Consider the following 118,461-nt stretch of genomic DNA (forward strand, 5'->3'; position numbering starts at 1 on the left):
TTCTCAGATTACCACAGGGTGGCTGTGGCAACCTACTATGAGTATATTTGTTTTAGCAATTTCTGAAAATCAAATATTCAGAAATTATATTTCTAAAACAACCAGTGTTGGGCATGCTGTGATGGCGTAGGTGATAGCGCGACCCTCATTTGGAGGCCTTCAGTCCTCGATGTGACTCCCTGACCCGACGATTTTTGCCACATGTCTTCCCCCCTTCCTGTCAGCCTACTGTTATATCAGAGACACTAGAGCCTGCAAAAAGCCCCCTGGAGGGGAAAAACTGTGTTTTTAATGCATAAAATATTGCTATGTTTTATGCATATTGATGTTGAGTGGGAACAAATAAAACATGACATACCAGTTACTTGTTTGTTATCGTTCTTTTCTTTGTCCAATTATCTGCATCCAATATCAGCAACTTCTGGAAGATGAAAACTGTGCAGCTTTTTGCTCTGTCAAAAGAGAAAATGCTCAAAGATAAGTTGAATACATTTAAACTGATCCAACTGTAGACTGCATAAATCTTGTCTTTGTGCCTATGTGAGAATGTTCTAGAGAAGACTCTTTTTACACAGTCTTACACAAATACAGGAGCATTTATTTCAAACAAGGCAAGGAGATCTGTGCACCTGTCCCAAAAGCCGAATTATAAAATACATTTCTAACTCTCTACAATAAGTACTCAGCATCTCCCTGTTGAAGTACAAACAATGCACACTCAGATCCCCTATTTTGGCTTGTTTACCTCCAAATATACAACTGCAGCTATCTATAGCACTGTTTTATCTGCAGGCAAACACTTTTCATGCAGCAGCTTGTGGCTTCAACTATCTTTATGCATTCATACTTGTCTTTTCTGGTCACTCAGCTCAAAGCTCTGTCTTAGAAATAATCCTGAGGTTTTAAGATATAATATGTTATCAGACACTATATTAGTAATTCAATACACTGTATATAACAGAAATGCAATTCATTCCATCATATTTAGAAATAATGATGGTGTTCCTCTTACACTATGAGTCAAATCATATTATCCCCCTGATGAAATCAAACAAAAAAGGGTATATACAATGGCTACAATGGTTTTCCCTCATGAAAAACAGACCTGGACTGTTGTCTTGATTCTGTCGTGCATGTTTTCAGAAATTTAATACTTCTGATCTGCTCCACTGCAGCATCATTGATGAGGAGGGGGGTACAGGGTGACTTGGCTGACTTTTTCTGAAATCAACAACAACTTCTTTTGTTTTTTTGACATTCAGGATGTTTCACCTCCTCTCTGTGGTATCGTCTGCATACTACATTATGTGATTCGAACTGAACCTGGCAGTCATGGGTCATCAAGGTCAAAAGCAGTGGGCTCAGTACACAGCCCCAAAGGGTTGGAGGGGGGATATTCTGAGGGAAATGACTCTTGAAGCATTCTTACCAACCCTCATAATCTGGGGTCTCTGGAAGGGAAGTTTTGAGATGATCTGATCCTTCACCAGCAGCTACCTACCTGTTTCAGAGCCACTGTCTCCTCCAGGCTTCTGGGGGCTTTCACTGATTCAATGGCCTCTGGGTCTTACTGGCATAATAGTCTGAGGCTGTTCAGAGTTTTCAGAATTTCAGTGTCCACTCTCGGTAATATGCAGGGTACACATACGTCTAAGATAAAATTAGCATTGTATCCTGCCTCTATTATGCTGGAGGTGTTCTTTTGTATGAGCCAGAATAAAGGCCTTTTTATGCCTTAAAAGTCCAATGTTTTCAGGAATCATTGTGCCGCCATGTTTGTGTTAATAGCTATGTATAACTAAACCAAAGCTATTGTGGCTTAACAGCTGTCTCACTATTTTATCCAACCATGTTTCTGTTACAAATATATAAAGAATATGCTCAATAATGAAGTCATTAATTAAAGGGTATTTTACTGGCAAAAATCTCAAGTTCAATAAAGCTAATTTAAGCTCAAATTTTATCTATAGGAAGATTCTCTTGAACAGGATTCAATATCAGTTTAATTTTAGACTATTAATATTCAGTACAATTAATTAATACGAAAGCAGTTCATATCCAAAAAGCCAAAACTACCCAAAGGCAGACAAGACACAACACTGAGAAACATTGCTCCTGCTCTGCATTCAGTCAGAACCAGTAAAAGGAATAACTGTGGATAAAATGTCTCAACTGATTGTCTGTTCATGTCATTCCAGATCCCAATACAACATGATGAGACCAGTTCATCCACCAATATCTGTAGCGAGTGGAGGTCCAGCAGCTACTATGCCATGTGTGTAAAGGACCAGTGGTGGTGTTGTGGCCCCAGGCGGCATGCTGCTGAAAGCCGGTCAGTATGACTCTGCTGGACTTGTGGCTGTCGCGCTCCATCCCCATGTGCCTGCTCCTCCAGAGCCTTGTCCTCATGGCCCTGTGCTTCCCCTCGGCCAGCATGTGTCCAAAGGGCTGCAGCTGTCTACGCGACGCCCACCTCCACGGTCTCAACGTCACCTGCAGTCAGTCCCGCCTCAAAGAGATTCCCCCCAACCTCCCAGTCGACACAGTTCTCCTGAGGCTGGACCACAATCAAATAGGTGCTGTGCCCGACCAAGCCTTCCGTGGACTCCGGCTTTTGAGGGAGCTGAACCTCTCTTATAATGCAGTGGAAACTTTAGGGGAAGGTTCCTTTAGTGGCATCGAGGGAACATTACAGGTGCTGGACCTTTCTCACAACCGCATCACAAGCGTACATAGGGATGCTTTTGCCCGACTGAAGGCCCGCATCATTGTAGATGACAATCCCTGGCACTGCGACTGCGCCCTCCAGCAGGCCATTGGAGGAATGGCTCACAACCACGAGGCTGCAGCCAGGGTCCTCTGCAGGAGCTCCGAGCTTCTCGATCAGGAGGGTCGACCTTTCCTGGCAGTTGACACTGACCTGTGTAACCTGGCAAAAAGGACCACAGACTATGCCATGCTGGTCACTATGTTTGGTTGGTTTGCAATGGTTATATCATATGTGGTGTATTATGTTCGTCAGAACCAGGAGGACGCCCGGCGCCACCTGGAGTACCTCAAGTCTCTCCCCAGTAAGCCCAAGAAACCTGATGATGCTGACGACATCAGCACTGTTGTCTGACTATGGCTCTTCATTGCAGACTCAATGAAATGCTTTACGCATCAGGACCCACATTTATAGTGTTTACTACTTCAAACTTCAGTCTCTGTGAGCATCATAAGGGTTTGTACTTGTCTTTACCAGGCTGAGTTTTTATGTTCAAAGTGAAATCAGGCAAGTAATGAAACAACATCCATTACATTTTGAAAAATGTAATCTCAGGTTGAAATATTACCACGGTAATATATATATATATATATATATATATATAGATATAGATATAGATATATATAGATATATATCTATATATATATATATATATAGATATAGATCTATATATATCTATATCTATATCTATATATATATATAGATATAGATATAGATATATATATATCTATATATATATATATATATATATAGATATATATATATATATTTTTTTTAAGACAAGATATGACATATACCTTTAATCAAAGCCCCTATTTTTCTGTGTCAAACAGCTGAAAAGTCTCAGTGTCTCTGAAACCATGGCATGGAAGCAGAGCACATTCAATTTATACTGTGCCTAATTTACAACAAATGGGACAGAATATTTCTTATCTCTCTCCTCACCTTTGACTAAGCAGGCCTGTCTCTTAAATAGACACGTTTTCTTTCCATGCTTCTTTTGAAAATAACAACTTAGCGTAATAATATAGATTACTAAATTCCAACAAAGCTAATTCCTGCCAGAAATAAAAGGTGTTTTATATTTAAAAATATGTAGTTGGAATTTATGCAGTTTTGATTGTTGCAGTTCTGTTTGTCATTACTAGGTTTGTGTTGATTGGAGGGAGGATGAAGCTTTTATGCTAAGCAATCACAGTGCTTTGAATTGTTGCCTCTTTACAGATTTCTAAGGTCATTCCACAGCATCTCTGTTGGACTGAAATCTAGACATATTCTACGTATGTCCTCGAAACTGGTTTAAGATTGGAAAGTCATTTTTGCCCCTTCTTTTATTTTTGTTGTTAAATCATGAGCCTTACTTGAAACTGTGAGCTGGCAGAGTTCAAATGATTTTCAGTTTTTTTTGTGACCTCCTGGATGAGTCGTTCCTGATCTCTTGGGGTAATTTTTGGTTGACCAGCTACTTCTGAGAAGTTCCTTCACTGATCTATGTCTTCTTCATTTGTAGATAATGGTTCTCACTGTAGTTTTCTGATGTCCTGGAGCCTTAAAATGGCTTTGTAATCTTTTACAGATTGATTGATGTCAATGACTGTGTTTGTCACTTGTTCTTAATTTTTTTTTTTAAATCAGTGCAATCAGGGCAATGTCTTTCTTTTTGAAATATTTTAGCCTACTTCATTTTGTCAGACAGGTTTGTATTGAAGTGAATTCTTTAACTGTTATCAAAAGTCTTTTGATTGAATAGTTAAGTGTGCCTAGAAAGCCAAACCATAAGAAATCTGTCCAGAGGCAAATCCAGTTTACAGCACTGTTCAACTGATGTAGCATCCCAGTGGTATTAGAGTTTACTCTGTGTTTAATACATCTAGCCACAGTTGAACCAGTAAACCCATTGTCATTTAAATCAGATGATATTCCTAATTATTTTTACAAAAATAGAACCATTCAGACTTCTTGGTGGGTTATTGGATTTTCTCATTGGAATGCAACCACATGCTAACTTTATCGCAGACACGATCTGTCCAAATTGTCACCTGTGAATTTAGTCCATATCTAAGACTGCAACAGTCTTCTTTTAGAAATATATGTAGTGATACAAAAAAAAATAACAGAAAATTTGTCTTTGTGATAGTTTTAGTGGTGTGCTGCCAAACACAAGTCTTTGGTGAGATAGTGAAATGTTACTGCACTATGAATGATTTTTTGTAATATACTAAGTTTTATATTACGGAGAGAAATCTCATTAACTAAAGTCAGCCAATAAATTAGGATTAAAACACATCAATGTTCTGTTTATTTAGTGAATATTTTTAATACAATCCAAATAAAAACATTAAATGACAAAACAGTTAAGCACAATGCCTGAAGGATTAGACTGATTGGACATGCAGACCAGTGATTGGTACATAAAGGGTTCTTTTAGCAATGCACCAGAGGGTCTAAGTAAAGGACATGTAAATCTAGGTAGGGGATCATCTGACTGTCAAAACAGTAAGTAAATAAAAATAGAGTACTTTCATGTGAGATTTGATTGGAAAGGAAAACATAAAAAGAAGGGCAGAAAATTCAGTTGAAAATCTTTTAAATGTAAAAACACAACAGAAAGATGTGAAAGAAAATAGACAATTATCAATCTTGTGGATTGAAGATGGAAATAAAGTCAGTCAATGATCATCCACCGGGTGACTGAGGCAGGCTTAGAGATACCTGTGAATAACAGTAGAAGATGCCTATGAGAAGCCAAGGTATAAACCAGTTCCACTCTGCAAAGTCTGTTTAAAGAAAAGACATTGTGAAAAAGCCAAAGAACACACTGATTGACCTGAAGAGAATTGATGAAGCATGAGGTGGACTGATGAAGGTGAGAGTCTGAGGGTTGCACTCAGTTCATCATATAACTACGAATCCCACAATACACTGTGAAGCATAGTGGATTAGGTATCATGCTTAAGTATAATTTTATTTATACAGCATTTTTCACAGATAAAATCACAACGTGATGTCATCTTAGTGAGAAGAGGACATGTCCATGTGTGGTTTTAACAACATGTTGACGACATTATGCTCTAGCAACAATGCTGACTCTAAGGCAAAACCAAAAAAACTACAAAGCAGTGTGTAGGCTCCATGTAACAGTAATTTGTTTAGTCGCTTTCAAACTGCTGCTGTAAAAATGCTCCAGGATCTGACAGGTGACACAATCTTTGTGGAACAAACCAGAGCTATGTCCAAAATAATAAATATGTGAACCAATCTGGAGGAATTTCAAACAAAATGATGAAGAGTCCCAGTTTATTTTAAAACACAGCCACTTTTATAGATTTTCAGACAACACATATACTGCATTATATTTGGGATTCCCCAACACATGATTCTAAGTTTAAACGCAATATTTTTCATTTGTAGATTCTTTCCATATTTGGTATTTCATAGGGTGTGGCTTCACCTGTCTTTAACCCTCCTGTTGTCTTCGGGTCAAAATGACCCGAAGACAACAGGAGGGTTAAGAAGGTTCAGGCACTCATGCCTTGCCTTTTTGGGTAATTCCTAGCCAATAACTCGGGCTTAGAAATGTTGTCTAAGCCCATTCTGAGGCATCAAGCTCTGATGTATTATCAGACACAATGTTGTTTCCAGAGAACAATGTTTATACAGATAAATATTCATCCAGGGATTCACAGGAAAAACTAAATCTTCAAGCATTTTTACACAGCAAATGATTGAGTTTGAAATGAAAATTGTCTGGCAGTGCTGTTTCTTCTGCAGCCTAATGTTCTTTGTTCCTCATACTCCCTCAAAGGAAGAACAAATATAATAAATATTTCTTCATGTTTTCCTTTGGAGTAAAATGTGCAGTGTTCACATCTTCTCTCAGTTTGCTGTAAAAAGTTCACCTAATCTGCTGTGACGTAGCACAACATGTTGCAAAGCTAAAATGCAGCTGCAGACTGGATTCTTCTAACCCCCATCAAGATCTGTCAGGCAGCCCTGGTTAAACCTCTGGTGCTGGTGTCAGTTTAAATCTGTGAACTGGAATGCATGTTTACCAAATCATGTCAGAATCAGGCCATTAGTTCTGGGTGTGTAGCCTCCTGCTTAGAAGTTTCTTCAGTCAGTGAGAGTACCAACACAGCTAATAATCCATCATACATGGAACATGGAAACCACAATGTTTCCATGTTCAGAATTGTAACAGTTGTAACATCTGAGATGTATTTTCTGTGTGGGATTACATATGTAGCAATTTATGATGAGTTTGTTGTCAATAGATCTTGTTGAGAATTATTTGGTATATTTTTATGGTCACACCAAAAACTATATAGTCTTCAGTAAATCTGATACCCTTCCAAATCCCAGCTAAACTGTGTAATTAGCCCACACACTGAAACACACGCATGTGCACGCACACACACTCAAGAGAGAGGTGTCTCTGTGTAACCGCGGACTTACATCCCAAAGGACAGAGTAAGGTTTGTGCCAGCTCCATTTTACCCTCTGGGCTTCTAACCTGTTGATAAAAACACATAGACGTTCATATATCATTAAAATCAATTTGTATCTGTTTTTATGTGTTTTAACACTTAAAGTAGTTGTTTTTTGAATAACTATGTGAAAACATAATCTGATAAGATATTTCTGTTCAAAACTGAATAATAGATCAACTGTCACCAAATTCTAAATTAAATTGGCTTTCTGTAGAATGGCACCCCTCAACAGAAGGGGTGAAATGCTGCATGTGAGTGAAATGCTCTTTCACACGCAACAAGTAGCCAAGTGAAAACTATTTTGAAGCTTTAAATTGTTCCTGTTGGGTTTATTTAAAAAAAAAAAACAACAACAAACAAACAAAAAACTAATACTGACCTTCACACCCATTTCCTGCTGTGATTGGTGTGAATGTGACGATGGATGTCTTCCTGCACACTTTCCAGAAATGTGAACTTTCATCCACCAATGAAAGCAGTAGTCCTTTTAATCCCGTCTTACACTGGCTGGTTGTTTTACCTTCTCAGCCATTAGTTGGTTTGATTATCAAACAATAACTTGCACAAATAATTTCCTCCTGTAAACTGCCCTTGCGTAGGACCACTTAATCCACACATGTTGCCATATGTGTTGGTCAGTTCAGAATGTTCACCATAAAACTAACATAAAGGAATCATTTTGTGTGATCAGTGACCAAACATGGGCACATGGAGTAACCCATGTTGGTCCCTTTAAATGGGTTCCAGTACTGAAACAAATTTTACTCCGCTATTTCAGCACACACAGTGCAGTGAATATGGGGTTAGGGTTAGTGACAAAGATAAATGTGAAGACCTGAAATCCTTTCTTCTAGATGCTGTGATTGCATTAAATGGTCTAAATGTGTTCATGCCATTAGGTTATTTAGAGTTATAGAAAACAGTTCTCTCCAAAAATGATTTGGAGAGATCAGTAAATTTCCAAAAAACAGTGAGACTTTAACCCTCTCAGGCTCAAATTACTTGAAAAGACTGTTTAAGTTGTTGCAAATCTGCAACCCCTGCCTGGAGATGGTTAACCAGTAATTATAAATGGAACAGAAGCCTCCATTTATAATTACTGCACATTTTAAAGCTGTCCATAGAGAGGACATTGAATCACAGACACCAGCAGCTACAAACCGACAGCTTAGCAGTTGACCAAATGTATAGTTTTCTGATTGTGGTCTCAATTGAATGACTAAATAACACAAATAACTTCTTTAAGCTATCTCGGTTTTTCACAAGTCACCAGTGCATCTCACTATGATTTGTGCTTTTGTAAATTAAGCTGGAACTGTTACTAGCAAAGGAGGTGTGGTTGGGAATAAACACAAATCTTTTCAGGAATTCAGTGTCAACAGTTTGAAAGAACCTCAGTAGGCGCTCTGATGAATAAATGAATGTTGCACAAACTTTGAGGCCAAAAGGCTGTAGAGTGGAAGTAGACACAAGTTTACTTCTGCTCAGGGCAGCCAGAGGGCCCTACATAGAGCCAACTGAGATTACAAGATATCTTAATGGCTTGAATGTGTCCTGTTTTGTCCTGGAAGTCAGTGGGTTGGTGCCACTGCCGAATTGCATTGTCATACCAATACTGGACATCTTTAGGAATCTTTCTGTGGATCCTTGTGTCAAATCAAAACAGCCCTTTATTTTAAAGAAGTGTGCTACAGAATTAACAACAAAAACATGAACCAGGAAATAGTGTCTCATATTTGCATTTTATTTACATGGAGAGTGAAAGCAAAATGTAAAGATTTTGCTCAGGAGGTTGGTGGAAGAAGGGCAAGTGCAATTTTACCACCGCGACATGCTGCCGACTGTACAAACATGTTGTAGTGCATTTGGTATAGTATCTACAGTCAACTGCCAAACAAAGATTTTATTAGAAATATGTTTTTCAATGTCAGCTTAACAGTTTACCTTTTGACTGAGCACTTTAAAAGCATTTAAAAATCATTAGATGGTTTCTGTTTTCTTCAAATTATAAGGTTTATGTTTCTTCATGTGGTCTTCAGCCAGCTGTTGTCTCCACGAGTGAATTTTTAAACATCGGTCCTGAGCTGAAGTAAACACAAGACTGAATGTCAGTTTCAGTGAACTCTTCCTGTTGGTGTTCTGTGGTTCTTCGGGTTCTTGGGTGTCTCTGCTGTTTTGATAACTTTAAATGTTTGCCTTTTTCTTTTTGCTTTTTCTCACTCGCTCCAAATGTAAATGATGGACTTTGCAGACCTGAACATGGCCACCCCAATCATTACTGATCATTGCAAGTAAGCCTATTCAAAGTCATGGTGCCGCTGTATGCATCATTTCACTGTAATAACACAGAGTGCAGCAATGTTCCTCACTGTGTCTGAAGAGAAAATCCATCGTGTCTAATGGCTTCCTGCTCCTCACAGACACATAGACGACCAAATGAAAGAAGAAGAAAACAGGAATCTGTAAATGCCCAGGAAATTACACTTTTATGTGATAAAGATCATTTTCCAAATTCCAATCACTTTGAATAAGAACTCAAAGAAATTCAACTGATAACTGGTCACTTTTCAGGTTCTGGATTCAAAACAGAAAATACAAGAACTTAATGAATGGATGGTGTGAACCCAGTGGTAAATAGTCTGTTCAGCTATGGTGGTGAATTGAGTTCAGTGAAACACAATGAGATGTCCAGATATAGATATTAAAAATGATCAAATGTAAATACAAATGTTGATGTTTTGTGGAATACTTGAATCCCTTTAATTAGTTGTTCTTGAATCTGCCATACCCATAGCCTTGTCATGTCAGGACAACCTTTTCATGATTGGATCAGAGCGATGTGTAAAATGTAAAATGCATGTGCAGTATAAAAAAACACGGTAGCCAAGGAGCAGAGTATTTTCTAAGTGCCTGAAAACCTCCCACATCTGCTTTTTGTTTTCAAACTCATATCTTCTTTCTTCCACCTCTGGTTTTTGTTCTGAAACCTCCTTATTTAGGATTCTCCCAGTACAGTGAATTGTTTTGGAGGTTCTACAACAACAGAATGAACTATGTTGATGTAAAGATCTGTGTAGAATCATATTGTAAATTATCGGAGCTGTTTGTGCCCTGACAGAGCAGATGTTAGCACCGGCTATCATGGCTGTGTTGTAAAGGCATGTCATACCTAGAGTGAAATAAAGGAGAAATGCATTGATCTTTGATGTTCTGTTTTTCTCAGCTGATTTCAAATTCATCCATATATTTGAGGAGCAAATGGGACACAAAATGTCAATGTCCCAACTACGTTTTAGTCAGTTACCGGTTTCAAAGATGTCGCGATATAAAAAAGTTACAGTTTCAAAAATCACAAAAATTTCCTGTTGTACCCTTTCTGGTGTATGTGTTTTTTATTCTTATCAGAAAGAATGTCGATATGAGAGTTATATTGACTCACATCAATATAACTCTTAGCAGTGTAGAAAGTGCATTTCTCTGCATCTCAGTCACAGTGTGCCTTCAGAAGTTCAGTTCTGCTGGACACATCCTCTCACCACACCACTCTACACAGGCAAAGTGAACAGGCATACACTCCTCTTTCACAACTTGCACTAAGAGAAAAATGTAGAAGTGAGTGAGACTCCATAAGTTCAATTTCCTGAGGGAGTCTTCCCAAGGGATCAATAAAGTACAAGTCTAAGTCTATAAGTGTTAATATTGAGATTTAAGTTCTTGTTTAAAATACATTAGGAACACATAGCCTTTCATGTGTCTTCAACCTGCAGCTAATGGAAGGCTGGGTCACTAATTAGCTGCTGAGCTGCAGCTTCAAGTTACTTAGTACAGCTAGAAAATGATGAGGACTTATCAAAGTCTACCTCACGTTTCTCATTGCACACAGTTGTAGGTGTGTGTATATTTTATTCATATTCGTTATGTGGCATCCTGCAGGCTGCTGTCAGTTACTGTGAGATATTGTGAGACAAATATCAAATAAAATTGACAGATTACATTCTGCATTGATCTTGCTGCCTCCTGTTGTCTACACTTGGGTGCAGCTGATTAATATTTGACCCCATTAGTTGACATTAAGTTTTAATTAAGCTGAAGTTCTACCCTGCCTCAACAGCATTCATAGTGTTGTTACCTTATAAAATAAAATACCTGGCAAAGTAATCACACCATTTGATTTTTTTTTCTCCAGATTTTGTCACTTTACAACTTTAAACTTTAATGTTTATAATTGGATTTTGTGAAATAAACCTGCACCAAGGTCGTGAGAGGAAAAACATGGCTTTTTGATATGCTGCTAATATAAATCTGAAAATATGTGGTAAGCCTGTTGTACAGTGAACACACCCCTCCACTTTGACGTTTCCATCCCTAAAGAAACTCTGCATTGCTGCTTACTTAAGCCATCTGTTTATCAGAGACCTCCAACCATGCCATGTTGCTCTGTTTCAGCAGGATGCTCCGCTGTGTAGAACTGGGCTGATGTTGAAATTGAAAACGTCTAGGAGAGGAGCCAGTTACACCATCACCCACAGCCATTCTGTTTTCATCTACACTCTGTTGCTGCAGTTGTGTGTAATGCTGTACCCATGCTTTCTCCTCAGTATGAGGTCACAGCTTTTGTTCTTGTATTCTGAACAGTACAGTACGTGGGCCTGGAAAGACAAATCTGTTTTTAGTTGCTTTCACACCTGATGGCTGTCAGAGCTCGCTTGTTCCTCTCACTCCTGCAAGATTCATTTCCACAACTCCACTGAGGCTGCAGATAAAGCGAAAGGTGCAAAACCTCAGTAAGTGGAAAAAAGCAAACAGAGAAACACTGGGCTGCTGTTCTGTTATATCATGACATTTTGACAAAAAAAAAACATCATGTAGCTTTACAGAAAAAGTAGCACACAATGGTTAGGAACTGTAGCTTTCTGTTTTTGTGTTTAAATGAGCGGACATTCAATGGCTGTCCAGTCACAGGAGGGAAGGATTCCCCCTAAGACCTTTGAATTTGAGCTGTGTGTTGAGTCAAAAGATGATTTAGAGAATAATATAATCCTTTTTCATACAGGGAGGCCAGCTATGAGGGAATCTTCCAAGCTAACACTTGAATGACAAAGAAATAAATCAATAATCTGCTGAATATCTTGAAAGCATTCAATTCAAATAAATTCCATCCAAAAATACTTTATTATAACGAGAACTTAAATGTTTTTGTAAGTCAAGTTATCCAAGTATCTGTGGAACAAAATTAATTATCTACAATATTTAAGATTACACCTAGACATGTATAAAGTATTCTGAGTTGTATAAGTTGTTTTTTTACTCCTCTCTCCTAGCTAGCTGCACGTGGTAACTCATAGTCTCATAAGAACAGTTCTTCTTTGTGTAAGTAAAAGGGAAGACCAAGGCCAGCCACCTGCAAGGGAAGTGATAAATAGTTAGAGCACCCCCACTATGGAAACGGGATGAGATGCTCAACTTATCTGTATATGTGTAGCTTTGGAGGAAGCTAGGTAAAAGACACCTCCCCTGCAGGGCTATCTATTTGGTTCAGAGTATCCCTTTTTATGTTATGTGTTCTAATTTGGTAATGGGCATTTGAAACGACTCCCACTTCCTGTGCGCCAAGGGAAAAAAGATCTAATCTTTGTGGAACAGATCAGGCTTGAGACTCTGGCAAATAGGAAAGAGCAAAATTCTTTTATTTCTCTGTCATTTGCAAATGGAGAACACACAGCAACCACAGCACAACGGCTGCAAGCTCTTACAATATATAGGATTCTTTACACAATGTGGTCACTCCCTTGGCTCAGAGTCACTTCCAGTTGAACAAGTTTAATGCACAGTCAGTAGCCACAGGGTGGACAGGATGCAACCTCTTCCTTACTGAAAGGTCAGTTAATTATTTAGTTGACAAACATATTCTTGTTCAAAATATGGGAGTTTCCAAAAATTAGGAGGCTAATGGAACAATTTTCCACACGAAAAACATTGTAAGACCTTGTACGTTCTCTGAGCTTCTAACATTCAATGGAGAAATTTGTTAGACCTTAGGGCTTATTCCATCTTACTGTATTTAGCTAAACTATCTGTTGTTATCTGTTAACAAACTTTGGCACCTTATTTTAGTCACTGACAACCTACTGGAACTTTTCCAAGGAGAGGTCAGAGGGAAACCTATCTAACTGATTCTTCAGAGACTCTTTGACCAACATGTTTTAACAGACTGAACAATACTAATGTTAAATAACTAAAGAATTAAAATGAAATTCTTTAAAGAAACAATAAAATTTTTTACTTCACAACGACTCCCAAGGAACTGTATATAATTCTATAATTGTTTCAGCCTCCCCAGAACACACCTAGAGTTTGCTATGATTTTATCTGTGTTGTTCTCCACTTGCAAGTGATATTAAAAGTTTTTGTTCTTTGCACTTTTGCTATCTCAGTCTCATCTCTGGAAAATCTGTGCATTTCAACATATTTTCAAATTGTTGTTGTGGACAGTGATGCAAGAACAATCTCAGGTAGCAGTCAACCTCCTCTAGAATCTGAAGACGCCTCTGACTGGAGACTGTTGCTGTCCAACAGTTTCATTACTGTCATGACGTGCTAACAGCCAGGAAGTAGAGACAATATTCCACAGTAACATGTCCTGGATGAAACCATCAACTGTTAGCAGCTCTGCTAATCCTCCTCACTTGCTTTTGCTATGCCTCTTTAAATTTCTGTCTCGCCGTATGCTCAGGAGTCGAGAATGTGATCCTGGTCCGCTATAATAGATGGAATCTTGCTGCACTTTGGTCCTGTTGTGGATTTTTGAAGCCTCTTTTTCAATGTCACTGGTTTTTGGGGTCATAGTTCACATATTATTTGACATTTTGAGATGATACTTATTTCCTCTTGGCTGTAAAAACAACACTTTGTTGTCATAGTTATGCATTGAAACAACTGTTCTAAAGTAAAAAAAAAAATAATAATAATCTGATCAAAAATCCTTCTAGCTGCTCAGCGTTCAACACCAGAGAAAATTAATTGTCCAAATGTACAGCCAGTAAACATTATGAACAAAATCTAGAAAATGAAAGTTATCAGATTAAACATCACAGAGTTACTCCAGTATACTACCACCATCATTGCACTTCCAGATTCTCTAATAAAATGCATGAAGAGTATTATGGTCAGAATAACTAAAGCTGAAGTTTTCTTCTTTTCCTAAATCATTTTTTGAAAAAATGTCAGAATAATATTGTATTTTTGTTGTTTTGAAAGCGATGCAGCCTCTGTGCTTGTGGGGCTGTTAGTGGCTTTAAAGAAATCAGTGTTTCCTAGCAATGCTCACTGATCTCACCTGGACCTTTTTAAGCTTTGACAGGAAAATAAATGCGATGGAAAACATGCCATGTCTGACAATTATTCTTATTTGTACATTTCTCAGAACTCACATCTTTCTTTTGCTGACAGGCAAGAGGTATTGTTGGACTGAAGCTTACAGTGAGCTCTTATCAGTTTCCCTTTATTTCAGAGATAAAGATAATGTAATTCCAGCTGTAACCTCTTAATGTGACACACATGAATAAATTCCTCTAATAAACACTTTGTGTCAAATGAGATGTGATTTTGGATCATATCACCCAGTCCTGGTCTAATACTGCATAACTACTGGTCTATAAAAATGTACCATTATACCTGGTTTCTTCAGCTGACACATGTTTGGACCATGAATCCAGTTTGTTTCTCTTCAACAATGATCACATTAAACTTTATAGGGATGTGTATTATTCTGAATCTCCTGCAGCTGAGCAGCGGTGAGGTTACAGAAAGAAAAAAAAAAAGATAGATACAGATGTTCCTTTCTCCACACAGGAAGGATTTTAAATCTTTGTAGTGGCTGTGGAAAAGCTGCTTTGTAACTCTTACCTACTTGTCTTGAAGCTAGTGGAAGACAGAAACCTTCCAGGCCTGAAATGTTCAATTTTCAATAATTGGACTTTCCACACAGAAGAACATCAGCATGAATATAAAAGAAAAGAGAGAAAACTTTACATCTTCTGCAGTTTGAATGTGTTCAATTATTTTTCTTAAAGTTATCTGGAAAAACCACCTTTTAGTGTTTGGCATTTCCTCTCTCTCTTTCTCTCGTTCTCTCTTTTGTCTATCTTTCTCCCTGTGTGTGTTTTAACATTTTTCAACTTGTAAGATCAATTTTTTCAACAAATATTATGAAGACCAGGGTTCTGTGTTGGCGAAGGTGTAGAGCACAACCCACATATTGAGGCCTTAGTCCTCCTGGCGGTGATCACAGGTTCGATTCCTGGCCTGGTAACATTAGCTGCATATTCTTCCCCCTTTCTCATTATCCTCTTTCCTGTCAAAATGCTTTCCGATAAAGACCAGTAGAGCCAACAAAATTAAAAAATATATATATTATAAGGACCCAAACCTCCTTATGGGACCCAAAAACATGGTCACATCACAAGGACCGCTGTCTTTAGGTGAGAAGTTAGGTTTAGAACTTAGGTGAATTGAGTAATGGTAATGGTTAAGTGTGGGGTAAGGGCCGGACCTAGACTATATGAAAACTGAATGGAAGTCAATGTCAAAATAGAGAGACCATTGTATAAGTGCATCTGTGTCCGTCTGGCTGTGTGCATAGGCACTTAATCCTTCAGTGGAAAGTGGATTATTTTGTTAGCTCCAAGTCACAGAGAACAGGTGGTGTTCTCTGTGCTTTGCTGTTTAAGATCGCAGATGCTAAGAATGCTTTCTGAAAATGGAAATGTATCGCAGCTCAGATTTTCTGAAGTGGGTTATGTTGACAGGTTATGAGCAATAATTACCTTGGCAGCAGTTGAAAACTTTGTAGACATAAAAGAAACTATAATTAAGCAGTCAGAACAGAGCCAAGACAGAAGCAAAAATCTGCTATAATAATAAAACAACGTAAACCTCCAAAACATCAGAACGGTACATGGAGCTAGGAATGGGCTGCTTAAAGGTAATAATTAGTCGTATTACAAAATATTTATGAGCTAATTTTCAAAACTTATGAAGAAGATCTTATAACTATTAAATCTTCACAGAGGAATAAGAAATTAGTTCAACAGAAGCAACATAAATATTTATTTTCTACACTGAAAACATGAAAAATAAATAAAATCTCTGAGAACTCAACAGTAGTCTTCCAAAACTTTTGATCTTCACTGTAAATGGCTGTACACGTGACTTAGAAACAAGAATTTGGTCAAATATTTAGTTCTTTCAATTATTATAGCAAATTACTTGCAATGGGAGAAACAGACACTATTATATTGCTTGTATTTTTTGAAGTTATATGAGAGAACATTTGTTTTTGTTCTTGTCTCCTAATTTTAGCATGTAATGCATAGCTTGTTTTGCTTCTCAGCTAATAATGTCTGAAACATTAATGGTAAACTTCATCTCCTTCATAATTTTGCCTCATTAAACAGAGATTGTGCCAAAACCTTTGAAGATCATTTCTTCTGTATTCTGTTCCACACTGATCTTATTTTTTTCTTAATGTTGTCTTTAATGTTTCTGACAAGCTGTGAGACGGAGTCCTATTGTCAACAGTTTGTGATGCCTCTGTTGTGTCTCTTCTTTAAATCTTTCTTTCAGGCATGTTTAATTAGAAATGTATAATGCAGCCTGCCACTCATAGTGTTCTTTCAGGGGACTGCCTAAAGACTGCTTCTCAAAGGGTACTTATTGGGTGCTTGCAGCATAAATACAAGATACTGATATACCTTCAAGGCACTTCTACAGCACGTTTCAGGCTTCTGGAAGGTTACAACTGGGCCACAGAGTTGTAACCTCGTGTTTTGTGTCATTTTTGCAAGAGTAAGTCATGTAAAAGTATGTAGTGTCAAATATTCTTGCCCTCTTGTGTTCTCTTACAAAAATGAGGAAGAAGGGCTAGGTAGGAATCCAGTGAAGTTTGGCTGTGTTGTTGGAGGTAACAGGTTGTGGAGGAGGTTGTTGAGTTAGGGGAACTTCATGTTACTTATTCTACTCAGTTCAAAAATACATTGTTATACCCAAAGGCAACTTTTATATTTTTGTAATGCAGACAAATTTCTTCAAGGGATTATTGCAAGCCAAGGATTGGCAGTCATTAATACAACAGACAATCCAAAATGCTTTGCAGGATGTGTGGCGCACATGCACATCAAACCAACAGGCTACCTGATATATTCTGAATGAATACATGTATTACTTCTAGGTAATACTCTACAGTCTGAGTCAATTGTATGCTAATTAAAAGTGACCAAGGAATGGACCCTTGTGGAATGCCACAATGTATTTTTGTGGGCCCAGATTTGTAATTATATAATGTAATGACATTTGTAATGACATAATGTTCTTCCTCTCCCAAATAAGATCTGAACTGGTTTAGCAGAGCATCAAATGATCCCAGCTGTTTCACCAGCCTGTCAATCAGTATGTTACCATCAATTGTGTCAAATACAGAAGTTCGAGAGCCATCGCTAATAAGATCTATTTCATCCAAATCTGTTATAAAAGCAGTTTCTGGACAGAAGAAAGGCAAATATGTTTTTTCAATGACCTTCGCAAGTTATAATTAAAACTATATAGTTATATTGCAGAGGTGTTCTCATTAATGTAGCTTTTTGTGGTGACTTCCACTCTAAATAACAAACAGAAACGGCCAGAATCGATGGAGTTGATCATTTGAGCTACTCGTCTTTTCTCTGCATCCATAACATCAACGTCTGAGCTCATTTGTAAATTAGGGCTGTAGTTGAGCTATTATTTGAATGTTTGAGATATTAATCAGCTGCTTCTGGTAATGAAACAGCTCTCTTGTTACTGTGGTTCATTACAGCTGTCTGGTTCTGGATGCATAGCATCCAGAACCAGAGGGAATAATTATTTTTTTTTTAAAAAGAAAAAAGCTAGATATCAGCTGACAAAGGAACAATAAATGTTTTTATTACAGAATATATTCTGCTACCTTGAGATTCTTTCTAGGTAGCCACAGGGCGCTTTCAGAACACTCAAAAGAAAATTTCGGGAAACCAACAAGGCACTCACAGGGTATTTACAGAACCTTCACATTCTTAACTAGAACTGACCCTTCCTACCTGATTGCTTTTCTTTAAAATTTTCACAAGGAGAATGTTAATTAGAAGGTGCCTACATGGTCCAAGTAACAAGATGAGATATCTTGGAGGTATTGATATGATAGAATGATATTTACAGGATATCTATTTTGTTTGTACAAGGATAGCACAGGATTTAAGGGGATTTCTGTGGTTATTAAATGGAAAAATGCATGGAGTACTTTCAGGGATATTTGCACATTTGCTTAAAGGTTACAACAAATGTTTGATCACCTTTACGCTTCTCCACACATTGAGTACAGGGCTTCACGTAGATCCAAGGCTGGATTCTGAGGCAACTCGTATTTATAATCTATGTGGGCATTCATCAGGGACCTACAGATTACCTTTTCGGTAACATGGAATCCCTAAAGTGACTGACCTGCATTGTCAGATGAAGAGTTACCCTATGTACATACTGATCTTTTTTATATCTTGCTGACGTTTTCTCTTAGTAAGGCAAAAATCTTGACTTAATCGTGAGCCACATTTCTGTCTTCTTTCTTGAGAAAGAGAAACTGCTTCTTTTCCTTCCTAATGAGCTCCTACTGGAGATGATAGTCATCTCATTCACCACCTCTGAAAATAATTCTCTTGTTCATACCAATCACACAGATTATCCATATAGCTTGTGCATGAGCGAGTGTCGACATTCGCTTCCCAAACATCCCGCAACAAAGAAACAATAAACAGATACAGCACACAAAATGAGCAGTGAGGAATTTGCACTAAAATTGGCAAACAGACAATTGTCTGTTGCTGAACTGTGACAAACACTGTTGATGAAAAACAGAGGGAAGCTTCCATTTGTTTCAACACATAACCCTGCTTAATGAAAGACTTGAAGTAAAACAGACTATTTGCACATATTGAGTAATTTGCTCAATATGTGCACAGACAGACATATGACTTCTAGTTTCAGTCAATAACATGCTAAATATTTTAGAAAAGAAATTTCCATGCTGATTAAATTAGAATTTTGTGAAGATGTGAATGATAATTCACTTTTCTCAATCTGAAATTAGATTTCAGTATGGTGATTTGGATGACAGATGGTTTGTTTTTCACAGCTGTTTCATCTCAGTGCTGGTATAAAATCTGGTGGTGCGTCACAGTGGTGGTAATCTACAATACACTAAGCATTTCATTCATACTTATCATTTGTCACTCCGATTTTAGCTTTTCCAGTCAAATAATCATTTATGAGTTGTGTGTTTTTCTTTACAGCCATGCATTTATTAAATACACCACATCAGCTTGCTGGTTTCTCTATAACAGAGGCCACACTGACATCTTGTGTACATAAAATGCCACTGAATGATGGATAGTGAGGTATCAGCGAGTTGGTTGTTGTCATTAATGTGATGGGATTAAGAGAATAAATGAATGCATCAGACTAAGTAAAAGCAAAAATGTGGTACTTTTAGCATATAGCTTCATAAAACCACATGTAGAACAGAAACATTCTTAATTTTTAAGCAATATTTTATATCCTGATCCAGATGTCCACAGCAAACATTTTGTCCCTATTTACATCATTTCTGTTACAAATGTCAGAATGATAATAGAGAGTATTGTTTTATTATTATCTTCAAATTCAAATGCATTGAGCTAAATTTTCTTAATATTTCATAGAAATGCCTTTTAAACTGTCTGACTTGGTTCAAATATTTAGTTTTTCTTTCCACAAGTTCCTCATATTTTGAAAGAATTTTGTTGAAATTGGATGAGGTTTGAAGGCCTCCTTAGTCACACACAGCTTTTCATCTCTGTCCCATTCATTTTCTCTAGAACTAAGAACAAACATTGACTTTGCTGTCTGAACTACATTCAGGGAACAGAGACTTTTGGTTCTTAGATTTCACAGCCTACAGAAACCACCTCACTGTCCAGAAAGAGACGAAGCCTCCAGACTTGCTGCCCTGCAGCTGTTGCTTGTCCTACCTTCCAGAACTGCCACCACTGTCCTGCTCCAGGATGAGAACACTTGTCCTTATTTGAGCCAATGCTCACCTAAAGCCAAATGGATGCTTCCTTAGCCATTAGCCAAGCCGCTAATTGTAAATGGTTTTCCCCACTGTGCTGCAAAGGCTCCCTTCCAGTATTGGAGAATTGTGAGGCGCAAAACTTTCAAATATATAGATAAACATAACAAACCACAGAGACGAGTTCTTACTGCCAGCCACAACGGGTAGGGAGATTTATTTACACTCTACCACGGATAAAACATTGTTTCTCAAGTTCTCAAAATCTCAAACAAAATCTTCAGAAAATCTCCAAAAAATCTCAACCGTTGTTTGTCTACAGACATTCTTATAGCTTCCAATGACGTCGGTTTTGCGTCAAGATTCTGGCTGCCCATTGACTGAGTGTGTGTTGGGGTTTTCATAAATTTCTTACTGACCTCTCATCTGAACATGTGCTCCATCACAGAACTGCAAAACAAGTCAATTAATAATAATTCTTGTTCTTATCTATCTAAACAGCTTACTTTCCAACCCGAGTTTTGTTCCAACATTTTGTACTTTCCAGACAAAAATTAGGTCAGATTGACCTTTCTGGCGCCAGAAATCTTTTCCCTCAAAAACAACTCTTTTTTGTTTTTGACACCAGTCATGGCTACCTTAGTATAGTCATGACTAGCTAGCCACAGCTAATCTGTAGTTTAGCGAAATAAGATTTAGTTAGTCATAGCTAAACCATAGTTTAGCCAACAAAGGTTTAGCTAGTCATGGCTTTGTCATGACTCCCTCTTTGTTAAGGAAGGAGGACAATGGCTGCTGAAGTCCTTTTGACTCAAGTCCTTTGTTAAGAAGGACTAATGTAAGAGTTGTTTCTGAGCAGAGTAAATTAGTTAGGACAAAACAATTTTCTGATAGTGTATTGTATTGTTTTGTATTTATGGAGTTTAGCAAGATGTAATGCTCTAACTGCTTGAGTGTAAACAGGCCACTAAGACTGTGAGATAAACATTTCCTTTCTAAAGTCAAGTAAAGTCATTTGCTTGATTTAAAGTGAGCTTACTATCATGTCCTCCCTTCTCACTAAATATTATATAGTCCCTATAGGTATCTGAATGGGCACAAAGGGAAGGAACTGCCCCATGCAGAAGTGAGAGGCCTTTACTTTCCTGTGAAAGCAAAGGCTACTGTTTGTACCCAACACAAACAGCTGAGTTTGTGTTGGGCACACTCACCTGTTTGATTTTGCCACAATGTTTATATTTCTTTTACATAAAAATTTTTGTTATTATTATTATGTTGGGTGTTTTTTTATAAAATAGTTTATTTTGAATTACAAAACAGTTTATTTGTTGTCTGCAGTTGAACATACAGTAGTCAACAAGCAAGAGAACAGCTGTATGAATAATTTGACCACAGTGACAAACAACACAAATAAATGGTGTCTTATTTATTATATTTTCCATATTAACTTTAAGAGTACTTTTCTACACCCACTGAATGTTTGTATTGACAAACATGCATGTTAGTTATTTTCTATTGGCAAAACACTCACTTTTAATTGTAACACAAGCATTGCAGAGATTTCATAGAAATATTTTTATAACCACAACACCAGAGAAAATGAAGTAAGGAAAAATGAACTTTGTAAATGTAATTATATTGCTTGCAGTGTCTAAGCTGCTAGTGCTCAACAGCTACAGTGAGGCTTAGAGCAGCAACATCAGCTTCCATCTTTATATAACATCATGCGACAAGCTCATTTTCCTCTTTGGTGCAGTCCATTTCATTTGATTTCACAGCCAGAGGCTTTCGTGCTCCATCTAATGGTGAGAGGTGGCTGCTGAGATTTGGACGATTGATTTTACTGCTCCCTCACTGCGTGGGATAGCTCATGTCTGCAAAGCTCTTTGACTGTTTTTATATGATTTCAAACAAAGAATCCATCCTAATAATCTGCAGCTCATTAATGCAACAATTTTTATTTTCTTTACTAAAAAAAGTTAAACATGATGACTTCTTTATATACTGTATATGTAATATATTCGTAGTATACTGTATGTGTATTCCTTTTTAATGGGTGTACATGTCTGGTTACTTTCAAATAAATCTACTGAGAGATTTGTTGTTGTTGTTTTAACTATTTCTTTTATATGCTGTTTCTTTTTATATCTTGTCAAGCTGAGAGCTCTGAAAGAGTGATGTCACTGTCTGCAGTAAGTGTGCTGTTCCCAGGAGGGTAATCTTCTTGATTATTGGCATCTTCAGTGCCAATGTTCCTGTTGGTAAATTTTTTAAGCCTTTTTCTCATAAGTCCGAGAGCTTGTGAATCACTAGTATTGTTTCAGCCCTTATCTTCTACATTTTAACCACTTACGTTTCCAGATCTTTATACCTAAACAGCTTTTCTATCATTTTAAAAGATTTTTTTCCTGACAATTAAAAAATAATAATAATAAATAAATAAATACATACATACATAAAAATATAATAATAATAATAATAATAATAATAATAATAATAATAATAATAATAATAATAATAATAATAATAATAATAATAATAATAATAATAATAATAATAATAATAATAATTCTGTGAGATGGGAAAACTTTGTCGAGAAAAGAAGATATTGTTCCCAAGAGCAGGTAAAATTGGTACCTGTTTCCTTCATGAAACATGAAAAAATTGTGTTTCTTGTATGTAATGGAAAGTGCCACTAGATGACGCTGACGAATAGATTTTTCTTTCTCCAGTTGAGCCTGAATCTTATGAAAACATTTGCGTAAATTTTACTAGTTTTTACAGTGCCTTAGTTTAGCTATGTTTATCATCAAATTGAACTAAAATTAGCTGTGGAGTTTTTTACAGTGATATTTGGGTCCATAAAAATCTCGCGATAATTTGCACTGTTACTTTCTTTCTTGAGAGCGTACGCATTTTTGCTTTGACGGTCTCGTGTGAATCACGTCCTTTACGTACAGCAATTGGCGTAGTGTACTGGTTCAGTGAGTTGTGGGGAGTGTATTTTTTCTTCCAGAGGGAATGTCAAGCTCAGAAGTCCTGGTTGGTGAAGTGGAGGGTAACTGCAGCATAATGGGTGAGTTTTCTCAGCTTTGGAAAGCTGTGTTTTTGCCCTGGAGCTTTGTTTAGGACCGACTTTTCGCTAGTGCCTGCCTCTTCAGCGAACTGTTTCCTATCTTCGTTGAACAAAATACTGAAGAATATATGTTAGTTGTCTTTACTTCTGCTTAATGCCGTTGAACAGACATGTTAGTGAGATATGTAGAAATGATTGTCATGTATAGCTCTTTGGCAACATGTCAGAACCAACTATAGTTTCCTGCTGTTCTCTCTTATGAGACTCTTATGAGACAGCTCCGTCACTTCTTTTTAGACCTCAAGTAATCGGAGTTCACACGAACCGTCAATTCAGAAGTATTGTTTTCCTTCTGATTAATACTTCAGAACAAGGCCCATTCGTTGGAAATAAAGTCAGACCTAATAACTGAGAAGAGCTGTCAGAATCCAGAGACTGGAGTAAGTTTAGCAATTTGCGGAAGCAGCATTGTTCTCATCGGTATCTGTGTCTAATGCTTTGATCCAGAGGCTGTGCTAGGATCCTTAAACACTAGGGGCTAAGCCCACCCATTAAAGACTTAAATACCATTCTGTTGCCCATTTACAGTGTTGCTTTTTGTGTTTCTTGAGATCATTAAACATTTTTTGTTACCAGGTGAAGGTAACTTAAGTATTTAGAAATTTAAGATTTCAAGTGGTTTGTTTGTTCTTGCTTGCTCTGTTGTGAAAGTACAAGTTGAACTTTCAATCAAGTGTTTTTGAATTCTTTTTTGCAGAATAGTTTTAATTCAGCAGCATTGATGATATGCCTGGTGAGGTCAGCATCTCAATTAGGTTAAAGCTAGGACTTTAACTAGGCCTGGTCATGACCTGCTTTCCTTTCTTACATATTCAGTTTTACCTCAATAAAACCTATATGGTAATAAACATTTACTTGTTTATTACAGCCATTTGTAGCGTCATCTAATGTAGTTGCGTTGGATGATTCACTGCAAGCCAGGAAACATAAATAATTTATATATTATTTTCTTTTTTCATTTTTGTGAAATTTTATAACTTGGCTCAAAATTCGCATGACAGTTGGATGGAAATTGTTTCTGTTCCTAACCAGATGAACACAATTCTGGCTTTTAGGTGTAGAGAAAACTTCATACCTGGTAGAACAGGTGTAGTTGACCTGCCTAATGGACATTGTCTATTGGATGGATTGCACTGGTTTCCATTTAGTTCAAATTCAGTGTAGGAACACTTGCACGGTAGTGTTCTGGAGTACCTCAAGAATGTTGGTTTTGCTTTGAGCAAAAAAAAAAAAAGCATTTGATTTGTCTTTTGTCTCCTACATTCTTACTGCTGTGGTATTAACATGGTTGCATGTAGGCGACCGTGTTGACTAATTATCGTCCATCAGATGGCTCCCTTCCTGTTCTGCATAATATCCCATGTACCTATTACCATCCATGTCTTCTTTGTGAAACACCTACACGTTGCTAAACATGCTAACTCCTGATAGCGTCCTCCACTGTGAAGCAAGACAATTCAAATAAACCATGACATCTTTTGTATGCAGATGTGTGTTACTAGAAAAGCACCAGACATTCATTTAACAAGTGCAGCCGCCCTGCTGGTTATAGATTGTGAAACGTAGAATTTGTCAGGTAGAACTGAGTGTGTGGTGTGAAACAATGTAGAGAAACAGGTCAGTCTGCTGCACTGGGGCAAGTCTCTCTGATGTCAGGTGTATTACAGGAACTAAGATTTCTGTTTTTATTTAAAGATAATTACATTGATTCAGTAAAAATGCTTTTCAAAGAAGTTTTCGAAGAAAAGAGAAGGAGCAGTTCTGAGCCACAGCATGGAGGAGAATAAATACCCAGTTTTATTATGAAAAACAAAGCTGGATCCAAGCATCATGCTGTGTGTCTGTGTGAGTACTATATAGAAGTACAGAGGGATAAGTCAGGCCTCCTGCCTGCTACACACGGAGTATCAGGTGACACGGAGGCTAATTGTTGGAGTATAGTCATGTCTCTGTGCATCAGCGATAATTTCTTCTGTCTCTACATGCAGTAACAGGATGGTTCACATCTACATTAGATTTCCTCTACCCAGCAGATCAGAGAGTTGTTTATAGTTGTTATATTTTTAATCTTGTTAAATTGGAATTCAGTCTAGTGTTGAGCTCCATTTTTTTTCTGTTAAAACAAGGAATCCATGTAAATGTTTTATACAGGTAACCCCTAAGTTTCTTGGCCATAGCAATGTTAGCTCCTGTAGAAAAGAGTCCTGATGGTCACATGATCAGACTCATCCAGTTCAGCACGATGAGCTGTGGCTGACAGCAGCAAAGCAAAGCGATGCTCACTCTGGTTTATTCTGCAACATCACGCAGTTGACACACAACAACACTGGGAGTGTTGGAGCTTTTTGATGAATCATGCCAGAATAATGAAAGAAATGGTTTTGGTATGCAAACACGAGTGACATGTTTTACAGGTCTGTGGATCTCTGCAAGGTACAGCACTTAATCTAATTATAGCTCCAAACACCTGCTGGGGTGTAGATCATGTTCTCTTCATTTCTGGTCATGTTTAGATTTTTTTTTTATAGCTGTGACTTAAAATTATTTTAGTAATCAGTGATTCTATTGGATAGTTTGATGGTTAATTGATTAACTTGTATAAAAAAATTGGCTTTTCTATTTAATTGGCTTATTTTATATCAATCAATCAATCAATCAATCAAATTTTATTTGTATAGCACATTTCAGCTACAAGGCATTTCAAAGTGCTTTATATCATAAACACAAAACAAAAAGGCATGCAACATAGAATAAAATACCAAGGTTTTTTTTTGTTGTTGTTTTTTTTTTGTCACGGAATTTAATCGCCTGTTACCGCCGGACTCCGCCGTCCGTTTAACCAGGGGTATTCGCCGGGCCCCGTTGCCCACAACAGAAAAAGATCTCAACCTTTTGACACGGAATTTAAGCACGGAATTTAAGCGCCTGTTACAGCCGGACTCCGCCGCCGGCTATACAGCATTAGAAATACGTAAAAATGCAAATAAATAATTTTAATTCCTCATCTAGTGAGAAAATAAATATTTTATTAGCCATAGAATGCTGTTACGTTGATTAATGCAATATTGAGCTAATGGTCAATGTTGATCATGCAAAGGAAAGGATGCATCTAGTCGAAAACAATCATTCTAACATGTGAAAAGGTCAACACGACTGGTTAGTGGCATCAACTAACTCACGCACGCTTTGATTACCTAGCAACAACCTGTTGAGTAACTGGCAAAGCAGCAGTTTCAAGTTTTACCTCAGAACTGCTTCAAAATACATTTAAAAACATGGTGTGGAGGGAAAACTGTGGATAAAACAGGAAAGGTCAGGCCACCAGTTTGCCTGGATTTCAGATAGATAAAATAAAAAACTAACCTTTCTTAGCTGGCAGTGAGAGGTTGATCAGTTAAAGTCTGATTTTGCCTATATCCCCCAGAATGCTGTGCATTCTGGATCAGAGATCAGTCAATGTTCTATATATTAAATGTTCTATGTATTTTTATATATCTTTTTATTGATTTATTGTCCAGCCCTATCTTTGGAGATCAGGATACCTGAATTCTGCTGTAGGAGATTCATCAAATACATTTCCTGGAGAATCTCCTGTTTTTATCCCCATGTTAGGATGAAAATCCGGTTGAGGAATTCTGGGTGGTTCTTTAGAGCAGAGTGCGTTGGATGGGCTGAGAGGTTTGGATGAACCTCCAGAGCAGGAGGATGTGTGGAATGTCGGAGCTGTGTCAGGGTCGTGGGAAGCTGGTTGGTGTGTGTGAGAGAATCTCTCTGCTCTCTGTTCAGGCAGACTCAGACTCAGGCTTCCGGGACTGCCCTCCCACATAGTTTCCGCTTCTTCAGCAGAGTGCACCTTGCTTTCGGATATGGCCTCAATGCCTTCCTGCGCTGATTTAATTTTTGTGGTAAAATCTTAGCTCAGGAGCATGTCCCTCCATGTTTCTCTTTGGTTAACATGGTAGTGGGAGCTGCTGATGCTGTGCAGCACTGCTGAAACAAACACTCACACTTCTCTGTCTGGGATGACATTCACCAAGCCCACTCATTTACAGATGGTTACAGACAGCACCTTCCTGTGTTGCAGATGTGGAGGCTTCTCATCAAACACTTTGTGAATGTAAACTGACCTTATCAGTCATGTTAGGTGTAAGAATATACTGTGTCTTCATTCTTATTTTTTGTAGAAATATGCTTCTCTCTGTGGTATTTGCATGCAGTTTCAGTTTAAACTATTAGCAACGAACAGGAAGCAGTGTGGAGAGGGCCACAGTTTGCACTGTGAAGCTGTCAAGTAGAATGCCTGTTCTAAAAGTGGTTGAGTTTCAAATTAGAAATGAGTCATGAGTCATTAGTCTTTCAGTCATGCAAAAATACCAGAAAGCAGAAACCGAAGTACTTCATTTAATTCAGTGTGAATATGTGTCATCCTTTTTATAGCTGCGATACCAGAACAAGACATTTTATGTTTTATCTGAGAGCTACATTTATAGAGTAGTCCTAAATGCAGTGCCATATTTGTGTATACAATACAAAGTTTTGCTGCATTTAGAAACTTCTGTACAATATTCCACAGCATCTTGCTCATCAGTCTCTACTCAAACAAGTCAAAGAAATACTCAGTAGCACCACAGGGAGGAAGTGGAGGAGCTTTATCTGTCTCATACTGTCATAACATTGTGTCAGTTTAACTGGTGTGTAAAAAAAAAGAAAACAAAAAAACCAAAGAGATAAAAACATATTTTTCTATATACTTCAAATTCTGTAGAAATATTCATGAGTGCTCGCAGAGATTAAGGATAAAAGAGAATTTGTTGTCCTAATTCTTTCCATTGTTCTTGTTTTTATGTGTCCTGGATCTACCACCTTCACTGCTGCCTTGCTCGCCATCCGTCTGCTCTCCAACCAGCTGTAAGTACATCACTCTCTTTTCAGTGAGATGAAAGATCACCTGCCCCAAAACTACTTTGTAAACATTTTCAAATGTTATGGTGGTATGGTAGTGTTTTGGTGTTGTTGTCTTTTGTTAAAGAAACATTAAAAAGTGTGGCATATATTTGTATTTCTCTAACTTTAGTCATTGTAATCAACTCCCAATAAGAAAATAGATTTAATTACAATACAAACACAGCTGTTCTGTTTCTGACCTCAGATGTTAGAGAACATCAGAGAACAAATGGAACCATAGAGACCAAGAACCCAGCACACATATAGAGAAGTTTAAAGCAGTGTTAGGTTTAAACAACATTCCAGGCTCAGAACATGTATGATCAGTCAACCATCCATGGAGGGAAGATGGACCACCTGCATATTTGCAAAGATAATGATGTCCACCGAGACTGACAAGCTGGACAAGGAGAGCATTAATGAGGGAAGTGGATAATGTGATGTGTTGCTGGTCACCTGTCCATCACATGACCGCAAACATGTGGAAAAACATCCTGGTCAAATGAAACTAAAATTGAACTTTTTTGAATAGAATAGAATTCAACTTTATTGTCATTGCACTGTCACATGTACAAAGCAACAAAATGTAGTTTCCATCTATTTAGGTATGATAAACAGGTGTACAAAGATATGGTGAATAAACAAAGAATAATAGTGATGTGCTATAAAATAAAATGTTTTGTATAAATATAAATATAAATATGAGAGCTATGAATATAAATATGAGAGCTATACATATACAAACTACACAGATTGTACGGAATCTGTGGAGATTCCGTATAATCTGTGTAGATTATACTTCAGAAATATGAAGAATGGATTGTATATATATTAGTTGTTTTATAATACAGGATAAATAATGGCAAATTAGATTTACAGATTACATAAAGATTGTATACAGGCCAACATGCAGCTCCCTGAGGAAGAAACCCTGAACACATGATAGCAATAACAAAACATGATGCTTTGTTATCAGCTTTCTTGTTTGGGGAAGGAACAAGAAAGCTGGGCAGCTAAGGAAGGAGCTAAATACACCTTCCAGCAGGACCACTAGCCACGGCTAGACTGGCATGGTTCAGGTCAAAGGGCCAAAGTTCAGGCCTAAACATAACCTAAGATTGAGCTATCTTGCTGAGAATAATGAGCAATGGTTTTGGTCTCCTGATGTGCTGAGCTTGCAGAAAAAAAAAACCTTTGCAGATGTCATTTTCACAAAAGTTGTTTATGTAATATATGTGCAGAGGGCCGAAATACAAACTCACACTATAGTTTTCACATTTCTGTTAATGACAAATTTATTAAACACCATTATTTTTTTTTCCAGTTTCCCATTATCTTCAGCTTTGTATTGGTATAGGAGCATGTCTTTACTCATTATTTAACAACTGTACAAAATTAAGTGTCATCTGTATGAAACGCTTCTTGAGATTTTTGAATGTCTGGTCATTTTGTCAACTGTAGTTCTTGGCTTTGGAGAGAAATTTAAATATATGTGCTTAAATTCAATCTACAGCAACAGAAGAACCTGGAGGGCTATGTGGGTTTTGCTAATCTCCCCAACCAAGTTTACAGGAAATCAGTGAAGAGAGGCTTTGAGTTCACTCTGATGGTTGTGGGTGAGTACATCTGTATTCATCTGTGTTTGCTTGTCTACATGTTTCTGCATATGACCCAAAATAATGTCACAGAAGGCTTTGGGTTTATTGTGTCATACAATTCTATTATATGATTATGCAACACTTACAGCTGCAACAGAAAGTCAGCTGTGGCTCAAGTAATAATCTTTGCAGATGTTGTTCCCCACAGAGTAGGGTTGGGCCATGTACATATGACCTCTGACAATATTATGATATATGAAGCAGTTTGCCTTGATAATGATAAATGGACATTAACACATAGTGCTCCTCTGGTGAACTTAAGACATGTCCTTTTGGCCTTTCACAATAATTAATAAATCAATTAATTGTATGCATACTCAATAATTTCCATTGGCATAATTTGTCGTTTCGCTTTTTTTTTTTCTCTCTCTACCAAAAACTGGATAATAAAAGTCTTCAGTTTGGTGCTTTGGCCTCAACAATCCCTTTTTTGAAGACAATTGTGGTTATGGTGACTTCAAAATTCATTTTATTTCTTTTTTTGTTTTGCTTATTTTGGATATTTAAAATGTCTTCCAGTTCCATTGTTAAATGTTCATTAGAATTTAAAGTTTACTGATCTTTTAGAATGTGTTCTTGCATCATTATTTTGCCATTACCATTATTTTGCTTAAGGATGGTCTCAAACCAATAAGATTATCATTTATTGCAATAACTTCTGGAACAATTTCTTACCCAGCAAAATTTCTTATCATGAAAGGCCTTACTTACTTTTCAAAATAAAAACTTACATCATCAATTTTGCTGCAGCTTGGTCATAGAAAGTCATTCCAAAAAGGTCTCTTTTAATTATTCATGAGCTAATATGGAGACTGCATGGAGGTTGGGGGACAGTAGCAGCTGACCTGTGTGCTCCATGTGTCTCATCATCATCCACTGACCCACTCTCTGGTTTTACATCACCAACCAGTTGATGGCTGAGTGGCTGTTGCTTCCACTCACCTCTACTTTGTTATAGTGTGGCTAACAGCTGACTGTGGAATATTTGGTAGTGAGGAAGCCTTAATACTGGACTTATTGTATGTATCTCCTCCTGTGATATGTGGTGAGATTCAGAGCTGGTGAAGCACTGATTTAATCAGAGTCAGGTTTACAAATATAGACCCCCTGCATGTTGTTGTTCTTTCTCGTTCTCTGTGTTGGCCAATCCACAAGCAGACTTGTTGCCATAGCACCACCACTTTATGTTTCAGAATTCAACACCAAAATATACTCAAATATTTCCCACACAAAGAACAGAACATTCCGTCCGTTTCAATAGTGTGGTTTTAGGCTTACTGTTTTTTTATTTATTTTGTGATTATTAAAAAATGATCACTGTGGTAAATTATAGCTACCACAGCTCTTAGCTAATCTAACACACTAGTTTGTGGGTTAGACTTAGACTTAGACTTAGACTCGTACTTTATTGATCCCTTGGGAAGACTCCCTCAGGAAATTGAAGCTTACAAGCAGAAAAGTGGCACACAGTGCGCAAAATACAAAAGAATACAAGAAATACAAATTAAATACAAAGGTACACACTAAATGTGAGTAGCCAAAACCCTAAATTAAGCAAAAATAAGCAAGAAAAAAGAATATAAATCAAATATAAATACAACACCAAAGAAAATATAGGAATTTGGCAGATAGATTGACCAGTGATATGATATTGCACTATATGGTTTGGCCTGATAAGTATGGATATTTGCAGAAAAGTACAAGGGGTCACTACTCCTTCTTCCCTCTGTCCTGTGTCACCTCCCACCCCCCAGTGAGGAGTTGTACAGTCTGAAGGCGTGGGGGGCAAAGGAGTTCTTGAATCTATTGGTCCGGCACTTGGGGAGCAGCAGTCTCTCACTGAACAGGCTCCTCTGGCTGCTGATGACGGCGTGTAGAGGGTGGCTGCTATCGTCCATGATGTCCAGCAGTTTGTTCAGTGTCCTCGCCTCTGCCACCGTCACCAGAGAGTCCAGCTTCATGCCGACCACAGAGCCGGCACGCCTGATCAGTTTGTCCAGTCTGGACGTGTCCTTCTTGGATGTGCTGCCTCCCCAGCACACCACGGTTGTTGCTTTTCTGCATTCTTTACACAAAATGTTCTCTTTTTTTAAATAAAATGTCTATTTTATAAAAAAAATAAACAAAAAATGTTTTATTGTCAGCGTACCTTTTAAATAAATGAAGTCCATGCACTGCTCATTCTGCACAAAAATATCAGTTCCTCCAAAGACACAAGTTGAGAAAAGGAGGCAAGAGAAGCAAAAAAAGCTGTTTCTAGCTGTACATCTCCAAAGCCTGTCTTTTCTTTCCATTTTAGAAAAGAGGGAATCCTTCTGTCTTGTAATTTAAAGTAAACCTTTCATCTCCAGTGTTGGTCTTCCTGTAGTATTATTTCCTGCTTCAATTGAAAATGAACTTTAGAAAACTATTTAAGTGTAGAAATATAGTCATCCATATTGACGTCAGAAAAGAGGAGAAAATAATAAATCTATCACTGCACTTGACCTTTTTACTGTATGGCTAGCTCACGGTCTCTAACTGTGCAGATGTGGAGTCATAAGACCAATGTCTGGGATCATGAGCGCCCCTTTCCATGAGGCAAGAAAACTGCCTGCTTCGCCTCGATTCTGTTCTTTGCTGTTTATGATCGCTCTTCAGCACACAAAACATGTTACACACACACTTGGTGACAAAAAACACTACATTGTATACATGTCTAAATTATGGGAAATCAGGTCACATATTAAATGTTTTTTAACCATTTCATTGGTGACATACAGACAAGAGGAACATGCCCTCATCAAATGGAAGCCAGCACAGTTAGCGAGCAGTTACACAATCCAAGGCTCAGCTTAACTCGCTGCTGCCTCACCAGCTGCACCTCCAAGCATTTGAATGGGAAAATGTGAAAATTCAGCAAATTTGAAGAAAAAATTATCAAAATTCGTTGTGCTAAATGAAAAATAAATACTTTATAGTACAAACCACTGGGTGAATATTACAAAATAAATAATCTTATATTCTAAGATATATTCTACCTTAGATCTAAGTCTGCCTCACCTGCCTCCCCTAACTGCACGTCATTGATCTCATGGTACTCTTTCACAGATGATAGTGGAAGCAGGCTCCAGGTCTTAATGCTGGATTTTCTTCACCTGGAATGGACTAGAACACCTGAAACCAGTCATTTGGAGGACAGATCCAACATAATATTTTATTATTAAAAGTAGTATATGTGCCATTGATCCAAGTCTGAATACAGCTCAGCATGTGTCAGGTGGAAATGCTACTGTAATTTACTTTGCAAAAGACACCATCTGTCAAAAATTATGTTTGTTGAACCCACCCTTCTCTGTCTCTGAGTGTGTGTGTGTTGGGGTGCGTGTGTGTGTGTGTGGTGTTTTTGAGACATTGTGTTGACCATTTTCCTAACCAATACCATGTTGTGGGACTGGATGCTCCTTAGGGGGCAAAAGCCTGGGCCCCATAACAAAAGGGGCTTTTTTGGTTAAGTTTAGGACGAGGGTCTGAGTTTAGGTCAGGTTTAGGGTTAGGTGTGTACTGGTAATGGTTGGAGTTTAGGGTAAGAGTCAGGTTTAGGTTGTAGAATTGATACAAAGTCAATTCAAAGTCCTTGTGAATATAGAAAGATGTGCGTGAACCCACCCTTCTCTGTGCACGTGTACATGTGTGTTTTGTGTGTGTGTATATGATTACGCGTTTCATTTAAATTATGTGGAGGGGGGAAACTTCCTGTCATTCCACTTATGTCCTGAAAGTCAATGCCTGGTCAGCTTATTCAACAGGAAGTCCTCCTGTCTGGCTTTTCCTTTCTCTCTTGTTGTATGCTGGCACCTGAACAAGACACAGCTCCAAATGGCCACACGATGTCACATCCTGTGCTAAAGGCCTAGGTTTTCCTGTAGCTTGTTGCATCAGGGTTAAGAATATAAGCTCAGAGGAACTCATCCCTCTGTTTGTGCATGTAGCTCTGGAGTTTCCCCTGCTATTCTCTCAGGAAACATGTTATTATTTTAAGAGTAGTATGTAATATGAATAGCAGAGTTATTAGAAAAGCCACATACCTGCCAGAATATAAGAAGGATGTGTGTGTTCACAATTGAAGGAACTGTTCCTGAATATCAGCTTTGCTGGGACCTGATGGTGTGGGCTTCATGAGATGTGAAATTCTGAAGAAAATATTCCAGAAATCATAAATTGTGGCAAAAACCCACTTCTTGTATCAAGTACTTTTTTTTATACATTCAAAAATTGAGTTTAGTTTTTTCAGTTTTGGGAAAATACTACTGTGGAAGGGACAAAATTCAGTTTTCTATCTGAGAAGTGTTCTCCTGGCATCTGCAAAACTAGGAACCTTAGCATTTAATAATATTAGCAGCTGTTTAACACAGGACCATGAAGCTGCTAGGACACGATCATGGAGTCTTCATCTTGTACATGCACTCATTCAGAGTTTTCTTCTTTGTTCCATGTTTTTGGTCTATTCCCTTTTACATATTCTGGATTTCTGATCATAACCTTAAATTAGAGCTGACAGATATAAACTTAAAAGTTTTAGGATGTTATTTTCTAATAATATTGTAATAACAATAAAAGTGACAAAGTCTATGTATTACATATCTTTTTAGCTAATTGTAGGACTGTGAGTGCATGACACAGCAATCACAACCTCACAAGCACATAAGTTACTCCTGAAAAACATTCTCATTTGAAACATGTTTCTTCAGGACACCAATCACATAAATAAGTGTTATTTGTGTCACTGAGCTGCACAGTAACTGCATTTAATCAAATTGATTCCCTTATTGAACAAATAGAAGACAATAGTAAAATAAAAAATCTTGCAGTTTTGACCAGTCATTACAACTTTTCATAAAATCTGACCAATCACCATAATGTTTTCTTTACTTCAATCTTTTCTGATCAATCACTGCAACTTGGCGAAAGTTCTACTAATCCCTTCGGCTCCTTCAAATGTAACTTCCCGTTTCATTGTGTCTCTTCAAAACTCAACCTGTGAGATGAAAGCATGTCAAATTTTACTTCTGGAAAAAGCAAAAACTAACTTTTTTTTTCTTTTACATTTTGACAACTCCTCAAGATATGCTTTTATTTAAATTAAGGTGCTATTTCTAGAAGACACTTGAAAATGTTACCTGCATTTTAAATATTAACTATTTTAAATTGTTTGGGGGAATAACAGGGATAATGTGCAGTAATTTCAACTTTTCTTTAAGACCATATTATGGCAAACATAAAGCTTAAAAAATCACAACTTTGACTGCAGCTTTTACATAGAGGTGCTGCAAAATCTGCACTTTTAGGCTGCAACAATCTCAAACACATTGTGACATCCTGGAGGAAATGATAAAGTTCTGCTGGTGGGTTCGAATCCACTGCTGCTAATAGAACCACTGTTCCAAACTGTAAGGGTTCCAACATATTTACTCTCTCAGTGCTGGAGCCTTGGCTGAGCCAACAATATACATAAGTGGGACAGAGCTGTTAGTCAAAGTCAATGCTTGGCAGTGATTTACATGTTGGCAGAATCTGACCTAGATGTTAGTTACTGGAGCTGGAGCCTGGTGTGGGTTTGGTTCCTAGTTGACAGTTTTGTTACTGCATCACTTAAACGATACAAATTGATGCCTTTTCTGGTACTGATTTCTACCACTTCAGAGTTTTTCTTGCATATTTTGAATGGAAAGTGGCATTTGTAAATGCAGTTGTGGAGAAAAGGTAACAGCTTACCATGTTAAGCACTCACAGTTTCCCTTTCATTCACCAGTGGAGCGTCTTTACATCACCTGCATGTTACAAGCCTAGAAGAGGAATGAATCAGTGCAGTCCCTCACTCATGAGGCAGGATTTTCCTGCTGAATAGCAAACAGGGCTTTGGGATAAACCCACATGATTTACACAGCTGCTGGAAATTTCCTTTAAAGGAGGCAAGCTGGCTGCGAAGTGAGGCTCAGTCTGCAGGCAGCTCTCTGAGGCGACTCCTCCTCCTGCAGGATACAAAGTGATGGGAGAAACTCAAAAACGGTCTTCATATAAAAACCGCAAGTAATAAACTGACGGGGGTCAGCTGGTTGCTTGGAGGGCTATAAAAATGGTTCTGCTTCTTAAGCAGTTTTTCTGTTTTATTATTTTGTTAAATATTTCAGATCAACAAACAGATGTTAATATCAAAGAAAGCTAAAATCAGTTTTAAGATATTATTTAGGGTTTATCATTTTTAACAAAACATATCCATATTAAACTGACCCTACCAGAAGAAGTCATTAACATTTCATAAATATACCACCTCAATGTTGGAGGACGTCTTGTATTTTTGATGCAAAAGTCAGACTTTATAATATTAGTGAAAATCTCAGTTGTGTATTTATGCCTATAGTCATTGAAAATGATATTTTTTTTCACTTTAAATTTTTTAACTTTTCACCGTCAGAGAATATTACATTTCTTGTAAAAATATTAAATTAATTTTGAGCTTTTATTTCTTTCTTTTTTTGCATACAGTAGTCCAAATATGCTGTCATAATATTGATGATCAGAATACCTCTTTTGGCAGTAGTTGATATTGAGTTAGAGTTTCTAGACTTTGATTGGTTCAGATCAAACCAATGGCTGTTTGTTTTTTCCAATGGAGGTAAAACAGTGAGGTAATATAAAGATGTTGCAATAAATAATAAATCAATTACTCACATGATAAATGAAAATTATCGACCTTGTTTTAATTTATCTCCTTTATTGTTTCCTCCTGGCTTTTTCTCTTTCCATTGATGGCACTGGATGAAAACAGGCTTTACTCCAGTTCTCTCCACTGACCCCTCGATTACAAATTGTCTTACTGTAAGGGAGGAGTGAATTGTTGCAACTGGTAGTCAAATGTGACCATCTTCTCCATCTACATGTACTAATTTTTAAAGGACAGTATGGTATGCAGACTTCATAATCTATACTCTGTTGGTTGAAATTTCATTTCTACTTTGGTTTCATGTTGTGTTTAGTTTTAATTCAAGTGCATCTTTTGTTAACAGAGACTGAGGGACCTTTTTGTTTTTGGTTTTGTTAATTTTGTTGACCAGTTCCAGTGTTAAGTGTCCTTTTGAAAGTAAGGTGCATTTATTTTTGGCAGGATGTGCCACATTATTTAAAACTGTCTTCAAACAATATTGTTATTTATTGCAATAATTTTTGAGAACATTTTTTGAGACAATTATTGCAATAATTGCAAACTTAGTTATTGTGACAAGCTTAGTCAGAGCTCAATGAAACTAACCTCTTCACATCTATCTCATCTCTGCTGCATGAAGACTCACTGGGAACTTCACTTGTATGATTGTTAGAACCAAACATTGTCAAAAGCTTGGTTTCCTTTAACCATAGAATTATGAGAATTGAAATTAAAAATATAAAACTACTTTTTTAAAACATGGCAGTTAGCTTTTTGCTAAGTTTTTACAGTAGGATGAGGTGGTTTTTCAGCCGTATCAAAAAGAAGTATTTCACAATACTGCAATGGAAAAAAAAAATTTTCACACAAGTCACATGATCAACACCAGGATGTCACTATTATCAGAAACAACATAGATGACAGAAAGTAGTATTAGAATGATGGATTTTTTCATAAAAAGTTGCACGTTATTCCATCATGTTGAATTTACAGCTTTTCTGTAAAATCATCAACTACAATTTCCCCAAAACATAGCTGCTCCCAACTATAAGAGGCTTGTTGCTCCAACCCCTGAATAAAACGCCGATGTCTCCTCTGATTGGCTGATTGATGATGAATTATGAATATATCTGAAGTAACTGTTTACATCCGTCGCTGCCATGGGTTTAATAACTTATATGAACAAGCTTATTCATATGTGATTTTAATCAGATTTCGTATTTAATGGAAGCACCGCAATTAGTCGGCTAATGTTGATGACTGCCCTTTCTGGAAAGTCTTTCTAACTCTGGACTGGTTAGAGAAAGATTCCTTTGTTTCTTTTTGTCATCTTCCTATTTATTTTCACTGTTTAAGGGGTGTTGATGGGTGAGCTGTGGCCCTTGTTGGCCTCAGACTGACCACTTATAAAGGTCAGCAGCAGCCTGTTGGCTCCCAGGCCAGAAAGCAGCCTGGCCTATGAGAAAGCAGGCCAGAAAGCAGAACAAAAGCTCACAGTAGAGCTTTTGTTCAGCAGCTTGCCCTGCGCTCCACCTCGGATGCCCTGCTGAGGCGATTGGCTTTCCACTGCCATGCTTTCCAGGTTTTATGTGTCACTGTGTTTATCTCCACTGCAGCTGCTCCAAAATATTATGCATCCAATCATACTCTGTCCCCTAACATTCTTCAGGACAGCTAACAGAGTGTCTCTGTGCGGCTGACTGCTCCCTCTCTCCGTGATTCTCCGACGAGATTGCTGAAAATAATTTGCTCACAGACAGCCATTCTATCCTGTCTGTCTTTTCCTCGCCTAATGTTATCAGTTGCTTATTTAAGAAGGAGAGGTGGGGTGGAGAGGAGTCATTTCCTGTGTGAATCTGAAACATGTGAAGAATGTCTGGCTGCAGAAGACTGCAGCACAAATGGAGATGATAAACATCTGCAGATTGTGTGTGGCCTGAAGAAGGCGATTAGAAACCTAGTAGAGCATTCTTCTGTTCCCTCCCAACTAAACCAGTCACTCTGTCCCTGTTCTTTGTCTTGCAGGAGAATCTGGCCTGGGGAAGTCCACTCTGATCAACTCGCTCTTTCTCACCGAACTGTACTCCCCAGAATACCCCGGTCCTTCCCACAGAATCAAAAAAACTGTCCAGGTAGAGATGCTCATGGGTGCTGCTGTCCACTTGTCTTGCCCACTGCAGAATTGTCGTTTTCTCCGTCTCTCTGGATTTATATTGTCATGATAATGAAACTTTTCAGTTTTATTGAATGTAGCTAAAGATTAATGTGGTTTACTTTACTCTGACACTAGACTGTATCTGTAGCCAACCTGGTTGCTATGGTAACAGCAAGGCACTTATCTATTGCAATAGACAAGATTGAGGCAATATTTTCCAATAGTATTTTCATTATGATTTTCTAATGTCCTGCAGTCCTACTGGGCAACATAATTAATAAGCTAAGAGCTTATTAATTACTGGAAATATTTGCATGGTTTCCAGTTTATAACCTGACTGTACTATATTGCTTCAGGCTTTCTTCTACAAAAAACGTTATTGTTTGTGCTTTCTCATCGAAGCTTTCCCATCAAAAATCTGAATATCATTTCTGGACACAAAGTTCTGAAAAAAACTGACTGCATTAAAGAATAACTACAGCTATAAAAACAAGGAGACGCTTTGTGTGATCTCTGCATGATTATTGTCAGGACCAGGCCATTTAATCTCATATGTGGCCATGATTGAAGTCTAAAGTTTGGAACTTACCCACCCAGATATGTTGTCATTTGAGCTGCACATAAGTGTCACATGTGTCTTTTGATTGGGTTCTGAAATAAATCTATTGCCAAACCAACATATTTATTGGAAAATGAATAAGACATTTGTTGCAAAAGTTAGAAGCTAACTGTTGATCTTAATTTTTATTTTTTTTAGCATCAGATTATTGATCAGAAACAGATTCAGATGAGAAAAATATAAATTAATATCTGTGGCTAACATGGTTTTACAGTAACATGGAGTCTTACACAAATATTTAAAAAATACAGTTAATATTCATATAAACTTTTAATAAAGGGTATTTTCTGTTTGACATTAATTGTGATTACACATTTCATTTTCAGATTAGTTAGAATTACTAAATGCTTTCCATTGTTTTGTTTTTTTATCACTTCCTATAGATTCTTGGTTTTTGATAAAATTCCCTTCAAACTGTTTGACTTAGGTCACGTTTATTGGTTTCCTTCCACAAACATCTTCCAATAGTTTGCTGGAATTTTGTCCCCTTCCTCCTGACAGAACAAGTCAGCAGTCCCCACACCTTGACACAATTTTATGTAATCCAGAGATCAGGATTTTGTGACATTCTTTCTAAAACATGGACTTTACTGTGCATAAGCCCCTCACTAAGTGATCTTGCACGATGCTGAGCGCGGTGTCCATTTGGACGACCCATTTGGGTCCACACTTTAACTTTCTTGGTGATGCCTTGAAATGATTTTTCCAACCCCACTCCAACTTTTTTGTACACTGAACCACTCCCTCATGCAGTTTAGCATAACTACAACATGATACTGCCATCTCCATATTTCTCTTTTGGAGTGATCTCAGGCTGCAAACTATCCCTTTTTTCTTCAGACATAACAATTGTTATGGCCAAAATGTTTCATTCTGGTGTCATTAGACTCCAAGGCGAATCTCCAAAATAAACCTATTTGTGTCTCAATGCAGTTGAGAATTTTTCCTTGTAAAGAGCTAAAATAGAACAACTTTCATTTGTCTGCAGGACACCACAGGAAGTTCTAGGGGCAGCCTGCGCTCCATTGCTTGCCATCAAGCTAAATGGAGATTGTGCAGACCAGTGCCAATCGGTGGCTTCAATAATGGCTCTACTACAATGAATGAGACACAACACAAACACTACAGGGTCTTGCTGCGCTTCTCTGCAGCTTGACTGAACTTATAGATGAACTTGAGGTGTGCGCAGTTTTATTTTCAGTCTGTGAATGTAGTTCAACAGGAAAGTTGTATAAGGATTTCAACTTAAGGATTCTTAAAATTAGAACCGCAGATACCGCTGTACTTGTGGAGGAATGCATTTCTCCTGCTGATATCTTGACTGACCAGGGATTTTATGAATAACTTTATCTGATAGCAGCGATATAACTTTGCCAGGTTATCAGAGAACAGTTATCTACAGGATAAAGGAAGGTTGGATGTAATAGCTGGTTTTGGTTGATGTTTCTCTGCAATTAGAGCCACTGCTGCATTGATAGTAGATCTGTTTCATGTCAGTGTGTGTTGGGCCTCAAACCAAACAAGCTCCTGCCATGATAAGTATATTCTACTGAAGTATATTGTACTACCCTGAGCCAGGAGGTTCCTGTTAGGCTCCATGAAGGCCTGGATTAAATCCTATTTATTCGCCTCATTCCTCAAAGTGACAAAGGTCCTTCATACTTTTATATTTCTCATGACTTCCTTTAAACATCATCTTCAAAACAGTGATCAAAGCGACATCTTCTTCCTGTATGTGCTACACACACAAAGTATGACAGAAACATCATTAGTGAGTTTAACTTGATAGGTCAAAGCCTCAGAAGAAAACACAATGAACCCAGAAAACTGTTGTATCTGCTGCCACATCCAACACGTGGTTTGTTCAAATTCTCACTCACTGTTTCTGTTTGATCGATGAGAGAAAGAACCCCTCAGAAATTTTAATTCAATTTCTCCCACGTCCTCTGGTATATATTTAAAAGTAAAACACTGAAGTTGTCCTGATGATTCTAAATGTCTGAGTTAGTGTTTTCACGTGAATCTTAAGGCGTTGCTTCTGCTTGTGGTGGCAGATGGAGAGGGATCACAAACAGCCCACACCTCTAGCTTGAACTGCAGCTTCCTGTTGAAGGAGAACAAATTAAGCATTTGGTGTAGAGAAGGGGGGGAATCTCACCCTTCTCTGTTCATTCTGATCTTCTACTTTACTCTAAATCTGTGCTAATTCCTGGCAGCATACTGAGGGTCTCCGTCTATTCTCAACCCACTGCTGCTTCCCTGAGATCTTAAAGGAGATTTAGGATATGTGTGTGTATATGTGTTCCCATAGACTTTATGCTTCAGGTAATTCGCAGTAAGTGAAGATACTGGTAGATCACTGAGATGATTATAACAGAGAACAGACAGCTCTTGTTCTTCAGCTCTCCAGGAACCACAGACTGACGATTTGGACACATTTGTGGTTCCTTTAATGGCAAAGGGTGTCAGAATGTGATGACACTGTAAGGAAAGCTGTTTGTCATATAATCCAGTTGAGTATGTTGGGGTGTTAGCTGGACGTGAGAAAGCCTGGAGGGGTGTCCTTGTAGTTCCTGGCTAATTTGAGTGCATGAGGCAGGGACTTGGTGATTAGCTAACAAGCTAATCACACATTGAACAATCTAAGCACATTCTTGTCCCATTGACGCACAAACACAACCTGGGTTCTAGTTCAGGAACTAGTTTGCTGAAGACTTAGTTTCATTTAGCTCAGGACAAGCATGTACAGGTGTGTCACATAGGGGCGGAATCTTGCAATTAGATTTTTTTAGGGCAAATCTGAGTCTGAACTTTCACATGTGCTAATTATTTATTGTGTATTTTGAAATGTAATTGATTTAACACTGTCAATACCACCTATTTGTATGTATATTGCATACATTTCTTACATTGTTTGCACTGTTGTGGAGCTGGCTTTAATCTCGTTGTACATGTGTACAGTGACAAACATTAAATTCTAATTCTGACCCGACTGGCTGCATCTCATCTCTCACTCAGAAGTTTCCTGTTGAAAAGCAGCATGAGAGATGCTGAGGTCATCTTTAGATCTGCTGATTGAATAAAAGTTGATTTGCTGATCACAAGTTGTGTCTTGACCCCACACTGGTCTGCTAATCAAAGCCCACTCTACACCCCACCCCCCACCCCCAACCTTATTGATGCCTTCTTTGTTCTCTTGGTTCTTCCTCGCCAAACAAACATGATCTGTGCTGCTCTTACTTGTTATGCTGTGGGTTCTTCCATTGCTTTATGGGAACTTCCATGTTGTGACTGCTCTGTTTGTTTTTCCCCAGTTTTCCTCAGCAGTCTTTCTAAATGAGACTTTAACCCACACTAATCCCATTTTCTAAACTTGTTCTCATTGATGACAGGTGGAGCAGTCCCAGGTTCTGATAAAGGAAGGAGGGGTCCACCTTCTGCTGACCATCGTTGATACTCCTGGCTTTGGGGATGCCGTGGATAATAGTGACTGGTGAGCTCATCTATATGTTACTATTGATGGCTGCAAAAATGCTTAATCTTTGCCCCATTTTATCTGGTTCTAGCCACAAACGTTTGTGTATTTTATTTTAATGTTCTGTGATAAAATGTGAACATAAATGTGAAGTGGAAAAAAATTTGATTTTCAACATTTTCTTTTACTAAAAAAACATCTGAAAAAGAGTGTGGTGCATGTTTGCATCAATAAAATCCACTGGAAGGAAGAACTGCTATTTGGAGGTCAGTAGTAGTCATGTAGAGGGACATAGCAAATAAATGACTGGTGCTGGTGAATACACTGCACATTACTGATTCTATATCCTCATGGTGAAACATGGTGGCAGCATCATCATGGGGAAAAACTTTTCTTCACCAGAGAAACTGGTCAGACTTTCTGGAAAATTGGATTCAGCAAATTTTGGAAAGAAACTTTGTAATCAGACAAGGAGCTTCAGCTCCCAGTATGACAGTGACAGTAAACATCCCACCATAACTATCATCAGGTAGTAAAGAACAGAATGGCCAAGAGTTGAATTCTACAAGCAGACAGGCTCTCCATCTGACCCAGCTGGTGGTTTATAAAAGACAGAGGACGGAAGTTTATGTTGAAAGCTGCTTGCCATGTGAAACCTGCTTCTAAACAGTATTCATTCAGGGAGGAGGAACACAAATACACACCACATTCAGTCAGTACAAAAGTCTGGAAACCATGCATAATTTTCCTTTTACTTCACAATTCTTGAATCCTTTGTGGTGGTTTGCTACATGACATCCCAATAAAATACATTGAAGCTTGGCAAGTTTATAGATGTTAGACTGTAGAGCAGAATGTCAGACATCCATCATTTTTTTTGCGCTGATATTTAACCTTAAATTTTAAACACCTCTGCCCTCTCCAGCTGGCAGCCGGTGACCGACTACATCGACAATAAGTTTGAAGACTTCCTCAACTCAGAGTCGCGGGTCAACAGGCGGCTGATGCCGGACAGCAGAGTGCACTGCTGCCTGTACTTCATCGCTCCGTCTGGTCATGGGTGAGTGCTGCTGGGTAGTTTCTGGTTGTGACTGCTAACAGGATGCTCTGTGTGTTTACACTGCCAACCTCCAGTCCTGCCTGCTGGCTAAGCGGCTGGAATAATATTGGTGTAATCTGCCCTGAGCTCACTGACCTGGAGACCTCGTTCCTTTCATCTGCTGCTGCTGCTGCCAAACTTCCTCACACACACACAGACACACACCAGGCCACATAGGACTCCTTAACCAGAAGAGGGTTTTGTTTTTGATGCTTGTTGAGCCTGTTGGCCCACAGTGACCTGATATGCTGGAATGTGTCCACCTCTGAGGTCCGCCACCATATGGGCTGAGTTTATTTGTAGCATCTGCTTCTGAATGGGGAGTCTGGGTTTCTGCTCCATAGACTATCAAAACAACAACTTTTATAGGCTGGGATTGTGTCCTAAACATGTTGATAAAAATTCTGATTCAGATATTATTGGCCTTCTATTGTAATAAGTTTGTGTGTAATGGTCCTAGTCAGGAGCCTGATTTGGCGCAATTTGTTATCTGTAGTTTTAGCACTCCCACTAGTCGAGCAAACTGACAGCTGCACATGGGCTCCTTAAATCTGTCACACCAAACAGATCAACATTACTGCTGCTTACTGAAACCTTGTGACTTGCTGCTGTCTCCAGGTTGAAGCCGCTAGACATTGAATTCATGAAGCGGTTACATGAAAAAGTCAACGTCATTCCTCTCATCGCCAAAGCTGACACAATGACTCCAGAAGAGTGTCAACAGTTCAAAAAACAGGTGTGTGTTTACCGTCTGCCTGCAGCTGCACTCAGCCTCCTCTTCTGTTCTACAGTTTTACCGAGTTCATTTGATCCACTGCTGTTTCTCTTTACTAGTTTCCTTTGAATCACGAAGGCGTCCTCAGGCTGTCCCTCCCAACACTGACATTGTTTTTTGATCCACTAAAAAGAAACATGTTTAGTGTTCTAAATATGTTCTTAACCCAACAAATACACCTTAAACCTATTGCTTAAATACTAATTTAAATAATTGCATAGATTATTACTGCTCTGTTTTGGGCCTATATTTGCCCAAAACTGAGTAGTTTTGGGCAAATATATAAAACAAAGCTTTGGAGTACTTTCTTGGGAACTTGCATTGCATAGCTGAGAGCAATAGGTAGAATGTGAGGAGCGCTTACACAAGGATGATTGACATCACTTGTTACTGACTGGTGTATTTCTTCAGATGGCAGTAGGAGCTCAGAGAGGAGGCAGAGATGATCTGCCTCATTTTATACTGTCAAGACATAGTGATAGTTTTGGCAAATATGTAAAAAAAAAAAAGACCTACATCAGAATTACATCCTGCAGCTTTAATAGGAAACTTCTACCTCTTCATCATACCTGGATACTGGTACAATCCACACAGTTTCATGTTCATTAAAGAAACCACAACATTTGAATTCTCAGTCACCGTGATTCTAGCTGTGACTTCAGGACTCAGAGTTCATAGCTTCCTGTTGATTTCTCTGTTCTGCCATGGTTGATAGTATTTTTTGCTCCACCTACTTTTTTTCCCTTTAACTCACATTTGTCATGTTTGATGTTTTTAAATTAATGCCTCATCCAAACTGTCCTGATTATACTGTATTAAAGAAATAGACCTAGTTATTTTTTGATAAATATGGAGGAAGATTATTTTCCCGTTGATGCTGTAAAGTGTTTGTGATTCTGCATCAGCCTGCAGAATTTTCTCTGCACTCTAATAAACATCTCCAGATCAATAATTTGTTACATTACAGTTCATATTAATTTTCTTTGTTCATTTGGAGATGTTTCTGACTCCATCATTTTAGTTTAATAAATTAAAATCAATTTATTACATAACATATCTTTATTATGTAGCCTCATAGACTACATACGGGTTTATGTTTTTTAATGACACTGATAACAGCTGGACTAACACTGCTTTATGCTTTACAATGTCAGAGTATCTCAAAAGAGCAACCTGGCTGATGATCTGCCCCCCTCCTGTGTATTGACCCCCTTCAGCTGTAACTATTGATGTTTCTGGGTGTTTGTCTTACATCCCACATCCCTCTGTTCCTGTGCTGCATGCAGATCATGAAAGAAATCCATGAGCATAAAATCAAAATGTACGACTTCCCAGAGACGGACAACGAGGAAGAGATGAAAATTATAAGAAAAATCAAGGTCAGCTCCCCCTTGACGTACCTTTGTGAAATTTGAAATGGTTTCAGATGCATGTTTCTGGTCATGCATCTGAAACAGTGGTCTAGTGGTGGTCCATGCACTGTGTAACCGGCGTCCTCTCCCTCCTGTCTGCAGGATCGTTTGCCTCTCGCTGTAGTTGGCAGCAACACAATCATCGAGGTCAACGGGAAGCGGGTCCGGGGCAGGCAGTACCCCTGGGGCGTGGCTGAAGGTGAGAGCTATTAGCTCATCAATAGCAGCCAGTGGGATGTCCCACTCATGAACACCTCACAGTTTCCATGCATGTTGAGCTGCTGACACACTGGAAAATAGAATATTAGAAAAAAGTTCATTTACTTCAGTAGCTTATCACTAAGAGAAACGCATCATGTAGATTATTTCACACATGCAAATTCTTTTTCTGATGCACATTGTCAACTTCCTAAAATAATGGACTCCCTATTTTTTTTGCCAAAAGCTATTTTTGGCAAAGAAATCCCCCCTTTTTATTGCCAAAAGATGATTTATGCGAAAAGATCAAGGCCATTATTTTAGGAATATGTGAATGAAATGTATTGAAATGTGTGGTTATATGTGACAGTCATGTAGTGTGAATATTATTGAAATGCAATTTGAATGTTGTAAGTTCCCAACATCAGCTTGTTTCGTTTTTGATGACAAGGTGACCAACTTGTAGCAAATTAAGGCATATAAAGTTCATATGCCTTAACTCTGACCTTTTAGAAATACATTTCTGTTAATAGCTCAAGTGAAGAAATGCTTCGTCAGAATAAAAGATTGTGAGTCTGAGGCAGGCAGCAGGACACACTACAGATTTCATTTGCTCAGAGGATGTGAAAGTCTCACGCTATTTGACGTGACACAGGAAGCTGCCGTGGCTCTGTGGGAAGACCTGTCGAACATCTGCAGCATACAGAACAGCAGATGACTGAAGCAGTAAACTCAAGTCAATCATCATAAAGAATCTACTTGGATCAATATGGGACAAACCAAACTGAAGAACTGAAAACAACACAACCAAGTTGTAGGCGTGCTGCTATGAAACTGGTTTTGGGCGAGGGTTGGCCGTCCTCTGGGAGGGAGATCTGGAATACCAAAAATGTTTTTGGAAACATGTCAGCATGAATATAAAAAGCAGGCGGGAAGAGAGCGAGACAGAGGGCAAGGTCCCTGAGAAGCTATGCAAGTCACTCTACCACAGAGAAACCTCAGAGGACTGTGATGAGCTTCACTGTGGAGGAACGCATGGGATGCCACTCTGTGGCATGTTACGGTACTGCAGCAAGCAGACACGTTTTTACCTTGCTTAGTTCCACACTGAGCTGCTGCCTGGTGCACATTTAGATGTAATGAACAATGATTTAGGTTTCAAGCAAAGTCTGAAACATGAGATCATTTTTCTTTTATCTGCAGTTGAAAATGGAGACCACTGTGATTTTACTATTCTCCGTAACATGCTGATAAGGTGAGTTAAAGCGCACATCTTTCTACAGCCTTTACAGCCTCAGAGCTCAGGACGCTCAGAACAGCCAGTTAAATCTCATTTAGAGCCACAAATTTTAGATGACTTCTATTTTTAGGCTTTAAAATAAAGATCAAGAGAACTAAAACTTAAGCTTGTTGTTATATCTAAAATTAAAAATATTAGCTGGTTCTTCTTAAATTTTTGCCAAAGTTATTAAGAACCATTGTTGCAGGTTGCTGACCCCTGGTTTACATGAACTCATTTGCTTGACATTACAGATTACCAAACAAAAAGTTTTGTTGATTCATTCCATAGAGAAGGTAACAGACTTTTTCTTGGTTTCAGGACTCATATGCAGGACCTGAAGGATGTCACTAACAACGTCCACTATGAGAACTACCGCAGCAGGAAGCTGGCTGCTGTCACCTATAATGGTGTTGACAACAATAAGAACAAGGGCCAGCTAACCAAGTGAGTTTACCGCACCAACCTCTTACAGGTCACATTAATGAAGAAAAGGCTCCTAGAATTAGCTTAGCGGCCCAGCTGGAGGTTCTGGGAGCTGATTGCTCCCAGTTTGACCCTGAAGTTCTGTATAGACCATAGGTTGACTAAAGCTTCACTGGTTCCTTATCCAAACGAGTGAGCACTAACTCCCACTAACTGGTCATCAGCTGGATTTAATCCAACTCTCACTGAGGCACCATCTGACTGCTAAACCAATAGCTCCATCTGTCTCTGTCCATCAGCATACTGTCACAAAGTAATGCATGATTTTTGGCAGCATGCTAAGTGTCTGTGCATTTCTTTCTTTCTTTGTTTTTAGACCTGACACACCTGATGGCATGTAAGTTACCTCACTTTGTCACTCCCTTGTGAAAAGGCTCTAGCTTTGCCTCTCCCTGACACCTGTCTGTTTTCAGCTGCAATGCTTTTAGTCTGTTTGCTCTCTGTGAAATCTGGAGGTTTTATCAGGGAATGCTAAGTTCTTACTGGCTAGAGGAATTGGGTGAATACAATATGAGATGAACATGAAACCTAACATGCTTGTTTTCTAAAAACTGAAGAAACTTAGGGTTCATTCTCACCAGCCGTTTATCCCACTTTAATTCCAACTGCAGTTTGTCTGTCTACAACAGAGGTGTCAAACTCCAGTCCTCAAGGGCCACCTTTAGATGTGCCTCTGCTGCACCACACCTGAAAAAATTAATTAGGACACGTTGAAGGCACTATGTCTCTCGGCTAGCCTGGGAACACCTTGGTTCCCCCGGAAGAGCTGGAAGAAGTGGCTGGGGAGAGGGAAGTCTGGGCCTCCCTTCTGAAGCAGCTGCCCCCATTACCCGACCCCAGATAAGCAGAAGAAAACGGACGGACGGACGGACGGACGGACGGACGGACGGACGGACGGACGGACGGACTGTGGAGAACTTATCTACACAAGGAGACAATTAAGCCATTCCATCCCAGTGTTTTGTACCTGTGGGACATCTAAAACCTGCAGGACATCGGCTCTTTAGGGCTGGAGTTTGACACTGTGGTCTACAAAGTCCAGTTAGTTTGGGGAGATATGAATGTGTAATAGAGCTCTTATGTGAACCAAAAGCAGGAACCAAACAATCGCACAGGGCATTCTGGGTGAAACCAACCAAAAGAAACCATTTGTGGTGCTAGCTGGAGAAATGGCTCATGGTCTTTGACCAAGGACAAGAAAAATCCTCCAATCGGTGAAATCTGATCCCGCTGCATTTTTACATGTATTACATGAAGAAGAAATCTGTGCTCATGTCTTCTTCAGATGTTTTTGTTTTGTTTCTTTTAGTGGTTCTTGGTGCAGCACAACCACAGTCGAGGAAGGGATCATGTTGCTCAAAGACTTTGGTTTGTTTGACACAGGATGGTGAGAAATAGAACCACAGCAGCTGGAAATGAAACAAGTGTTGTAACTTTGGTCCCAAATGGAGACCAAAGTTACAACAGAGATCGGCATAGGTTATCTCTGCTGGTTTTAAAGTACTAGCTTGAGGTCCTGATCAAACTAAGCTAGGCTTGGTGACTGTTTGCTGTCTGGAACACAGAGATAGATGTCAACAGAAAACCAGGGAGTAAAGACATTAGCAGAAATGTGCTATGAGAAAACATTGTTGTTGCTCATCATGATGACATCATATCCAAGTTCATTTGAAGTTCATTATGCTGCAAGGAGAAAGATTATTCAGAAGAGGAAAACATTCAAGACATTTCCAGTCTTCCCAGAGACAGACATTAAACAGAGAAAACCCAAATCTCCATCTGTCACACTTCACATGGCAATTAATGTTAAAAAATTCAAGAACAGGTATGTCTGCTTTGGAAGAGGTTTCTGCAAATCAGACTTTGGACTTGTTGGAATTTTGAGGATAAGGTTTTTTGGTGACCAAAGTGAAGATGTTAAGTCACAATACACAGTATGACATTTTAATCGCAGTATATCAGTATAAGTACCTATTGCCAATTGTCAACTGTCAACTGGGCTTGGGGTTGTGATGATCCAGCTACAAACTCTATTGTAAACTTCAGTCTTCTAGATTGAAACGTGAGGCCAGTTCTCCTACAGCTAAGGATTGGTCCAGCCTGATTTATAAGACCTTCCAGGAAACAACCGGTTATCTGAAGCAGAGCATCTGGAGAATAACTGACTGAACTGATGGAAGACATCTGTGCGTTAAAATGTCAGTGAGCAATAAGAGGCCTGAGCAGAACAAGTTACTGCTGCTGTATGTGGATTTACAAGCTGCAGGGAGTAGACATGCTGGTTTCACTCACAACCTTGGTTTGTCTTCACACATCCTGTTATTACTGTTCATCCCACCTTGCATTTACCTTACTCCTAAACCATTCACTGTTGGACATAGATGAATATTTTTGTCTGGAATCAGTAAAATCTTTATAAATGCTAAAACATTCAGCTGTGTAAGCTAGCTTTGAGCCAGCTCACAGGCCTAGCTGGTGAGCTTTTAGATTCACCAGGTAGGCCTGGTCATGATGACACTTGACTGGATGATAAATTGTCCCAGAAATTATGCTGTTAAACCATATTGTCATCTTTTTGACCATTTTCAACTAATTAGTTATAATAATGGAAAATCAATTATTCCATTATTAATGGAATAATTATGGATGTTCTGAAAAAGAACATCCATTTGTAAAATAATTTAACAGTGGAACTAGAAAACATTTGAAATATTCAAAATAAATCAACAAAATAACCAAAACAACATTAGCTAATACGGATCATTAGTTGTTATGTTTCAACAATATTAATCATTCAGCATAGGCAGGGAAAACAGGCAAGAACAAAAAACGAGCAAACTAACCACTTGGTTCTGGGTATCAAATTTTTGCAGTATTAAAGGGAAGCTTCTCTTTGAGCTCATCATTCATTTATCATGTGGTTAGTCTATTTCTTGCTTATCATGACACAAACGGATCATTTATAATCACCATTGTGCTTCAGATATGTAAATCCCCCCCTCAGCTCCCACTGAGCCTTCCAGGCAGACGTTAAAATGCTGATCGTTGTATTTTAGTATTTCTCAGAGATCTGGCCAGAAGTTAGGGGGAGCGTAGTTCATCTGGGTGACTGGCTGATTGTCAGCCTTATTCTGATATTCAGAATCATGAATATCAGTGAAGTGACATTAGCTTACATCCCTTCTGCTCAGAGGAAAACAAGGAGCAATTTTATCTGTCTGTCTCTGAAATTCTGACTTCAGGTTGGTTCGCTTCCTCTCTCTGTCAACTCTCTGAAAGCAGTCTGCTATACAAGGCTTCCAGTGACAACAGTCATCTAGTGCTTTCCCACCTTTTCTACGTCTACTGTTGGGAATTTGTCCTCTGGGAGGTGAGGAACCAGTGGGTGTCTGCTGTGTATTAGCCTGTGTCCATGTCTCTAGGAGCCCGCTAGCTCAAATGGAGGAGGAGCGACGCGAACATGTCGCCAAGATGAAGAAAATGGAGCTGGAAATGGAGCAAGTGTTTGACATGAAGGTCAAAGAGAAGGTGCAGAAGCTCCAAGACTCTGAAGCGGAGGTACATGGCTGAGGCAGGATTAAATCTGTTTGTTTCACTGAGCAGATCTCAGAATGGATTCTATTGTCTCTGCAGCTCCAGAAGCGTCATGAGCAGATGAAGAAAAATCTGCAAGCTCAGTACAAAGAGCTGGAAGAGAAGCGTCGTCAGTTTGAGGAGGAGGTGAACACCTGGGAGACCCACCAGAGGATCCTGGAGCAGCAGAAGCTCGAACTTAACAGGTAATGGAATATATATTTATATTCCATTACCTTCCATTAAAAAGTTTGTTTTTAAACGTTTATCCAGTTCAGAAACATTTTGAACTGGCTATATTTCTGAACATAGCCAGTTCAAAAAGGCATAGGAAGACGCCAAAGCTTATTAACCTTACACACAACTGTTAGTCAGACTTAAACTTTATTGTCACTAAGGTATCCCTTTGTGACAATAGTGACAATAAAACACTAAGGCCTACCTTAGTGCAACAGTAAATTTGGCAGCAAGAAGTTGTTGCTTGGCCACCAGATTTCACAGAAAAAATACAGAAAAACTGTAAGAGTGACTATAAATACAAATACATATACATAAGTATGGCTAGACAATTTATATTGAGCATATATTTTCTGATATATAGTTATTGATTTGTAACAATATGTATCTCAAATAACAATATGTATCACAAAAGACGCGATGAATATCAAGAGAAAATACATCTGGTAGAACGTTAAATAATTTTGCTGAAATCTGATCCAGAATCATACAGTATTCTGGGAAAGCTAGGCAGATTAAAGACTTCCAAGTCTTTAATCAGCTAGGTTGACCATATCAACTAACTTTCTCACTATTTGGTTCCCTAGCAACAACCTGTTGCGTAACCTGTTCAGGTTTTGCCACCGTGAATCAGAAATGCTTCAAAATATAAAAACAACAATCATGGACGAAAGGGAGAAAATTAGAACAGCTCCAGGGAAAACTAGATAAAACAGAAAAGATCACATCGCCAGTTCAGCAGGAGTTTAGATATTTAAAACAGAAATACTAGTCAACAATTATTTATTGATACTGACTGATATGAAATGTTTATATTGTGATATGTTTTTCAGCCATATCACCCTGCCCTATATACAACTATATACAGGTGCAGGTAAATAATTAAATAAATACAAATGCATAAAATAAAAATTCTACAATAAGCATTATACAAACAATAATATATGTGTGTGTGTGTGGGTGTGTGTGTGTGTGCGTGCGTGCGTGCGCGCGTGTGTGTTTGTGTATTTAGGAGGGACCAACAAAAATAATGATGAAAAATTAAGACTTTCAATAAAAATATTGCACTTAGCAATTTCAGACAGTCTGAGTGCAGATTATTGGTGTTGAGCAGCCATGTCTCATCCAGGATCTACATAGTGCGTTTCAGTCTAGAATGTAAAATATGGATTTACATTCTACATATATGTATATGCCCCTCCATATAAGTATTTATACATCGAGCTTTCCTTTCATGCCACAATGTCTGTTCTTTCAAAATAATGTCTGTACAATTAATTTATTCTATCTGTCACCTTGTTTCTGAGCCGGAGCGGTGCATTTCTGTAGAACCACAGGGAGGAGGAGATTGATTTTTTTCACAGATCCATGTCTTGTTGTAATGTCAGCACATGGTGACAGTTTAAACAAATACATTAAGAACTATATTTTTATACAAGTTACATACTGCAGCTTTAATGTTGTCTGATCCCTATAGCTATGCTCTCTCTTCATCAGGTTTTAGATCAGATGATTGATAAATGTGTTGAGTTGTAACTCTGCATTTCTGCTCTGGTTTCTGCAGGACCATTGACAAGGGCAAGAAGAAGAAGATCTTTTAATCTTTCTCTGGACCGTTGGTTCTAATCTGCCAAGCTGCCAATCTACTCCCACCTTTTGACCACCTTACTGTGTGACTATCAAGTGAAAGCCAGTGGGCAGCATAGTCTGAGTTTAACCTTAAATAACCCTCATTATCTCTTTTCTGGATCTATTTTGGGACACACAAATGTATGCAAAGAAGCATGAATACAGTTTTATCTTCCTGATTCAAACAGATGGAGTTCAGTCATTCTTTGCCCTTTGTTCTTCTGCTTTGGGAATATTTCATGCTGCACAATCTTTTCAAGCCGAAACGCAAGCAAAGGGTCAGCCCACCACTTCCTGTACACTCAAAGTGTGAAGCTGCAGTTAACATGAGCCACTGCTGCTTGAACTAAAACTGTAACCAAGTTTCAGTGTTTACTCATGATTGTTCATAATGTCTTCCCTTCTGTTCTTTCCTGTTGGCCTGTGTATAGAGATGGTGTTTAATGCAAGTGTTGTAGATGATGTTGCCCCTGGAAACCAAACAGACTCCTCAGTGGGCTCACGCAGAGCAGAACGAATCAGGAAAGGGCATTGTGCAGTCGGTGCTTAGATTAGACTTTTGGAGATTCTACAGATTTTGCATAAGAATATTTTCCAACAGAAACTTCCTTTGAAAGATGAAGCAGACAGTTTGTCCTGCTTCAGGTTGACAGTAAGCATCAGTTGGACTGCATCTATTTTTGTAATGTTATCTTTTAATGAACAAAGTCACAAAATAAAACTGTGATGTGGAAAATAGAGGATATTCATTGTAAGTCACAACATTTTAAAGAGTTTCATCGCACAATAACTTTCAATACAAATAGATTAGTGAGGAAAAAATTTTGTAGCCTTTAGTTAGCCAGCTGGCCAGAAGTGTGCAGTAACAGGTGGGGAAAGGGCAGCACTTTGTGCTTCTGGACACTTCACCACATTCTCTCATAAAAGTCACTTTAATCAGAAATACTGCAGTTTGGAAAGTGTCACTTGAAGCCAATGTTTTAACGTTGGCTTAAATTAAAGTGACTGCCAGCCCAGTGTACTGATGTAACGTATTGAGCTCATTTCACGTTAGCTTTGTGCTACAGGTTTGGAGTTGACTGCAGGAATTTAGCACAACAGTACAAGATGTTAGCAAATAAAATGTAGTTATTTTGTCTGGGTTCAAGGTCATCTTCAGTGTTAGTTTGGTTGAAGGTCGAGGTTTTCTGCACACAAACCAAAGAGCCAGTTGACACCAGAAAAACTTGTAAGCTGAGTTGTGCGGTGGCTCTATTTTGATGCATTGAAAATGCTTTTATTCACATATTTATTATCTACAGTTCATATAAAAAGTGTTTCATCCTTTGGATATTTTACCCTTTTATTGCTTTTACAAATGAATGTTTTTGGGGGGTTCTTTGACAAAAAAAACAACTTTTTTGTCAAAGGAAAAACTGACTTTTACTAAATTATGAAAAATAAAATAACCTAGTCAGTAGGTTATTGTATCAGTCAGCTGCAACCTTTTTAGTCAGTCAGCTGACTTTTTTTAGTTCACTGACTGAGTAAAAAACCTGTAAAGTTAGACCTTTTACAAGTTAAACTTTTTTAGGCAGATCTGTAAAGACACTGTTGCAGTAATCAATGTGACTAAAGATAAACACATCATGGATGGGTTTCTCTAGATCTTGATGGGACATTAGTCCTCTGATCCTGTTCTTCAGGTGATGGAAGGATGATCTTGTAAATGTCTTTGTGTCTCTGAAAGTTCAGGTCAGAGTTCATCACTACACCTAGATTTCAGCCTAATCTGTAGTTTCTATCTGTAAAACTGAAGCTGAGTGTTGACTGTTGATCTGGAGAAAGTTGTGGCACATCCACACATTTATCCGTTTTCAACATCTGTTCAATGATTGGATGACATCAGGGTCTTTGCACATTCATGTGGAAAACGCATGAAAAAGAGAAATGTAGAACTCATTCAGATCACAACAGATTTTTGATTGTTGGATTATCATGATGCTCCCGCAGGCCATGGTAGAAAGTCACATAATCTATATGAAAAATCCTCTCTGTTGTTAATGTTCTCTGTGACCAGAGCCGTTTCGCTGGCATCAAATAGAAAGATAAACAGATCAAATGCCACCAACCTTTAGGATATTGTGGCCTGAAAGCAAAACGTTTTACAGATTTCCCAGCAGGTGGCAGCATAACATTCCAAAACTATTTCTTGATAGTAAGAGATTGAACCTGTCCCTTAATGAGCCATATTTCTGTGTCTGAACTTTTATTGCTTTTACTGCAATTTTGTGGAGCAACGGCAATCCAACCTCCTCCAGACCCCCATTTCTATTGCCCTTTGACCAATCAAGCAGATGTCAGTCATGCTATTCATCCTAAAGGAAAGATTAAAGGTCTTATTAAAAGCACAATGTTCCAGTGGTCTCATCAGTGTATTTATTTTACTTTGTAGGGGTTCTAACAGGTAAACTAATGTCCTGGAAAGTAAAGTTTGTTGGTGTTCTTTGCGTTTCCCTGAAGTTTTCTGGAATCATTTGCAAAGTCGAAGGGAAAACTGCCAGGAGCCATAGGTAAACATAGAATGCTTCCACGGCAACAGCTTGAGTTAATGTAGAATTTATAGATTGATTCTTGTCACACAAGTGGTCTTTAATTAAATATTCCTACTTTCCTCTTTGGTATGAAGCAGTCAACACAGCTGAGATTCTTCATTAGTTTTAAGGTTAAAGAAGTCAATATTTGCCGTTACCTGGACTTCTGTCCTTGTATGGTGATAGTCATGTGATCTGACATCACATGACAATTTCAGAAGGAAAACCCAGACATTTATCCCAGTAGTACTCTAACACTTTCTGGCAGACCAGAATGACTTAAAATCTGTGAATTATCAGCACCACATTCAACCATCACCCCTATTATATGTGGAATGGTATGAAAATTATGAGAAGAAGTAGTTCTGGTTGCTTAAAACTGGAAGCAAGTCTAAATCTTGCTTTTCATGAATGCTGAGGGTGAGAGACAAAAAAGCTTTACCTCAGCGAAAGAAGTGAAAAATGCACAATCTGTGAATTCTCAGCACTACATTGAAATTTCTGCTTTATTAGCAATGGAACAGCATTAGAATGCTGAGAAGCAGTAGTTCTTGTTGATTGAAACAAGACTAAATGTGTTTCATGAGAGCTCAGGGTGAGAGAACAAAAAGGCTTTATCTTAGCAAAAGAAGTGAAAAATGGACAATCTGTGAATTCTCAGCACTACAATCAAATGTCCACCCTATTGGCTGTGGAGCAGCATAGACATGCTGAGAAGAAGTAGTTATGGTGGTTTGAAACTGGAACCAAGTCGAAATCTTGTGTTTCATGACAACTGAGGGGGAAGACACCAAAGAAGCTTTGTCTTAAGAAAAGCGGGGAAAATGGACAATCTGTGATATCTCAGCAGTACATTGAATTTCGAGGCTTATTATCTTTGAAAAAGTACAGAAATGCTGAGAAGCAGTAGTTCTGGTTGTTTGAAAATGGAACCAAGTCTAAATTTTGTGTTTCATGACAACTGAGGGTGAGTCATCGAAAGAAGTGAAAAATTGATAATCTGTGAATTCTCAGCACTACATTCAAATCTGCCTTATTAGCTGTGGAACAGCATCGAAATGCTGAGAAGCAGTAGTTCTGGTTGTTTCAAGCTGGAACAAAGTCTAAATCCTGTGTTTCGTGAATGCTGAGGGTGAGAGTCCAAAAAAGCTTTATCTCAGCGTAAGGGGGGGAATGGACAATCTGTGAATTCTCAGCACTACACTCAAATTTCTACCTTATTAGTTGTGGAACAGCATAAAAATGCTGAGAAGCAGTAGTTCTCGTTGATTGAAACTGGAATCAAGTCTAAATCTTGAGTTTCATGAGAGCTGAGAGTGGGAGACAAAAAAAAGCTTTATCTCAATGAAAGAAGTGAAATATGGACAAACTGTGAGTTTTCAGCACATTAAATTTTAAGACTTATTATTGTTGAAACAGCACATAAATGCTGATAAGCATTAGATGTAGATTCCAGATTCAAACAACCAGAACTAGTAGTGCTGAAAATTCACAGATTGTGCATTTTTAACTTCTTCACTGAGATCAAGCTTTTTTGCTATCTCATACTCCGCTTTCATAAAATACACCAGAACAACTTCAAATAACCATAACTACTGCTTCTCAGCATTTCTATGCTGTTTCAGAGATAAGTCTGAAAATTGAATCTTCCGTTTCCGGACCCGCCCCCTAATTATTCATTTTTATATTCATAACCTGCAATATTTGAAGTTCGACGATCTATTATCTCTGTCATTTCTGTCCAGTGAAACTATTCAACCTGCAGAGACTCAGACAGAGAAAGAAAGTGTTTAGAAAAGTTTATTGACGTGCATGAATTAAAATCCTTGGCTGAGGACATCGAGCTGTGTTTTGCGATAATTCCCGATGCTGATAGGAATGTCATCCCCGGGACCGACACTGGTGGTGGAGGTTGATGAAGGAAGGGTGCCTGGAGAGCCAGGAGAGTGGAGGTGGAGAAGGGGTGGAGGTGGGTTGAGCGCAGCGGCAAAGCAGAAGACATTATTGATGGAGGTCTTTAACAACTGGGGCTTGATTGGTGATTGGCCATGACGTGCTTGGTCCAGCGTTGATAGGTCGTCGATGAGCGGGGCACGCCGATTGGATGAAACAGGTGGGGCTAAGAGTTTTCCAGTTTGAATTTACGCCTGGGCTTCATGTCAATATATCTATATCAAGATATAATCAAAGTTTCTGTCCCATATTGGCATTGAAAGAATCTGGAATGTTGTTTTTTCCAATGAAAGCACTGGTTTGCACAGTAAATACAGTGTGGGTGAAATTTTATGAATGATACTCTGATGTCCCATTCTTCTGAAGGCAGCACAGAGCTGCACCGCCAGAATCTGACAGAACCACTGTTGATAAGAGTTATGATTATATAGTTGCAGTTCCTTTTGCGAATAGTTTGAACTTTAAACTGGCATTATTGTACATCTTTTATCTGATCATTTTGTGAAAGATTTAACAACTAAAGTGGCACAGAACATTAATATTTTTTTCCATTCTGATTGGCTGCTGATAGGCCTACTGATTTTAAGTTTGATGTTCATTGGATTTTTGCCTGTAAATCATCTACGAGGTTGTAGTAGGCGTGTGTGTGTGTGCGCGCGCGCGCGTGTGTGTATGTTTCAAAGTTCCATTGTGAAAGAGTAAGGCAACATTTTAAGGTGTTGAAGCAGGATATATAAATCATTTCATCTGTTGAGGACTTTCCAACACTGAGCAGAGGTGATAGGTGCTGATGATAAAGAATAAAATGGAGCATATTTTATCTGAACTGGTTGTTATGGTGATCCAATCAGAGAAAGAAGAAAACTGATCCAATTAATTTATAGATACAAATTGTATCAACGAGTCTGGTTCCATCCAACAGCTCTGAGCTGATTTCCTAATAGTTTTTTTTTTATCTTTGTATTATTTAACTTTTCTTTTAGCTACAATGTTAGTATTATAGTTCTTTTTGCAACCTGTGGCTCTTTGTACCCTCACTAGTGGCTCTTAATAACTTTTCATATTTTTAATTTTAGATATAATAAGAAATAATATCAGTTTTTTTAGTTTACTCCCAGAATATGGGCATTACATTTCCACAAAAATAATGACTCTAAAAGTACTAGTAATATTTCTTTAGATCTGAGTATCTTATCATTAGGTTTGAATCTTTGTGCTTTTTTATTATTTTACATACATTTTGGTTCCACAGAGTCTTTGTTTGATTCGATCTTAATTTCCTATTTTAAATCCAAAAATATAAATAAAACAGTGGTCCTTTTAAAATGACATAAAATTTTCTATTGTAGATAGTAAAATATAGTATAGTAAAATAATAAATTGTCTTTTTTCCAAAGGTTTTGTGAGAACATTCTTTGTGGAAATTAAATGCAAATATTACAGGAACAAAGCAAAAAACTAATAAATAATACCCTAAAATAATATCTTCATTATATAAAAATATGAACTGTTTCTCTTGTTATTCTTTTTAGCTCAATAATTTAGAGCCATCTAACCTCCTAACAAAACCCTGTTTCTGTTCATCTTACAGCTCATTTTAACGCACTCAGCTGGATAATATACACCACAGTTTTATTAGCTCACAGCTCGGTATGTAAATAATGTCCTAACCTGTAATAAAGTCATATCTAGATGCAATAAACAAAGTAAAATGTACATGTATGATAACACAACCCCATATCCACACACCCGACCCCGCCCCTCGTTCCCTCATTCCTCCTTCTTACACGTCACACCTGAAGCCACGCCTCCCACGTTAGCCGTCCCGGAAAAGAAGAAAACTTGGTTTCAAAATAAAAGCCTTATTAGAAGATTGTGTGAACTATAGATTTAATTCAATATGCACAGATTTGAACCGACCAGATGTGTGAAGTGTTTGGTGAAAGGCTCCCAGCTGTAGGGCTTCATGCAGCTGCTGCGGCTTTGGCTCTGAGGCAGATGCTGCTCCAGACCGGAAGCAGAGAGCGGCGTGATGCTGCAGTATTGATGCCAGGCTGCCAGTGTGTGTGTTTGTGTATGCGTGTGTGCGCGTGTGTGCGTGTGAGTGTGTGTGTGGAGGCTACTGCGTGTTGACACACAGGGCAAAGTTTACTGGCCACGCTGGATTTCACATCCATCTCTGCGTCAGGACGCGCAGACGAACTTCAGCAGTGCGCAGAGCGCAGAATGTAGCTGCAGTTTGTTGCGCACATTTTGCCCTCCTAGGTGCCCTCCTCCTGCTTCACTGTCCACTCTGCTACTCTCTGTATCGAGCCGTTGCCGGTAACCACCGGAAATAGCCGCCATGGGGGGGAGTTTGGGCTGCCACCGTTCCATCCCCAGGGACCCCACTGACCTCAACTGCGGGAAACGCAAATTCAGCGCCGCGTGCAATTTCAGCAACATCCTGGTCAACCACGAGCGGCTGAACATCAACACCGCCACCGAGGAGGAGCTCATGACTCTGCCAGGAATCAACCGCTCCGTTGCGCAGAACATCGTGGAGTACCGGGACTGCATCGGCGGCTTCAAGAAGGTAGAGGACCTCGCTCTGGTGAGCGGGGTGGGCGCCACCAAGCTGGAGGCCATCAAGCTGGAAATCTGCGTCTCCTCCAGGACCAACTCCTCACAGCATTCTCCGTCGTCGCTGCGTAGAGACGTGGAGCACCAGCCCTGCGCCGGCATCAACATCAACACGGCCACCGCGGCGCAGCTCATGAGCATCCGCGGCCTGACGGAGAAGATCGTCAGGAACATAATGGCCTACAGGGCGGAGCATGGGCCGTTCCGGAGCATCGAGGACCTGGTGAGGGTCAGTCACGTCAACAGCTCGCTGCTAGACAAAATCCGTTTCCAGGTGTACGTGGAGCGCTCCAGGGCGCCCTCCACCAACACCAACGCAGGACTGACCGGCACCACCAAGTCCCAGCCGAGCCCCACTACTTTCAGTCTGAAAAGTGACGACCTGGACCTTCCTCCGGGTGGGCCGGCGCAGATCATCTCGGTGCGCCCGAACGTGGAGCCTCCGCTCGGACAGCGGGACGGGAAGCCCTCGATGCGCCTGGCGACGTGGAGCCTGCAGGGCTGCTCCTGCGAGAAGGCCAACAACCCGGGGGTCAGGGAGGTGGTGTGCATGACCCTGCTAGAGAATGAGTGAGTAATGCTATACAGCACGACTCTGCAGTCGCGCTTCATAACAGTTGATAAAAAATGAACAGAACCAGTTACATTTACATGTAAAAACAAACGCGGGATTCGAACAGTTATTTATTTTCTCCCTGTGACTTTTTCTTTTAGTTGCTTATTATTAGGTTGTTTTTTTGTGGTTTTTATTTATGTATTATTTATTTATTTTTTATTTATATTTTTTTAACATAATTTTTCGTTCCACAGAAAAACAGATCTACCCTTTTAAATACATTTTTAGGTTCATCGTTATTTTAAATCCGCAAAAAATGAAAACCATGGTGGTTTTATATAAATGGCAGCAAATTATATATGAAATTATAAGTTGTTTAAAAAAAAAAAAAACGTTGTGTGACATTTGCATGGGTTTCTAGACATGTTTTAATCCACTGGTCTTCGGGTGTAAATGCGGCAAGCTCTCACTAATCTAGCTCCTTAAAGCTCTTTCGTACACAACACGGTCCTAAAAATGAGGTCTTGAATCCGAGGCTCATCTTTAAGTCTTTGCTGAACTTAAAAGGAAATAAAAATAACAAACAGATTCAAAACAAATAGAAAGTAATGATCAAAAGACTGTGTTACTCTGAAGGTGCCAGACTTCTAATGAGCAAGTACTTTGATCTTTATAAACTAATTAGTCAATAACCAATCAAAAGGCACCACATAACAGATGCTTATCTTTTTCAAATTGCAGAGTAAAAAATTAAATTCATGTAAACACAAAATAATATTTTGTATTAAGTTCCAAAAATGTATGTATGGTTCCTATAGCGGGTTTAAATGGTTCTTTCAGTTGTAAAAGCTGCAGAGTCTGGATTAGAATCTGAATGCACCGATCAGGCAGTTCAGGCCGATCCTGATATGCTGCTGGTTCATTCATAGTTTGAAATGAATCAGAAAGTGAATGACAAATGTATTTCCTAGCCGCTGACTACTGGGTTGCCTGTGAATCAAAATATTTAATATTCTTTGTTTTGATACAATAACTTGTTGTGTTTAAGCTGTGGTCAGAATGGTCCAGGCAGCCCGTTCTAATCAGACTGCAGTGACATTCCTCTCATCCACACTGCTGCCAAGCTCTTCCCCTCCTGACTCCAGTGATCTAAATAGTTTTCTCCTCCTTCTGGGTTCTGCTCAGGATTTATTATGCCTCCTTCATCTGGAAGTTGCCTGACTTGGCATGGAACTAGAGCACGTAGAGGTGAAATAACAAATGATACCAGGCTAAAACAAACTACACCTGGATAGCACCGGTACCTGGCCTATGCCTCAGTGCTGAGTGTTCCCCTTTAGCCAGGTTCAGATATTCCCTGAAAAGGACAAGGAGGGCGGATTATGATGTTCTTTCGGTTCATTCTGGTGAATTCTCAGTGTTTCTCAGGGACTTCATTGTCATCCAGCAGGGCAGCGACAGAGTGCTGGGTGTGATTAGAGTTTCCCAGTCAGTCCCACAGCTGGGAGCTGAGCTGCTGAACTGCTGAGGGATAAAGAGGAGTTTCTGTTTGTTTGAGAGAATGGCACATTGCTGTGGCTCAGGATGACAGAATGAGTTTTGTCACCTGTAAAAAAGTTCTGACTCACCAGAACCAGACAAGAGTCTGGTCCTGAAGCATAGATCTGCTTCTATCTGTGTTTTTCTTGCTTTTGTCTTGATATCTGAAATCTGATCGAGACATCTTTTAGAGGTGGAGGAAATCTAGATGAATTGTTCCTCTCTGTCTGGAAATCCAGTAGACCGCTCTGGGTTTGGCGGTTTCCAGGACAACAGCTCTTGCCTGGCAGCGTTTGTCCTCTGTACCAGTAGGTCCAGTAAAAGGAACTCTGGATCAGCTCCTCCAGGATTTCACAGCTATTTTTATAATTTATTTTATTTTATTTTTTTTGCAATCAAAACCATTTATTTTATTTTATTTTGTTGCTCGTCACATTTGCAGGTGCGAGTTAGCACTTGCAAGTGGTTAACTTAACGTTAATGTTGTATAGTGTCCTGAGGAGTTTTGAAAGTTGATGTCTAACAAAATGCATTATTATTATTATTATTATTATTATTATTATTATTATTATTATTATTATTATTATTATTATTATTAACACCAATCTTTCTGACCATTTATACAATACATTTACAAGAAACTCACAATGATGCATTAATGATAATACATGTGTAGATGTTAATTCTTAGACAGTTTCTGGAGGATGTAGGTGACAGACATTCAACCTCTTGTGCAGATTGTGAACTATGCCTTCATGTCTAACATCAATGTCTGACCTCACCATTTCTGTCAGATGGTCAGACATTGTTATAAACAGCTAAAGCACATGGAAACCTTCCCAGAAGAGTTGCAGCTGCTTGGTCTGCAAAGCATGAAGCATCTTCCCATTAAAACGTGTCCATTAAAAATGGAAATCACTCAAATTCATAAATGTGACCCAGCATCATGTCATTCAAATCAGGATGATTGGTAAAGTTAGCTTCCTGTTTGTATGACAGAGCGGTTTTGTGTACACAGCCGGGTACATGATGAAGCCTGTTGATGTAGATGAAAAAACAAAATGACTCATTTAATACAAATATTAAATTTGTACCTTAAACTCCATCGAACATCACACTGGCTTAGTGATTAAAGCCATTTTCCTCCTGTCCAGAACTCCTTCTTACTCATCAGATATGGCTTCATCCATCACAACACACCAACATTTCAACAAAGAAACTTTTTCATGATCCAGACTCTGGGTTAAGTGAGAGAAGGAGAAGCTTCCAGCAACAGGTTAATGTGGATCAGGTCTGGAGGTTCTCAGCTCTGCAGTCAGTATTCTCTCTTCTCTGCTCCTCAGTTTGTGAGAACTTTCATTACTGATATTTCACCTTTAATGACTGTCATTAAAGGTGATAATATGCAGATATCACAACTCTAAATGGAAAAATTAGTTCTAGACAATAGTGAGGAAATGATGTGTGATTTTCATAAATGATATAACTCATAGGATTCTGAGGATGGTGTAATATACTGAACCATTTATATTCTATTTACTTTATTTGACTGAAAATGTAATCTTCAATTGAATTTATTTGTGCAATTTACCAACAATAAGTTGGGCAGAAGACTAAGGGGGAAGAAAACTGTTTTTATTTCTTTAAGTAAAAATTCTTAACATTTCTGACCTCTTTAAATTGATTCTAAGTTCCTAAAATCCAGTAAAAAAAACAACAGCAACCTTCAGAGGTCACCAAACTAGTAGATAGAGCCCTTACAGGTGGACATTTGTTGTATAATTTAGCATTTTTTGTGATAAATTTGTTAACATGATAATAATTTTGATTTTGTGTTGTCATGTCAAATGTCATGGAACAAGTAGCTTAAAACCCACCAAAACTGTCTGTATTGTTGGGATTCATAGTTTTATTGTTTTCTCCACATTATTCAATGAGAACATCAATAAATATCAATAAAAGTACAATATTATTCAATGCAATCACTGTGCAGTTTAGTGGTACAAATTAGATTTCTGTAGAAGTGGATTTGTGTTTGTGGCGCAGTCACAGCCTTATAGTTACCTAGAAGCAATAAATAATTATTATTACAACATTTATACAGTAGGTCTGACAATGTTATCACAAATTATTGATTCATGTGTTAGAATGGTCCAGTCAAAGTCCAGCTCTGAATCCAACTGAAAATGGAGCAAGATTTGAAAACTTGGTGCTATGAAAAACTCTCCATCCATTCTGACTGAGTTTATGTCTGGCCTCTGGATTTGAAGATCTGCTAAAGACAAACCCCCACAGACCAGCTGTAGTAGCACTAAAGCTGGTTCTCCCCAGTATTTAACTTAGAAACGCAGGTGAGCCAAAACTAATCAGGTTTTCACTTGTAAAAACACATAATTTCCCTTCCTCTTCACTGTTTTATGTTGATTCACAAAGCTAAATCACAATAAAATACCCTGATGTCAAAACACTTTTCCCAGGCTAAAGCTGAAACTTAAAAGCTCTAAGTTTACAAACCTACTGACAAAAACTCCACTATTAGACATTAATAAGATCAGATATTGTAGATAACCAGACTGAAAGAACAACAACTCAGCACTTCCTCAGTTTAAGGTTCCATATCCCAGAGATTCATTAGCAGGTCTGCTGTCCTGTTTGCTAAGTCTTTGTGAGAAAGACTCTCACACACACACACACACACACACACACACACACACACACACACACCACACACACACACACACACCCACACCACACACACACACACACACACACACACACACACAGGAGCAGAGCTATTTGTCCTCTGGTGTGTGACGTCACACACTCGGTTCAGGCTGGGGTTCAGAAACATCCAGAAAGCAACGAATAAACTCAGACCTACTGTATGTGTTCAGTAGTCAGGATTGGCTAGACCAAGGGTATTCAAAGTAGGGCTTGGGAGCCCTTTGAAGCCGCTGGACTGATTTTGTGCGGTCCTTCAGCAACAATTCAAGAATTAAATAAAATAAATTAGAACAAAATACTTACTCATCAGATATGGCTTCATCCATCACAACACACCAGCATTTCAACAAAGAAACTTTTTCCTGATCCAGACTCTGGGTTAAGTGAGAGAAGGAGAGGCTTCCAGCAACAGGTTAATGTGGATCAGGTCTGGAGGTTCTCAGCTCTGCAGTCAGTGTTCTCTCTTCTCTGCTCCTTAGTTTGTGAGAACTTTCATTACTGATATTTCACCTTTAATGAGTGTCATTAAAGGTGATAATATGCAGATAAAATTAAACTTTAAAATTAAAATCTATGCAAAAATGTTAGAAACAACAGAAATATAATCTTTTCAAGCTTTCTTGTTTCCTTCTATTGCCTTTTTTTTCACTTCTCATTTTATTTTGGCAAATTGTCCACATCACAAGAAACAACAAAACAAAAAACAACAATAAATAACCCACAGTTTGTCAAAAAAGGAATAGGCTAAAGCAAAGCTTATTCTTGCCTACCCTATTTTTTTATACCCTATAACACATATGTCAAAGTCAAGGCCTCGGCCCGCGAATTAATTATCTGTGGCCCCCAGGATAATATTTAATTACTATTAGAACCGGCCCGCAGGCCACGCCCACTGGCGTTTTGCACGCACCAACACTACATTCAATGCAAAGGTAGCCCACACTGCAGCACAAGCGGCTTCATTGTTCATCAGCAATAAGAGCAGAGATCAACTTTCAGGTTCCCCCTCCTCAAAAATGGCGAAACGTGGGACTTCCGGGTTATGGCGACGAGATAGGCAGCATAAAACAGAGGCTCTGCATCGAAAGCTATAAAAGACCCCCTAATCCAAGGTACTGACTCGTTAAAAGCTACTTTTTCTCAAGAAGAATGAGCGGGGATAAAACCAAGAAGGGACGTGTCCAGTCTCGGAACCCAGAAGCGCGACACGACAGCAAAGTTTGCGGAACCCACCCGGTCTAAGAAGGAGAGAAGATGGTGAATGAGGCCTTGCCTGTTACAATTAGCTCACTGAGGAAGGTGGTGGGTGAAGTTGTAGCGGACGGCATGCGAGACCTCAAATTAGAACTGAGAAAGGAGTTAGCGCAGGTGAAAATGAGCGTGAAAGAAGAAATGAAAGACCTTTTGAGCGAAATGACGACTGAAATAAATCAACAGGTTAGCGCCGCTATCAACAAGGCAGAGGAGCTAGCTAAGCGCCTTGGAGAAATGGAGAAAGGCATGGCAGAGAAAGAGAGATGGGACTGTGGAGTGAGAGATGCTATTGTTCAATTGCTGAGTGAACAGAAATCGCTCCGGGAGAAAGTTACGGATTTGGAGGGGCGCTCACGCCGAAATAACCTACGGATATACGGCATCCCTGAAAACGCGGAAGGTACCTCGATGCTGAGGTACGTGGAAAACATGCTTAAAACTGAACTCGGGGACGGCTTGGATTTAGGCAGTGAAAAGAGCCTGGGGATAGAGAGAGCCCACAGAGCGCTGGGTGCGCGGCCCCCGGCTGGTGCTCCACCTCGATCCACGGTGGTTCGCTTCCTGAAATTTAATGTTAAAGAACAAGTCCTCCGCGCGGCGTGGAGAAAGCCTATATATATTGTGATGCCACAAGGTTTCTTTGCTGTATCCACTCGCGTGTTTGTAGAGGAAAATAAAAACTTCCACAGCGCTCCGAAATAAGGATGCAAAACAAAAATTTATTCCACAGTTTTGTGAGATATCCTTTACAAGAGCAGTTGTATCTTATCTAACCTTCACAAACAACTACGGTTGAAAAACCGTGTGGCTCTGTAGATAAACTAGCAGCGCCTTTCCTTTCTTTCTTGTTAACGCTACAGCGTCCACACCTCATTTGCATAAATTGCGAAATGGACACTTAAACTATAAACATACAACTTAAAATAAAACACTCATTGACAACAAAACATTACAAAATTAGCTACATGCAGTACTAATAATTCTTCCTAAACTTAAACAAATTCACTTATTAAATTACATATTAAACAAAATGTTTTAACAATAACTGAATATTACTTCACATTAACTTGGCCTCCACATTCCGGCCCCTAATTGTGACCCTTATTACACAATTACCAACTTAAAACTTGTGGAGCCAAAGTACTCAAATGCCATTCAACAAAAACTAATTAAAACAAACTTCTCAGTCTCTATATGAATGACTGCTTCAGTCCGCTTCCTGTAAAAGACAAATCTTCGTTATGGGTCTGTCCAACATGCTTGTCTTGGTTTTGATTTTCACTTGACGCACCATTCCTGTCTTGTCAGAGATGGTTTGGATTATCTTCCCTGTAACCCAAGAATTGCGTGGAGCTGTGTCATCAACAATAAGCACAATGTCTCCAACTGCAAAGTTGCGAGACGGACGGTTCCATTTTTGCCTTTCCTGAAGTAGTGGCAAATATTCTCGTGTCCAACGTTTCCAGAATATTTCTGACATATGTTGTACTTGCTTCCATCTCCTTCTTGCGTAGATATCTTGTTTATCGAACAGTCCAGGAGGAAGAGATGGTTTAGTTTTCAGAAGCAAGAGGTGATTAGGAGTGAGTACCTCCAAATCGTTTGGATCACTGGACAACTTAGTTATTGGCCGACTATTAATAATAGCTTCCGCCTCACACAGAAGTGTGTGTAGGCCCTCCTCATCCAGTGTCTGCAGTTGTAGCGTGACATTTAAGATTTTCTTCACCGACTTTATTAATCTCTCCCAGACGCCGCCATGGTGGGATCCTGTGGGAGGATTGAACATCCATTGAATGCCTTGTTGTTGAAGGTGGTCTTCAATCTTGGACACATTCCATTCATTAATGGCTCTTTTAAGTTCACGCTCTGCACCGATGAAATTCGTTCCATTATCAGAACGAAGGATCTTTACTTGGCCTCGTCTAGCAATAAAGCGACGAAGGGCGTGAATAAAGGAATCCGTATCCAGTGAGGCTGCCATTTCCAAGTGTATCGCACGAGTGGTTAAGCAGGTGAAAATGACACCATACTTCTTCACCACACTTCGTCCACGTTTAATCTCAAACGGACCAAAGTAGTCCACGCCACAGTTAGAAAATGGTGGGTCATCTGGCAGAACTCTGTCTTGAGGAAGGTCTGCCATTTGTTGCTTTCCTACAACTCCATGCGCACGTCGGCAGACAATACACTTGGAGAGTATCTGTCTTACTGCAGTGTTGGCACCAGGAACCCAATATTTTGTTCTCAGCTTTGAGATTACATGATTACGACCACAATGCGCCAAGTTCTCATGAATTTCTTTGAGGATAAGCTTTGTGACGTGTAGATCCTTACTTAAGATTGCTGGGCGCCTTGACTCTTCCGGTAGTGCAGCTTTCCTAAGTCGTCCTCCAACTCTGAGAATGCCTTGTTCAAGTACTGGATTCAGTTTGAAAAGAGAACTAGTCCTTTTCACTCCCTGACCTTTAGAAAGTGCAGTAATCTCTTCGGAAAATGCCCTTGCTTGACAAAAGCGAACAATTGCTTCTTCAGCTTTTGCAAGGTTCTCTATAGTATGTTTCTTGTGGTTTGCTTGAAACAGGCTTTCCTTGAAACCTCTCATTTCCTTTTCAACTTCAGATTGAGATTTCACAGCAATTAACTCTTTTCTTTTGCGACACAGTTGCAGTAGAATACTCTTAACTTTAAGCATCCACGCAACTGCCTTTTTTAGTCGAAACCAGGATGAGAAGTACTGCAGGAATTCTTGCAATACATCTTTACGTTCCTTAACAGTGTGAGCACAAATCAGTGTACTCTTCACCTCTGGGTCTTCTGTAGTCAGATCTCCAATAGTATGCACACACTCTGGCCATTCGTCCATGTGTTTAACAAGAAAGCCCGGCCCCTGTAACCATACATGGTGGTGAATGAAGCTTTCTGCCTTGAGTCCTCTGGATGCGCAGTCAGCGGGATTCAATGAGGTGTTGATATACCTCCATTGCTGAGGATTGGAGCACTTCAGGATGACATCCACACGATTAGCAACAAATGTGCGGAACCTACTAGTTTGGTTGTTGATGTATTTCAGTACCGTGGTACTATCTGACCAAAACACAGATGGTTGGAGTGGAAGTTGCAGCTCTGATGTTAGAACATTGTCCATGCGTGCTGCCATGGCTGCTGCAGTAAGTTCCATACGTGGAACCGTTACCGACTTAAGTGGGGCCACTCTTGCTTTCCCTAACATGAATGCACAATGAACTTCGTTACTGCTATTCTTCTGTAGCAAGTAGCTAACTGTGCCATAGCCTTCTTCACTGGCATCAGCAAAATGTTGCAGCTGGTTGTATACTGACTGTCCAAATCCTACAGGTTTACAACATCTTGGAACATTTATGTTCTCCAGCTGGTGGAGCTGGGTCTTCCACTCGAGCCACTTATGAGCCAAGTCTTCAGGTATGATGACATCCCATCCAACCTTCCGCCTGCAAAGCTCTTGCAGAATCTTCTTAACTTGAAGCATAACTGGTGACAAGATACCCAATGGGTCGTAGACGGAGCTCACAATAGAAAGGATGTTCCTCCGAGTAGGAGCCTTGTCTGGCATTATGATCTTGAATCTGAAGCTGTCAGACTGAATACACCATTGGACTCCCAACGCTCTCTCTAGAGGAAGCATATCCTGCTCCAGGTCCAGATTTTTAACTTCCGTTGCCCTCTCTTCTTCTGGAATAGCTGATAGTACTGCTCTGCTATTGCTAATCCATTTTGTGAGTCTGAATCCACCTCTATAACATACCGCTCTTAGGGTGTGGTACAACTGGATGGCTTCCTCTTCTGAGCTCACAGACTTTAAACAATCATCTACATAGAAGTTGTGTAGCATTGTGTCAACTGCTTGATTGTTGGCCTGGTCTCGGTTGTCTTCGGCACATTTGCGGAGAGCGAAACTAGCACAGCTTGGCGACGAAGTTGCGCCAAAAATGTGAACCACCATCTTGTACTCCACCATTTTCTGAGTAGTGTCGCCAGATTCCCACCACAGAAACCGTAGAAGGTCTGAATCTTCATTAGGTACCTTTACTTGGTGAAACATTGCTTCCACATCTGCCATAACTGCCACCTCTTCTTGCCTGAATCTGATAATTACTCCAAGCAGAGTACTCGTAAGATTTGGTCCTTGTAATAACTGGTTGTTTAGAGCGGTGCCTTTGTACGACGCTCCACAGTCAAAAACCACTCTAAGTTTGTGTTTCTTAGGATGGTAGACTCCGTGATGTGGCAGATACCAAACCTTCCCATCGTCACGATCAAGGTCTTCTTCTGGAACTTTCACCGCGTAACCTTTTTCTATAATGTTACTCATGAAACTTGAGTATTCAGTGTGAAATGAAGAGTTCTTCTCCAATTTCCGCCTTAGGTTTAAGGCACGTTGCTCTGCCACTTTACGGTTGTTAGGCATCCGAATATGCTTGTTCCGTAATGGCAAAGCAATACTGTAATGTCCATCCACAATGGTAACTGACTGTGTTGCAATATCCAAAAACTGCAAATCTTCCCTTGACATTTCCTGTTTCTCATTTCTTTCACACTCAGGAAAGTCACTTTTAAACTGCTGACTCCACAGTTCGTCCAATCTGCTTACTGATATGCGATTTGCTGAAACTTGAATCAACCCTTGCGTTGCACTTTGTAAAATGTGTCCTTGGAGGGGTTCGCTGATGGTCCAACCAAGCCTGGTTCTCACAGCGTATGGACCTCCCCTTTCACTTGCAATAACCTGCCAAGGTTCTATGGCTTTAGGAGCATTAGTCCCAATCAGAAGTCCAACCTTTGCTTCAATCTTAGGTATTGACACCTGCTGAAGGTAGGGCCATTTGTTCACGTAATCTTGTGAAGGAATGTTACAGATAGAAGCAGGGATGTTGCTGTGACTGAACATTTCTGGCAGCTCGAAAAAATCATTATTGTCTAAGCTGCTTATTTCCAACCCAGAAACCACGTGACTACTGACGACATTTTCTTCTCCCATTGTTTTCAGCAAAATGTTCATTTTTTTGCCTGAAAGATTGAGTTCATGCATCAGCTCTTCAGTACAAAAACAAGCTGTACTGCCTGGGTCTAGAAATGCATAGGTGTATGTCACCTTTTGACCTCTTTTTAGTTTGACTTTGACTGGAACTATCGCCAATATGTGTTCTGGTTTCTCTGCACCATAAGTGGGTGCATCCATTTCCACAAATCCATTCACAACTGACTCTGTCGGTTGTTCCTCTCCCTCTCTTGTTGCCACTTCAGGCCCTGCCTCGTTATTAACACAACTGGGCCTTTTCTTTATGTGTAATACTGTGGGATGGTATTGCGCACAAACCTGACAGCTGGCCTTTTCTTTGCATAAATTACTCATGTGTCCCTTTTTAAGACAGCTAAAACACAATCCTTTAGTTTTCAAGAAATCAATCTTTTCCTTGTGAAGTGACTTCATCATCTTCTTACATTGTTCCATAGTGTGCTCCTCACCATGACAGAAGAGACAAGGTTTGGAAAATGCACACGTCTGGTTTCTGCTGACCTTTTTCTCTGCCTTGGTTTGTGTGTCCTGTGTAGTGGTAATAGTTGCAGCTGTGGTGAATCCCTTTTTGAAGCCACTTTTTCTTTGCAACCTTTCATCCACCTGTCCTTTAACTTGAAGCTTTAATGTGCTGTCCTTTATGTCACCAAACAGGGGATGTAAAACTTCTTTGGCCTGTTTATTGACAAAATCCACCAGATCGGCAAACTTGACTCTGCGCTTTTCTTTGTCCAAGATTCCACAAGCATGCGATCTCCACCTTTCTCTCAATTTATATGGGAGCTTGGCAATGATGGCACGCATGTTGGCTGTGTTGTCCAACTCCTCCATATACTCTACATCTGTCATTGCATTACGACATCCAGTGAGATATAGTCCGAATGCATGAAGAGCCTCTCCATCGTCAGCCTTGATGGTTGGCCAACCAAGAGCTTTGTTAACGTATGCCACCGATATCTTGTAGGTGTTGCCAAAGTGCTCTTCCAAAAGTCTCTTAGCTTCCTTATACCCACGCGTTGGTTCCATATGAAGACAACTTCTTACCAATTCTCGTGGCTGTCCACTTGTATACTGTTCCATGTAGTACAGCCGGTCTTTGTCGCTTTCGGTTTTATCCTCCACCCCATGTTCAAATGCCCGAATGAACAGCCGATACTCTAATGGGTCCCCTTTAAAAACGGAAATGTTCTGAGGGGGCAATGCTGCCAACTTCTGCTGCTTTGTTAGCACTTCGACTACATCCTGCAGGGCACTTGGCGTCTGTGCTGGATGAGAGGTAACCACGCGTGTTTGCTGCATGTTTTGGACAACGTTATTGTTCTGAATTTGACCCTCTTGTGTTGGGAAAGGATTATTTGACTGCTGCTGAGCAAACAAATCTTCAGCTCTGTGAGAAGTCACATAGGAGTTCATTCCATCCACTTTGAATGCACGACTGGATGCCTTAGATGAACACACTTCATATTCTGATAGGATCTTCATCTTTGCCTCATTTGCTGCTAGAGCTGTTTGTATTTCTAGCTCCTCCCTTTCAGCTTTGAGTTTAGCCTCTCTTTCCTCCAGTAAGTGTCTTTGTTTCAAAGATGATGCCTGAACCAACAACTTAGCTCGTTCCAACTCTGCTTTCATTCGTGTGGAAGAGGCAGTCGATGATGCACAAGAACCACGTTCAGAAGAGCTCTTATGACTTCTTTTTGACAAAGATGCATTAGATACGCTGTCGAATGGATTAATCTCCTCGTCACATTTTTCAGCCTCTGTTATGTTCTTAGCCTTTCCATCAATCCAAGCCAAAGCTGTCTCTGCAAAAGCCTTGAAAGAATCAACCTTAGGTTCAAACCAGTTTTCTTGATCCAATTTTAAATCCTCTTCTGACATTTGTTGGAGCAGCTCCTTCACGTTTGTGTTCAAACCACAAAACTCTCCAAACAGTCTATTAAAATCTTTCATTAACTGGTTTGCTTCAGTTAAGCTGATATCATCTTCAGTTTCAATCAGCTGACGCACCTGATTCACTGTGCCTGTTAACTTTGCTAACTTGGCTCTTCGTAAAGCAATTGCACGCTGCAACTTTTCCTCCATAGCTTTAGGTGTGAGTTTTACTGCTCTAGCTTCCATTGTAGCCACGATATCTTCATTTTCAACGTCCATGACATTAAATATCCAAACAGCAACAGCAGAAAACTCCCTTTCTGATCCGAAAAGCTTGCAGATTGTGTCGAAGAGCACTTAGCATCCAGAATGACTCGGCAGTTTTTTTTTTTTTTTAAATGTTTCCGAAATGTTTACACTACTCACTTTTCTTCCAGCTTGATTTTGCTGCTTTAATCCGTCCACAGATGATAATTAATCCACAAAGCAGGTTTTCAACGAAATGTGATGCCACAAGGTTTCTTTGCTGTATCCACTCGCGTGTTTGTAGAGGAAAATAAAAACTTCCACAGCGCTCCGAAATAAGGATGCAAAACAAAAATTTATTCCACAGTTTTGTGAGATATCCTTTACAAGAGCAGTTGTATCTTATCTAACCTTCACAAACAACTACGGTTGAAAAACCGTGTGGCTCTGTAGATAAACTAGCAGCGCCTTTCCTTTCTTTCTTGTTAACGCTACAGCGTCCACACCTCATTTGCATAAATTGCGAAATGGACACTTAAACTATAAACATACAACTTAAAATAAAACACTCATTGACAACAAAACATTACAAAATTAGCTACATGCAGTACTAATAATTCTTCCTAAACTTAAACAAATTCACTTATTAAATTACATATTAAACAAAATGTTTTAACAATAACTGAATATTACTTCACATTAACTTGGCCTCCACATATATATACAGGAAAAACCCATATTCTTCGACCATGATTATGCCGAAAATATACAGCTGAAGAGGAGAGAATATGCTCCAGTTAAGAAGGTGCTCAAGGAAAATGCTATTCGGTTCCAAACCCCGCTGGCTAAAATGCGTGTGCACTTAGACTCCGGCATGACCATCTACAGCAGTGCGGAGGAGGCAGCCCTGGACCTGAAGAGACGCGGATTCACGGTGGGACCGGTGTGTGTAAACAGATCTAAAGTCATCACAGCGGAGAGGATCAACAAGCTTCTACCGGTGGATGTGGTTGGATCGCGGCTCGGAGGGGGCGCGCCGAGCCTGCGAGAGAATGCACGGGAAAAGTTGAGGCTTTCCAACGACCGGGCGGGGAGGACGTCGTTATTGATAACGTTGGGTTACTTAACGTAATCCCTGGTTCTTTGATAACAGAGTGAGGTGTTTCACTATGGGAATCGCCTCAGCGTGACCCAACTACGGAAGCTCCAATGACATCACGTCTGTCCATGACAGACAGGTTGAGCCGTGACTGTGGCTCCACCCACCATCCAATATCACGGACAACCTATCCCTCTCAACTCATTCTAAGCAGGTTTCTTTCCGTGCCCATGCATGAAGGGATGTGTTGGTGAAACACCTCACTCTGTTATCAAAGAACCAGGGATTACGTTAAGTAACCCAACGTTCTTTTTCTAACTTCGCTCGGTGTTTCACTATGGGAGATATGGCCAACTCCCGAATTGCATGCTGACCCTGAAGCCGTGCTTGGCAACAATTCATACAATCCAGGACTCAGGTGGAGCCTGATGAGCCAACCTCGAGTACCATGTGCGCCAAAGATGACTGGGCCACATCCAGCCTGTAAAACCTCACAAACGTGTGCGGTGTAGCCCAACTGGCTGCCGCACAGATGTCCTGAACAGACACACCGTGGAACAAAGCCCAAGAGGTGGCCATGCTTCTGGTAGAATGGGCCCTCAGCCCTTCAGGGGGTTCTGACCCTGAGCATCTATATGCCAGAGATATAGTCTCCATAATCCAGTGCGCTAACCTGTGGCGAGAGATAGGTTTGCCCTTATGAGAAGTGGCCCAAGACACAAAAAGGTGATCAGCTCTTCTAAAGTCAGCTGTCCTGTCAACATAAGCCCTCAAAGTTCTCACGGGACATAAGCAATTAAGCCTCTTCTCTCCTTCTGAAGAAAAAGGAGGCGGATGGAATGCCAGCAGTTCCACCATTGAACACCGGTATGATGTTTCCATCACCTTGGGCACAAAAGCAGGATTGGGTCTCAAGCATACTTTGGAGAACCCCGGTGCCCACTGTAGACAAGTAGGACTAACAGATAGTGCGTGTAACTCGCCTACTCTCTTAGCAGTAGTTAAAGCTAAGAGCAGTGCAGTTTTCAATGTAAGAAATTTCATACCAATACCCTCCAAAGGCTCAAAGGGATGATGGCAAAGGGCCTCCAGTACCAGAGTGAGGTCCCATAATGGCATGAAACACCTAGAGGTGGGCAGCTTTCGTCGTGCCCCCTTCATAATACGGCACACCAAGGGGTGCTGCCCAACAGGTTTATCACCAAATCCCACATGACAAGCTGAGATTGCAGCTAAATAAACCTTAATAGTTGAAAAGGCCTTGCCCTTTTCCAACAAGCTCTGTAGAAAACAGAGAACCTCCACCACCGAACACTGAAAAGGAATAGCCTGTTTCTCCACACACCACTCCTCAAAAATTCGCCATTTACCACTGTAAAGTGAGCGAGTTGACGGAGCCCTTGAATTCTGGATGGTGTCGATGACCTCTGGAGGAGACCTGTTGCATTTAGGTTCCACCTTTCACAGGCCAGGCCCAGAGAGCCAGACGATCTGGATGTGGATGATAAATCTCTCCCTGAGCTTGAGACAGAAGGTCCCTGCGAATGGGGAGGGGCCATGGTTGTGCTGACAGAACTTGAATTATTTCTGCCACCCAGGGCTTCGATGGCCACCATGGGGCCACCAGAATTAAGGACAGGCCCTGTTCCCTCACTCTGACTAGAGTTGGGGATATCAGACTCAGAGGCGGGAACGCATAGAGCAACACATCCGGCCACGAGTGAGCCAGCGCGTCCACGCCCAGTGGTGCGTCTCGGTCCGTCAGGGAGAAAAACAGTGGGCAATGAGCGTTTTCCCCTGAGGCGAAGAGATCTACGGCAGCCCGTCCGTATCTCTGCCAGATCTGCTCCACCACTTGAGGTTGCAGTTTCCACTCTCCGTAAAGGGGGTTGCCTCTGGATAACAGATCGGCCCCTCTGTTCAGAATTCCTGGTACGTGTGTTGCACGAACAGATAGAAATTTGGTGCTGCTCCACAGAATTATTTCCCTGGCCAGTCTGTGTAGCTGAATGGATCGGGTCCCCCCCTGACGGTTGACGTACGCCACCACTGTGGAGTTGTCCGTCTTTACCAAGACGTGGCGACCAACCATCAAAGGCATGAAGTGCTTCAAAGCGAGGAATACGGCATGTAGTTCCAACATGTTGATGTGGAGCCGTGCCATTTTTACCGACCATACACCGTTCACAGCTCTGCCCATCATAGTTGCACCCCAGCCCGTCATAGACGCATCCGTCGTCAGGGTAACCCTGGATGATACTGCACCCAGAGGCATGCCCACCGCGAAGACCGCTGGGTCTCCCCATGGTCGGAGAGCCGCCACACATGCGGGTGTTATTCTCACCCTGCGGAACAGATGACGGCGGGGACATAGACGTAATGAAGCGACCCACCGCTGAAAATCCCTCATCCGTAGCAGTCCCAGATGGACAACGGAAATTACTAACGCCATGAGGCCGAGGAGCCGAAGGCAAAGTCTGAATGGAACGACTTTCCCCAGCTGGAAATGGGCCATGCACTGAGCAAATGACAGGGTTCTCCCCTCCGATAACGTAACGCGATAGGAGAGGGAGTTTAATTTGAGACCCAAATACTCCGTGCATTGCACGGGAATTAAACGACTCTTCGTCTGGTTTATTCTGAACCCCAGATTGATGAGGTGGGTTAAGACCACCCGAGAGTCGCTGATTGCCTGATCTCTCGATCGAGAGCAAATTAGGTAATCGTCTATGTACGAACAAATTCTGATGCCGCTGGACCTCAGTGGAGACAGCGCCGCCTCCACACACCTGCTGAACACCCTCGGGGCTAATGACAGCCCGAACGGGACAGTTTGATACTCGTAGGCTGTGCCCTGATAAGCAAACCTGAGAAACTTTCTGTGTGGGGGGTAAACGGATATGTGAAAATATGCATCGGAGAGGTCTATGGTCACAAACCAATCCTCCGGCAGAATGGAGCGACATAGCGTCTTGTGTGTTAACATTCTGAACGTATACTTGCGTAAGTGTTTGTTTAACACACGCAGGTCCAGTATGGGCCGTAATGACACGCCGTCTTTCTTTGGAATGAGAAAATAGCGCGAGTAGAAGCCTTGATGAACCTCTTCTGCCGGCACCACTCTGATTGCTTGTTTGGCTAACAGGGATGCAATCTCGTCCTTCAGGACGTGTGCTGAATCTCCGTTGGCCACTGAAGCGAGCACTCCGTTGAATTTTGGAGGTCTCACAGCGAACTGCAGTCTGTACCCCCTGGAAATGGTCGTCAAAACCCATGGGGAGGCTGCGCATGCGCGCCACTCCCCTGCCTGAGCAGAGAGGCGGCCCGCCATGTTGGATGACGTCATCCCCTCTGCACTGCTCGGCACAGGGTACAGAGGGGGATGACATGGATTTATTTTTGCAATTTTCTTCTTTTTTTGTGGGGGGCTTTCTGCCCTTGGCAACATGCCTGGTTGCAGAAAAGCTTCTTTTATTTCCCTTGATTCCCCCAGAACTGAAAAATGTGTGAGGGGGCACTGGAGAGTGCTTGGTGACACTGACAGAGTGCTTGGTGACACTGACAGAGTGCTGTGAAGTGTTACAGGACAGTTTCGAAGTGCTGGAAAACACTGTGCTGTCTGTCTCAAAATTTCCTCTCTCTGAACACGAGGGGGAGAATTTAACAGGACTCCTGGTGAACTGGGAACCACAGGAGAATTTGAACACTGGACAGAAAGGCCTGCTCTGCTGTCTGAAAACCCTCTCTTCCGACGAAGAAGACATGGAAAAAAGACAGGGGCTAGGTGGCCCGCTTCTTTTTCCCCTCCCCGGGGTAAGATGGACGATTTTTTGTAGCGGCCGCTGCAAAAGACTGCTTACCCCATGGCTTTGGGTTGTCAGATTTATTTTGCTGGGGAGGTTGTGTGGCAGGCCTTCTTGGAGCCTTAGATCCACCCTGCCGTCCTCTCACTGCAGCAGCTGCAAAGCCAGGCCTTGGTCCTGGTGGAGGGGTTTGACTAGGTTTACGAGGCAAACAGAGGTTGAAAGCCTCTCCCTCCTGTTTTCTGAGAGTACTTATTTCCCTCATTTTCTCCAGGAAGGGACCAAATAGACCTTTTGAAGGGTCATAGGTCGAATCCATAATTTCAGCCTTTTGTGCGTCACTTAGGCCTGACAGGTTTAGCCATAAGGCCCTCTCCCCTGAGACTGCCAGTCCCATGACACGACCACAACCTTGAACGGCACCTCTGGAGGAGCGTAGGAGAAGATCATTCACCACACATATCTCATCCCAAAGGGTGGGGTTTGGTGTCCCTGAGTCCAGCTGACGACCCATCTCCTCCAAGATTTCACCCTGATAGGCTGACAACAATGTAACTGCATTGAGTGAGCACACTGATTGCCCCGCGTATTTGTACATTCGCTGGTAAATAGATGCAGTTAGGCGATCTATTTTACCTGGAAGCGAGATGCTGGAAGATGCTGACACAGATCTGCGGTTAGGGTGAAGATGGTAAGCCACTGAAGGCTCCACTGTTGGGGGTTCGGCCAGCCCCAACTCACCCATGCCCTGTATCTCCAGCTTAGAGAAGCCCTTAGTGGGGAGCTTGCTCTTAAATGGACTTCACCAGAAGCGGCTCATTTCCCTCATGCAAGCCGGAACAGCTGGCAAAAGCTGTTTCGCAGATGGCAAGACTGGTGCCAGTCTTTTTCCATCATACAGGTCGCGTTCTGTACCGCCTGCATCCTGGGCTGCTGGCCAAGGGATGTTCAGCTTCAAAGCAGCCCGTCTGCACACATCATACAGGTCACTGTCCCCAGGGGAGGCAATTTCCGCTCCACTGGGCGGCCTGGACAGTTGAGCCGGGAAGACGTCATCTTCCTCTTCCTCCATGTCTTCCAGATCAAGGAGGTCAGAGTTTGCGTCACCCTCAGTATCCTCCAAGCCCGTTTCGAGATCCCCGCTCCTCTTGAGACCCTCAAACAGAGGGGGCATGGGCGAGGACTCTTCCTCCATCATGTCCGCCCAGCTCTTTTTTGAGGCTCGCGGTTGATGGTCTTCACCTGCTGCAACAGCTGAAGGTGATGAGAGGCACGGGTCCTGGCTGTTAGCAACAGCTACCCTAAGCCGTCTTGCCAGGATTTTTTCTGGCATCGACGAACAGTGCTGGCACCTGTGAGGGTCAGCCAACGACGCCTGAGCGTGTTTAGCGCCCATACAAGCGATGCACATAGGGGGTGGGTCCCTGCCCGAAATGACGGCCCCGCATGACGCTGGGCACGGGCGGGATACAGCCTCTTTAACCGTCGGTTCCGACCCTTTGGTGGGGGCGGGAGCCGTAGCCATGCTGAAAGCTTATTATAGCTCGTCTTAACACGTTAGCTATAAGGCTTTAGATAAAGTCCGCTCGCCGCGACACGTTAGCTGAACTTTACCAATGCTAGCGATGTACCACTATGCAGCAACCAAGCTTGCCTTTACGCGTTAGCTTAGCCAACACAAACGTTAGTTCCTCTATTAATTAAAACAGAGCAGCTATTAAAGCAGCCCGCCTTTACACGATAGCTGCTTCAAACGCCTGTATAACTTAAAAATGCTTCTTATTGAAGCACCTACCCAGCACCGTCCAGGACTGTCCTGGTACTGCGTTCAGCGGCGTCTTCCTTACGGAACGCCCACGAACCGTTAAGCAGAGCCAAGCTAGCCTGAATGTGCTGAGGGAGCTTTGCTGTAGTTCTTCACACGGGAAGAAAGCGAGAATGAGTTGAGAGGGATAGGTTGGCCGTGATATTGGATGGTGGGTGGAGCCACAGTCAGGGCTCAACCTGTCTGTCATGGACAGACGTGATGTCATTGGAGCTTCCGTAGTTGGGTCACGCTGAGGCGATTCCCATAGTGAAATACCGAGCGAAGTTAGAAAAAGAAGTAATCTTTTTTCTTCTCCCTACTGAGGAAACTTCAGCCCGCCCAACAGCTAGACCCCCGGGTTGGCTGATAAGTACTATTTAAAGTTCTGGGTGATCGGTTCTGCACAGGAATATGGTGGGGACTGTGACTTCCACCCAGGTTGATGAAGAATCGATGCAGGTGACTCTTACATTAGTTTTTTCAGTTTCCTTTCTTTAAGTAGGCAACTAAGCAGGGGCCCCACGTAGTGGCAGTTTTCCCTACAGTAAGAGGGATAAAGGATCCTCTTATTTGGAAGACCTGTTCATTGTTATTTTTTTATTTATTTATTTTTTTTTTAAAGTTTTTTTTTGAAGTATTTTTGTTTGTTGTGTGTTCTGAGGGCTGGGAGTGTTGGTTCGCAGGTGGGTAAAAACATGTTGATGTTTGGAGGATATGTTTCATAATATATTGACTTTGAATGTGAATGGTATCAAGAATCCCATAAAAAGAAGCAAGATTATCTCGAAGCTTAAGCGAGAGCAGGTGGTTATTGGCTTCTTACAGGAGACACATTTATCTGATGATGAACATGAGAAAATTAAGAAATTAGGTTATAGAAAGACATATTTTGCTTCCCACAGATCTGGGAAAAAAAGAGGGGTGGTTATTCTAATATCTAACAATATCAGATTTGATCTTATTTCAGAACACAAAGATAAAGAGGGAAGATTTGTATTGGTAAAGGGGAGGTTGGAACAGGAAGAGGTCACTCTATGTAATATATATGCACCTCCTGGTAGTAGTGTGGACTTCTTTAAGGAAGTTCTTAGCCTTGTGGCCACAGAAGCAAGTGGCACATGTATATGTGCAGGAGATTTTAACTTACTCCTAAATCCAAAGATGGATACGACGAGCAGAGAACGACGAAGGACTCACTTAGAAAAGCAATTTAAAAAACTCATTCAAGAATTGGGACTCATAGATGTATGGAGATATTTGCATAAACATGACCGGGAATTTACCTTTTACTCTACTAGACATAATGTGCATACAAGAATTGATTATTTCTTTATGTTTAATAGAGACCTTCACAGAGTAAAAGATTGTATAATAGGCCAAAGAGACATCTCTGATCATTCTGGTCTAAATATGAAAATTAATTTAATTAGGCACACTAAAAATACTCTATGGAGGCTTAACACAAGCCTATTAAACAGCGCTGCATTCAAAAACGAAATGACAGAAGAATTTAAAAGGTACTTAGAATTCAATGACAACGGAACAGTTAGCCCTACAATTCTGTGGGATGCGGCTAAAGCATATATGAGGGGTAAAATAATTGCAAAATGTGCGAATTTGAAGATTAGAATGAAGAAGTTAACAGACTTACAGGAAAACTTAAAAAGATTGGAGCAGCAGCATTCAATTAATAAGAGCCCATCCATACTGGAGGACATGAGGCCTATTAAACAGGAGATCCACAAAATTTTGAGTGAAGAAATTGAAAAAAAACTTAAATATATGAGACAAAGATATTATGATGCAGGACCTAGAGCTGCTAAGGTGCAGTCGTGGAGGCTTAGGAAGCAACAGGCGGAAAACACGATTTATAAGATTCGGAACCCCAGGACTAACAACATAACGAATAAACTTAATGAAATTCAGAACGTATTTGAAAGGTATTATGAATCTCTGTACACACAGCCAGACAAAATAGATAACCAAATAATTCAAAAGTTTCTTAACTCATTGGATCTTCCATCATTAGGAAAAGAACAAAATGACAAGTTAATGGCAGAAATATCAGCTGGGGAAGTTGACTGGGGGATATCACACCTTAAGACCGGTAAATCACCAGGCTGTGATGGGTTCCCCCCTGAGTGGTATAAGGCTATGAAGGAATCGGTTATTCCACTGTTGAAGGCATCCTTTAATTACACTCTGGGAGGGGGTGCTCTCCCACCATCATGGCAAGAGGCTTTTATATCAGTTATACCAAAGGTGGGGAAGGACAGAACAGACCCTAAAGGATATAGACCAATTAGCGTGTTAAATATAGACTATAAACTATATGCTGCAATATTAGCTAAGAGATTAAGTATTCTGATGCCTTCTCTAATAGACGAGGATCAGACAGGTTTTATCGGTAATAGACAAACACATGATTGTATAAGGAGGGCCATTCATGTTATTGACCACATAATCAAAGAAAAATCAAGTGCAGTTCTTTTTAGTTCAGATGCCGAGAAGGCGTATGATACTGTGGGGTGGGAATTTTTGTTTGAGGTAATGAAGAGATTCGGATTTGGTGAGAGATTCATTCACTGCATAAAAACTATATATTCTTCGCCAAAAGCAAGAATCAAAATTAACGGAAGCCTCTCGAATCAAATAATACTACAACGAGGATGTAGACAGGGTTGCCCCTTAAGCCCATTACTTTTTAATCTTTTTATTGAACCACTGGCTCAGGTTGTTGGGGAGGAGTCTGCTTTGGAGGGGGTGACAATAGGGAGTGTGGAGAGCAAATTATGCCTATATGCAGATGATCTCTTAGTAATGATTAAAAACCCTGAATCTGGTACTCCAGTGCTCATGGATATTCTGGAATCATACGGCAAACTTTCCGGCTATAAACTCAATATTCAATTTTAGGCCATCGAAACAGTTAATGAATAGTTGCCAATTTAATTGGAATCAATTACAAGTGGAATACTTGGGGATCATATTAACAAAAGATTTAGCTCAATTATATGATGTTAATTATAAATGCATAAATAAGAAAATATATGAGGATCTGGCCAGGTGGAGCCTGCTTCCCCTTGACATTGGTAACAGAATCCGAGCAAAAAAGATAAATGTCCTTCCGAGACTACTGTATATATTTCAAGCACTCCCGGTGGAGGTCCCAGTAAAACAATTTAGGGAATGGGATAAACATCTCTCAAGGTTTATTTGGAACAATAAAAGGCCAAGAGTGAGATACCTGACCCTGCAGCTGCCTAGGGATAGAGGGGGTATGGGTTTGCCTCACCTGGCGGATTATTACATGGCAGCCCAGTGTGGACCCTTGGTACGCTGGTGTAGCCCGGCCTATGAGGCTAAATGGAAAGACATTGAACTCTCCTTGCTGAACTTTCCTATACAGTCAGTATTGGGCTGTCTAGACGGGTTGCCCCAGGTATATCAGTTGCAAAATCTGTGCCTGAGCTTCTCCCTGAAGGTATGGGCAGGGTTGGTCAGAAAGTTTAATCTTTACAGACAGATAGGGGTGTTGGGCTGGCCTGCGTACCACCCGCATTTTCTCCCGGCATCGATAGATCATAAATATAGAAGGTGGGTAAGACAGGGAATCACCGCATTCTGCACCATAGTTAAAAACGGGGTATTACTGAAATTTGAGGAGTTATGCCGGACCTATGAGGTGGGTAAGGAGGACTTTTATCGTTACTTGCAGGTCCGTAGTTTCCTAAGAAAGGAAATGAGAATTTCTGACTTGGAGACAACTCCAGGAATAATACAACTTTTTATTGATTCATATGCTGGTAAACCTATAAGAGGAATTATTGGCAAATGTTATAGAAATTTAAGATCAATGAATAAAAACTCAACTGACTATATAAAAGAGCGATGGGAAAAAGAAGCGGATGTGATAATTACGTCAGAGGCATGGATGCAAATTTGGAGGGGTGGGAATGGTTCATTGCCAGAGGGGACTAACAGTGATTTGTGGGAATCTGCCCCACCTGAGCGGGCAAATGGGGTTCTTTGCCCGTTCACATTTTTTTTATTTTATTTTGTTTTTCTCCTGATACAGGACTTAATACTTTGTAATACTTATGAAAATGCAAGATAAATATATATATATATTTTTTTTCAGTATGGTTGACTGTCACCTGTCCTAGCCCTCATGTTTTGTTTTGTTCTGTAATTGTATACCTACTTGTTTAAAAATAAATAAAAATAAAGTTTAAAAAAAAAAATGGCGAAACGTTTAGTGGACGCTGAGAACAGAGGGTTTCAGGCCGGGTGGGAGGCAGACAGTGATGTCCACTTTTTTCAGTTACGAGTAACTGAAATGCGTTTCTATTTCAAATCAAGTAGTCAGATAGACTACAGTTACTTATCGAAACTACTTTGAGTGACTATTTTCTTTTGTAATTTTATTTCCTCTACGCCTCCTGGGGAGTAACCACAGTTTCTATGCAACACTGTCAGTAGCGACAGAAACAATGGACGGAGATGTGCATTTTGTTGCTGCAAAGGAACTATTTTGAGTTTCGGTTGCCAATTCCGTTTATTGCAGCTTTGGGCTTGTTTTTTCTTAAGTCGCTTGTAGATTTAATGAGTCACGGGTTGTGGTTTTTGGACTTAATAAGCAGACATAAACCCAGAATTTGTCTGACATCCAGTTAGTTTTAGTCCATCATTTCCTGAATGATCCGTCCCGCTGTGTCTTTGTTCATGTCAAGTTAATATATTTGCTGTGAATGATATCAAGCTTCACGTTGCGCTCCAGAAAACCGTAAAAGTCTAGACTAATCAATCAATCAAATTTTATTTGTATAGCACATTTCAGCAGCAAGGCATTTCAAAGTGCTTTACATCATAAACACAAGAACACAGTCATGCATCATATAATAGACAATACATTGTTACATATTACATTTCAAATACAATTCTAAACCGGTGTGTTTTTAATTGCGATTTTAAAGAAGTCAGGGTTTCTGCTGTTTTACAGTTTTCTGGAAGTTTGTTCCAAATTTTTGGTGCATAGATGCTGAAAGCTGCTTCTCCTCTCTTGGTTCTGGTTCTGGGGATGCAGAGCAGACCAGAACCAGAAGACCTGAGAAGTCTGGAAGGTTGATACAACAACAGCAGATCTTTGATGTATTGTGGTGCTAAACCGTTCAGTGATTTATAAACTAACAACAATATTTTAAAATCTATTCTTTGAGCTACAGGGAGCCAGTGGAGGGACTTTAAAACTGCTGTTATGTCTCTATCTTCCTGGTTTTAGTGAGAACAGGAGCAGCAGCTTCTGGATCAACTGCAGCTGTTTGATTGATTTGTTGGACAGGCCTGTGAAGACGCTGTTGCAATAATCAATGCGACTAAAGATAAACGCATGGATGAGTTTCTCTAGATCTGGCTGAGACATTAGTCCTCTAATCCTGGAGATGTTCTTCAGGTGATAGAAGGCCGACTTTGTAATTGTCTTAATGTGGCTCGCAAGGTTCAAGTCCGAGTCCATCACGACTCCCAGGTTTCGGGCTGATCGCTAGTTTTTAGTTGTAATAACTGAAGCTCTGCATTGACTCTAGATCTATAGCTCTAGATCGTTCCTCTTTAGGTCCAAAAATATTGACTTCAGTTTTGTTTTTGTTCAGCTGGAGAAAGTTTTGGCACATCCACACATTTATCTGTTCTAAACATTTATTCAGTGATTGGATGGGTTCAGAGTCACCTGGTGACATCATAATGTAGAGCTGAGTATCATCTGCATAGTTATGGTAGCTAATATTATGTCCTGTTATAACCTGAGCTAGTGGGAGAATATAAATATTAAATAAGAGGGGTCCTAAGATTGAACCTTGGGGTACCCCACATGTGACCTTTGACCTCTTTGATGAGAAGTTTTCAATTGAAACAAAGAAATCCCTGTTCTTTACGTAAGATTCAAACCAGTCGAGCACCGAACCGGAGAGTCCGACCCAACTCTCCAGTCGATTCAGTAATATGTCATGGTCAACAGTGTCAAAAGCTGCACCGAGGTCCAACAGAACCAGCACTGTGGTTCTCCCACAGTCTGTATTTATATGGATATCATTGAATACTTTTACGAGGGCAGTCTCCGTGCTGTGGTGAGCACAAAAACCAGACTGGAAAGTGTCAAAGCAGTTGGTCATCATGAGGAAACTATTTAATTGTTTACACACAGTTTTTTCAATAACTTTGCTGATGAATGGGAGGTTTGAGATCGGCCTGTAATTCTGCAATAGTGATTTGTCCAGGTTGTTCTTTTTTAACAGTGGTTTAATGACTGCTGTTTTCAAGGCCTGGGGAAAAACACCTGATGTGAGTGAAGAGTTTACTATTTGGATGAGATCAGTAAGAATAACAGGCAGGACTTTCTTAAAGAAATGTGTGGGTAGGACATCCAGACAGCAGGAGCTTGAACTTAATTGACTTATAATTTCTTCTAGGGTTTTATAATTAAGTAGTTGAAAATGGGTCATTTTTTCTGTATTTGTTTTGTTTAGGTACTGCAATGGTTCTGGCTTTGAAGAGTAATTATGAACAGCACAATAAACATGAAAACAGCTATGAATGAACAAGTCTGTAAAGTTGTGCAACTAAACATCATTATAATTATTAATATTAAAATAGGTGTCACTAATCTGTGCATCGGGACATCTGAGTTGTAGGGCCTTAACGCACAACCTGAAGGCTGGGAGTATGGGGGGAACTTTAAAATCCTTCTTAGAGTTTTCCATACAAGAGTGGACCACATAAAAACATGTACAAATTACTAAAGTTTTTTTGTACCATTGTAACCATTAAACAATCTCTCCTCCAGTTCAACCTTATAACTGGAGACACATTGTTGATGTTACTTACAATTGAGTATTGGCAAAGATCAATGTGATTTTCACAGGTGGCACTGCTGACACAGTGTCGTTGTCAGCAATTGCTCAAAGTAACTAAAAGAGTTACTTTTAATGTAACTTAGTTTCTTTCCAAATCAAGTAACTAGTAACAAGTTACTAAGTCTAGAAGGCATTATCAAACTTCTCAGAAACACAAAGACAAGAATATGCACATCATAGAGCAGCACAATAATATATTTTCAGATTATACTGCATGTATTTTAATTTATGTATTTATCTTGATATTAAGAAACATATTTTGTTTTTTAAAACATTTAATTTTTCTGTTGTTTGCCTGTTGAACATGTTTTCTGTTTAAATTACTGACAGAGCCATAAGAAAATATTGCTTTATTCATTTAATTATTAAATAAGATACACTATGTTAAGTTTTGTTTCAATAGGCTTTGTGCAATCATTTCAATATATTTTAATAAATGTAGACCCAAGCTGCCCCTCGGCTTGTAGCAAATTTGTTTTTTTGGCCCTCGGTGTATTTGACTTTGATATCCCTAACTACCAGGATATATTCGCAATACATATATAAATCTAAATAATAGCGTAAGATTTTATCATTTTACATTCTAAATCTCTTTTAAAATTCACCAAGAAAGGCCATAACTTAAATTCATCATTCAGTTCATTCCACAGTTTCACACCAATAACTGAAACACATCTAGACTTTATCTGGCTCTTCTCTTTTGCACATTCAAATATAAACAAACCTCGCAAATTATATTTATTATCTCTTAATTTAAATAATTTCTGAATACCTGAAGGACGACTTTTGTTCAATGCTTTAAACATTACTTTCAGTATTTTTATAAAAACAATATCTTAAAATTTGAAAATATTACTTTGACTAAAGAGTTTATCAGTTGGTTCCGGGTATCCCATCTTATTAACGAGCCTTATAGCTTTTTTTTTGCAGCTTAACTAATATATCAATAGTTGTTTCACTTGCATTTCCCAGACTTCTGAACAATAACACAAATAAGGCATAACCAAAGAGGAATAAATAATATGCAAGCCTTTAACATTTATTAAATATTTCATTTTAAACAGTATTCCAATAGTTTTTGCAACTTTGTTTCTAATATATTGCATATGAGGCTTCCAACTAAGTGTATTGTCTATAATGATCCCTAAAAATTTTGTCTCATAGACTCTTTCAATTTCAACTCCATTTATGCATAACTGTACATTATTATAAGTCCGATTACCAGAGAATACCATAAATTTAGTTTTTCCTTCATTTAACGACGACTTATTGTAGTCAAACCATATTTTTAACTCTACTAGCTCTTTTTCTACTATTTTAATTATTTCATCCATATTTTTTCCAGAAAAAATTTATTTGCATCATCTGCAAACATTGTAAACTTTTAAATACTAGATACTGCAAAAATATAATTTAAATAAAGTATAAATAATTTAGGTCCTAGAACTGAGCGTTGTGGAAAACCACATGTTACTTTGTCTGTTTGTGACTTTATGTTGTTAATTCGTACATATTGTAGTCTATTACTCAAATAGCTTTTTAACCCCTAATATGTAACCCCTCCTAGGTCATACAATTCACATTTCCCTAATAATCGTGCATGGTCAAGAGTATCAAATGCTTTGCAGAGGTCAATAAAGACACCTACAGTATTAAGCTTCTGGTTAATTGCTGCAGCAATGTGCTCCACAAACTCCATCACAGCTAAAGTTGTGGAGCAGTTGTTCCTGAAGCCATACTGGTGCTCGCTCATTATATTATTTTTATTAAGAAAGGAGTCCCAGCCTTTTTGTGAATATTTTTTCAAAATTTTTTGAAAATTGTGGTAGCAGTGATATCGGCCTGTAATTTGTTCATCTTTGCTTTTATGGACTGGAAACACCTTTGCAATCTCAATTTTGTCCATTGTTCAACAACCACAACTACTGTATTTATGACTTTAACGTACATGTTGATGCAGCCAAATCTGCTTTTAATTTCTGTATTAAAACTTGTCTAAATACAGATAGGGTTTTCAAATGTAGACAGACTTAGATCTTGCTTTATTGTTTTCTTCAGTCAAGCTCAGAATAATAAGCAAACTGAAAGCTTTTCAATTAACAAGGAATCATGCAGAAATCATTTGAAGATTTACAACTATGACCTCCAAAAAAAAAAAACCGAGTTACCCTCTAATTGTCTGATTGTTTACTTAGGGTAAGCACAACAATGCTTAGCTTATTGTTGAGCAGGTAAAAATATGACAACCTTTTGGTGATTTTAGTTTTTAAAAACATTTTCTTGGCCCCACAGTACTTTTGGCTCATGTGCCAAACATTTTGGACACCTCCTTGCTGAGGGGTCAGTGTGAGTCACTGTCAGAAACACCTCAGGAACTTTCTGACAGAAACCAAGGAATGCGAAGACTTGAGCTTGGATCATGGAGCAAAGACGTCACTGTCGTCTCATCAAAGCCGCCTGCTGCTGCAGAGAAAACCAACATACAATTATCACTTTTACTTTTGGAATGGGTGATTTAAGAGTCCTAGTTTTATACCTGTTTCTGCTTTTGTTGAAATTTTATTGTTTGTAGGTAACAGATAAAATAAAAAAATTTGACTTTATTTTATTTGTGAATGGTTTGGATTTCTCCTCTCAGAGGAGTCTGACGGACTTCTAGCGGATCAAGCAGTCTGCTCCATTTCTACCACAGCCTGTAGAATCATTGGAAGTCGCTCCAATATTAACACCTTCAAACACGTCTCATCTCGTCATGTCACATTAAGGAGAACCGACTCTTTGGCCGTCGCACACAGTTCTGGTTTCTGGAATTATTAGTTCTGTTTTTATTTGAATCTCCTCCTCAGGTTCAGATCCAGTTGAACAAATGGTTTCTCTGAGTGGACTCATGCTGTGTACATAACACCGGTTGTTATCCAGTTGGAATGAAACTGGCCTGACTGGCTAAACATGCTGCTGCTCTGCTCACTCCCAGTCTACCTGTGTGAATACACACAGCAGAAGGAAGTGCTTGGTTATTTGAAGGACACACACACACACACATGCAGACAGACATGTTTATTATAAACTTGACTTTTCCTTTAATTCCTTTGTGTTTGGGATTAGGGCGTTAATTTTTTTACCAATCAGATTATGTTGGATTCATCATCTTTAAAATGACTCGTGTTGAATAAATGATGAAGGTGGATATTATGATGAGCATCACTGCTCATCTGCTGGCTTCACATTCATGATGTTCTGCATTAAGAAAATTTAGAGCTTCTCTGTTGGACTGGGATCTGACTGTAGAGATCATCAAAGGTCACTGAAGGTCACTGTACTTTTCAAGAAAGCAGCATAACCCAGCTGGATGGTACTACTGGGGTCATATTGTCAGTAACTCAGGTTGCTTGTTGGGGTGAAAATATGCTGAGTCGGGACCAACGGGCCCAAAGTGTTGCAATATCCTCTAAACCATGACAGCAGCTTCTGAATCATTGATAAATGCTTTCATGTTGTTCACTCCAAATTTGAACTTTCTCTAATTTTGATGTGCAGAGATTATGTTCTGCATACCTTAGCAGTTAGCAGCATTTACTGGTGTAAATTTCACATTTCTGTCATTGTAAACATGCTTTCTGACCACAGAAATCCACCACACATTTTTGACCATGCGGTGTTCTGCTCTATGTTTAATTTTTTCTAAAAGCAGATTTCTCTGTGAACCTGAAAGATGTTTGTGTGTGAATTCCCAAGAGATCTGCAGGTTGTGAAATACTCACATTGTCTCTTCCCCATTCTGATGTTCAGCTTAACCTTCAGCAGGATGTTGTTCTTTAATCATGTCTGGACGCTGAAGACATGATTAAAGACGTGTATCTAATGAATTGCCCAATGAAGTTATGATTAGCTTTCTTATTTCATAACTCATTTCCTACATGGGATCAAAACTTTTGACCTACCAAATAGTCCTGTGTTTGTTTGCTGTCTGTTTTTCCAAATATGACGTAAGACCTTGTGAGCTTGTCTGAAGTGATAATCCCAGTTTGTCCGTTCCAGATTGAGTCAGCCAGTTGGGAGTGTTTAAAGAAGTGTCCGACTTGAGGTTCTATTTTCAGTCTGCAGTTCTGGCCTGACCCATCTATAATTGCTGTAGAGCTGCTGTAAAGCTCTTTCATGTGTCCCTGAATACAGAGGCAGTGAAGTGTCTGTCCGGGTTCAGCCTGCAGTGTGTTTCTGAAGTCCCACTGTTTGGTGGCAAATACAGCATTATATGCGAATTAATTTAATCTGATAGGGACATAAAGGTTCCTGTCAGAGCTTTACAATGGCACAATGGGCCTGAATTTCCAATAATTAATGAGCTAAAACTTTCTCCTGGTATCTGTGTAAGATTGCTGTTTCTGTCAGAATTCACTGATTGCAGTTTTCTGGCCAATCTCAATCTTTAAAAAGCCTGAAATGCTGATTCTGATTTTGGCCCACATTCGGGTAAAAATGGTGCAGACATCACCTGGTGTCAGTCCTCACTCACAGCAGAGTAAAAGAGAGCAGTAACTGATTTTCAGACCTTTGTGGAGATAGAGAAGATTGGCTGATTACAGATTGCCAAAATGTATGCTATTCTGAAGATAAACTATGTCAGAAAGGCTTTTTACTCTGTGAGGAAAACAGTTTCTTACATAGCAGTTATTTGTATATGTTGAACAATCAATATAATAATTAACCAGTCACAATCCTAAGAGGAGTTGAGCTTTCACCCAGTATGCAGTGCCGGCGGGGTCATGCTGAGGGGTCACATTGAGATGGGTGTGTGTTACAGGACACACTCATCTCTTCTCTGCTGTCTGACCATGACATCTGTTTTGCTCTTCCTGAACGCTGAGCTACAGATTTGTGGGAGAGTTGAAAAATAAAATGTACACCCAGGATGGGCCACCTGGGTCATCTGTCTCAGTTCTTTCTTTGAGATTTTATTCACAACCAGATTTGGCTTCTGTGTGCTTGAGCCAGGAGATGTGCAGACCTGAACACTGAAGCAGCTACTTTTCAAATGAACCTTGATTCAATGTTGAACAATCAAAACTGAACGTGTTGACCCTTTGGACTGTAGATACCAGGGAAGCATTGATTATTCCATCTGCAGGTCACTTTACAGTTTAACTGTAAATTCATCAAACCAGTGGTGCCCAAAGTGGGTCCTGGAGGGCCGGCATCCTGCTTGTCTCCCTGGTTCAATGATGGCTCATTAGGAGAACAAGAAGGTTGTTACTACCATCAGTGAGAGAAAGAAAACATGCAGGATGACAACCCTCCAGGACCCACTTTGGGTACCATTCCCTTCTCACTCATCGTGGGTGGTTCTTGTCCTCTGAGCTCGGGTCCTCTACCAGAGGCCTGGGAGCTTGAGAGTTCTGCGCAGTATCTTGGCTGTGCCTAGGACTTCACATTTCTGGACTGAGATGTCGATGTTGTTCCTGGGATCTGTTGTAGCCACTGCTCCAGTTTGGGGTGACTGTCCCGAGGGCCCCGATGACCACAGGCACCACTGAGGTCTTCACCTTCCAGGTCTTTTCCAGTTCCTCCCTGAGGCCCTGGTATTTCTCCAGTTTCTCATGGTAATTTTTCCTGATGTTGCAGGTACTTGGTTTTGTTACATCCACCACAACGGTTTTCCTCGGTTGTTTATCCACTACGACAATGGCCAGTTGGTTCGCTCTTACCATTGTCATTGTCTGTCTGGATCTGGAAGTCCCACAGGATCTTAGCTCAGACATTCTCCACCACCTTTGGGGGTGTTCCCGACTTTGATCTGTATATGATCTTAAATATATATATATATTGAGCCTTTATATCCTCAGAAAAGCAGTGAAGCAGGATATTAAACTTTCTTAGGATGGATCCTAATGGCATCATGTGCATAGAAGGCATTCATTGTTTATCCCGCTTCAGGTTTTAACTTTGACTAATGCTTGTGGTTATAATATGTATTGATTTCACATAATAAAATGTGTTGCAATTAATGGAAGGAAACTCTTCGTGAGGACGGAGCAACTCTTCAAACATGAAGAGTGTTCATGTTTGAGCATGAACACTCTTCATGTTCAAACTGGACATCTCTGAAAAATTTGAAAAGAGTTTGTTAACCCAAAGCAGAACTGCTTCTTATAGGTCCTGAACTTTGGGCCCCACAACACAAATTGTCCTTAAAATTTGTCAAATACAAGGACAATCACACACAGATACACATAGAATTTTATTACATCTAACTGTCATGCTATTATTTCCTGAAATTGAGAGTTTTTGTCAGGACTTTAAGTGATTCTGATACAGAAGAGGATCTAGGAAAGAGGAACAACTCCATGTGAGTCTGAAGCTGAAACGTGTGAACTTCTCATCACAGGCCAGCACAGCCCAGCAGAGAACCCAGCAGCTCATCTTGTTGATTATACAACCTTGTGTTTGTCCTCAGGCTTGCTGTAATCTGACATGTACCGAAGACATTTGATTTGACTTTATAACTGTGTTTATATCTCTGCAGCACCAACAGATATTATAACTAATCTGTGTTGTCAGAGCAACACTCAAGATAAATCTACTTCCTGTTGGTATTTTATGTAATCATAAGATTTGTGTGTGTGTGTGTGTGTGTGTGAATGTGTGGGCATGCACATGTGAGTGTGTTGCTTGCCCTTGACTATATTTATGTTCATTTTGAGTTATTTATTTTGAGTATACTCTGAGTCAGAGTATGATTTGGGTCAGATCTTTTCCCTTCAGACAGAGCTCATTCTGTTGACCTCTGGATAAAGGTGGAAGTGTGTTGATGCACGGCGATGTCAGGTCAGTTCCAGCTGCGCTGCCTTTGACCCTCAGCCAACAGTAATGCTTCTTTATAGGAGTGTTTGAAGTTGCTGACTACAGTGGGAGTGGTAAAGTGTCCTTGTGATCTCACTAACCTCATATTTCATACACAGAGGTTGCTCAGCAGTCTGAATGCAGGTCTGTTGCTCCGTCTTGTACATGTTTAGTTGTACTGAGATGTATATGTGAGGCATTAATGTTGATATTAGTCAGCTTTTAGATGTGGAGCAGCAGAGAGGTTAGATTAGCTGCAATAAGCGTCAACTGTCTCCATGCCTTTTCACTGGCTTCTGAGTTGCTGTTTTTATTGGCTGCTTGTTTGGTTACAATCTGTTGTCTAACATGACAATTTGAAAAGTAGGACCGGAAATTTTCCAATATGTTGTTTGAAAAATAATGATAAATAATGGTAAGTATCAATTTTAATTGTTGCATATAAGATATTAAAGCAAATTAGACATACTCTGATACATATTGATATCTGTATCGGTCACAATGCATAAAAAAACACCCAAGATTGGGTATAAGTGACAATGTGCCTGATCCAAGACGGCAGATTTATTTAGTCTAACTCTATGCTTTGAGGAACATCATGCTTTACTATTTATATTTCACTATATTTAGAATTTCTAATTGCACTTTCTGAACCATTTGAAAGAAGGTTTGTTACAGTTGATTTAGTCAGTTTCTGTTTTTTTATTTATTTTATATTGCCTGCTATAGTTACTGACTGAACAAATTAAAGATGTTGCTTTTACATGTTTGACTAAGCTTGTGAAGCTATTAAGTGTTCTGTACTGGTGTAGAGTTATCAAATACATTTGTAATTTAGTACATTTTTGTCTGTTTAGACAACTAAATGGTTAAAGTCAATTCAGCTGTTTTTCTGTATGGTTATCGGATTGATAATAGACTTAAGATATCAATATTAGTATCGGAAGGGCAAAAAGCAGATCAGTCCATCCCAAAAGAAAATCAGATTATCAATTGGATTTATGTCTGTACTTTGACTAGGCCATTCTAACACCTAAAGATGCTTTCCATTGCAGCTCTGGCTGGATGAAGGTGAAACTCCATCTCAGACTCAGGTCTGCTTGAGCCTCTAGCAAGTTTCCCTCCAGCCGTGTCCTGGATTCAGCTCCATCAACTTACCATCATCTCTGTCCATTCTCCCTGCCTCTGCTAAAGAAAATAATTTTTCACATTTTCTCCTCATTTTCTCATTTTGTGAGAGCATTCAGGATGCCAGCATGTCTGTTCATCACACTTGTGCCTTGAGCACAGAAGGAGAGAAATTATGTGTGTGTGTTACAGTGTTTATGCCAGCACCTGATTACAGCTGACTCATTCACATCAGTGTGTTCCTAGAATACAGCAGGTCAGCTGACTGAAGCTGTGAGTCTGACAGATAAATTGATCAGTGCGCTGTTTAGTTGTGTGTGTGTTTTATGGTTTGGAACTGACCTAGCCTCAGTCAAACTGAAGCAGGAAGCAGTCTGTAGGGACTTCTGTCTGCTGCAACAGGAGAAACATAATGACATTCTGATTCATTCTTCCAGGTTTGGTCTCTGAGCCTGAGTGAACCCACTGGGCCCCATTACATGTGTGTGTTTGCATGGGTGTACAGTTGAGACAGAAGCTAAGCTATGCTAGTTATTAGGGGCTGCATTTCATCAAGAGAACAGACCCTTATGTAACCTAATTTTCTGATTTCAGATTAGACGCTGAGAGGTAAACGCAGTTCAGTCATCATCTCCTTGTGCAACCAACTCAGTGTTGCAACGCTGTAGATTCGCCAGACATTTACTGCTGCTGCAGGAGAAGTGTATGCTGGGTTGTGTAAACTGCTTCCAGAACTGTAGAAGAACAAATATGTTAGATTCCCAATTTATCTTATTTTTCTCTTCATCTTTAAATGCAGTTTGTTGAGAAAGTCAGAGCAAACAACTCACAGAGGAATGCTTCTCCCTTCATGGCAAATTGCTTCACAAAGCACTTTCTCTCTTCACGGCTGAATGGAAAACATCCAGGGCCACTCAGAAATTGACTGCTTTTTATTGTGCTGACTGTTGGTTTGGAAAATGAGTTGGAATGAAAACAGATAAAGGTTTATCGGGCTGTAAAGTTCCTTCTCCTGCAGTCCAATGACATGTCTGCACCTTTAATTTAGAACTCTCCCCTGTTGTGCAACAACAGGCCTGATTTGGCTCTGAATATTTAATAATAAATGTCAGACATGGTTAATAAATTGAGTAATTTAGATCAAAATAATCAAGTAGGGATGCCAGCAGATTATCAGAAAGAAGAGACAAATACGTTCAATCTCAGTTTATTTGTTATGAAAGCTTCATGAGGTTTAGGTAGGGATCCGAAATACTGATATCCGATATTAATATATGCGTGTGTGTGTGTGAGTGAAATCAGTGACTGCTGGACAAAATATTATGTCTTTGAAAAAAAGGTTTGATTTATGTTGAACGATTACACTATATGAATGTAAAAGTTGCTCCTTCTCTCATTGCAGGATCAAGATGGTGGCAGTGCAGGACCTAGTGGAGCGGGAGGCCCTGGATAAGGTATGGTCAGCCCAGGCCCAAACGGTTTAACTGGAGATGACTGGTGTGAATGGGATGAACTGCTTTACTTCTTTTACTGCTATTTAGCTGTTTATCACCAGTGAAGCACAGACTAACATATTTAGTTCAGTTCAATTCAGAAATACTTTATTTTCATCCCAAATAATTGAAAATAGTAGAAATGATATTCTTTGCTGTAGCTGCTATCAACCAAGTGTCTTCAAAGAGTGGATGGGGATGCTGAGAACTGGAAACTGATTAGCAGTCAGTTTTGCAGCTAATCTAAAGAACTGTCTGACTCAAGACTGTTGCTCTATGAAGACATGTTAACAGTGCAGTATCCACGGTAATATGTCCTAGATGACTCTATCAGTTAGCAGCTCTGCTGATCCACCTCACACATCAAACTTCAGGTTGTGCAGCTTCCAATGACAGCTCCCCAGTAATGCCTACATTACCCAGCCACCCAGTATAGAATCTTCTGTGGCAGCCTTGCCATTACACCATTCCAGAGGATTGTGACCCCCCACCCCCACCCCCACCCCCACCCTCCCACCCCGATTCCCTGGTAGAGGCCTGCAACGCCAGAGCAGCATGTCCAGCTCTCCCACAGTTGATTCCAGAGCCAAGCTGTGTTTAGAGGTGAGTACCAGCCTCACATATCAGCTCTGGCAGGTTGTGCTGCTTTGTGTTGCCACACCAACACTCCCAGCCTCACTGGCAGCTGATGGACCCTCATGGAGGGGCTTTCCTGTGGGAGCCAGAGCACCCCCATCAAGCCTGACTTTCCTCTGGTTCAGGTTTTCTTTCTATTAGAATCATCTTTCTCCAAAACCCTTTCCGGGCTTCATCAGATCACTTGAGTCTTCAAGACTGAAGACTTGACATTTTCTGTCTGCTCAGACAGATATACAAAGACAAACACAATCACTAATATTTGGAGAATCTTCTCTAGTCACATCATTCTCTCCAATTATGGAATAAATATGTAGGTCATCTGCATTAATGAACAAATGTTGATACCTCCATAAAATGTTGAGAGCTTAAAAGGCCAGTTTTAGCAGCATCACATGCCCGTTCTAAGCCTCCACATGCACACACACATCGCACTCTGGTAATGTCACTCTGCCTAGACACTCTGTCTAACCTTGGTTGAGAAATGAGAGCTGTGTGTGGGGAAGTAGGTCAGAATCGGTGTGGCATGAGAACGAGGCAGTAAAGGGATGGACAAGCTTCAGCCCACACTCACATCGTTTTACCTCCACTAACCTCCACCGCTGTTGTTTTTAATACCTGGCTTAAAAACAACAGCGGTTGTTTTTAACCGCGGTTGTTGTCAGTGCAGTATCCACGGTAATGTGTCCTAGATGAATAAGGACACAGTAACAGAGTTTATTCTACAACATAAACTCTGTTACATTCCCCCCTGCTGAATTCCACTTGCAGCCCGAAATAAACAAATAACACAAATAACTTCCCACAAGCATGAGAAGTGCAGATTATATTCAGAAGAAAATGTTGCTTCTTTCTGCTCTATTATTATATCAGTTAGTTTTATGGAAAGTCTTTGAAAGAAAACTACTGTATTTTCCATTTTGTCTATTGACTCATTAGAATGGACAAACTGTAGCAGTAAAACACTGCACACTGTTATTAAATGAGCCTTCAATAACAGTAGAAAAAGTGCCTTCCAAAAACATATACAAAACAAAAAAAAGAGCAATGAAGAAAATATAGGTACATTTGTTTTTTGTCACTTATTTCAGAAAGTGAAACTCATGTATTATATGTTATGTTATATGTTATATGTTACCCAGAGTTAAATATTTCAAATATTTAATATATTTGATATTTAAATATAAATATTTCAAGCCTTTATTTTGTGTAATTTTGATGATTATTAGATAGTGAAAACCCAAAGTTCAGAGTCTCAGAAAGTTAGAACATTGTGAAAAATTCAAGCCTTGTAGAGAATCAATGGCGTTCAGATGAAGAGGAAGATTAGAGACACCAGAAACAATAATTCAATAATAATAATTTTTGTGGACACAACTGAAGAATAACTCTAAGGAATACATCTTTGAATACATCTTTGAATCTTATAATAATGTGAGAGATTAGATGAAATTATAATTTATAGCATCTCCTGATGCTCATTAGGAATATAATTGTGCATATTTTTGCTGGCTGTTTGTTGAGATCAGTCACACACACAGATTGTGTGTCTGTTTTGGACTGTCGTCGTCTCTCTGCTTGGTTGCTCAGGAAGCTTCTGTCTGTGGGTGGGTGTCTTCCTCATTATTACTCATACTGAAAAATAGTATGAGAGTATAACATTATTTATGCTGATACAGCAGTGGAACTTAGATAAACAAACAAACACACACACACACGCACACACACACGCAGACATAATAGGGTTTGTATTGCATACAAACTCCCTACTCCAGAGTCCGAACCAAGGCAACACGGAACAATTCATCTGGGTCAATGACTGCACTGTCGTTTTCTTGTGAGTTTCCACAAGCTAATGCTTTGTTCTCACAGGAAAACAAGAACAGTGACCTGATGGAATATTTTTCAGCATTCATCAAGATTGCTGGTTCTTTTGTTTATCAGAGGGGATCCAACCAAGTCCTGTTACCTAAATCTAACCCAATCGTTTCCTCCATCAATACAAACGCTTAAAGATCCAGATGTTGCTACTGTAACCGGGTTCTGCTTCACTCCACTGTACCAGGCCGACCCAAGTAACTCCTCGACTCTGCGTTGTGTAGATGTTTTTAATGAAGACAAGGAGTTTCTGGGTGAATAGGCAATTTATTTCCTGAATGAGAACAAATCGGCTTGGAATCAATGCAATGGCTCAGCTTCCCTCAGCACACTACAAGAGAGCGTCATGTTAGCTTTAACTTAGCACGGAAAGTGTTTTACAATATTAACAAAACTAAAAGTACAAAATTGGTGCCAGGCACACAAATCGTAAATAGTAGTCGCACACTATTGGTGTAAGTTATTAAAAATTATATTTTATGTGTTTCTAACACTTTTCCGTGCTGTGTGCTGAGGAATGAATATGGAAGTAAATATGTGCCATCAGGATTTGAATAAAAAATGCCTCTGAATTTTCAACGTAAAAAGATTCAACGTCTAAAAATTCGCTGTAAAAAATTCAACGTCTAAAAATTCGCTGTAAAAAATCAACGTCTAAAAATTCGCTGTAAAAAATTCAACGTCTAAAAATTCGCTGTAAAAAATTCAGCGTCTAAAAATTCGCTGTAAAAAATTCAGCTTCTAAAAATTCGCTGTAAAAAATTCAGCGTCTAAAAATTCGCTGTCTCAAATTCAACGTCTAAAAATTCGCTGTTAAAAATGGCAAGGTTACTTCAGGTCACAGACATGCGCAATGGACGTCAGATTCCAACACCCAGCCAATCACAAGACGCCACGTCATGGAGAAGAAATACCAGCATTAGGGAGGCTGGCGACTATGGAGGCGAACGCTAACCCAAAGGTGAGTTTAATGCTTTCATATTTCTGTAGTACATTTCATTTTGCGCCTGAGGTTTGATACATTATCTTAAAGCTCGATTTAAAGCACGGGTTTGGTTTGGTCCGTTGTTAATCTTACAGCATGTAGCGCAGGCATATAACGTCTCGCTACCTCCTAACATCCAGCCCCTCCCAGCCTTCTAGCCTCCAGCCCCTCCCCGCTGTCCCTCACCCAACTTCCCCCGTTTTATTTAAAAAAGAAAGAAACTTGGATCTTTAAAGAGAACTGATGGGTGGCGACTTTCTGGGTTGTTTGTATCTTGTCTTGGGTGAAAACTAAGAAGTGACTGAAACAGTGCTTGGGCCATTTACATTATATTCTTCAGGCAGTGATGGTGAGTGGTTGATAGCTGGTGCTTATGTCACATGTGTCAAACTCCAGACCTCCAGGGCCGCTGTCTTGCAGTTTTTAGATGTGGCACACTACAAAACGCTGGAATGAAATGGTTTAATTACCTCCTCCTTGTGTAGATCAGGTCTCCAGAGCCTTGCTAATGATCTAATTATTATATCCAGGTGTGGTGCAGCAGAGGCTCATCTAAAAGTTGCAGGGCAGCGGCCCTCCAGGACTGGACTTTGACACACCAGGCCTATGTATGTCTATTTAGGACACAAATAGGGATAGTCATAAGCATTGACTTCAGCTACACAGAAATTGTCTTCCAAAGGAATTTGGCATGTTTTAATGCTTACTTTGTATTAAACACGTTTTTTAAAAAATATTTTTTTACCCTGATCTTACTTTGGTATTTGTTTTTGATGCACTAGCTCTTCAATTACCATATGGAATTTAAACTTTTTCCTGTAACTACATTAACTTATGTTTTTTTCTCTTAGACTGGTATAACATATGCAATGCTTCAAAGGCCATTTCTCGCTGTCCAGACCATCTCCTCCAAAAACCTGCAACGGAGAACCCCTGGCTGTTGAAGATGGACTTAAGAGATAGAAAAAGACATGACTCTGCATACTCATATAATCATGTATATTATTTGTACTCTCAATTCCTCTAGTTTTGTCAAAATCATATATCTGATTTTGACAAAACTAGAGGAATTAGAATAACAATGTTCAGAGTAGATACTTCATTTGCCCGAGTCCGTACTGTTTGTACAGGCAGTTTTAAATATGAAACTGAAATTGTTTTTATGCAAAATTTTATTGAATGTACTTGCATGAGTTCATCTATGCTTGAAGTATTACAAAATAAATTACCTAAGACAAACTAACTTTCTGATTCTTATGATGCCAGAAATTTAAAGTACTACAATGGACAAATGTACCTATTAGCTTCCTTTTGAGTTAAGAAAAAACAATCAAATTATAAATTTTAAACACTGTAACAACTTCCATAAAATCACTAAAATTTACATTTATGGTAACATAATCAGCATTTTCCTTTACATTTTATAAATGTGAAGATTTCCGCTCTTCAAAATAAGTCATGCTTTGAATTTAATCAGACAAAATCCTGATTATGATTAGTTACCTATATACAGTCAGATGTTAAGCACAATTTATACAATTATTATACACAGAATTTAACTTGATTGAACATAATTACAAAAAGGTAACGTGAAAAATAATTAAATTCAAAGCATGATTCATTTTGAAGAGCGGAAGTCTTATTTTGAAGACAACTTTCACATGGTAAAAAACTGCTCACAAAACTGAACTGCAGCAATATAAATGTCACATTCAGAAGACGGTGATGTGGCTTTTGGGTTTACTGCATTTCTTTAGGCTGCCATTTGTTCATCAGTCAGTTGCAAATTAGAGTTTGGTACTGTGACGTTTGACTCGTGAAGAGGAAACCGCTGTCCTTCCATACAATTTCTGGAATTTGTACACCCTGGAAAACACAAAGATTTGCCAATTAATACAACAAAAATGACAAATTTTAGCATAGCTCAAACATTCTTTGTCACCAAAAATATATTGTGGAGATACAAAATAGTGGGAATTTTAATTACACCCGAGTCTTCTATAGACTAATATTGACGACTCAGGTACAATTAATAAAATTCTGTCGAAATTGTATGTAAATACAATATTGCAATAATAAAACAAAAACTTTTATCACCTCTGTAAATTTCAAAAATATTTCTCCTTAGACAGGGACATTTTTTGTGGTTAGCATATTTAATATACAAAACATTTTAAAGTGCTTTACATGACAAAACAGACACAATTATTAAATTATGATATTTAATCTAAAATTAGTTAGCTGACATACTTAGAAGCATGTTTTCTTCAAAATGAGTTAAAATGAACTGAGAAAACAAAGGGGATTGTTTATAGTGTTACTAGGTAACAGGACAACGTTTTGTAGCAATTAATATTCTATATCAATACTCATCAGATAAGAAAAGCAGTATTTTGGATGATGTTATAATGACAATAAATTTATTGCTTCATTCATAAGTGAATTCTTCCGTACTTTACGAAAACGATGACAATCTTACTGTGCTCTTCTCCCGTTAAAATTGTAGAAACTATATCAAACACAAGTAAATCTACAGTTTGGTAGGTAACTAGTATTTTTTATAATGTCGTAATGACAATAAATTCATTAATTCATTCATAAATTAAGTCACATTAACTGTACAGTAGCTGAACAGAATGGGGTTGTGGGTATAGTTAATGTAAGTGTTCACAGCCCCTCCTTGAAGCACACAAGGCAGCCATATTAACTTATTACATTAGTTAATATGTAATAACTCATGTTGCTTTCATTCATCCTCATTGACACTGTTCAGCCTGGGATGCGCGTCTTCTATCTGAAGCCTGTATCTTTGCTAGGCCATGGTGGAGAGCGGTAGCATCTCCCGAAAAATTTGGACTTTACTAAGACCGCCTGTCTCAGTCTCACCCAAGACAAGATACAAACAACCACCCATCAGTTCTCTTTAAAGATCCAAGTTTCTTTCTTTTTAAATAAAACGGGGGAAGTTGGGTGAGGGACAGCGGGGAGGGGCTGGAGGCTAGAAGGCTGGGAGGGGCTGGATGCTAGGAGGTAGCGAGAAGTTATATGCCTGCGCTACATGCTGTAAGATTAACAACGGACCAAACCAAACCCGTGTTTTAAATCGAGCTTTAAGATAATGTATCAAACCTCAGGCGCAAAATGAAATGTACTACAGAAATATGAAAGCATTAAACTCACCTTTGGGTTAGCGTTCGCCTCCATAGTCGCCAGCCTCCCTAATGCTGGTATTTCTTCTCCATGACGTGGCGTCTTGTGATTGGCTGGGTGTTGGAATCTGACGTCCATTGCGCATGTCTGTGACCTGAAGTAACCTTGCCATTTTTAACAGCGAATTTTTAGACGTTGAATTTGAGACAGCGAATTTTTAGACGCTGAATTTTTTACAGCAAATTTTTAGACGTTGAATTTTTTACAGCGAATTTTTAGACGTTGAATTTTTTACAGCGAATTTTTAGACGTTGAATTTTTTACAGCAAATTTTTAGACGTTGAATTTTTTACAGCGAATTTTTAGACGTTGAATTTTTAACAGCGAATTTTTAGACGTTGAATTTTTTACAGCGAATTTTTAGACAATTTTTTTTACAGCGAATTTTTAGACAATTTTTTTTACAGCGAATTTTTAGACGTTGAATTTTTAACAGCGAATTTTTAGACGTTGAATTTTTTTACAGCGAATTTTTAGACGTTGAATTTTTTTTACAGCAAATTTTTAGACATTGAATTTTTTTACAGCGAATTTTTAGACGTTGAATTTTTTTACAGCGAATTTTTAGACGTTGAATTTTTTTACAGCGAATTTTTAGACGTTCAATTTTTAACAGCAAATTTTTTATCACTGAATTTTTAAGAGCAAATTTTTTTATCACTGAATTTTTTTACGTTGAAAATTCAGAGGCATTTTTTATTCAAATCCTGATGGCACATATTTACTTCCATACATGAAACTCACCTGCAGCTTTCATAGACTGGCACTCATTACAGGGGCCAGCAACATATAACCAGCCACACAGAGAGGAGGGCGCTATTTCCCATTACACTGATAATATAAAGCAAGTGGGATTCTACAACATAAACTCTGTTACACTACCAAGACAGAGAGCAGTGATATTGCTTAGCTCACTGACTGGCTGGAACATTTGTGTTTGGTTCACATTCAGTTCTGTTAAATTAGAGGATTAAAAACAAACAATGATATCAAAAGATTAATTCTCAGGAAGCATTTTAAATCTTTTCAACAAAATTTGAGACATTTAAAAAGATAAGGTTTTTGTGATTACCTTCTCTGGTTTGGAGTTAGCTCTTGTTGACTCGTGGAGAAATTATACAGTATTAACATATTTGCTTTACCACAGCCTGTGGAAGTTAGAAATTCTATCGGTAGGTCAGAAAAATACTCAGGTATGCCCCTTTAATTGAAATTCATCTTGACATCTCCAAGGCTTCACTCCAAAATCCAACATGGCTTCCTTCTTTCATAGAAGGTGTTGCTAGCTTCAGTATTACATGTATCACATGGGATCTGAGAAGGAGTTCCATCCGCATAACAGCCAGTTAAAAGCACAGAATTCAGATAAAGGAGGTCACTGTTGTGATGCTAACAGTTGTTAGCTTTATTAGCAGCCTGAGGAATTGGCAAATCCTGCTGATTTTCTGCTGTCTACTGTTGGAATAATAATTTTAAAGTAGCACAATAGTACATAAGTTAACTTTTAGGTTAAGATAAACTTAGATACAGATCCACCTGGGACAGCTGGTGACTCTCAGAACTTACAGAAATTCCTAATCAGAAAACAGTCTTAGACTCCTTGGATCTCTTTAGATGGGGAGCCTGTCTGCCAGGCAATTAACAAATTCCTGAGCATGGTTCAAAAGTTCACTAGAATCTTAAAACTTTTTATAAATAATTTTATCTATATTAGAATTAACTATATTTCTTTAAGCATGTTTTTAATTAGTTACTTATTAGATCCAAACTTATAGTCATTATTTAGCATTACATTGTGTGCAAGCTTGGTTAAAAATACAAACTACTTTCTCGTGGAAACATTTTGAGGCACAGATAGCGCTGCAGCTGCAATCATATATCAAACTGGACAGCGGCTGGTACGAGAAGGGTTTGCCATATATCTGCTTTTGGGCTCTTTAGCAGGAGGTAATAAAATTAACATTAAGACAGCCCACACAAAGGAAAAGAACACACCTCCTAATGCATATATTTAAATGAGGAGAATACGCAGTCTATAAAAAATGGTTTGTTTCACAGCAGAAGTTGGAATCTCTTTGTGCTGAGTGAGAGTTTCCCGGAGGATGCATCTTCTGTTATTCTTTTGTCTTTTTTTACTCAGTTCTTTGTCTCTGTTTTGTAATGTCTTGGACTTTTGATGATCTAGGTGAGATGATTATTGTAACATTCTTCTTGCATTGATTTTCTCTGGATAAAACTCTGAATATCTGAAGTCTGACGTCGTATGATTGCTCTTTTCTCTCTGCACACTTACACAGACACAGGAATTCGGGACAAAGAATTAATTAACGAGCTAAATCAAGTTATTCCTCTTTTTAATTCTTAACACTACCTGAAATTCTGTTAAAGTAGATTCTATTAGACCCCCAACTTCAAAGTTAAACAGCACCAGTCACTGGTTCAATGCTTTTAATATCTCTTGTCTTTTCAGCAGTCATTAAAATCAACCATAAAAAGCTGGGCTCCAGAGTAATACATGAACCTGCCCCAGTCCAGTCCAGTCCAGTCTAGTCCAGGACGCTGGCTCCATGCTGTGTGTGCACTTTACAACACTCAGAGTGAATTATGAGACATTTTTGTGTTTTGGCAAAATAATACTTGTAAGAAGTTCACCTTTTTGTACCCAACAGGCTCAGTGGCCCCTGGAGACGATGCCTGAGGGAAAATTCTGTTTCAGGTTTCCACCTCCTGGGAACCAAAAACTGCTTTATCATCGGTTTTATTACTTCTGCTGTGACAGCTGAGTGAACACTGTTCTACTCATCTAGCCAAAGTTCTCTGCTGCTGGACAGAACTGTCTTTTGGATAAAATAATTTCAACCTAAAATGATCCTCTGTTTTCTATCTAGAAAGTGAATAAAGCTAATTTTAACTGATTCCTGTTACCTTTAGCCTGGTCAAGATTAAATGTCAAACATTTAAAGAGACATTCATGCAAAGGTTACGTGAAGCCAGGATTGTGTTGTGGTAAATGAGACGGTGACATAGAAACTTAACTGTGATTACAAACCATTTGTAATTAGATTTAAGCAATTTAAATTCATAATGAGCATTAAATATAAATTTTGAAGTCACAAAAATAAAATAGCACAAAGCTGACTGCTGCTAAAGTCAGTTTGGTTCCTCATCAACCTAATGATGTCGTCAACATTGACAGCTGCAACAGTAATAGTAATATCTGCTTTACTGCACAGAAACGGTAGGATTAATAGTCAAACTGACATAGCTGTTAGCTTTAGAATCCTGAAAGTTGAAAAAGCTTCTCTGTTCGTTCTGTCCGCTTGAGTCTTTGTGCTTAGTTTAACTTAGAGTGTCTGTTTCTGGTCTCTCAATCCAGGATCCCATATCAAGACAAAGTATGTTGTTGTTGTTTATTTTTGGGTGCAATGAAACAATAGATCAGTTCCTCACATGGTAGACTCATGCTGTAGCAGTAGATAGGATACATAAGCCTTCAAATAGCCTCATATTAGCCTGGGCCTTCTCAGTAAGGACCCTGATTTGTGTTTGTGTGTGGGTTGGCTCCGTCTGAACTTCCTGGTGTTTCACATGAAACTCCTGTTCTGCTTGACCTGTAAGCCTTTCTGAACATGTTTGTTTCAGCGTGTTGTGATGGAGGAACTGCTACCTGTTCTCTGGAACATAACTGCTGATCAGCTCAGTTTTCGCTCATGTCAATAGCAGGAGCTTCCTCTCCTGTGTTTGCCCTGAGGTTGCCTGGATAAACTTCACTAACCTCACACCAGGCAACTGGAGTTCACTGAACTCCATATTGTCTCAGGAGCACATAGCTGACAAGCAGTTAATCTGCCCCCTAGTGTTAGGCTGGAGCCAAGCTGTAAAATACTGCACTTCATCATGTGGTTTTGAGTTGAGTTAATTTGTTGATAACTGTATTTCCTATGATTTGTACTCTATGAAACAACTCATAACACAAGACCAATTCTTTACATTAATACATGATACAATGTTACCATACATGGCTTATCATCTCATTATACTGCCTGTGCTTCTTGGGTCTTGAATTATGCCAGGGTATAAGGTCGAGTTAAAATACAGCAGCTTTCAGCTTCCACAGCATATTAACACAAAAATATGAAGCAAAGCAAAAATATGCAACTGCCAAAATCCTGGTAAAAAAAAAAAGTTAAGTTGTAAAGTCTTGGTATGCCATGTTTTGGAAAGCTGCAGTTGTTCTACATGCAGTGAAATATCTGAGTGTGTCATTAAGACTAAGGTAGCTTTGCTTTTTAAAATTTTAAGTTAAAAATGAAATTTTGCTGATTTGTCTCCAAATAGCATGCTGATAGGAGCTGTTATATCTGACTCAGCTTTCTGAGTGTTTTGTTCCAGTTCTGTGTGGAGTTGAACCAAGGAACCCTGGCCAGCGTACGGACGTGGAAATGGCCCCGAGGCTTGTGGAAAAGCATTGTTTCTGAGAAGCCCACTGGACGCTCCAACAAGGTATGTAAGTCTCCATATGACAAACCCTGATGCTCCGAGACATGAACACCTTACAGAAAGCAGAATATCTGATCCAATTTATCATCACAGAAAACTGTGTGGGAGCAATTTAGCCGTGTTGATAGTGGAAACCTCCATATGAAGTTGTGACATAAACAAGAACTGGGTTCAACCTTGTGGTCATGAGCTCTATCATGAGAGATGGGTGGTTGATATGAGCTGGGCATGATGGGAATGATGGACTTTTGATTGTTTACTGATCAGGGTTTACTGATCAAGGTTTATTGATTAGCGTTTACTGATCAACATTTACATTAGCATTAAGTATCTCATTCAGTTGCTGATCAAGGCCTTCTGCTAATTAATACTAATTTGTTTTACTCTACCACTGTCACTATGACCTGGTAGAGTTTGTGGATGGTGTGTTCACTGATCAGAAAAAGATGGGATTTTTTTACATTTCTAACCACCTGGTCACCAGTCAGTGCTGATCAAGCTGAAAACACAGAGCAGCAGTTTTTGTTTCATTATCAGTGGATCTTCAGATGAAACTGAGCATGTGATGGCTGGAAATCACATGCTAAAGAGACATGGTTTACCTCTGAAACCCCAATCGATCTTTCTATGTTCTTCTGGGATCATTTTTGGTGGGATTTTTCGGGGGATTTAAAAAAAATCATTTTGCTTTTGTTATTTTATTAATTTATGACAAATATTTTATATTTTGGTAATGTAAATATAGTAATACATCATTAGAAGACATCTGCTGTACTGCAGAGACATGAAAGAGAGCAGACTAATAGCAGTTAACTGAAGTAAGAAAACTATTTATGGACCTGACTTTTATTGTTTATTAATCATATCTATATTTTCATATTCCTGACATAATTAGCTATCAAAACAATCAGCTGTTTTAGTTGCAACAAAAATCATTTTCAATTTTCATTTAAAGTTCTAGGTGAGCTGCTGATCTGTTTTTTTCTTCACACAAAGCATTATTATCTACTTTGCTTTTTTATTATTCGCATTTCTCTTCTGTTCATTTTCAGCAGAAGAAGAGCCAGTCTTTTATTGGCCGGTGTTTTTAGTTTAAACCAGCAGAAACTGGTTCAGTGAGAGAACTGCGTGACAGTAGGCCCAGTGTGACAGTATGCCTCTGTTAGCAGCAACTGACTCCTCCTGTGTTTGGAAAGAACAATAAGAACTACAATTCATGTTCCCATGAATTTCAGGAAAATTAACTGGAAATGTTCTCCTTTGTATTAATGTCACTTTGTTTAGTTTTGGTCAGAAGTTAGTGTGAATATCATTGCTTTAGGCTTTCAATCATTTGTCTTAAACGCTTCTTGAAATGTTTCTATAATGATCAACTGATAATAATTAGGTGTTTTATTTACTGCTCCTGGCCTAACACCTTAACTAGGAATGCACCGATTACAGTTTTCTGGCCGATCTCTGATCTTTAAAAAGCCTGACCTGCTCATTCCGATTTTGGCTGACAGCCTTTTGCCTTTTGTCTGAAAAGTTGCTCAATCATTTGGCAGCAGTGAGATGACTGTGACCTAGTGGGCTAGTCTGTCGGTCATCTCTCTCTGACAGCAAAGCAAAAGGAGACAGTAAGGGGTTTTGATACCATTGCAGAGGAAGATAGTAATAGAAAGGTGTAAATAGGTCACCATGGATTCTAATTAAAGACTGTTTCTCCTCATTCTCTATTTGCAGGGATTGAGTTACTCTGGCTTTCTGTGGGACAGCTCATCTGGAATCGATCTGAAGGATGCTGTGGTCCTTGACCATCCTGTTGTCAATGGCAACGGAAATCATGTACACCCTCAGCTGTATCTGGCACACTTTTTAGTAAGTTGCATTTAGCTAAAAAAAAAAAAACACGTTTTTGAATATGAACTGGAGCTGTTTGTTTGTGAAGCACCATAAGATGAAGTTGTGAGTCTAACGGAGAACCTCCAACACTCACACTGCTGTGAGTGTTGGAGCCATTTGGAGCTGGTTCACAGAGGCAGCTGAGTTCCAGCATGTACACGACTTAATCTACATAGGGGGAATCCAGTGATTGATTTAAAAAAAAAAAGGTCAGGAAAAAAGCATACAAAAATTAAGGAGTAATTATCTTTAATGTTCCAAATGGGAATCTAAAAGAAGAAAATGGAGCTCTGCTGGTAAAGAAATAGCCTGCAAAAAAGAAATGATTGAGCGAGTGTGTGTTTTGTGTTTGCTGACTGATCATGCTGTTCAGGTTGGTACTGTGGAGCTGACGGTGGTGAGCGTTCACATGCAGAGAATTACCTCAGCAGGAGAGTCTAGCAGTAAAACCCACCAATCAGGCGAAGACAAAGAGCAACACTTCTCTCCCAGCATCCAGGAAACACTCAGAGGTCAGTCTGAACTCCCAGGACCAGATCCAAACAGTAGCCTCCTTCCTGTAGAGTGCTGGAACCTGATCCTGCTGCTATGGCTTTGTCTACAGGTGAAAAGAAGCTAGTCATACTGGGACACTTTGGCTCGTCGCCACAGAGCTCTGAGTTCGACATCCTGAGGAAGGAGAAGCTGTGTCCTCTGGTACCGTCCAGCCAATTCACTAACATCAGCACCCGCTGCCCTCAGGGCACACTGTGCCTGGATAACATCTGGATCAGCCGCTCCCTCAAGAAGATCTACTCAGGTCAGTTCCTCTTCCTTGCGATTTTCATGGCGACACAGTGTGAAGGGGAAGTTATTATATATTGAAATGATTAAATATGATTTTTCTGGGTTGAAATAATAAAATACGACCACTGTCCAATTTTCACAAACTTTGAAACACCTTCAGAAAATCTGCAGAATGCTACAATTTAAACCCATTACTAGAAAATGTGGCTCCTTGGAACAAAATTATAAAGAAATAATTTGTTCATGTCTTCAGCTTCTTAGTTTTGGGGATTTTGATCTTAAATTTGCTCTTCTGGCAGGTCATTGCAGGGTGGTGCGGGAGGGCCTGACTAATCCCTGGATCCCAGATAACTGGTCGTGGGGAGGCGTGGCATCAGATCACTGCCCAGTGATGGCTGAGTTCTACATTGACCTGTCTTCTAAAGAGATGAGCAGGCCTGCCATGGTGGCAGTGGACAGAGACATGATACCCAAACACGAGCGATGACAGTGGTCACGGTTAAGATGGCGAGTGGACGGGCCAACTGGGTGGATGGGACCCTGCTGGAGCACACCTTCCCCATGAATGTGAAGAAGTGCAGAGATGCCTTCTGAGTTTCAATATATATCCTAGTAACTGCTAAGTCAGTAAGCCATAAAACTGTTCAAGTATATGTGGACAATGTACTTTAAGATGAAGTGTGCCAAGCATTTTCTATGTGTAAATAAAGAGAAATGATTAGATCTTTACACCATATCTGGACTCTTTACGTAAAGTCTGTCTGAAAGAGACAAGTTCACTTGTCTCACTACTAAGTTCACTGCTCAGAGCAGTGAACTTTTCCTCTTCTTCTCCTAAGAGGATGTGTTGTGAAAAAATGGCTCAAATGGTGTCAGTTCCGTCCTGGAGTTGATCGAACACTTGATGGACATCAGAGCCAGAGGTAATGCATCAACCTAATTCAATTTTGTTTGTGCACAAACCTTAGCCAATTTTGTTTTCCAGTTCTGGTTCATTTTTTCCACTTTTCCTTGAGATTGTGGGCGGTACACTGTTCCAAACCTGTGTTTTAGACCGAGGTGGGCCTCCACTGTTTGCAGGTCCTTGTTTTTAAAGTGGGTTTCATTGTCCAACCTGATTTTCTCTGGGAAACCGTGCCTGGGGATATAATGGTTAATTAGACTTTTTATCACACTGCCTTCTGTCCTCTTTTGCTGCTGGCCAGGCTTCCGGCCACCCTGTGAAAGCAACAACTCAAACCAGCAAATATCTTTTGCCTTGCACTGTGTTCACCATGTCTGAGAAATCCAACACTATCTCTTTCCCTGGACATGTAGGTGGAGGAAATTGTCCCTGTTGGGGATTTAAAGTTTTCTCAGGGTTGAACTGTCCACACATTACACAATTTTTCACAAAATGTTTCACCATGTCGACCATGTAGGAGTGCCACCATTCTTTAAGGTTGTGCATCATTTGTTTAGTCCCCACATGTCCAACCCCATGAGCCTCCTGAAACAGTTTCTGTTTTTTCCCAGGGGGCAGAATTAACCTGCTATCTGGGCCCCTTCAGCATCTATTTGTTTCAGTGGCGCCTCTGTGCTTCCACATGTTTTTCTCTTCAAGCAACGTCGCCTTTTGGCATTTTTTCATCTCTTCCAGTGTCAGTTTGTCATTTAATTCCTCCTCCGAGAAACACATCATGGCCAAATTTGTGTGTCTGAAACAACTGTCTCACCTCTAGTCCCATCAGAGGAGCTGCTTCCAGGTCTGGTCTTACCTTCTCTGTCTTTGCCACCAGCTCTTCACACTCATGTGGTTCTCCTTCTCCAAAACAATCTGCCATGTTTATGCCTTCATGTGTGAATGAAATGTTTGGAGCTTCCAGGACTTTGGAAAGTCTTTGTTGTCTCCACGCTGTCATGGTAAAACTCTGTGAATTTACATATGCCACCACACTGTGTACAGTTAACACCTGCAGTGCATGTCCCTTGACTATGTGTGCGGTTTTTTGTATCAGTTTGGCTATCCCAGCTGCATGTTGTGTGCAATGCCTTTTTTTTCCATGTTGTCCATCATTACAGATAAGTACATCAGTACTTTTCTCTCTCCCCCATTTTTGTGGAACAAAACTCTGTTAACAGCCAGTTTTATTACTGAAACATCAAGGAAAAACAGCAAGGTGTAGTCCAGGAGGGAGATTTCCTTCAAAACCTAGTTAAACAGCCCTGGGGTCAGGGCAAAGCCCTGTGGCAGCCTGGTGTAACGCCACCGTTATCCCCTGTAAGTGAATGAAAAGTAGTCCTTGCAGCTTTCAGCCAGAGGGAGACAGAAAAATGCATTTGCCAAATCAATACAGGTGTAGCACTGCTGACTGGGTGTTAATGCAGAAATAGACACATATGGGTTAGGAACCAGGACAGTTGGTGTCCTGAATACTGCATTTATTGCTCTGAGATCCTGGACCATTCTGTATTTACCGGTACCTTTTCTCCACTGGGAGAATGGGAGTGTTCCAATCAGACTGTGAGGGTTCCAGCACGCCAGCCTCAATTCGCCCTGTTATTGTTTCTGCGATGCCCTGTTCAGCTGTGGGTTTGTGTGGATACTGAGGAATCCACAGGGGTCTCTCAGAGTCCACCTAAAATGAAATAGGAGAACAGAAACAAGCCCAACATTTGTAGGCGATTCTGCCCAGAGAGAAGCAGGCATAGATGTTATCATATGTTTTGCTAAAGGGTGTTCAAATTTTTCTCTACCGTGATGTCTGGACACTTGTTCATGATGGAGCTCAACTGTTTCAGACCCTGAAAAACTGATCTTGTATGTGTCAAGAGAGGGGGAGAAAAACAAACCTGGCACTGCGGTGACAATTCAGTCTGTGGCTGCCAGTGACCGTTTAACCATGCTGCCCAGTTCTTTAGCTTGATGCTCAGGGTGCAAAGAGAGAGATGTGAGGCACAGCTTCTTCAGACATTTGATACCACTCTGATTGTTGTTCTGTAAGACAGATAGCAGCAGCCATACCACCAGGAGCCACAAAAATATCTGACATTTTTACCTCCCAGGTCGTTTCCCCCACAGAGGAAAGGAAAACTTCCTGGTACCACTCGGAGTTGTGTCTGTCGTAGAAAAGGGACAACTCCCTTTTCTACGACTATGTCCTATGTCAGGAGGCGAGACATAGGGACGTAGAGCCAGGATCCAGGAAGGTTGACATCAGGCTGCTGGAGGGTAAGTTCGTCAGGAGGCCCCAGTAGATGTCAACATATTTAGATACCACTGGTTGCATGAGAAACTGTTCATCAGTGTGAAAATTTCCACAGCGAAGGGAGGTGCCATTGGGAAAAGCAACAATTAGTCCATCAGCAGAACACATGACTGTGGCTCCCGTCTTTTTCAGCAAGTCTCTCCCTAGCAAATTGATAGGAGTTGCGGGAGAACTAACAAAAGAATGTTTCATTTGCTGCTTGCCCAAACTGAAGGTCAGAGGCGTAGTGAATGGTAGACTCTGTTCAGGCCCTGAGAACCCTGTTAAAGATACAGTTTGTGATGTCAGGCAAAAAGGAGGGACAGAGTTCAGTGTGGAATGTGTGGCTCCGGTGTTAACCACAAAGTCTGTGTGTCTCCCCTCCACTGTTGCTGACAGCAAGGGATCTGCATTGCCCACGCTGTCCCTGGGGTTCTCAGGGGTGTGTCAGTAGGTACCCTGTGTGGGCCCCATGTCCCACTGAGAGTACTGTCCGGGTCCATTTGGTGCGGGAATGACACCTGGATTGTGAGGTATCATACCTGGTTGACCTTGCGTTGTGTCCCAGCATTGCTGGGCCCAATGTCCAGGCCTGCCACAGGAGTAACATACGTCATGCCACCCCTTGCTCCACGGCCTCATCCCAAGCCTCTCCGACTACAACCAACCCCACGTTACCCCCCTCCACGAGGGCTCCTCCCATACCTGTTTTAGGGGATACATAAAAGGATAGAGAGACAGAGGAGCAGGTCCTCCCACATATTGGTCAGTGTTTTGCATGTAATTTGGAACCCCTCCCTGAATGTTGCTGCAGCTGCAACCATCACATGTTTTCTTTTAACTTTTTTTTAAACCAGTTTTTGTTTTGCTTCCTGCAGTTGGAGTTTCAGCAACTGATTCTCTAAATCCTGTCAGACTGTTTTTTCTTTAACTTGTTATTTACATTCTGTGTCCCTGCTGCGTTTTCCACCTCTCTCAAGACCAGACCTGACAAGCATCTGCTCATTATTGCTCTAAAATCACCCATAGCCAGAGTTATTGCTGATGTTAACAGATCTAACTCTGCTCTGCAGTGATACTGGTTTATTGGGGGTTTGATCTAATTCCCACTGGGGAATTAAACGTCTCCAGATTTACCTGTTGTCTTTTTGTTAGGCCACTCTTTCCAAACCTAACACCATGCTAGTGCTCACTACCGTCTTTTAAACCTTCCCTTTCATTCTTGCAGCTATCATTCCTGACCTTGGTCTCCTTCTACTGCAAGGACATTTTTCTTCATGTCTCATGTGCGCTGCCCTTGTCTTTTAAAGACACAACTACTAGAAAAAAGCAGCTGAGAGCAGTATTCACCACAACCTTCTGCTACCACTACCACAAACCTCACTACTGTCTCATACTCAGATTCTTCCCTACCACACTAGACTTCCACATAAAGGACCACAACTCTTTCTCCAGATACACAGAGTGACTCAATAAACCCCTGGAAACAACAGTTGCCTCAGCATTGCTCTTTCTGGGTCGGCCATCCATTCTATCATCTAAACTCCTCCAACCTTTAGAAGGTCACCAGGGGCCGGAGTCCATCTCCAGCTGTCACTAGGTGAGATGACTGGAATGACTGGTACTAGTCTACACCAGATGACACACACAGGACAAACAACCAGATACACAGACACATGGCTCCCAAGAGAGACCATTTAACTGACTGTGAGAGGAAGATGAACTTCTCAGAGAGAACTGCAGCCTGCATGGAGATAACAGGCAAACATCACTCAGAAAGTCCCAGATCAGTATTCAAATCCTGGATCTTCTTGCTGCAGTGCTGCACTGTTTTGCTGGACTGGACTGTGTTACTGATCACTGAGGGTCAAGTTACATTTTCAGTTAACAGCAGGTCTTTGTTGTTTTATGTTTCATAATTAAATATTATTCTAAAGCTTATCCATGAAAAAAAAACAATGCTGCACTATATAGGCTCCAGCTGTTATCTCAGAATATTCAAATGAAACAACACTGATAAGCTCAGCTATGGTATATCACATTCTGCTCCTGTATCAGAGTTCTAAACATGTCACAGGATTTGACCCAACAACACATGCATCTGTACTAGTACATCAGACCTTCACTGTCTTTATTTAGGTCCCATCAGCTGCTGAGTTCATAGTTTCTCATCTGACTGATAAGGGAGCCACCTAGTGGGCCAGATCAGTTATTTAGTTGTCTAAACAAAACAAGCACTGCAATAAGGTAAGGATAATACAAAAGGATGTCCTTAACAAATAAAATCAACTGCTGTCCATGATGGAACCAGTGGTCAAAGTTATATAGCTTTAACTTTTCACCTTATTTAACCTTATGTTAAATAAGGTCATTTAAATCCAGTTTATTTATATTTACATTTCAGGTCAATCATATAGACAAATTACCATTGTATATTATCATGCTGTACATATTTTAACCTGCAAACAGTAATTATTTTCACAGAAACTTTAATGAATATAGTAAATATTAACTAATTATTCTCATGTTTTAAATAAACTTAAATCACATTTTGGTTTCTGTATTGTCAGGATCTCAGGTTGTTTGAAGTTTTGTTCATTTCTGTGTTTCTTAGTTCCTTTCCTTAGAAGTCCTCGGTTTTACTTTGGTTCAGTCCTTTCTTTATGATTCTAGTTCATTATGTTTATTTCTTATTTCTAGTTACTCTTTTTTATTCTAGTTTTAATATGTTTCTTAGCTCTCGTTATTCTTTTTGTGTTTATTTCTTGTACTCTCCCTTGCCCCCACGCCACTTTCTCTCTCCCCACAGCCTGCCTTCTACTCTCTTCTCATACCTAAAATCAGTTCCTAATCAGCTATCTGTTCCTTGTTTAGTGACCAACCTCTCCAGTATAACTACAACTCATTCTCAGTCACTCCTTGCTGTTTCCTTCTATTTAACTGCTGGTAACTCCTGTTACTTCTTCTCTACTCTAATTGCGTTTTGCTGCTTTTTTCCCCTTTTGTTTCTGGTTGTGTTCTTCCCGTGCTCATCTAGGTAAGTTTGGTTCATTACTATCATTAAATATTTTCATCTATTTCATGCCTCTGCTCTTCTGGTTTTTTGTCCACCACCACTCACCAAACATGACATATACAGATTCTAATCTGATCCCATGTTACAAAACAATTCAGTCAAGTTTATCATTCAAATAGTCTAAAATGTTTTCAACCTGAGAAAATCTAGCAGACTGCATTCAGTCACTGATTGCAGTGATAATGTCAACACAATCCTTCACACTGCTGAATATTTTCTCATGTCTTGGGGATCATCAAGATATTTTTTTCTAAACATATATAGGTCTTTTTGGTTCTTTATGGTCAGCAGGTTCTGGCCTTGGGGCTCTGCTGTGGAGGTCATTTTCTGCCTCGTCTCTTATGTTTGAATCATGATCTCTGACCTCAGCTGAGACAAATGGGGCCCACAGAGTTTCAGACATGGCTCTGGGTTCTTATTTTATCTTCTTCATGAGTTGTATATGAAATCTTAAAGTAATTTTGGTAGCAGCCACTCCTGAGAAGGTTCTCTGTTGCTCCATGTTTTCTCCATTTGTGGATAAATTAGATAAAACCTGGAAAACTGAACTTAAAAATAAATATTATATTATTTTCTATCTAATCAAACTGTTTCAGTTTTCAATCTTTCTCATAGTCACACTGATAGATGTCAGTGACTTTGTATTTTATCTGATCTTAGATTTGGATAACACCTGCATGGATATCAAACAGAATGTAGTTGTCAAAAAGGTGTGGGCAATTAGAATTTATAAAGGATTCTGGATAGTTTTTTGCCCTTCACAAGATGACTAGAAAATTAATTTCTGAAAGTAACAAATTTCCTTTAGAAATGCTTGTGTGTATGAGTGTCTTGATGATTGTCTTCAATAGGACATTAATTATTGTGCCTTGAGTGCATAGATGTTTCTTGCTGTGTGGGACTTAAAGGTTTGTTAGATTCAGGCATAATAGCACTGGAGTCATTTCCCTTATTAAAATGACCCTGGACCAGACAATGAGGTGCCACTGGACCTGTTGGGCTCAGTGGTGTGTGAGATCCGGTCACAGCACAGCAGACACTGACCATGCTGAGGTTACAGGACACTTTGTGAGGCTTG

General features: G+C 39.7%; 3 protein-coding genes across 3 annotated transcripts; all 3 read left to right on the forward strand.

Moving 5' to 3' along the window:
* Positions 1-2,328: 2,328 nt before the first annotated feature.
* On the forward strand, positions 2,329-3,306 carry lrrc3b (leucine rich repeat containing 3B). The gene has a single exon (XM_055021953.1). The coding sequence runs from the start codon at positions 2,339-2,341 to the stop codon at positions 3,119-3,121; it is 783 nt and encodes a 260-aa protein (XP_054877928.1). The 5' UTR covers positions 2,329-2,338; the 3' UTR covers positions 3,122-3,306.
* Positions 3,307-23,288: 19,982 nt separating this feature from the next.
* On the forward strand, positions 23,289-56,121 carry LOC129352754 (septin-7-like). The gene is made up of 15 exons (XM_055021855.1): positions 23,289-23,447; positions 23,866-23,867; positions 29,965-30,067; positions 38,817-38,923; positions 42,958-43,058; positions 43,966-44,100; positions 44,758-44,875; positions 46,201-46,293; positions 46,429-46,525; positions 47,728-47,779; positions 48,125-48,250; positions 48,606-48,626; positions 51,712-51,847; positions 51,923-52,068; positions 53,664-56,121. The coding sequence occupies exons 1-15, from the start codon at positions 23,393-23,395 to the stop codon at positions 53,698-53,700; spliced, it is 1,329 nt and encodes a 442-aa protein (XP_054877830.1). The 5' UTR covers positions 23,289-23,392; the 3' UTR covers positions 53,701-56,121.
* A 4,165-nt stretch (positions 56,122-60,286) lies between these two features.
* Positions 60,287-111,809, forward strand: eepd1 (endonuclease/exonuclease/phosphatase family domain containing 1). The gene is made up of 7 exons (XM_055021856.1): positions 60,287-61,446; positions 97,111-97,162; positions 108,303-108,413; positions 110,136-110,270; positions 110,668-110,806; positions 110,899-111,093; positions 111,380-111,809. Exons 1-7 carry the CDS (start codon positions 60,599-60,601, stop codon positions 111,565-111,567), a joined length of 1,668 nt encoding a protein of 555 aa, XP_054877831.1. The 5' UTR covers positions 60,287-60,598; the 3' UTR covers positions 111,568-111,809.
* Positions 111,810-118,461: the final 6,652 nt, after the last annotated feature.

Source organism: Poeciliopsis prolifica, unplaced genomic scaffold, assembly GCF_027474105.1.
Source record: "Poeciliopsis prolifica strain line A6 unplaced genomic scaffold, Auburn_PproV2 SCAFFOLD080, whole genome shotgun sequence".
Taxonomy (NCBI): domain Eukaryota; kingdom Metazoa; phylum Chordata; class Actinopteri; order Cyprinodontiformes; family Poeciliidae; genus Poeciliopsis; species Poeciliopsis prolifica.

Excerpts from the sequence above, each read along its gene's own strand:
- LOC129352754 (XM_055021855.1), top strand. The coding sequence starts at position 23,393 with ATGTCAAGCTCAGAAGTCCTGGTTGGTGAAGTGGAGGGTAACTGCAGC. Across the intron at positions 46,526-47,727 it reads CCCCTGGGGCGTGGCTGAAG|TTGAAAATGGAGACCACTGT; the intron begins GTGAGAGCTATT and ends TTTTATCTGCAG. Across the intron at positions 48,251-48,605 it reads AACAAGGGCCAGCTAACCAA|ACCTGACACACCTGATGGCA; the intron begins GTGAGTTTACCG and ends CTTTGTTTTTAG.
- lrrc3b (XM_055021953.1), top strand. The coding sequence starts at position 2,339 with ATGACTCTGCTGGACTTGTGGCTGTCGCGCTCCATCCCCATGTGCCTG.
- eepd1 (XM_055021856.1), top strand. The coding sequence starts at position 60,599 with ATGGGGGGGAGTTTGGGCTGCCACCGTTCCATCCCCAGGGACCCCACT. Across the intron at positions 61,447-97,110 it reads ATGACCCTGCTAGAGAATGA|GATCAAGATGGTGGCAGTGC; the intron begins GTGAGTAATGCT and ends CTCTCATTGCAG. Across the intron at positions 110,807-110,898 it reads CATCCAGGAAACACTCAGAG|GTGAAAAGAAGCTAGTCATA; the intron begins GTCAGTCTGAAC and ends CTTTGTCTACAG.